This window comes from Anthonomus grandis, chromosome 2, assembly GCF_022605725.1.
Source record: "Anthonomus grandis grandis chromosome 2, icAntGran1.3, whole genome shotgun sequence".
NCBI lineage: Eukaryota > Metazoa > Arthropoda > Insecta > Coleoptera > Curculionidae > Anthonomus > Anthonomus grandis.
In genome coordinates this window covers 30,470,498-30,593,505 of record NC_065547.1, presented here as the reverse complement: position 1 = coordinate 30,593,505, position 123,008 = coordinate 30,470,498, and the positions used below count along the sequence as shown (strand labels likewise).

The 123,008-nt window shown below is 33.3% G+C and overlaps 3 protein-coding genes across 10 annotated transcripts; 2 read left to right on the top strand and 1 right to left on the bottom strand.

The window, feature by feature from the left end:
* The first annotated feature begins 5,377 nt into the window (after positions 1–5,377).
* On the top strand, positions 5,378–36,244 carry LOC126750252 (alanine--tRNA ligase, mitochondrial). 4 transcript variants are annotated; one of them, XM_050459804.1, is made up of 12 exons: positions 5,387–5,814; positions 5,863–6,036; positions 6,091–6,236; positions 16,461–16,652; positions 16,705–16,849; positions 16,908–17,047; positions 17,105–17,252; positions 25,669–26,678; positions 27,330–27,531; positions 27,668–27,825; positions 31,158–31,368; positions 35,977–36,244. In XM_050459804.1, exons 1-12 carry the CDS (start codon positions 5,584–5,586, stop codon positions 36,181–36,183), a joined length of 2,964 nt encoding a protein of 987 aa, XP_050315761.1. In that variant the 5' UTR covers positions 5,387–5,583; the 3' UTR covers positions 36,184–36,244. The 4 variants fall into 4 exon arrangements, with proteins under 4 accessions (XP_050315762.1, XP_050315761.1, XP_050315763.1 ...); XM_050459806.1 differs by having other exon boundaries at positions 5,666–5,814; positions 5,870–6,036; XM_050459805.1 differs by lacking the exon at positions 31,158–31,368 and having other exon boundaries at positions 5,378–5,814.
* Positions 36,245–37,949: 1,705 nt separating this feature from the next.
* Positions 37,950–94,711, bottom strand: LOC126750253 (anoctamin-8). Of its 5 annotated transcripts, none has more exons than XM_050459808.1 (22): positions 94,474–94,711; positions 87,780–88,023; positions 87,479–87,720; positions 83,252–83,368; positions 83,064–83,170; positions 82,223–82,408; positions 81,922–82,104; positions 70,523–70,658; positions 70,356–70,411; positions 70,172–70,246; positions 69,947–70,100; positions 69,788–69,885; positions 58,896–59,093; positions 58,689–58,820; positions 58,421–58,587; positions 58,127–58,364; positions 48,922–49,137; positions 48,749–48,859; positions 48,603–48,635; positions 42,141–42,318; positions 38,633–38,844; positions 37,950–38,515 (listed from the first exon to the last, which is right to left on the bottom strand). In XM_050459808.1, the coding sequence occupies exons 1-22, from the start codon at positions 94,568–94,570 to the stop codon at positions 38,465–38,467; spliced, it is 3,231 nt and encodes a 1,076-aa protein (XP_050315765.1). In that variant the 5' UTR covers positions 94,571–94,711; the 3' UTR covers positions 37,950–38,464. The 5 variants fall into 5 exon arrangements, with proteins under 5 accessions (XP_050315765.1, XP_050315766.1, XP_050315767.1 ...); XM_050459809.1 differs by having other exon boundaries at positions 81,922–82,074; XM_050459810.1 differs by lacking the exon at positions 48,603–48,635 and having other exon boundaries at positions 94,474–94,710.
* Positions 94,712–105,929: 11,218 nt separating this feature from the next.
* Positions 105,930–113,218, top strand: LOC126750344 (THAP domain-containing protein 1-like). Its single transcript, XM_050459921.1, has one exon. The coding sequence runs from the start codon at positions 106,657–106,659 to the stop codon at positions 107,362–107,364; it is 708 nt and encodes a 235-aa protein (XP_050315878.1). The 5' UTR covers positions 105,930–106,656; the 3' UTR covers positions 107,365–113,218.
* Positions 113,219–123,008: the final 9,790 nt, after the last annotated feature.

Sequence of the window (123,008 nt, the reverse complement as noted above, 5' to 3'; positions counted from 1 at the left end):
TTTCGTTTATTTGGATATTATTTAGGATCTATGTTTTGTTGTTTTGGAAGTATTTTTTGTTACATTAATGTGATTATCCATGATGACCAACTCTATTTGTAATGCTGATATTGCTAATCTAAGAATAAGACTTATCTGCTTACTGGCCGTCGATTTTTTTAATAAAAATTTCGTGTTGGTTTTAAAATATTTACGGCAGTGACTTTATTCCGAAACGCAAGAAATAACTATTGCTTTGAAGGAGAAATATATACTGCTCTAAAACTGTTTCCCGCATAATGCCACTTAATTATGGCTATTTTTTCGTCGATTGAATAATTTATACTTGTTTTCAAATATCGACTGTCACTGATTTATTGACACTTTTCCTCACGTCAGTGACAATATTCATTTTACTGGTGCCCGTTTGGTTTTAGCTGAACCGAAAATTTGCTAATTTTGCAATTACATTTAATTGAATAATTCAAGATTCGCTTATTAAAATGTTTTGAAACTTTGCACAAGGGTTTGCCAGATTGGTCTCTTCAAAAAGTTATCTTACATTTTTTCCATAAAATGTACAGGGAAGCCAATAATTGACCCCCTTAAAATTTACATGGGTTTTCCTATGTTCCGCTCGGCGACGCACCACCCGGAATACTATTTGTGTGATATATGCTATACATACTGTTTTTATTTTCAAAGAGTTTATTTTGTATTGCAGATATATATATTGTTTTTTTAGTACTCTCTTATAGAATTTTTAATTAGTTTAATAAAATATATTTAAAGGGTAACTAAAATAGTTTCGGTCATCCTCCACTAAATTTATTAGAAAAACCATCTATCCTACATGTTTCGGACATATAAGATGTCCATCATCAGGGATATATAATGGGGATTTTCATCACAACACATAAAAAGCCACAGTGCTGGCAAGGTCATAGGTTAAAATTACTAACAATAAACAAAAAGGGCATATTAAGATGCATGAGAAAGTGCCTAAACGGGGTCTAAACAAACATTAAAATCACATAATTACCACACTAGGATAATTGTTATGTTAACAAGAATTAAGAACAAAAGAAACATATCTTTGTTCACAAATTCAACCTTCAATATTCACAATATTTTCGAATCTATTTGGGTGGACATAGTTCAGTGTTAACAAAATACTTTTAAACATTTTTAGATTAATTCTAATTTTTAAAAAATCTGTTATAATGAATTATTGTATATTATGTATACAATATTATTGTAATTATTGTAATTATTTATGTATTTAATAATTATTTATGCAATTATTGTAAGTAATTATTTTTTAGGAAAATTAAATAATAAATGTATTAAAAAATTGGTTTATTTCTATTTTGAAATTGGTGATATGTTGTACACTATTGTTTATTTTATCCTGATGCCAACATCTAATCAAAAAGTAACCTTTTTGCTTTTTGGATGTTTGTTTTGAATATTGCGATTAAATAATAAAATTATGATATTTCTTATTAAATAAAATTTCAATTTTCCCGCCTTAATTTGGCCACGCTTTTCTACCATTTTGATTGGTCCAATTAGGTATGTCAAACTGTCAAGTTAGTTACAACAGTTTCCGTTGCCAAGCGAGAGGACGCTAGCAGATTTGTCAGAAGAATTTCGATCAGTTTGTATGCAGCCACCACTTCTCTGTATATTTGTCTTTTGTGCTTTCCTACCCTCTGCTGTTCGAGGCTAAACCTATTCACGCCGGTAACCGGGCCGGATGATGCCGGACGCATCATGGGGGAGACGACAACGTGCAAAAGATACATTTACCATTGTGAAAGTCAAACGTCTTAATTATTGTGAAATCTTCGATTCGGGAAACAGGGTACATACCCGATGGCTTTTCCCGTATGAGCTGGCTAATTGCACTGATTGGAAGCAGAAGTAAATAACCCACAACAAGCAAGATATTTGGTAGCTGCGCTCGTTGTTTACTTTTGGATGATGCACCTTTCGTACAGTATAAGCATTAAAAGGATATTTTGAGTGGTTTCAGTGCGTTTTTTAAATTAATATTAAGACTAAAAACTCCCTTTTTGCTGAAAAAGGATGAAGAAGTCTGAAGTGGGTCTACATTTATTGGAAGAAAGGAAATTCAAATGGTACCTTTCACAGGCGAGTTAGGAGTCAATGGTGTCATCCTTCTAGGTTTTATTATAAAATATGGCATTATTGTGAAATATCTATTAAGTATTGGACACGAAAATATTAATAAACATGTATAATTAAGTATATCATAATCTAGCCTTAAAGGGTGTCGCCCACTAGAGCGGAGTGCGCCGGAGCGTATGGCAACGCGCCGGAAAGTACTTTTTATACTACATTGTTCTAAATGGGAGTCCGCTCACTTGTCGGAAGAGCACCGATCGGCAGCGCAACGAAGCGACCGGAATTCTATGTTGGGTATATTTTTCCGCTGCCGATTGCGGTGCTACGCCGCGCGCTGGCTAATGTGCGATACGTAGCGACGTAATGAAAAGTTTTTTTATGAAAAAATAAATCGAGGATGGGTTGGCAAATGATATCAGGTCAAGGCTATCCTACATATTGATTAAGATCGATCTTAGTTTCGGATCTTATACTATAACTAAATACACATTTTATTGTCAGTATGTTCTTAATCCATTATTCCTCTCTTTATCATTGCATTTTACCAAGGAACTGTACCATCGGGGGAAGAAAAATAATTTGCAAATATATCCCTAACAGACATGGCCTCCATCGTTGCATTTCCTCCCAATCGTCGTAAATTTTGAAGATTATCATTGTTAAGGTTATTGTCAACTGACTCCAATGAAATTAAAGAAGGCCTTAAAAAATTATGTAAACAACAGGTCGCTAAAATAACTTTATACACATGTTCGGGGCTCATTTTTAATCTCCTTTGATAAATCCTAAATACTTGTGTCAAAATTCCAAAAACATTTTCAGATAACCTTCTGGCTCGGCTCAAGCGATAATTAAAAGTTTTTTTTGATATATTGTCTTTAATTTGTGAACCAGGAAACGGTCGCAATGAATGCTTGTTTAGAGGGAATGCTTCATCACCTACAATTACGTGAGGCACAATGATATTGGTTCCTGGAAGACTTTTATCAGGAGGTATATTAAAAGAGTTCTGCAACAGTGCTTTTCCCATATTAGGAGAAGCAAATATTCCTCTATCACTGTTCTTTCCATAGGCACCTACATCTACACATATAAAACGATAATTGGCATCCACTAATACCAGTAGAACGACACTAAACGTCTTTTTGTAGGTAAAATATAGCGAACCACTATTGGCAGGTGCTTCAATAATAACATGTTTGCCGTCGATGGCACCGATGCAATTGGGGAAATTCCATAGTTCGTAAAAGTCTTTTTCAACCGTTTTCCATGTTTCCTTTGTTGGGTTTGACATGACAATATTGCGTACTTTAGTCCGAATTATGTCACAAGTTGAATATACAATTTCTCTAACGATACGAAAATGCAATTGATCTAAATGAATCTCCTGTAGCCAAGAATCTGAAAAGAAAATTTTTATATTTCAGCTTCAAAATGTAAAGATAAATGGAAAAAACTAAGAGACAATTTTCGCAAAGCCATTAAAGCTCGTAAAACAAAGAGTGGGGATGCTGCAAAAAAAATTAGGCCCTGGAAGCTTGAACAACAGATGGCTTTCCTTTTTCCACACATCACTAAAAGACCTCAAACCTCAAACATACAAATAACAAAGGAAGAAACTGGAAATTCAAGTGAAGAGGATTCTTACTCCAATATTAGTTCACCACCGCCCACTCCATCGACTACTTCGACCTCATCAGCCCCTAAGAAAAAAATACAGAAATGTCGAAAACTAACAAAAAAATCGAAAGTTTTTAAAGCTGTCAATGAAGCTGAATTAGCAGCTTTATCTGAAAGACAACATGTACAATCAAATAGAGCTGAATATCCACCATATCCACTCTCATCTTTATCACGAACATCTCGTCAGCATTCAAATAACTTTCAAGATTCTGTGCTATTGGCAATACCTCAAACATCACCAGACATAAACCATCAATACTATCAACAGACACAGGCCCCACAATTTTCCGAGTATCTTACCAATTTACATAATTTAGATGATTCACACTAGTTGCCTGAACACTTATAAAAATAATTAGGAAAACTTTTAATTTTATTTTTTTATTATAATCTAGAAAATGTATTTTTTGAGTTTTTTTGCATATTAGAGGTGTACTTTTTTTTGTATGAGAATCAACAAGTTATTTTAGAAGGTTGCCTTTAACTTGCCTTAATTATCTGTTAAATTAAAGTTTTACTTTTTTTTTCTATTAAACCACTTAAATTACCTATTTTTTCTGGACCTATAGCTTGACGAAATGACGTATTTTGTCTTTCTATTTCTGGTTTTAGGTAACCTAATAGTTTCATGAATTGTCCATGCGTCATTCGGAAATACTGATGAAATTTAATTTCGTCTTCTATTAGATCAGGAAATAAAGTATAGAATTCCAATATCCAACATTTTCTTTTTTGTTTTTTTTCTGCTTCTTCGCACAAAGCAGAAATTATAAATACCTCTTCCTCATCTGAGGACAGCATTGTACAAACTGAAGAAACTCAGCTAGCCGCTCCGCGTCGCTTCGGTTTAGCGCGCTCTATGTGCGTATGGGCAAGAAAATGCGCTCCGCCGCGCTGCCATGCGCTCCGGCACGCTCCGCTCTAGTGGGCGACACCCTTAAAACATTGAAAGGCCTTTCAAGGTTCTCAGTAATCTAGCAAATTTATTGCTTATTCGAAAATAATGTTTTAAGTACAATCCGCGACAAACTAAGGTTTTTACGTAAAAATTAATTAAAAAAGTTAACTAAATTTCAGGAGATACGGGCATTATATCGATTAAATAACAGCAGGCGCCGACTATAAATAGGTTTCTGGCAAACGACATATGCTGCGTTCTAGATTTTGGTTGCTGGATATCGACGGGCGCTAGATTCACAGATTGAACAAATATCTAGAAAAACAACACAAAGTGACAACATCGGATACGTGCATTGTAAACATAGAGGTATTCTACGTTGCCAGGTTGCTTTTTATCTTCTACTCTCAAAGTATTTATTATTAGTCAGCAAATAAACGAAACTTTTAAAGAGTAAATTTTTTACCTGTTATAAAATACAACACAATGAAAAAATATGTAGTGGATTAAGAAAATTATATATCGAATGAAAAATTGGAAAGTCGATTTGACATCATTGTCTGAGAGATAGTGAACTCAACAACCTCGTTTATGATGTTCTAAGATCCGATACCTGGTCGGTCGTAACCAGCTGATTTCACCGGTTAATTTTGAAACCGGGTTAATTCTGAGAGGCCTCGATTAGTGCCGGTGCAACCCGGTGTATCCACCAGTGAATTCTGAAAAGCGCCCATACGCACCTTTAGATTTGACAGCTCCTACAAAAATGTGAGGTTATGCTCCGAAAAAAAATTTCAAAAATCTTTTAAATATTTTTCAAAAAAAAAGACATAATACATATACAAATTTTCTGTGCATTTAAAATCAAAAAAATGAATCCTCACATGTATTACTGCCTATTAACATACCAAAGGACATTTAAGTATCACATAACTCGTCGTAAAATTAGCAAATATTTACACAAAGATATATCGGCGAAAAATATCCGGCAAAGTTTCCTTGATTATTTTTTAAAGCGGCAAGATCATGTGTTTATCCGTTCGAGTCCAGTGGTGCCTTTTTGTGACCCCACCGTCCCGTTTGTTAATGCTGGAATGAATCAGGTAGGACCTTATTAATCCCTGATAAATATTTTGCTAAACCTGATTCAGTTTAAAGGGATCTTCCTTGGGAATCAAATTCCCCACTTTACCAAGGTTGCCAATAGTCAAAAGTGTATTAGAGTAGGCGGTAAACATAATGACCTTAATGTGGTGGGCAAAGATGGGTACCATCACACCTTTTTTGAAATGCTCGGCAACTGGTCCTTCGGGGAATATTTTAAGGTGGTATATGAAATGCTATTAAAAATTTAAATGAACTATTGGTTAGTTTTTTAGGAAGATGCTTGTAAAATGGCTTGGGAATTGTTGACACAAGTGTATAAAATACCCCCAACAAAGTTATATGTAACATACTTTTCTGGTGATGACAAATTAGGCCTTAAGAGTGACTTGGAAACAAAAGAAATTTGGAAGAATTTGGGGTGAGTACAAGTCTGTTTGATTTATATAACATGCAAGACATATTGCACTTTTTTTTTAAATTCAGAAAGTTTTAATTTTTAATAATCCTGATAAATTCTTCTATTCACTTGTGATATACAGTGCTTTTAATTCAGAACAAACCATCCTTAATAATTTCTTAAAAAAAAAACATGTCAATTATATTTGATAAAGTGCTGTCAATCACCACTGTTTATAGCACTGGGCGACATGCAACAAGAGTACCTTTTTTGTAGGAAAGATTATGTAGTTTTCAAAAAATGAACCCAGGTTGCAAAAAAAATAAGCTCAAAAGAGTTATTCTGACAACAACCCACTCCCCTTACAAAAAGTACCCTTTCTAACTTTCCAAATAATTTATTAGTATTGTAAAACATTCTTTAAAATTACCCTTTCAGTGCCCCTAACTCCCTTAATACCTATGCATTTTTCATGCTATACTGATAGGAACTTTTTTTTACTATTTTTAGAAGTACTATCAGCCCCCAAATTTTTTTACATTATGTCAGTGATATCCTATATAATATTTATTTTAATACAAGGGATAAGGCAGCATAAAAATTTACCAGAAGCAAACACATCTATTATTCCCAAAACTATTTTTTTTTTCTCCAGGGAATTCTATAACTATAAGCCTACTTATTCATATACTTCTCAAACTATCTATACCTTATGAACTAGAAAACTATTACCTATTATATACTTATTCCCTAATATCTATCATCAGATCATTATATACCTTTGGTCCCAAACAATACACAAGACCTTGGCAGATGCAGTGCTTAGATTACTTTACTCTGTGCCACACTTGTGTTCAACCCATGCATTATATGATTCTTTTGTGTTTTTTTACACAACAAATCTTATATTATTGTCTTTACATGAAGTTGCAGTAGATTAAGCAGTTCAATTTCCTGATACACCAAACCAAAGCTGATGGATATCTATCTAATATAATCTATTTTTGTGAAATCTGCAATTTACTGAGGACTGTTGACCCTGCACCACCCCAAAGGGTCCACAGTTGATCTATATGTTATGATCCTATAACTCAAAACCATCTCCACCAAGGCAAAATTAACTATAAAATTAACCATTTCTAAGGGCACAAATATTTTTTGAAAAAAAATTTTGTCAATACAATATTTTTACAGTGTGCTTCCAATCTACAATTGATGTTATGGAGCTAATTGTTTAAAAATCAGATGTAGATCTAGAACATAGGGAAAAGGCTACCAATTTATCTAAATTAAGTGTTAACTAATAAACTATTATCTTGTTTAATGCTACTTCAGCTTTACTTTTTGCAATATGTCAGTCCATCTCTTTGATAATAATTACTGTTTATAACAAAAAGTAACCTCCCTCTTCCTGTATTCAGAACAATTTACTGATGTAGATGTTAAAAAGTAGAATAGGCAGTGCAGTGTCCTTTGGAACGCCACATTCTAGCCTTAATTTCTCACTTCTTTCTCTTAAAATTCTAGCACTCTGAGTTTTCGTAGATAAGATTATATTAGGTCATTAGGTATTCCCCTCACTCTCATATTTTACTTCTAGTTTGCTTAAAAGCATTTTGTGATCCATCATAGCAAAAGCCCTTGTGAGGTCCAGAAAAATACCAATAAGTTTTTTCTTTTATCTAGATCTCTCTGAATTGTTTCTATCAATCGACAAAGTGCATCTTTAGTGTAGAACCTTTTCCTGAAAGCATATTCTTTTTTATGCAGCAGGATATTTTTCGAAGATATTTCAATAACCTGTCCCTTTAACATTTTTCAACAGTTTTGCTAATGGTCTTCTTAGAGAACTTTTACTTGTCAAATATTGGTTCTGTGACGGCCGACAAAGAGCAACTCTTTATGTCTAGTATGTCTTTGTGGTACCAAAGATAAAACTTGGTTTAGTAAACTGAAGCAGTCTATGTCACCTGATAATAATTTAAAAAGGATCCCTAAATTATTTTATCACATAATTTTTTTAGGATACTGTAATCTATTTTCTCTGTGTGTTTTTAAGTTGAAATTTATTACTCTCAAAAATCATGTTTGGTCTTGTTCAAACGTATTGATCTTTTAATGATAGTATGGGTTACACATGATTGACATATTCACGCAGAGAACAAACTAAGGAACAATAAATAACTAATTTATATTATTAATCTCTTTAAGTAATCCGGACATGCAGCCTAAAATTCTGACTTATTGGTTATGTCTTCAATGTGGAGGTCAACATTTGTGTTCAAGGGTAACTGCAAGATCCTTAAGAAAGTATGCTCTAGTTATTGTCTCTCCATTAATAAGGTTTTCATAAATTGCAGGATTTTCAATTCTTTAAAATGACATCAGCACACATTTCTGGATATTTAAAGAAAATTGGTTATCTGGTGTATTCATAACACTCTGAATGTGCATACTGTCATTAAATTTCTGACTGCAATTATAAATTGCAGTTGTAACAGTCATCTGCATCACAGTATAAAGAATAAAACAGTAGGTTCACTCTCTTGCGGCCGTTTGAAGTAGGGACTTCTAAACAGTGCCGACTTTTTTTACGCGGTCGTAAATCATTATTTAGTTTCGGCGGCAATCCTTTACGATACGGGGGGTGTTTGAAACATTTTTAATAAGGAATATTTTCGTACATCGCGGCGGGCAGCGTGTAATATATGGAATTTTTTGAAATTAAAGGTGCTTTGTATTATTGTTAAAATGAAATTGAAAGAATATTATTAAGTGTCTCTTTTGAACAAATAACTGTAAGAAAAACACTTGGTAGATAGCTTTAAAATTAAGTTTATTAGAATGTACACAATTAAATCTTAGTTTTACGTTCCTTTCATGCTCTTTTCTCAACTGACCAAGAAACTACCTACCTAATATTACATACACTTAATTAATAATAACTTCGTTAATATAGCCATTTTTTAAATATTTAATAAAATTTACATAATAATGTGATAACAACACTCAGCATATGGAACTCGGTAACAGTGAAATATAAAAAGGCAGTTAAATAAAAAAAAACTTATTAAATGCCTAATTATTTGCTTTTAAAATAGGGGATGAAAGAACAAACCACTAAAATTAAAATAAAACGAAAATAGGTGTTTTACAACCTAGAATTCATATAAATATGCAAAATAAATATAGTTTTACATTGGGGATTATAGTACACATCAATATTTTGAAACTTAAACCCTTAAAAACCACCCTTAATGACGAAAAAAATGCAGTTTTAAGTATGGTTAGACGGTATAAGTGGCTAAAATTTATATCATTCAAATGATTGCAATGCAACTAATAATAAATCGGATAGCTTTCACTATTAAAAACCACCACTAATAACAGAATATTACCAAAAATTTTGCATTTTTTTAGATTAAAATCACGATTTAAAAAAAATATGTACTCTAAATCGCTGATACTTTTTGAACATATTATTGGTACCTATATATAGTCCATGTAGAAGGCTACGCTTGAATTTTTGAAATAAATACATAATTTTTTATGATAAATTTTTTTAAAACTGCAATTATTTTTATTTTATTCCTAACTTTTTTAATTTTTATGCTAATGACTTACAATCAAGTTTATTTTTAAAGTTTTTGATAGTACATACTTGAAAAAACGTGCTAGATATTTGTCTAAGAAACGTTATTTTTTAAAATTATTTCAAGTTATTATTTTACGTCATTATATTTTGTTATCTAAAAAAAGGGGTTATGTTCACACAGTTGTATCTCGGCGCCTATAGAGCCATATTGGCTTTATAGAGCCTATAAAGCCAATCTTTTATTTTTAAACCAACTTTTGTTTATTAGACTTTTTTGTAGGATCTCAATTTTCCGAGATATTTAAGAAATACTGAAGAAAAGCGTGTATTTTTTTCTGTGAACTAATCCATTTTTATTTAAAAAAAATGTATATCCCCTTTTACTCCTGCAGCCATCTACGCAACATATCGCTGGCATTTTTAAAGTACAAAATTTCCGCACAACGCTATTATAGTTCTAATATTGAAGACGCCCCTGTATAACGCAGTCGCCACCGGGCAGCAAAAAAGAGTAGCATCAGAAAGCGAGTGAGAAAGGCAACATTTTGGGCGGCGCTTAGAGTGATCCTTCTATTCTAGTTTATGTTCGGTGTCTGCATAAAGTAAGAACTGAGAATGTTTAATAGTATTGGAAGGGTCATTCACAGAACACAAATATAGAGAAATGTGTGTTGCCTAATGAACAGACAGAAATTCTGTTGACAGCTTTATTGACGTTGTTGACAAAGACGGGGGCATCCATCTTGGGTGGCGTGTGGCGGGAAATTTAAGCTTGATCTATTGCCTGGTATTTAAATTTCAAGTAATCTGCAGTTGCATTACAAAGTTGATGCGTTAACTGACGAGTGATGAGATATATTTAAATAGAATTTTATTTTATTTAAAAAAAAAACAATATACTTTCATTTTAGAAATACCCACATTTAATTAAAATCGTTAATTTTAAATGTTGAGAAAAAATAAAAATATTGCATCTCAGACATCCCTCATCATTTTAATCAAGAATTAACACATCAACTAAAATATTATTTAATTTAAATTGGTTCTCAAGACATTGCTTATTTAAGATATTTAGCTATAGATACTTACCAAGAATTATAAATTGGCACGATAGATATGGGACCAAATTTTAAATAAAAAAAAACAAAACTAAATTGTCTTTTAAATGTTTTATTTTAAGATGAATTAAAATAAATTTAACAAAGGATTTTAAAATGCATAAAAAAGTTACAATATATTCTAAATGAAATACTGCAAACTGTAAGTATGGTATTAATAACACCTTTTATGTAAAAAATAGAATTGTTGCAGGTATAAAGCATATTTTAACTGAAAATCCTAATTTCTGGAATTTCAGAAAAAAATTACCTGCTTTTTTTTGTTTCCATAAGTATAAAACATGATAAGAAATATGTAACAAACATACCTAAATAAAAAATTAGACATATATATTTTTTAACCATCTATACAATTGCAATAAAATAATATATATCCACAAATTATGGAAAACAAAATATAAGCTCTTATAAAGACAGAAACTGAACCTATCTCTTGAAATAAATCTGGCTTTTCATTGTAAATAAGTTAATTAATAATGACTAGATATAACACAAATACATATGTAAGAGTTAATATGCATGTTTTTTCCATTTTATTTTTTTAGTATAAGCAAATAAAAACAAAATATGAGTTTTGATTAGTCACAATCGGGTAAAGATGTCACAAGTCAGTGGGGTTGTCTCCAGTAAGTATGCAACATGAAACATAAGAAAACAGATTAAGACAGTGTATTGTGTATACAATATTTTTTTTTTTTTTTTTTCAAGTACTTTATTGTCGAAAATTTGGTACATGTACACGAATTTTATTGACAAAGCTTCAGAAAATAAATACAATCAAATCAGATTTTACAAAATAAATATAAAAAATTTATACAACATATAAAATGCCTAAAAAAAAAAATGCAAGAGAAAATGTTACAAACAAAATCTTTATAAAATAAAATACATGCATGTAGACAAAGGTAGCAGAGATAAAGGGACATATAAAGGTATGTTCAAAATTAAAATTAACAGATTAAAAGCTTAGCATCTACTACACAACATCCTCAGCCTTAAAAAAGTCTTCAATCGAATAAAAGGCTTTTAGAAGCAAATATGACTTCAATTTACATCGAAACTGGCGCAAAGACTGAACACTTCTTAATTCCACGCTAATGTGATTATAAATCATTAAACCGCGATATATAAATGAATCTTTGATAGATGTAAAATGAGGAATAGGAAGGGGAATATTATTAATCTGTCTGGTAGGATAACTGTGATGTCGGATTGGAAAACTGTTCTTATTTTTGAATATTAAACATGCAGTTTCCAAAATAAATAATGATGGTAGGGTCAAAATACGGCTCTCTTTGAAAAGATTACCACAATGCATTCTAGAATGGGCTCTAAATAAACTTCTGACAGCCCTCTTTTGCAGCACAAAAACAGACTGAAACAGATAACTTGAACATGCACCCCAAAATGGAAGAGCATACCTTAAATGCGACTCGAATAAAGCAAAGTACACATCGCGAGCAACATCTCTCCCCAGTTCATGAACGGTTGCCCTAACAGAGAAGCAGCCAGAAGCAAGTTTTTTATTTAACTTTATTATATGGTCAGAAAACTTTAAATCTTTATCAATGACTAAACCAAGAAATGCAGAATTGTCTACCATGTCCAATGCGTTCTCACCAAAATCAAGACTCTCAGCTTGAAAATTGAAACCAATAATGTGGGACTTTGACATATTTAAGCAAAGTTGATTGGAATCACACCATTGCTTTAATTTCAGGAGATCGGCTGCAACATCTCTGACAAGCTGCTTGGGATCTTTATTTGACCATAAAACCTTTGTGTCGTCAGCAAACAATGTAAAATGTCCACATATGCTAAGAGTAATAAGATCATTAATGTATACAAGAAATAGAAGGGGACCAAGAACTGACCCCTGTGGAACACCACAATCCACAGACTCCCTACCAGAAAAGTCACCATTAAGGTACACAGACTGCTCGTGACCAGACAAATAGCACTCAAACCACTTCAGTGCAACACCCCTAACTCCATAAGCAGAAAGCTTCTGAAGCAGTATCCTATGGCTCACACAATCAAAAGCCTTGGACAAGTCACAGAACACCGCCGCAGTCGCCTCTCTTCCATTAACACCCTGGAGAAGTTTGGACAAGAAATCAAACATAGCGTCAGAGGTGCTTTTCCCTGATAGAAAACCAAATTGTTCATCTCGAAGAACCCCTTCCCCCAGAAGAAACTTTAAAAGACGATCCTTCATAAGTCTTTCAATTAACTTAGATAAAGTAGACAAAATTAAAATCGGCCTATAGTTGGATGGACTAGAACGATCACCACCCTTATAAAGAGGCAAAATTTTTGCTAATTTTAGGCAAAGAGGAAATGTGCCCAACTGAAATGAAATATTAATAGCATCAGAAAGAGCCTGAATAGCACTCAAAGGAAGTTTTCCCAATAAATTCACTGAAATACCATCGTCACTAGATGCCCTTTTCTTTTTCATCGATCCTATAGTGCAAAAAATCTCCCTGGGAGTAGTGGGGCTGAGGTAAAATGAGTTTCCACTAGTGGTAGGTAAAAATTTGAGAGGGTCATAAGTGGAAGAGAAATACTGTAAAGGATTTGATATAAGTCCATAATTTTACTTTAAGCTAATAATATGAATTTAATTATGGGTCAGTAAAAATAAAATAGGACTGTAAAAAGCATAGCATTTACTATCAAAATGTCTCAGGTAATTTAGGTATTTTAAAAAATAAGATATTACATACTAAAATCTTAGCTAAAAAGTTAAAAAACAAAATTATTCTGATTGTGTAGGTGTAGGATCATGAGTATTAAATGAGGATATTCAGAATTTTTGTTTTTTTAAAGGCATTTTAGATTGTCAAATATTTTTCTGTTTTTTAGAATGACCAACATTTAAAGATTGTTGTTGTGGTTTTGAAGTTGGCTTTTGATTTTATACTTTAAATATTTATAAACCAACCAAAACTTTTTCTCTTAATTGACTAAATGACCATGGCTATCCATCCATAAATGTGTATAACTTAAGGTGGATTAAGTCGATTAGGGAAATCAGTTTTTGAGAAGTATATGTCAATCTGTTTTCGTTAAATTGAACAAATAAGTATTGTGTTTATACTCCATGTGAATATCATTTCTACTTAAGAACCAGAAAAGTGTTTGGAGCAAACATTTTTAGTTGGACTTACATGACAGACAAGATTTTTGTAAGGATGGATTCAATGGCAATTAAAAAAATTTATGATTTCTGTGACTGTCTGGGCAATTCCTCATATATAAACTGGTGAATAAAGAATATTTGTATGAATATCTTAATCTAGATGAAGACAAGGAAAAGGAAATACTTCATATTTTCCCAGTGAAGGTTCAAGAATTAAAACTGAATTGTAAAAAAAAAGTTAAATTGAGAACAGTGTCATAGATATGTCCAAAATAGGATTAAATCTATAATTATATCCTGGAAAATGATAATACATCCAAGATACACCTAAACATTATTAGAAAACACTGGTAGGTATGTCATAATTGAAATTTACCTGTCTCCTGCTCTATGTAGTTGCACGATGATTCGATGTTGGCACGTTTGTAAAATAATGTATCAACCCAGAACTCAAAAAAACTACAAAAAACTATAAAATTACTTAAAAACTTTAATTAAATTGGAAGAAAATCATGAGGCTGGCTTGTTATCCACCCAAATAAAACTTAAAAAAGACAATCGTCAAATACGACAGTTAAAATGTCACTATTGTCATATTTGATTTACGTCAAAAATTAGACAATCAGAATCAATCGGCCATCTTGGGTGGCAGACTATTCCGCCCCGCCACATTCAACCTTCATACCGGTGGGGTCATTTATGAAAGGAACAAGTGATTATTTTATGTTGGATGTTACCAATGTTGCCGTTGATGCCAAATGCCGTTGATTTTATGTTATTTATATTGCCTGACGATCACCTGTTATATTATAAGCTGTAAAGATATATATATAGATATACAGGGTGTCCATTTAATATCGCGGTGCTCGATTGCGTCTAAATCTTGAAACGGAAAAAACCTTTAATAGAGGGAATGATAATTGAGTTGAGAGTCTTATTTGTCGCTCTCTTTAACCCTAAAACTGTTTTGCCCTAAAATGCGACGTTGCCTATTTATTAACAATTTAAGGAAATTTTCACGAAAATCAATGTATCATTTATATCTTAATATTTACCAAGGACGCTTTCTATGTTTTTGAAAAATCTATGTAGAGTCCTTGGCTTAGCTCATTTTATCTTTCGAAATTCCGAAATTATTTTTTTTATACGGGGTGATCAAAATCGTTACTCAAATAATGATATTTTCAATTCAATTTTGCGCTATTTTTAAATGGAACACCCTGTATCTAGTAACGTGTTTTCATAGAGCATTTTTTTATCTTCAATTTGATACCAACAAGTTTGCCTTGATCTCTAACTGTTTTTTCAAAATTTGTTGTTAAAGGAAGAATGACACATTTTTTCATAGGCAATAATTTGAACAAGACATTTTGGGTAATCAAAACTTAATTGTGTCTTTATTGGAGAATCATTACTATCTGCATGTACAGATCCTGAATGTAGCAAACATATTTGCTATCTCCTGATGATTGTGTGTGCGAATTAAAATTTGGATCTTATTTGGAAAACTGGACACCCAAATATTAAGAATATGATATACAGCTGAATATACATATATTTTGTTTTTATTAAGAAATTGAAATCCAATATAATTATTAGCTTTATTATGGAAGCAAAATGTTTACAAGGCTATAGTATTACTAGAATATAAAAAATAAAAAACTGAAATAGAACTTAAAACTTAAAAGATTTGTTTTAGTTGTACCAAAAAAAGCCAGTTTGTATCAATCGACAATCCTAAACAGGTCAGAATCTAAGATCATCCTCAAATGTGACACTATCTTGTTATGCCATAAAATGGTGCCATTGGCAAACATTATTATTTTTGCCTTTATTAACAGCAGCTGAAAGTTATTGATATATAACTGTAATCTCTGAAGAAACTAGATTCTTACCAAAGCAAGACCCTTGAATGATGAAAGTTGTAATGAAAGAGGTGGTACAATAAATTTATTTGCCAGATGGTGTACAATAGTCATATTTATATCTTTTCAGTGTATATTTTGATGAAAATTTCAAGCCCGTAAATGTTATCCATTAGACAATTTGATCTAAATTTTGTCGAACTTTCTTTGATGGAAGTCCTGAATGATATTCTTGACTTACAGTATAAATGGGGGATCTGATGGCATACCTAGTTTGATTACCCAGGTGATTGCCTCTCTCGATCAATTTCTCAAATTCCTTTTTTGAAGAAAAGTGATGTACTGAGTGTTATAAACAGGTGCAGTTGGGGTAGAATTCGGTAGATAAAACATCAATCGCAGTGTTGAAGGCTTGCCTTAATATAATATAAAATTTTATATTATATTAAACCTATTTAAAGCGTTATACTTGCGAATATTTAAAAAAAATCAAATGTATCAACATATTTCTAAATCTTGCAGCATCAATGAAAAACGAATTCTCCCTTATGGCACCAAAGACAACTTTTGGGAAATGGGAGTAACTGGACCATGTGGACCCTGTACAGAAATCCATTATGACCATTTAGGAACCACCAACAGATCCGAGTTTGTTAATCGGGGTTTATACGATCTCACTGAAATATGGAACCTTGTTTTTATACAGTACAACAGGTAAGAACAGTAATCCTTATATTTAATAGCACTTGATCATTTCATATCAAAGGTTATCCGACGGATCTATAGTACCATTGCCAAAAAGCCATGTTGACACTGGTTTGGGATTAGAAAGGTTATGTTGTGCCTTGCAAGGCACCTTGAGCACTTATGATACAGATTTGTTCGATTATCTCATTAAAGCGATCGAAAAGGTAAAAGTTTCATAAGTTCAATGTTACGAGCCTTAAAATGATTTTTAATGCTTCATAGAACTGTATTAATGTTCCAAAATATAGCGGCCATTTTGGGGAACAAGACTGGAATGATTTGGATGCTTCTTACAGAATTTTGGCAGATCATGTGAGGATGCTCACAGTCTGTTTGGCCGATGGGGTTGTTCCCGAACAAAAGTATGTTTTGCATCTTAACTAGTTTTAAAAGTTTTCACAAAAAAAATCCATTTCTAGTCAGAAATTAAGAAGGATTATCCGAAAGTGCCTTGTATTAAGTCAAACGGTTTTTGGTAATGAAAGAGGCTTGATTAAGGAGCTTACGAACTATGTTGTCGAGAATCTGGGTGATGTTTATCCGGAAATGGAACGCAATATTTCATTGGTAATGTATTTGAATTTTGTCATAAATAGTGTTCTAGCTGATAAGGTGAGAAAAAATAAAATTATAAAATTGCTAAGGATTTTGGAATATATTATTTCTTACAAGGCTAGGGAGAATCTGTTACCTAATGTATTTCGATTTATTCTTGATGGTGTACTGATCTGATGATGATTTACTACAAACAATTAGGCCTACAAAAATTCTTTATATATAAAATTATTCCTTGGAAAACTCTTGTTCTTCTCTTCTTACACCTTATAGGGGCCGGCATTTACCATTGTTTTTTCAAGTGGGAAAGGTGTTATATCTTATATATAATTATGATTATATGGTTTTATAATTATACTGAATCGTCAAAGGTGTCATATAAATCAACTAAATCATAATAAAGACCATTAAATTGTCTTTAAAATAAAGCTTTGTTTTTTTAAATTTACTTTGCTGTCTAATGGAGTTTCAAATAATGGACCCCTATCCTAAATACTCCTTTTAAAAACTACCTTTTTAATATTTGCTGCTCAGATAAATGCTAATTTTTCTGCTATTTATTTTTATAGATCATAAAAAAGTTTAAAAAAATGTACTGCCATCCACCATAAAAGGTGCAGACTGCAGAGAACACTTCCTCAAATGCCAAGGGTATAGCTGTCCATAACAACTTATCTAAGTAAAGAATTAGAGGACAGATTTTTATATGAATATGAATATTCTAGTTTTAAGCAGATTCAACAGAGTAAATTTGTTTCATCAACATATGACACGTGAAATGGATGAAATTGAACTTGTAAGTTATGAGAAGAATTTTAACAATAGACTGCTAAATTAACCACAAATTAATATAAAAGAAAATTCGAGAAAAATTAATTTAAACATTCGTATAAAATTTTCTTTATATCGAGATGCAGTTTTCGCGAGCCTGCTTGGGCATCATTTAGCTACTTTTTCATGAATAAAAAACTGTACTAATGCTTTTACTTAATTTTTTTGAGAAAATTTACTATTTCTCTCGAAATGTGCAAAAAAAAGCCGTCTGGCGGCGACATGTTAAACTAACAAAACTTCGAATACTAAAACGGTTAAAGCCCAAGAATGACTCTGTTTAAAGCACACAATTGTGTTAAAGGCGACTAAGCCATTTCTAAGATACAGAGTGTTTTAGAGTGTTTTTTACGGAAACCTTTGAATACCCCTCACCACTTTATTTTCCGAGATTTATTTTCCGAGATAGTAGACGAAAAAAATTATTTTTATTAAAAACCAAATTAATATTTAAATTAACACAACTAAGGTAGTCTTTGGCAAACTACACTAAAGTTTTCTTTATCTAAATTGTCTAGTAATGTCTTTGGCTAGTTATGCAATTTTGAAAAGGTATAATAAGAAAATTATTAGATACAGCTCGAGTTACTATCGAATTAGATATATTTTCGTTTTTTTTTTGCTTCATGACTTGGCACTTAGCCATATTTGTTCCATCGAAACATATTATAATATAACATATTAAAACTTGCACAATCACCTCACCTACGCTGATCCTACTTACGTTAGTAACCGCCGTATGATGCCGGATATGGCGGTTTACCGGCGACTTAAAACTAAAGGGACACTTACAAATAACCTTGCGAGCATTCGAACTTGAGACTACACGATTGCTTCGGATCGATTGAATGAGATATAGTTTTTTTGATAAATTTATTATCGAATACCAATAGTGTCCAGCGAACAGATTAACTGGCTAAACCCCAACAAATAGTTCCATAATTTATGAGAGATTCAATTAGGCTTTAATAAACTGATTTGGGGTAAAATATTATTTAATTCGAAAAATTTAAAGATGATTTTTAAAATTGAACTTGTAACATTAATATTTAGTTCACTATTATTTACTTTTGACCAATGTCCAATGTCTAGTCACACCTCACATATGAGGCCAATGCAGCATTTTTACCGTTCGTTTAGGTGTGAAAAAACTCGATACACAAAAATAGTCAACTGATTTATTACACACGTACAGTCGTACACATTAAATACGATGAGTTAAGATTTCTAGAAACATTTGTTTACACTATATTTACTTACCTACCATTTATTTCAATTTAAAAATTGCGCCCATATTCAGACTTGAAATGTACTCCTAGAGGAGATGACTGGTGTCTTTCCAGACACAGTGCTTTTATTTCACAGCAAACCACTCATAATAACTTAAAAAAAAGTCAATCTAGATATACAGGGGGACGTATAATTTTATATTTAACAAAATTCTGTCAACCACCTCCTCACCTTTAGGTAACCTCACTTTGAGATTTCAAATGGTAACCGCCATCTTGTGATACATCATTGTAAGCAGCTTTAAAATGTCTATTTAACATTGCCAAAAGAAATTAAATCGGTTGATGTACCAGCGAATACTGAGTTAAAATGTCTGGTAATAATGAATATTTTATCGAGATCATACTTTGGTTGTCAAATGGCTATCCTATAGTGTGATATATAAAAGCATACAATCTACCACTCATCAGTGTATAAAAAATAAAATAATAAAGTATAATAAATAAAGTCTGTTTTGAAATTCCTCACAAACATTGACAATGTTTGTCCGCGAATATCTCTACATTCCCGAGTAATTCTATTCGTGAAATCATTAATATTTTCAGGTGGGGCTTTATAAATATTGCTTTTTAAATACTGCCAAAGGAAAACATCTAATGGTCAAGTCTGGCGGCCGTGCGGGCCATTCAATTGCTCCACGCCTGCCAATCCACATCCCTGGAAACTATTCATTAAGCCAATCTCGGGAAAATTGTTTTCGATTTAAAACAATGTGGGACACTATGAGGCACCCATTTTGACCTACCAAAGTTTAAATTGATAAAATGTCTTTTATTACCACACATTTTTGCTTACTATTCACTTATAGGTCATGATTTAGGTTTTTTGGGGTTTGGTAGATAGGAGATTGTCTGCCTTTTGAAATGATTTGAATGATCACGGGATCTTAGGGTAGCCATTTGAAATAAAAAAGTTTGAGGTCGATATAATATCCATTAGTCCTAGACATTTTTGGTTACTATTCGCTGGTACGTCAACCAATTTTTTTGGCACTGTTCAATAGACATGTCAATGCTGCTTACAATGATGTGTCACACAATGGGGGTTCCCATTTGAAATATCAAAGTGAGGTTAGCTGGAGGTGATTGACAGAACTATGTCAAATATAAAATTAGACGTCCCCCTGTATATCTAAATTGAGATTTTTTTTCGTTTTCGTTTTGAATTGAAAACACTGTATAATAGATAGACCATTCTTCCGAAACATTCCCTTCCATTTTTGGCTAGTCAAATTATGCAAATCTTCGCTTAACTCTTTTAATTCAGTGACAGTTCAGTAGAAATTCAAGGATAAATCTTGTTATGTTACCTTATTGTTAGAAGTTGCCTGCACAAAAGCAACTCGAATTTCACTTCCCGAGGAAATATTTCCTAAAGTCCTTTTTAATTAAATTCAAAAATGCCCAACAGATTTTATACCTGTTGTACCCCTCTATAAGGATTTCTCTCCGTGGCCATTACCGCTTAGAAAGACTATTGTAAGAAAACCTCATGTTTCTATAATGCTTAGTCATTCCTTAGTGAATATCGAACATATTGTTTCCTTTCGATCGCTGTCTTTGATGTCGTAAATAAATTAACTTATTATTATTCGAATACTTAAATGTAAAAACACTAAATTATACAGTTTATTTTAATATTCGGATTATGGTTATTCGCTATCAATGACATTTGATTTTTTAAATTTTAAAAGTTTGCTACAGCACTAAACTGGATGTAATGGAAATCAAGGTATATATCATGCATCGAAACAGAATATGTTTTTATTCCGATATATTTCCTGTCTAATTTCTAATCTATAAATGTGAAAATTTCTGTTTGTTTATTTCGTTATAACATAAGAAATACGGAATGGATTAATATAAAATTTAGCATATTATATCGAAAGCAATTTGATACCTTCTTGGGAAGGTAATGGGCATGGTTGTCCATTCGCTGTACTATAAAAAAAAGTTCTACAGCGCGAGCGCAGCTGAGGGGCTATTTCTTATCGAAAATATAATAGTCTGGCTTATCTGTGCATTAGAACCTATAATTTGAATTGCCAAAAGTTAAGGCATTTTAGAAAAAATTTCCACATGAAAATAGTTAATTTTTCCATAAGTAATATGTTTATTATGAGGTTCTACATAGGATATACATTATTGTCAGCTTAGTGTCAATAAAAATTGTTTAAAATATATTATCATTGCATTTATATATATTTATTTAGCATGGTATCCGTATGCAAAAATTATTTTTGAAACACGACGTAACGGATTTGAAATATTAATAATCTGGTTGTGTCGTATACAGTCCAAAATCAGGCACGTTTCTCGTTTTTTTTTTGCTTTCTTATAAAATTATACAAATGTCAGTTACAAAGTGAAAAAAAAAAGTTTTTTAATTTTATACAAAACATATGTTTTTTTTTGTTTAAACATATTTATTTTGCTTTTAAATTCGTGTTTCAATGTTTTAAATAAATAAAACATAGAAAAAAAAACCTTGTTTAAATCATATTTTTTGGTAATTATATTCATAATATTAATTAAAAATGTTTGATCTATCATTCTTCTATATAATATTTAAAGGCCTAATCTGCATTATACTATTGCCAAGACCCGCGATCGCCGATCCGTTGTTATTAGTATACTATACGATTATCATGGTGGTATTCTATGACAAATATAAATAAGACAACATTGGACAGTTCCAATGCTTGAGCCAGTGCTCAACAGGTTCATACAGCTATGGCATCTTCAGCCAATATAGAAAGACTCTGCTGATCATATGGTTTAGTTTATTCAAAACTACGTAATTGGGTAGGCAATGTCAAATCTGCCAAGTTAATTTAAATTTAGAAAGTAATTACAACAATGATGATGATTGGTGTGATTGCTAACCAGAATGATGACTATGTGACGCGAGATGATTCCCGAACAGCTGCTGTATTTTTATTTTATTTTATTTTAATTACACCACTCCACAGAAAAAATTCCAATTATTGAGTGGGGGAAAAAATACAATATTATACAAATTACAATCCAAAACTACAGAAAAAAAAAAGAATACATTATTAATAGCAATAGTTTCCTACAATATTATACAATACTTGAATAAAAAATAATTTTGTTTATGTCTACTATCTAGGAAAAGCGTACTCTTTTAATTTCGGACAAACTGCAGTTGAATATGTCACATTGATCCTGAACAGAATTAAAAGTGCCACATGCTCTACGCATTGGAGAATATTTACAAATATTCGTTCTAGGTCTAGATAGGTAAAATGTGTCAGAATTTCTAGATGATATGTGGGGCACATGAAGATTTACATGTCGTAATAAGTCTGGCGAATTAATATTATTATTAAGAAGTTTAAATAAAAATTTCAGATCAGCAGATTTTCGCCTCTCCTCAAGACTACTAAAGGAGTACCTTTCTAGTAGGCGTTGATGTGAAAAACCAATTTCTGGGTACACTCCGTCACATTTATATGAAAGGGACTTTAAGAATTTACGCTGAACATTTTCTAGTTCATGTATATGATTCATATAAAATGGTGACCACACAGAAGAAGCATATTCCAGTATTGATCTCACATAAGAAAAATACAAAATTTTAAGACTAAAGATATTATTAAAGCTATGTGCGTTCCTAATGACAAAACCCAGCATTCTGTAGCTCCGATTAACAATGTCCTGAATGTGTGGCTGAAAGGAAAGAGTGCTGTCGAATGTCACCCCCAAATCCTTGAACTCCGTTGATCTCGGGACAGTCTCACTGTCCATAGTATAGTCATACATAATCAGGTTTTTCTTCAAAGAGTAAGAAACAACTTTACACTTGGCAGCATTAAGAGGAAGATTGTTATTTTTGCACCATGCATTGAGGAGATTAATATTATTTTGCAATTCCATACAATCTAAGATACTATTGATGCCATAATACAATTTTGTATCATCCGCATATAACAAACTATTTACAGTGAGCTGTTCCGATATACTATTAATAAATGTGTTGAAGAAGAGCGGCCCCAATATGGAGCCCTGTGGAACTCCAGACGTTGCAACTATCTGAGCCGAACTACGGCCATAACATTCCACGTGCTGAAGACGACCCGTAAGATAAGAGCTAAAAAAGTGTATTAGGTGAGAAAAAAACCGTAGTTTTGGTCAAGATTATTTAGAAGAATACCATGATCCAGACGGTCAAAAGCCTTCGAGAAGTCTGTATAAATAACGTCAACCTGTGACCTGGCATTTATTGACTCAGATATATGTTCTGTAAGACAAACTAAGTTTGTGGTGGTAGATCTACCTTTCATAAATCCATGTTGACGATGATCTATAAGACCCCTCATTGAAGGAAATAAGGCCGAATGAAGAACACGTTCAAAACATTTAGAAAAGTTGTTGATTATTGTAATTGGCCGATAGTTCTCGATGAGATTTTTATCATTTTTTTTTGTGTACTGGAATTATCTTTGATGACTTCCAGAGGTTAGGGAAACATTCTTGTTTTAGAGCCAGATTAAAGAGAACTGTTAACGGTTTAGCAAAAATACAAGCACAATCATATAAGAGAAAAGATGGTATTTTATCAGGGCCAACTATTGATTTTGGCTTGATAGTCTTTAAGGCCAGTAAAACATCATTTTCAGTGAAATCAGACAAAATTATGGACTGTACATAAGGCTTTTGAGTTATATCAACATTATTTTGCGGCGATTCACCAGTAGTGTAAGAACTCTGGAAGTAATCGGCAAATGCATTGGCAATACCCTGAGGGCTACTTAACAGCTCTCTTCTCTGATCAAACATAGATTGTGGTAACGAGCTATTTTCTTTTGAGCTCTGAATTAACTTCCAAAAATTATGAGGTTTTAATTTTAACTCATCTTCAAGCCCTCTACAATATTGCTTATAAGACAGATCAATATCTCTTTTAATCTTAGAACGTAATTCTTTAAATCTGGCTAAATCTTGAAGATGACCAAAACGTTAAAATTTTTTCCACTTGTTATGTTTTTCTTTTAGGGATTTCATTATCTCTGCGGTAAACCATGGCGGATAGGTTCGTGTTCGTTTTACAGTTTTTGGAACAAGCTCATTAAGACAGGAATACATTTTTTGATAAAAGAGCTCCAGGGCATTATTGACATCCCCAGCGACTCCCAAATCACTCCACTCAATTCCGAGGAAGCTATCATATAAAACTCTAAGATCAGCTCTCTTAAAATTATAGAAAATATTTTCTACTTTACAAGTATTACATTTCTTGCTCTTGACGTCATTAATTCTTATGAGTAAAGATGGATGAACTGCTTCCTCCTCCACCAAAGAATCAGAGCAACCCTCCACTGTGCAAAGCTCAGAATCAGACGAGATGACAAGATCCAATATCCTACCTTGAGAATTCCTAATAGAATTAATTTGATGCCAGTCGAAAAATTCCAAGAGGTGAATAAACTGACTTAGTCTACTGGATGAGGCAGAATTAACTGAATAAGAAGTAAACTCGGGGATATTAAAGTCACCCAAAACAAGTACTCTTTGATTATATAAATAGGTTAAAGTAGATAAATATTCAAAAATATCTTCATATACCTGGGAGTTGAGTCCGGGCGGTATATATAATAAAATAATAAACAAGACAGAAAACCCAAGAATCAACTTAGTTCCTACAATCTCGACCATATTAATAAGATTTTGAGGTAGCTTTAAATTTAAGTTAATGACCGAAAATGTTTGCTTCACGGCTAAAATATTCGTGGCTATTAAGATCGTTACAATAAGATTATGGAAGCACGTTAAGATTTTTCATAAAACCCGAATGATTTTTTTTTTAAATTTCAGCATAGTCAGTTCTATTGATTTAGTTTGAATGATTTATGTTTTAAAAGCTGCAGAATGTTCTTCCAAAGCTTTCACGACTAAAATGGAGCAAATCTGATAAAGAGAAGAAAAAATATTACATCTCATATAAAAATTGGGTTAGACTAAAAAATTGTTCATCAGTTTCTATATAATATAGTTTATAGTAGTATGGTATAGTAGGATTAATATAGTTCTATAAATCCAATTGGAATTATTAATGTCTTAAAAGTTGCAGAATGTTCTTCTAAAGCTTTCAAGACCAAAATCAAGCAAATCTGATGTTTGGTAGAGACGATATTGCACTTCATATATAAATGGTGGGAGTCTGACTAGCAGATTTTGTTTATTATTTATTATAGGATGTATGTGCGTTGTACCGAAGAATTAATACATTTGATTTAATATAAATACGAAGAATTAATAAATTTGATATTAAATGGTTTTTATAGGTTCATCAAATATTGGACTATGAAGAAGAGGTTTACCGCGCTATTCACAACGAGGCGAAAAAGGAATGGACGAAATTCGCCTTAAATCACCCCAACCTGCCCAATATCGACTCTATTGATATCACACCGAGTTTTATTAAGGCATTTAAAGAGCTACACCTAAATAAAGTTGAAGAAATCGACGAAAATTTGGCTTATAAACTGTACGACACTCACGGTTTCGACGCGGAGGGAATCCAGACATTGGCACAACTGTTAAACATAAAATTTAACGAGGAAACTTTTACGAAAAAAATGGATCAGATTAAACTCAAGTCGAAATCAAATCGGGAAATTTTAGTGGCGGATCAACCGATCGGTCTGCCTCCGACAGATGATTCAGACAAGTATTGCTACAGTAAAACTTCTGGGCAATACAATTTTCCAGAGACTCACTGCCAAGTGATTCAAATATTGGCAGATGGCGCTCTCGTCTTGGACAAAACTAATTTATATTCAGAATCCGGGGGGCAACAGTCCGATACTGGAACAATTAAATTCGAAAATGGAGCGACTTTTTTCGTGCACCAACTGGAGAACGTCCGAAATACCATCATACATAAAGGAAATTTATCGAGTGGGACTGTAAAACCTGGTTTAAAAGGTTCCATCACGATTAATCAGCAGAGACGTCTGGGGGCGATGCGGAATCATACCTGCGCCCATCTACTGAATGCCGCGATAAAGAAAATTAAAAGCGCTACCTGTCAGAAGTCGAGTAAAGTAACCGACAAGTTTGTGAATTTAGACGTGTCGGTATTCGGGCCTAAATTGAACGTGGAAGACGTGGTTAAAGTAGAGGAAATCGTCAACGGAGTGATCGCAGATAAGGCGGAGGTGCGGGTGAGTACCACGGACAGTCAGGGCCTGTACAGTTTGGATAATGTGACTTTGATACCAGGAGAGGTGTATCCGGATAGGGAGATCCGATTGGTGGAGGTGGAGGGTTGTGGAACAAGTTTTGTATCAAGGTAAGGTTTAATCTTCTATAGGATATTTCAAGTTTTTTTCTGTATAAGTAGCATGAATTCAAAATGTGATAACTTTTTAAAATTAATGTGAAAATTGAAGGGCACGGCATTTCAAGATTTAGATAATTTTGGCATTTTCGGTTATACCGGAAGTAGGTATCAACTTAATTCATTATGGTGATTGAGGAATTTACGACTCATATTACTGATGACAAATTTTTGGCTTGCGATAAAAATAATTGTACTTGCCTTATAACAATTTTATTATACTATATACAAACTTTGTTTTGAATAATTTAAATCTCTTGTTATATCATTAAGAGGGTTTTACACGATAAGGAGGTAATAGGTAAGGAGTTAAGTAAGAGATTGTATTCCTACTGTTGAATAATTTTGAGTATAACTTAGATTCTACACCGACTGAAGTTAATAAGTTGTGAGAAATTATGACCCCTTAAGTAAGAGAGGACATTCCAACATAATTTATTTCATATTTGAGTTTTGGATACTATGAGCCTTTATACCTTATTTTAAATTTCATTTTAATAAGCACCATTTCTTGTAGGTATCTTTTTTAAAACGTAGCAAACTGACAAAAACTTAGATAAATCCTTTTATAATGATACTATCTGGCTAAATCGTTGTTTTTAGAGAACCATGTTGCGGTACTCACGTCCTAAACACTGGAGACTTAGAGGATTTTTGCGTGGTTAGTTTAAAATCTTTAGGAAGAAGCAGCACATCTTTGCACGGAGTCACTGGCGATCGGGCTAAATTGGCGCGAAAAAACGCTGAAGAATTGGCGGAAGATTTAGCTTTATTTAAAGCGTCTGTACAGGAGTATTTGGATAAGGTACTATAAATCATCATTTAAATCGTAAACATATAAGATTCCAAAAAAAAATTGCAAAATCTTAAATTCTTCACATTAGGGTCATTTGATATGAATATATGATGCCTGAAAAAAAAATATTTATTTTATATTTTAGCCAGAAGTGTTGGAAATGGGAATCTTATCTTTAAAAAAAAGACTAAATTATGAAGTAACTGATGATCTCATACTACCATATGCTTATAAGCAAGGAGTGATAGAGGAGTTGAATGATATTTCTAGACAGATTAAGGACAAGAGTAACGAGGATTTAAGGTAAAATAATATGAGAAAAGTTTTAAAAATTTCTTAAGTTATCTCGCTTAAATATATCAGGCTCTTCAATGTTCAAACTTTACCGCTTTTTTCCATGGCTCTTTTAATATGGTCTCATTTTGGATTCTCACATGGATTATTTATTTTCAAATTCAAAAAGGCAAAAATGACAAGAAAATTATTTCCAATTTCTAGGGGCATAAAAAATTCTGTAAAATTTTGGAATTAATTTACGCAAAAAAGTGGTATTATTAACGCTATTTTTAGACTTTAATTGGAAGGTCTAGATAAATTCAGAATTTTTTTAAAATACATCTTTAGCCCACCACCACAGATGTCAGTTAGTACTCTTTAAATTCTCACTTCTAATAAATTTGTCTCTTTCAGTTCCCTCTTTTAGAGACTGTTTATTATTCCTCTGCTTAAAGAAGCGTTTGCAAAAGAGGATAATGTGATAAAGCATATTGCTTTAACAACGGATTTCCACTTCACTTGGTAAATTATTGTTACTAATATTTAAATTATTTTAAGTAACACATATTCGTTTACATGGTATGGTAACACTTTTTGCTTATCGTCAGACAATTGACATCACCGACTGAATATTTATTATAGTTTTTTCTGTGCCGCAAATTAAGTTCGCTTTTTTGGTTGATCGATTGATTCTGACACCAATTGCAATGTACGGAGGATTAACTTTGGATTTTAAGTTTTCTTTTCCTTTTTGAAATATTTTTGGGTTCCTTTTTGATTTATAATTAATACGATATTAGTTTTTAGTAACTGACACATAGTATGCTTTGTTAGGCAATTATGTAGCAGAAACAGGTGGTATACCTTTAAGTTTAGAAATTGCTTCCTTTAAATACAGTTTTCCACTAAAAGTTGTTCTACCTTGTCGTTTAATATGCCATGTTTATTTAATGCATTCTGCTTGATGTATTTATCTTCCGGCTGCATTTTTAGACCTTTCCGCCTTATTAGCACCATCGAAATACACTTTGCCATGTGAAATCCCTTTAAATCGATATTTTCTATGGTAGAATTGTTTACAAATGGTACGCTCAATGATACTTTTTTATGCCATCAAAGCAACATTTGCACTTAAACCAATTTATATTCACTCCCTTCTACACATCTGGCCGTCGCCATGGCTGGTAATGAACGAAAATACTCAAAATATATTCTAAGTTTTTTAACTTATGGCACAATTTTAAATTCTACATAGTAGAATTATTCGAGGCATTAGCCTTCGTTAAGTTAGGATTTATTACAGGATGTTTCAAAATTTGGTCCAAATATTTTAAGAGCGTATTGTTGGAGTTAAAATAAGATTTTTTTTTCCCTATAAACATGTATCCTAAAGTGCACCCTCTCAGAGCTACAGCCCGCGCAAATTGCTTGAAGAAAATCGATTATTTAGAACTGACCACAGTTATACGTCAATTGTTTTGGGTCCTCTTGACATTTTTCGTTCCAAAAATGGTGTAAACCCAATTTTAGGAAAGGATTTAGGAAGGTTTACCCTTTTGATGGCTCATATTTTATGTTTCCAAATAAGAAATTTGAAAATGTAGAACACCATCTAATTAGCCATGAAAAAATCTAAAATTATATTTTTTTGCATTTTTGGATAAAATTGACTTGATTTGACAAAAAATAAAATAGTCACAGCCCACTTCGTTTTTTCTAATTTAATAGATTAATCGGATTTAATAATGCTATCTTTCGTTTTATCAGCGATTTTCTCGAAAACGCTTAATTATATGCAAGAGACAAGAAATTTATATTGTTTCATGGCTATCTAGATGGTGTTGGTAGATTTTTAAATTTCTTATAGGAAACAGAAAATATGGGCCATCAGAAGGGTAAGCTCCCCTGAATCCTCTTCTCCCCTAAAATTGGATTTATACCATTTTTGGGATGGAAAATAAAAAGAGCACCCAAAAACCGGGGACATGCAAATTTTTAGAAGAATTGATGCGTAATTGTTGTAACGATTCCAAATAATAGATTTCTTTAAGCAATTTGGCGGGCTCTAGTAGTTCTGAAAGGGTGCATTTTAGAACACATGTTTATAGGAAAAAAAGTCTTATTTTAACTCCAATACGCTCTTAAGATATTTGCACCGAATTTTGTAACACCCTGTATAAGTCACAGTCTGTATATTAAAACAAATAATGGACGCCACTTAGTTTTGCTAAAACTAAGAAAACTTCTAAATTGATTCTTTCAATTCCTGTACAAATAGTTTGCACTATGCTATGGCAAGAAGAGGAAACATGTTCCGGCAATCCATTTTATTTACATAACCCTATTTACACTTGATACAGTATAAAAACTAAATCCCTTGATTGAAGCAAAAATTGATTACATTTTTGTTTCAATTAATTCACACAAAATGTAATCCATGATTACAATTAACAAACTGGAAATATGAAATATAGTTACACTTTAACTATAACTAATTATAACTTACGGGTAATAAATGTTTTGCTCCAATTATATTTAAAAAAATATATATTATATTTTAATTTAAATATAATTGGTGGGTGTAGTATCAAAAATTATCATTAACTTATATACATATGTAAATTATATCTAATCAGTTTTACAATGTACCACAATAAGAACAACTAATTTCATTAATAATTAAAAACGATTTAAACGTTAAAAGAATGCTAAAAGTAATTTTTATAAAATAACTGGCCTGAACTGTACTAGTCTTCAGTCTGCGATATGTGGAGCCTCACCAAGAGAAGCTGGACGATCTGTCTTAAACTGTGTATCGTCGCTGATAATGAGGTCAGAATCCCATATTTTAGGCGACTTACACCACTTTTATTGGGTGGGCGATAAAACTGAAAGTGTGCTCCTACCTCTGACATCTGTCAGTGGCAAGGAAAATAAAAATCGATACCGATCCTGACAAGTGAAAGATTCCCCTTCTAGACGCAAAGCAGACAAACATCAAACTAGATATCCATGGACAATGAGAGCAAGGAGATCAGACTCCCGTAAATAATGAAAAGAAAGCCGCGTAGCGATTCTTAACGCCGCCACTTATAAATTTTAGATGAGCAATAACATTTGAATTCGCCTCTTTTTACCATAAAATGCAAGATAAAATAGACGATATTAATATGACTAGGTCAACTGAAAAGAATTTTAATAGAAATGTAATTAGTGCCTATATAGTTTGTTGGGAATAATTCAGATTTAGGTTAGTCCAGTATAATATACCTAATCTATAAAGGGCAAATAGCTAAACAATTAGAAAAAAATAGTTACACTTCTATCACAACTCGATAAATAAATAAAGCATTTTTTAGGAACTTCGTGATCATGGAAATGCAAGACGCATTAAAGAACAAAGTGGAACTAACGAAATCCCAAAAAAAATTCATGGTTCATTATTTGAGAAGTTCGATGATGTTCGAGTCCGTCCCATTACAAAGAGCCACAACGTTATGCTCAGATATGCCCGTGATCGTTATCGCGTATTCCGACAGCATTGTCAAAGCCAGGTGCTGTGTTCCTCAAGTAAGTCACAAATGACAAAAAAATTAAGTAAGTTCGATACGTATAGGTTGTTCGATTTTGGGTTACTTATAGAACGATGGAAATGGTAACAGCAGTTCGAATACTGGCTAAAAAAAGGCTGTTCAGCGCCCAAGTACGGCATTATTTGCTGGGTGACTGCACTTCTGTTGAACCTAAAACCGTTATTTTAATTCGCCGCGCCGTCGCTGTTTGGACTTTTCCCAAACGGGTTCAAGAAATCAAATGGTATTACGGCCGCAATTCAGCTACACCTTGTAGCGATTTATTTGCGGTCACCTTTGATGATAGACCCATTCCCTTGGGCAAAAACAATTTTAAATGTTATTACAAATTTTGGTCTTTTTACCTAAATGACCACAGTAAATAAGAACGGTCTGTCAAAAGAGTATATAAATAAGTCTTGAGTTTAGTTGTGGGATGGGATCGAAGGAATAAAAACAAACGTCACTTTATGTACTGGCCAACGTTTCGCAATGATTTTATTGCTTCATCAGGGCCCTAAGGTAACAAAAAAGACACAATAAAAAGGATTATTATATATAAACAAAATTTAACTTTTTGGGGTTATGTTGATACCACCAAAAAAGAAAAAAAACAGAAAAACAAAAAAAAAAAAACAACAAAATCTTAGATTTGAAATAAAAAAATTACACAACAAAAAAAAAAAATATGATAAAATTGCTTACATAACAGTGTGATTTTGCTTGTCATAAAAAATCATGTTTACAGGACACAGAGGTAACATAGAATATATAAAATATTGTTTTTTTAACAAAAACGGTTTAAATTGATGGGTTGTATCACAGACAGTTGCTTTAAAATTGATTCTACGGTGTACAAAAATAATTTAGCTATTCTGGCTAGATGCCAGAAAAACCGGGTATGCGAGAACACAATAGACGCATTCTTTTTAGTGATAAGAACCAAAACAGTCCCAAAAGTTTACATTTTGATTTGATCTATTAGATTAAAATAAGAGGAACTTAGATTGTCTATATCCGTTCTTTTATTTACCGCATTATTATGTTTTTTTATGTTTATCATTTCGGCTAGAAGTCTCTTTTTAAAAAGCTGCTGTTGGCCCATAATTGTAGTCTTGCCAAAATTAAAATTGTGTCCTGTATTCATTTTGTGCTCAGCTAAAGCAGTAGGGTTTTTTTTAAGGGCTAAATTCCTACAATCATACTCATGTTCGTATAGGCGCTGCCTCAAATATCTACCCGTCTGACCAATGTAACACACATCACACCCAGAGCAAGGTATTTTATAAATAATGTTAGAATGTAAATCAAAGGCGTCTTTAGTTTTAAGCTTCGTAAAGAAATGTTTTCTTACCGAGTTTTCACTTCTTTCTGAGATTTTAATAACATCAGATTTTGATTGTATGGTCTTTTTAATTTTATGAGAGAGTGTGTTAATGTAAGGAATCTTGAAATAAGCCAATTGATTATTTTCATTGTTTCGTGTAATATTTTGAGTAATGTTCTCGGTGTCGTTAATTATTTTTTTAATAATTGATAGGGGGTAGTTGTTTTTCTTTAAAATTGTCTGAACATAATGAAGGTTTTTTTTATGATATTCTGGACTAGAAAGTCTCAAGCACCGATGTTTTAAGTTTTTTATTACATTTATTTTGTGTGTCATAGGATGTTCTGAAAAATAATTTAAAATGCGTTCTGAAAAAGTTGGTTTTTGATACCAATCTGTTTTTATGGTACCATCTGTGGATCTTATGACTTTAACATCCAAAAATGGAAGACTACAGTTAATTTCTTGTTCGATAGTGAATTGTAAACGTGGATGGAAACTATTGAAGACTGATAGAATTTCGTTTTCTTTTTTATTTGGAATTGCCGTGATTATGTCATCAACGTACCTACAGAAAAAAGGTACATTAAAAGATAGTTCAGAAATACACTGATCTTGTAGTTGTGCCATTACAATGTCTGAGCATATTGGGGACATGCAGTTTCCCATTCCTAGGCCAAAAATTTGGGTATAGAAATTTTCACCATGTTGGAAATAATTATTCTCAATACAAAAATTAAAAAGAAAAATATATAATATATATATAAATAAGAACGGTGGGATGAAATGCTTTGTAGTGCCTTAGAATTTGACGATCCAGCAAAAGTTTTGGACAAAAATTAATCGTTTCTAAAAATATGGGTTTGGGAAAAAACATGGGTACAAATGTTTAAAATATTCCAAAACTGAGGAGATATTTCTTGATGAACAATCATGAGGAATGTAAATTTGTGTGATCTTAGGGGAAAAGTAGCATAGGAACTTTGAATATCGCATAGTATCCTCAAAAACTAAATGTTTGGGTAGGCATTCTGAGAGATCTTGTAAACCTACTACGAACCAAATTCTTTCTGATGTTTAAATTCTCTCCGACGTAGATTCGTGGGGCCGGTGATATTAGGTGGCTGGTTTTTTTTTGAGGGGTTATCTTAGGAAGTACATCTATAGTCACCACGGTAGTAGGTCTATTTAGAGAAATTAAGGCGAAAGTTATTAAGTGTATCAATTTCATTATGGTAGGAACTCTTTCTAGAATATAAAACAGTTTTTACAATAGGCTATCATACTGTTGAGTTAAAGAAGGTGGTTTATTTGAGCATTTTATTTAAATATTATTTATACATATTTTTATGTAGCTATGTCTATTATTTGATAGAGTTTGAAGTTTTTTATTAGAAAAAGGCTTTAATTTTCATAATGCATTGCGCAGCATAAAATATGTAAAGAAAACTCGCTCCTGTCGATTTTACTATCATGTATGTAAAACCTGCATGGACAATGTTTTAAACTTATCTACTGTTGCTTAATATTTCTTCAATATCTTGTGGCAACCCATACGAATTTTGCGAATGCCACGGGTCTACTAAACAAAATTAAAAAATGAGACCGAGGGACAGTAGTAGCGCCTACTCGATATCGTTTGATGGTGCGCCTGCCAAGCGTATTTTGGTTTCGCTATAAGTAATTCGGAAATGAACAATCTGAATCAGATGATTTTTGTATTCGTTCTTATCTTAATAATAATATTTGTTACTCATCTAATAATAACGCCAAGAAAACGTCCAGCACCTTTCAACTTTCCTTAATAATTACCACCCACGTCTTCAATTTACTAGGGAGTTAGAACAGTATAACAAAATATAATATTTTGATACTATGCTAATTTATAATATTGATATAATTTGTACGAAGTGAACAGACCTACTGCTTCTGAGAAGGGTTAGTAACTATCTGTCTTTCTCGTGCCACAGTTCACTAGTCTGCAATAATCAAAGTTAGATTTCAATAGCAGGCACGTCTGTGTTTACTTACGAATTCCTTTCGTTCCATGATTTGTCGTAGTCTTTTTGTTTTGAATTTGTTGCCATATATATAATAAGCGGCTTCAGAATGTTTTCTTGTTTCGCTATTGGGCATAATTGGTTTTCTAAACAGAAATAGGTATGTAGATTTTATCGCGGTCCTTTTGTTATACATATTCGGGATAACGTTATAAAAATAAGACTGCCTATAATGACTTATTAATTTGTTTATATATTAGGATGGCCTAAATAAAGGTTGACTACATGAAGTGATGAACGTCAGCATTTCACCTGGAACAAAATTAGTTTTATTGGACGGCCTAAACTTGCTACACTTTCTTTCTATTTAACACTGCAGACGTTAAACTTCATTAATGAATAATAATAACAAAATAGTATTACGTATTAACACTAAGTTATTAGCATATTTTTTAAATTTCAATTTACAGATTTCTTATATTTTTAGGTAGTAGACGCAACGGGTTAGGGCAAGACAAATAGTAAAATTAAATGAAATTTTTAAAATACACTGTAAGTACAGTGAAGTACTGCCGCCAAACGTGATGATTATCATAATCATCTGATTATGATTTTGTTGATGAGTTCTGGTTTTTGACAAGTTTTTTAAGTGAATATATAACTTTGATGCCTATAAGTAAGTTTGTGTCTGCTTTGCTGTTTGGTGGGATTTAATTTAAACAAATGATCATTCGATACAGTTGGTTGATGGAATGGGATTTTAAGTATCATCTACATAAATATAAAATAGGCAGAACCGTAAAAATGTAATAAAGGGTCTAAAATTGAGGCCTGCCCTCGTCGTCGGTATGGCAGACTCATCTAAATTAGTATAACGTAAAATTGTAAGCAACTGCTTTTGCAAGCCACTACTTTTCATTTAATAAAATAAGTACTAAATCAAGGTTATCTTGCATTGACAACATCATGTAGAGAAGTATTGCAACTGTATCAGCATTAAACCCAGATTTTTTATTTGGAAGGTTAGGCAAAATAGATATTGGGGACGAATGATTATAGTCGATGGGATTATTTAATTCGGGCAAAAGCATTTGCATTTTTTCAGAATTTAGAAAAATAGGATTTTATTAGACATGAATTCATTATAGTTACATAAGGAGTTATAAAGGGGCAGTTCAAGACACCAAGATTGTTATGTTAAGTTCAGAGGTTGTGTGTGTTATGTTCAGATTTTATTCAGGAATAATATTAAGAAATTAATTTTTTAAATTTATACCAGGAGTTCCAAACTGAAGATTTCGATGCGGAAAAGTGGCTGCGAGAGGCCGTTGCTTCCGTCTTTGAAAGTAAAACGACGTCGCAAAAAGTGCAAAATGGGGTTTTGGTGTCGAACATGAAAGGGAAAAAGGTGCACGTGCAAGAATGGCATCGCTTGCTGGAAGAAAGTATCAACAGTGCCAAGAAATACATTAATGAGAAGCTTTAATTAAATTTATAGTAGTTTATTTTTTTTTATACTTGCATTTTTAATATAATTGTTTGTTTTCTTTTTGATTTTTTACTACTATACAGGGTGTCCTGAAAGTAATGGGACATAGAACAACAAAAGATTCCATACGTCAAAATAATTTGATTGAGGTCACCTTGTCTTATCCTAACTTTAATAGTAACTGAAATACAGGGTGTCAAAGTATTATTTGATTTATCGTTTTTTTCTTATTGGTCCAACCAATTGACATACTGACATGAAATTTAAAACTACGAGTCTTTTATAAAGAAAAATAAAATTTTGTATACAGTTTTCGGTAGAAGGCGCTCGTTGTGTTTTACTTTTTTAGAACTTCTAACCTTTTTCAGCTTTTTTTAATTTTACATAAACGTATTTTAAAATGCATTGAAGTGCAAGCGTTATTTGTATATTTCTTTGTTTATTATTGTTTTTGGTATATTTGTTTGAAAATAAAATATAAAAAAATAAATAATAAAATTTACTTTGGTTATGATATAAGAATTAACAAAAAAGTCCTAATATCTTTTTCTATTTAGTAACTATTCTAATTTTACATAATTATCAATAATCTTAGGTATTAATTTTATTTAGGATTGCATTGCTAAAAATTTAGTAAATGTAAGTCATTCACATATTATGAAAATGGTTGCTCCTAGCAACTTTAATAAGGTACAAATTTTTTATGTAATATTAAAAAAGGAAATTACCTTGTTACTTTTAAAACCAATATACGCTGCAAAAAAGTTAGGGGATTTGAAGAAGTAAAAACTAACGCAACGACCGCCCTCTACTGAAAACTGTATACGAAATTTTATTTTTCTTTCTAAAAGACTCGTCTGTTCTAAATTTCATGTCAGTATGTCATTTCGTTTAGGATCTATGAGAAAAAAAAACGATAAATCAAATAATACTTTAACACCCTGTATTTCAGTTACTATTAAAGTTAGGATAAGGCAAGTTGACCTCTTTTTTTCTTATAAATGTGTGTACTAAAATGTGTCTCCTCAGAACTCGTCCCCTGTTTTTGGCGTGCTCTTTTAATTTTCCGTCCCAAAAATGGTGTAAATTTAATTTTAGGGGGGTTTATCCTTCTGATAACCCCTGTCTTATATTTCCAATAAAAAATTTTAAATGTAGCACCACCATCTAGTTAGTAGCCATTGGGTTTACACCAATTTTAGTACAGAAAATGTCAAAAGGACCCAACAAAATGGGAACTTGCAAATTTTCAAAAGATTTGACGCATAACTGTTGTCAGTGTTTCAAATAATTGATTATCTTCACGCAATTTGCGCGGGCTGTAGCTGTGAGAGGGTGCATTTTAGGAAAAAAGTCTTACTTTATTTCCAAAAATATCTTCTATATATTTCATGCACTGCCTATGAGAGAAAGAAAGAAAGAAAATGTGCGCGCGCTTGGCTCTCTCTTGCTCCTACAGTAATATAAGAGCCATAACTCTCTCTCTTTCTATCTCCACTAAACTCATATCTCCTTCTCAACTACCGTTCGCCGCGCCCGCTCACACTTGTCGTAACGCATTCGCCAGCTTACTCCCCAACTCAAGCATGTGTAAAGAAGTTTTACTTCAAAAAGATAGTGAGCACTGACTAGTAAACTTTTGGTGCGCGTAATTCAAGAGCCTACGCTATTTCATTACTTTCCACGAACTATGGGATACCCCAAAAATTTGATTAAAATGGGAGACTTTAGCTGCTAGACCGATGATAAAGTTCAAACAACAATTTTCGAATATTTTTATTTATTTATAAATACAACATATCAACAAGCGTAACACTTATTTATGCGACATTATTATTATTATTATATTTTCACAGTAGCCACAATTTTAACAACAAAGGCCTATATTTACTAGAGCGACTTTCGATGGTAAATACAGTTTAATTGACCGCGTTTAGTCCCAACTAAATCATAAATGTGACAACGAAAATTTCCAGTCCTCACCCCACATGAGACTACTAAATTCGACCTAATTTTGTACAATTGTTACCTTTTAAAAAGCGCTTTTATATAAAAAAATAATTTAAAACAACCTTACGCAACTATCAACATTATTATTATAACGCTATTATTATACTCAACAATAATATGGTACGGTTAGTGACATAATGAGGAAATAGCACTAATAGAGATTACAGTTACAGTATAAAAGCCAGTTATAAAAGAAAAATGAAGATGGATGGTTTCGGTTTTTTATTTGTACTTTAGCAAGCACTAGATGGCGCTAAAACACACAGAACTACTTTGGTTGAGACTGCACGTTCTTTCTGATATCTTCCAGCTGAATCAGCTAAAATAAACGAATATTTTACAAAGGCGGAAATAACGAAGTCACAAGAGCCTAAAGCACTAAATACAAAATGATCTGAGTTTCGGAGTAAGCTTTTTAAAAAATATAGATTCTAACCTTTTCGATCGGGATACAAGAGAGTTCGCCGCCTCCGCACTGTGGGGGCGGCAACGGTGTAGAAGGTGTTACTGGCGCCTTCCCCGCCGCCTTTTCCTGCGCCTCCCTCGCCCTCCGCTCCTTCAATTTAAGGGAGAAAATGGCTACGGATCGCGCTCGTTTCATCAGACTCTGTTTTACTCGCGTCTTCTTGGCCGCCAACTCTTCTGCGGCTAAAATTATTTTAAGTTTTATAAATACTAATTATTACGAACACCGATATGAAAAAATTGTTAAATAGATGTATATTGAGAGAGAGGGTGAGTGAATTTCTTGGCGTGAAACAGCCTACAAGAAGTAATTCCCGAGATTTCAGAAACGTTACTTTGGAAAATTTAAACAATATATATTTTCAACAAGATGGTGCATCACGCTAATATTATTCGCCTAGAGGCGAATATAAATTCCATTCCTAGAGGATTCATTAAATGTAAAATTGGGTTTTGCATTATTAAATGATAATAAGCTGCTGTCACACAATCTCTTTAATACGCCGACGCCCAGTAGTTTCATCAGCAAAAGATGTGCATTCTCCATGCTTTACTGTAGATCGTAAGTCATTTACATAAATTAAAAATAGTAGCGGACCAAGAACAGAGCCCTGCGGTACACTTTCTGTGATACTTCTCTAATTCGGAACCAGCTATGACAATGAACACTTTGACATTATAACAATTTAATCAGTTCACAGAACTTATTTTATTAAGTGCTCATTACTGTGATCTTTATTCGCGAGACAATAATAAAGTCGCCTTTTAAAACGCCCACGAACATTGGCAAGTGTTTGTCCGATAATATCTCCACATTTGCGAGTAATTCGATCCTTTAAATCATTAATATTTTCAGAGGTTTTATAAACTTGGCTTTTTAAATATCCCTAAACTGTTAAATTATCAAAGTGTAGTGCGGAGGAACTCCATCTTGATGGAAATATAAATTATTTTCCTTTAGTATCCCAACACTAATTTCATCCACATAAAAATATTTGGACTCGATGATATTATTAGCTGTTTATATACAATTTTTTTGGCTAAGTAAGATGGAAAATTGTTCGACATTTAAAATAATGTGTGACACTGAGGCAACTATTGGCAGGATATTGGCGTGACACTTAAATTACAAGTTTTACCACTAACCAAAACTCTTTATTTTACTCTCGTCACGTGTTTCGCTAACGATGTTAGCATCTTCGGGAGAAGATTAAAACTAAACTAAAATTACTTACAAATGGCCACAAACAGGCTGTTTCGGGAGGAAAGGGAATTATTTTGGAATATAACATATTCAGAAGGTCAAATAACCCATAAGATAAATTAACCCATAAGTTTTAATCCGTTTCTTTCTTTCCGATTCTTAACCGTTTCTGAAAAAATCGGCTCTAAAGTTTTTTTAGTAAATTTTTGGAATAATTACGTTCTCCGTATTTCTAACTCACGTTGCAGGTATTTCATCATTATTTGTTAATATCTATTTTAATTGACACGCGGTAGTTTTGACAATCATGCAGAGCAAAGTTTCCATTACGTAGTGCCTCACACATCACCCATAGGGAGTACGCTGACATGATATTCGTGTATGGTTTCTGTAATGGTAGCGCATTACGTGCTGTTGATGAATACCGACGTCGTTTTCCAAATCGAAAAGTTGTTCAGACAGTTTTTGCAAATGCTCAGGAAACAGGAATGTTTCCAAGTGTAAGAATTAATTCTGAACGAGAGGCGGGATTATATGTGTAAAATGAAGAAAATGTTTTCGATATGGCTGAAGAGAACTCGGGTGTTAGTACGAGGCGGATTGCAAAAGAACATCGATTAACATCACATGTGGACGTTTGGAAGACACTTAGGAATAACGGTTTTGAGCCTTTCCATATTCAACCGGTTCAACATCTTCAAGAGTGTGATTATCGCTATAGGGTTCAATTTTGCAAATGCATCCAATAAAATCGAGGCCTACATAAATTCATTTTATTTAGCGATGAAGCTCATTTTACCCGCAATGAAATTAATAACCGACACAATGAACATCGGTGATCAGATAATCCTCATGCCATGTTTGAACGAAACTTTCAACATCGATTCTGTGTTAACGTGTGGTGTGGAATGCTAAACTACCAGCTGCTTGGTCCTTTTGTATTAGATGAGCGTCTTACTGGAGAAGGATATTTATGCTTTTTGGAAGACCATTTAATACACATGTATATTCTACACGATGGCCTCATTTTAGTCGCCGAGTGCGTAATTTCTTAGACAATCGTTTTCCTGATTGTTGGATTGGCAGAGGAGGATCTCAAGTTTGGCCACCGAAGTCACCAGACTTAAATCCACTGGATTATTGCCTCTGGGGGTGGATGAAAGCTCTAGTGTACGAAACACCCGTAGAAACCGTAGAAGGATTGGACTCCACAATCAAATTTTGAATGCTTCAAATATTATTAAAAACAATCTCCAAGCAATTAAACGTGCTACACGAGCACTGCATATTTGTTAGCTGCAGCTTGCCTTGAAGTTGGTGGGGGTATTTTCGAAAACATTTTTAATTACTGGAATTTTGTTTTTTTACTAGTATTTCTTTGTGCTGCTTTTAAAATAAAAAATCTTACAAAAAAACTTCAGAACCGGTTGAGAATCGGATTAAAACATATGAGTTAATTTATCTTATTTTGACTAATTGACTATAAGGGATTGGACTTTTATCCCTGTTAAGAATTGTTTTGATTTTTGAATATTGCTAAACCTTCTTATGCATCTAATTTTCTATTGTTATTAACTGCTATAAGTAATTTTAAGTTGTCTATTCCTACAAAGTGACCAGTATTTAAAACATGTTCAGCCAAACTTGACTTTTTACCCCTTTCATATTTCACATGAGCTACATGTTCTTTAAATCTGATAAATGATTGTAATGTGACTGATATTGGTGATAAACTATTATCTATATTTTGCCTAAAAGTGATTGAATGAAATTTTTTTACTGCAGAAGGCCCTCTTTGGAATTTGGAGTCAACTTAATAACATGAAAGTGGCCATAGATAAGTGTTATATTAACTTCAGCCATATAAAAACCAGTTTTAGATATTGGCATTGTTTTTATTAAGAATATTAATGAATAGTTTTAATTATATGTATTTTAAGTTCAGTTTCGATTGAGTTTGTTCAGGAACTTATGTACGTAAGTACTGAAAACTTTAGAATTTTTAAACTGCACTTTTTAGTAGTCTTTTGTTTGAAACCTTTGGTGTGACACTCTTTGGGTAATGGTAAAACTGTTTTCCGATCTGCCTTTTTAGAATTTTAAGTAACCATTATTTTGCTAAAACCGTCAAAATGTTATTACAAACTTTTGTGGTGGTGATAATGGGATGTGACTGGTAGACCCCGAAAGTAGTAGCTATTAAAGGAAGGATTGTGAGGAAACAACAAACCATTTCGTGTTGACATATATGTGACAAAAATTAACGTATTGGTACCTTTAGCGGCATCGTCCGCCTCTTGACTGGAAATGCTGCGTGCGCTGTCGCTTAGCGACGGATCGACTGGGATGATTGGCGGTCGGATTCGAGGTCGATCCGATTGGTCGGGCGAGCGGGGTCGGGGAGGCCAAAGGGGGCTCGTACGGTGCAACTCGGAGTCCGAACTGGAAGCGTCCTGGAATATAAAAAAAAAAAACATTCTTTAAAAGTTTCGTGCAGTTTTATTCCTGATGCAAGAGTGTTTCAATTTCAGCTTTAAAGTAATTAATAAGGAAAGAAAATTTTTTTGTCCTAAATGAAAATCATTAAGATCAAAGTTGAACTGCTTTAAATTACATTTTTCTATTTTTGTTGCAGATTCTGTGCTAAATTTAATCGATTTATGTTATGTGTCATAGTAATTAATGGTCAATCGAGCATTTATTTAAAATATTAGTCACCTGGGTCAAAGAAAACCCGTGTGAAAAGCTCAAGCAATAATTCGGAAACGCCGATTTAGTTTCAATCATATCAAAATCCCGATACCTGTCCACTAAACCTGTGTGTTATATATATACAGGGTGCGGCACAAAGAGCGAACTTTTTAGGACAGGTAGTAATTGGCCATTACAGAAGGGAGGGGTGCGCGTCAGATTACTTTCAGATTACTTTGAGACAAGTGCACATTTGGTGCCTGGTCTCAAAGGCCAAAGCATTTCAATTTCAATTGCTACTATAGACCGGTGGACGTTAGATCAACGCGTTTTCGCATACGATTATTTTGTGAAGAGTGGCGAGTCAGTGGTTTCGGTTTAGCGTGAGTTCCGACGTAGATTCGGTATTAATCCAAATGACTGCTCCCCCGGGAACACAATCTTACGATGGGTGAACAACCTTCGAATAGGAGCCTCCATCATGATAAAGAAACCACCTGCCCGTACACGGCAGAAAGTTGAAAGGGTGAGACAGGCAATACTGAAAAGTCTACGTCGATCCGCTCGACGCCATGCACGGCAACTAAGAATCAGCGACCTCACTGTAAGATGCATTTTGTATAACGACTTACATTTTCACTCGTACAAGATTGCCATCGAACAAGAACTAAATGTTAGAGATTATCCCCAACGGTTGAACTTTGCTCAGGAAATGCTGGCACTTTATGAGGAGCATGAGAACATGTGGATCGTAATGAGTGATCGTGATCGCTCATTTTCACCTTAATGGAGCGATCAACAACAAAATTGCTGGTATTGGGCCCGCCTGAAAATTCGAGACAATTACACGAAAAACCGTTGCATAGTCCGAAGGTAACAGTTTGGTGTGCCGTAGGAAAATTTCGCTTGATAGGACCCTATTTTTTTGAAGAAAATGGGGTTACCGTTTCAATAACGTCTGAACGTTACGTTAATATGGTAAACACCTTCTTTATCCCCGAGTTAGAAAGAAGACGTATTGACCGTGACCGTTTGTGTTTTCAGCAAGATGGGAGCCACGGCACACACCGCCAAAGCATCCATGGCTGTTCTTAATTTTTTGTTTGTCAACCATTTAATTTCAAGATTCGGTGACGTTGTATGGCCTCCTCGGTCCCTGGACATGTTCATGTGTGATTTCTTTTTATGGGAGTGCCTCAAGTCCCGCGTCTATGAAAATAATTCTCGTACATTAGATGAATTGAAAGATGCAATCCGCCAGGAAATTAGTAAAATCAATAGAGATTTGTTGCAAAAAGTCAAGGCTAGTTTCCGCGAAGGCCGTAAAAAAATCCATCGATGGAAACGGTCACCATATGCCTAATATTGTTTTCCACAACAATATCAGGAAAATCCATCCGAGTATTATCAAATGTATGTCTTTGTGTATGTTGGTCTACTAATAAATTTTTCCTAAACCAAAAACTAATGATTTTATGATTATTTCAAAAACATCCTATTCCTCTGCCTCTGTTATAAAATAAAAACAAATATTACAGAACATAAAATTTAATTTTTTTAAATTTTCTTAATTTTCATAATGAATTTGTTTTAAATTTTGACCCGCCTCCCCCTTTTTATTTTCTTTTTTAATTTTTATTTTTTTTATTCTTTTTAATAAGTATGTTAGTTATATCCGTTAATATAGTGCAAATGTGTTAATAATGTCTCTTGTGATCTGTATTAAATTTTATTTTATATATTTCAAGAAAAAAAACAGCAATTATTTTATAATTAAAATAATCACGTTATTATTAGCAATTATATTCATTGTAGTACCCTGAGGATGCCCTAATATAAGCCGAAACTTTTGGAGTATTAAAATCTAAAACCTGAGTTTTATTTGACCTCTTATCCAACTCACTTAGGAAGAAGCATAAAAGATTTTTGGGTCACAAAAAAATAACAATTGAAAATAAATATTACCAAAATATTATCATAAAAGTAGCTATCTTCATTATTTAGATAATTTGTAGGTGAGTTTGTATTTATTATAGAATTTATAATAAAGGCGATTAATTTCATCAAGCAAAAAACCATTATTAAAAGCAAGGTGTCTAATTATGTTTAGTTCAGCAAACTAAGCTTCTTTACAAAGAGAAAAGAAAGGGCAATAAAAAAAAACCAAAAGATGAAAATTTGTAAAAATGTGGATAGTGTGAGGAGTACTGGATGAATGTCTGTAGAGGTGGGTTTGCGATAGATCTCAAATTCAAGTTTGCTGGTATTTCTTGAAACAAGCTCATAAAGGAAAAACTTTCCATCTTTTTCTTCCTCAATTGTAAACGAGATATTTGCGTGAAGAGAGTTTATAGAAATTAGAAAATGAGAAAGAAAATTCCATTCCATGCCTATCTCTTAGATAGCTTGAGAAGTAGTATTAAAAGATCGCCAGCTCTATTTAAAGTCTGTGAAGCGCTGACTTAAGCAAAAGACATCTGACTAGATCAAGGCAAAATTGTAAAATGTAAAGTATTTAAAAGAGCAAGAAAGTATAAATAAATGCCTGTTTTTGGAACCTTTTTCTAGTAGTGAAATAAAAAATCCTAAAAATCCTCTACTGATTCAAATACAGGAAATGGTAATGGTTAAGAAAATATGAATAAGAACTCTTTCTTATAAACTATTCAAATCTTATTTGTACGATCGCTGCGGTTTGACATAGGGAACGGTCTTGAGTTCAGTGCTCGTGTGCATGTGCATGCACAAGTTTCCTTTCTATGAATATTGAGAAGTACCACTTTATGTGTTCTACACCCTACAGTAACTGAAGCCACATCACAAGAAAAATCTTGAAACCAAAGTAATAAAAGTAAATCGAAATCAAAGATTTTAAATCCGGCCTGCACGCTTACGAATACCTGTTAGATTTGGTCGGAACACCTATATTATTGAAACCTATTTTAGAAAACTATCATAATCTACATATTAGTGCAGTGAGCAGTTTAGGGTCTCATTTTTTAAAGTATATTTTGTAGATAATTTAGATTGTGTTCTATGAAAAATATTGGTATTTGCAAATATTGATAACATTTAAATATACGGCGCAAACAAATTCTGATACGCCTGAACGTTTCCACTCAGATCATAAAAAACAAATTATCGTTGGCTGCAACTATAATCCATGGCTATTTTTATGTTTTGTGCCATAACCAATTTATAGCGAAAGATTTTATTAGCCAATTAACCTTCAAATGTTATTTATTAAAATAGTTATCACATTGAGAGACTAAGATGAATATTTAGAAAATGACGAGGTTACACTGAATTTTAATATTTGGTATACTAGATTAATATTCTACTCACATACTTAAAAACTAAACCGACAAATCGAAAAATACAAAGAGCTAAATCAATATAGACAAAAGCATTTTCTAATGCAGTAAAGCCATTTTAATTTTTATTCTTCTACTCAAAGAACCATATACCTGGTGCGGGTGGTGCGTCGCCGAGCGGAACATAGGAAAACCCATGTAAATTTTAAGGGGGTCAATTATTGGCTTCCCTGTACATTTTATAGAAAAAATGTAAGATACCTTTTTGAAGAGACCAATCTGGCAAACCCTTGTGCAAAGTTTAAAACATTTTAATAAGCGAATCTTGAATTATTCAATTAAATCTAATTGCAAAATTAGCAAATTTTCGGTTAAAGTAAAACCAAACGAGCACCAGTAAAATGAATATTGTCACTGACGTGAGAAAAAGTATCAATAAATCAGTGACAGTCGATATTTGAAAACAAGTATGAATTATTCGGTCGACGAAAAAAATAGCCATAATTAAGTGGCATTATGCGGGAAACAGTTTTAGAGCGGTATCTGAAATGTTTTCAGTTTATTTCCCCACCAAGTCCATTCCGTCCATTTCAATAATGTTTGTCAATAAGTAATGTTTGTCAATGTCATGTCAATAAGTTATCGTAATAAATAATTGTAAATGTTCAACTCAGGATATCGAAAATATAGCCGAAGAAAGAGAGAACAGAGATCTTAATATTTTACCGAGTGTGGAGGAAAACAAGATGGTTAGTATGAGGGTTCTTGGGCACAAGGTAAATAAACATCATACAACGGTATTGCGCACTTTAAAAAAACACAAATATTATTCGTATAAATTCGAAAAATATCAAGAGCTGCAGGAAGGAGATGAAGAGCGAAGAATGGCATTTTGTTTTGAAATTATGGAAAGAGCAAATAATTATAGGTTTTTTTAAGAAATATTTGTTTTACCGATGAATGTACATTTACCCTCAACAATGAACCAAATGTTCAGAATTGCCGGTATTGGAGCCAAGAAAATGAACATCGCTTTGTTCATACTCGGACACAATATCCCCAAAAAACAAATGTATTCGTGGGAATTATCGAATACCATATCATTGGATCCTTTTTAATAGACTGTAACCCAACAGCTGAAACCTATTTGGACTTATTTCAAAATCAAATTAAACCCGCCTTGGAAGAAGTTGTTCAGGAAAATCAAATGATCTGGTACCAAACGGATTGTTGCCCGACCCATAATGAACGTATGGTTAGAGTGCTTGGAAAATGCTTTTAACGGCAATATTATTGGTCCACGGTACCGGATACTTTGGCCAGCCAGGTCACCTGATCTTTCACCGAATGACTTCTTTTTGTGGGGTCATTTAAAAAGTGTCATTTATAAAAGTGTAAAATTTGAGAATCTAAACCAGTTACAAAACGCTATTTCGTTAGAATGTAATAAAATTTCCCAATATCAACTTAGTAACGTTAGAATTGAATTTTATGATCGGTTAGGATATTGTTTAGCTGTTAATGGGGGGTTGTTTGAACATTTGATTAACTGATGTTTTTATGTAATTCTCTATTATTTTTAAAAAAAGTTATTGTATTTTATTTTATTTTATTTTTTCCGCACTTAGTAAAATATTAGGAGTTCTGTTCTCTCTTTTTTCGGATCTATTTTCGATCTTCTGAGTTAAACATTTACAATTATTTATCGGAATGCCTTTGGACTCGAATTTACTAACAATAGGTTTAATGGTTGAAATGGCCCAGATAGGCTTGATGGGAAAATAAATTGAAAATATTTCAGATACTGCTATTGGTTTAATTCAATTCTAAGTATGATAAAATTATTTTTTTAATAATCGATAATAATAATTGTTATTGGTTTAACTTCATCGTTATATTAAATAAAAGTTTATATAAAAAAGTAATGTTAACGTGTATTACTTTGAATGTATGGTTGTGAGATTGATAAAACGAAAAAAAAAACATTTCTTGTATTCGGCTGTACGTCAGATTTGACAAAGCCTTATAAGAAATTGTTTGCTTGTGACTGGTGTCTGGTTTTACCTGAACCGAAAATTTGGTAATTTTGCAATTACATTTAATTGAATAATTCCAAGATTCACTTATTAAATTTTTTTTAAACTTTGCACGAGGGTTTGCCAGATTGGTCTCTTCAAAAAGTTATCTTATATTTTTTCTGTAAAATGTACAGGGAAGCCAATAATTGACCCCCTTAAAATTTACATGGGATTTCCTATGTTCCGCTTGGCGACGCAACACCCAGTATATTTTTTTGTATATGGGGAGATTCCCATATTCCGTCATTAAGCACGTCCCTCTCCTTGTCGGCATCTGTCAACAGTTGATGATTCCTCCCTCTCCAGTCATGATGAATATGAAAACATTCCCTAAGTAGATAATTAGTTTTTACCGAATATATCATTTCATTTTTAGTTATTTAACAATATGGATCGGTACAAGAAATATTTCTTTGAGTAAAAAAAAAGTCTGCTAATAATAAAATGATACAGCCTAATTTAATATAAGTTTTGTAAATGTTGGAATGTATAAATGCGGTAATATAAAATGTCAAAAATTATAAATACGTGGAGATGCGAAACCTCTTGAATGAATGTATCAATCTGAAATGAACCATGATCGTATTGTAATAACCTTAACATTTATCCAAGTTAAAGGCCTCGCGCCACCACACATACTCTAAAAATGTCTACCTTGCTTGGTGAATCCTTAATTCTAGTCAGTACCTGCACGAAAATGATATATTTTTTAAATGACAAAAAAACCTAGCGAGAACTACTAATATACAACGGAAATTAAAAAGCATCCGGTTTTTCCTCTTAAATGAAATATCATTTACCTTAGGAGTGATACAATCGGTGCTGCGGTGAATGTCGTTATCTTCTTTGAGCCGTTTGGCCCACTCGACTCCGCCGCTTGGCCCGATGGTCAAATGATGGCTACTGTCACCCTAAATAAAAATATATTACAAAAAGAATAATACAAAAGTAGTTTTTTTTGGATTTTAAGTACCATAGTGTCAGTGGCAGCCCATTCGTTTGACTTCTTTCTGGGCGTAAAAGGCGGAATTTGTTGAATACTATCGGCGGTGATTCCCAAGGCATTCCGGCCGACAGGACTGTTAACATTCAGGGACGAACCGGCACTTAATCCTAGTTCGGTGTGTAAACCTGATTTAAGTGGTTCGCTATCAGTGCTTCTCAGTTTTTCTTCAGAGAGTTTCTTCACCTAATATAATAATGTATTTTGTAAGAAAATAAAAATCTATTTTTTTTTAAATTATAAATTATAGTTCTAGTTAACTAATCCACATAATTATCACAATGGGTGTGAAACATTCAAATGAAAACTTAATAAAGTAGAAAGCTGCGGCATACATTTTATGTATTTCCAAATCTATCATCTGGTGTGAACATATTTCCTGGGATCAGTCTGACTGTACGTTAACAGCAGCCATGTTTTATTTATATTGGACCAAAATCATCCCAATAGGTTAACATAATAATCTGAATGTTCCTTTCCACATAAGATGCATTTCCTTTGTAGTAATTCTATTTATCATAAACTTTATCGTCAATAATTTTTATAAATTTACTATAATCCAAATCACACGCAAAAATATTAAAATAATTGCATACAAAGCAAGTTCTAATGAGCCGATTTTTCAAAGATAATCTATTAAATTTTCGTCAAAGAAAATAGTTGTCATACTATTGTCATACTATTGCCCTGCTATGGATAATATCCAAACTTTTTAAAAAACAAATATTTATTAAATTTACTCTGCATATGCTCAATCGTTTCAATCCAAACCTCGTATTGAGGGGACAGAATAATCTTATTCCAACTTTGGTTCATTACCAAATGAAGCCCATTGTTCTGTGTGCCTCATTCGCCATTAACAATTTAACTCGAAAAATTCATCCATTATCCCAAAGATGCTGGTCATACACTTTTATAAAAGGTAAAAACACAAAATCTACAGCATCACAAATACATTTAATAAAAAATTAACAATTTGATTCGTAAAAGATTGCATAACACCCAAATCCCTTTCATTTGCATTCATATATGATATTACTATTAATGGTTATATATATAGTGGAACATTTTCTGTTATTGAAGAAGAATGCATTTTTTACTACATGAGTCTACAACATTATCAAACTTTTTCTTCAGACCTGAGCAGACCCCCACAGATCCAATCTCCATATATAGGTGCCAATCGTCAGCAAAAATTAAAGTTCCAGAGTTACCCCTTGCAGTTCCCAGGTTTTAATGGCGATCAAAAATAACAAAGGTCCCAAATTGCAGCCTTGGGAAATTCAAGACTTGGTACCCTGACTACTACAAACTGTTGCCTATTTGATATATTTGTGACTGAATTAAGTAAATTAAGTGATGTTGTTTTCGTAAAGAGAGTTTGTAATATTGCCTATCAAATGCCTTCTCCTTAGCAGTATAAATAACATATATTTACTTATTTCTTTTCATTTAGGGCACTGTAAACAAACTGACAAAACTCTATAGGATTGGTCAATGTAAACTTCTTAGGTAAAAAATCCAAGTTAGTGCTCAAATATGTTGAACTTGACTTCATCATACAGTCTATTAAATAACGCCAATTCAAAAACTTGAGATTGTATTGAGAATCGTAAGTGGACGGTAATTTGTTGCAGTTGCATTATACAGGGTGTTCCGCTGATCATGTTACAAACTTCTAGGGCAGATAGAAAACGTCAAAAGAAAAACAAAAGTTCATATAAACATGGGTCCGGAAAAGCTTCCTCAGGGAGCTAGAGCTTTTTGAAAATAACCTTTAAAAACTAGTTTTTTTTTAATAGCTCCGGAACTACTTTAGCTACCGCAACCAATTTTGGGAGGTAAATTATTGTTAGTACGTTTATTCTTTTGAACCTACTAAATAAAAAAAATATTTACCAGGGGCTTCAGAATCAGGGGGGTATTTGGTAAATTTAGGCCCATTTCTTTAAGACTTTAATTTCTGCCCGTTTGGGCATTAGATTATGATGTTCCTATGCTTTTTACATAAAAAAGGTGCTCTTAGTAAAAGTCGGTAAATATCACCGTTTTTGTGGAAACTGACTAAAACCAAACTAAGATATAGCACCTGAAATAATTATTTTAATAATAATAATAATGCTAATTCATTGCCACTGTCAGTATTTTTTACATGATATAAATTCCCTTTTTATTACGGTTAAGTAATGGAAGATTACACTTTTGCTGAATACGCCGATATGCGTTTAATTTATGGCGAAGTTCGATGTAATGGTAGAGCTGCTTCTCGACTATATGAAGAGCGGTTTCCCGAAAGGCGAATCCCAGCTCACACACTTTTTGAAAGGGCCAATCACCGGCTCAGGGAGACTGGCTCCTTTAAAATAAAACGCCAAGATAATGGCGCGCAATGGAACATCCGAATCCCGGATTTTGAAGAAATGCTTCAGCGATTTGAAGATAACCCATCAGTAAGTACTCGAGCAGTAGCTGATGCGATGCATGTAAATCATGTTAGGGTATGGAACGTTGTTAATGAACAGCTTCTTCGGCCCTACCACCTGCAAAAGGTGCAATCATTAGGACCCAATGATTTTATGCCCCGCGTGAATTTTTGCCAGTGGTTTCTTGACCGGTGTACAGAAAAACCTCAATTTCCAAAATATGTCCTTTTACTGACGAGGCTTTATTTACAAAAGAAGGCATTTTTAATTCTAAGAATAATCGTGTGTGGAGTGAGGAAAACCCTTATGGTATTCATTTTAGGAGCTATCAACATAAGTTTTCGGTCAATATGTGGGCCGGCATTGTTGGAGAACGCTTAATTGGTCCAATTATGTTGCCTCCTCGTTTAACGGGAAATATTTATTTAAATTTTTTACGAAATGTACTGCCAGAACTATTAGATAATCTGCCCCTAAATATACGACAGAACTTATGTCTACAACACGATGGAGCGCCAGCTCATTTTTCACTTATTGTCCGCGAGTTTATAAATGAAAATTTTGGGATTGGCCACGAAGGCCCTGTCACCTGGCCAGCACGCTCACCAGATTTGACACCCTTAGATTTTTTTTCTTTGGGGGCATATGAAAAGTCTAGTATATGAAACTCCAGTCGAGTCAGAAGAAGACCTGGTGGCCAGAATTTTCGAAGCTGCTGAAGTAATCCAAACCACGCCTGATATTTTTAACCACGTCAACCTTAATATGGTGCGTAGATACAATAAATGTATCGATCGTGGCGGCCGGAATTTTGAGCAATTAATATTTTAAGTTTATTTTTGTAATACCAATCTTTAATAAAATTTGTTTACGTTTCTAAAATTGTTAATTTGTTGGTTTTTTATTACACTTAAAATCATTTAAACATTTTATGCCTCGAGGTAATTAAAGTGACAGTTAATTAATTTGAGTACCAATTTAATAAAGTGGCTACCTTAACTTTTTTTAAACATTTATTTTTTATTTACGCCAGATTTTTTTTTAATTGTTTATTAATAATAATAAGTAATTCATTTTTGTATCTCATAACTTGCTTTTCGTCAATTTTCACAAAAACGGTGATATTTATCATTTACCGACTTTTACTAAGAGCGTCTTTTATGTAAAAAGCATATCATAATCTAATGCCCAAACGGGCAGAAATTAAAGTCTTAAAGAAATGGGCCTAAATTTACCAAATACCCCCCTGATTCTGAAGCCCCTGGTAAATAATTTTTTTATTTAGTAGGTTCAAAAGAATAAACGTACTAGCAATAATTTACCTCCCAAAATTGGTTGCGGTAGCTAAAGTAGTTCCGGAGCTATTAAAAAAAAACTAGTTTTTAAAGGTTATTTTCAAAGAGCTCTAGCTCCCTAAGGAAGCTTTTCCGGACCCATGTTTATATAAACTTTTGTTTTTCTTTTGACGTTTTCTATCTGACCTAGAAGTTTGTAACATGATCAACGGAACACCCTGTATGTTTATATGATATATATTTTGCCAATATATCATTGCAATCCTTAAACCATACCAGAAAGCAAACAAAGTTTCTCTTAAAACACTTTCAAAGAGCTATCTAATTTGTGAAAAAAACTCGAGATGCAACACACGCCAAAATTAATAAATAGGCAAAAAAATATGTACGCCAATATTTGCACATATGGCTCTCGGAATATGTCCGTCGGCTTTCTACTACCACCTCTGAGAGGTACCGGAATACATGTAGATTTTCCACTGTAGGATTCAGCACCCGTCTTTATTCTAATTAGTTGATTTGCATAAATGTCGATGCCTACAAACAATGACCCGAGTGCGGTTCCGCATCATATAGTGAAATGTTTAGGCGGTCCGGATACCCAGAGTGGAATGTCGCCTAATAAGGTGGATCGTGGAGCACACAACGGATATTTTTGGAAATGCTTGTTTTCAGTCATGTCTTTTATATTTTTTGAGAATTATGTGAGTCTTTAGTGATCTTTAGACTTCTTAATGATCTTAGCCAGTATGCCAAATTATATGTTAGGCAACTTTTATGTTAAATTTGTTTGTTTCGTTTTTTTGTTTCGTCACAAAAATCTGTTAATTTTATGTGGTTTAGGTATAAATAAATGTTAATAAAAATCTTTAAAATATTATGTTAGTATAGTATTTTTAGTAATAGTATGCAAACCTTGTCTTTTTCATTACCTAGGTAGGGTAGGGCGGGACTAGTTGATCCACGCACCATATGACAAAAACCTAACACTTTTTAAGGAATCCGAGTGAACACGAAGCTACGTAGACCGGCCGTATTTGTTTATCTCATGAATTTAGTTGATCGCCAGCAGTTAAAGCGGAGGTATCGTCAATTTTCTATTTTTGCACGCGAAAGTAAAAAATCGATATTGAATGTGTTTTTGGTCCTACTTCGTTATTTTAAAGTTGTGGACTTCAAAGTAAGTACAATATTTGTTCATAACCGTGTTATTTTAATAATATTTAGTTAAAAAATAACAGTTCTAAATACATTTTTTATTATGTGTTGAATTGTTCCAAAAACGTGTGTGGGGTTAGTTGAGCCAAAATTAACAGGGCAAGTTGAGACATGGCTCAACTAACCCCCTTTCATGTATTTGTTTTATTTTATGTATAAAATAATATTTTTGCTATATTCCTGTTTTATTTTCAGATGTGTACTTACAAGAGGACGACCGCACGTGGAGAGGCGACAAAAGAGCAGCTATTTAATGCAGCAAAAGCAGTTGAAAATGAGGGAAAAAGTATTAGAACCGCAGCAACTGAATTTGAAATTGATCGAACGACACTGGGCCGATATATAAAAAAATTAAAGAGTAGAGATGGACCAGACGAAGTAACAATGGGATATGATGCATCTCGTCAAGTTTTTTCTTTAGAGCAAGAAGAAATTCTTAAAGATTACTTGCTCAAATTGGCATCCATTTTTTATGGTCTATCGCCAATTGATGTTAGACGCCTAGTCTTCGAATGTGCAACAAAATATAACTTAAACGTTCCTGAACCTTGGAAGATAAATAAAATGGCAGAAAAGGACTGGTTGACGGCTTATTTAAAGAGAAACCCTCAGCTCTCAATAAGAAAACCAGAACCGACAAGCTTAGGTAGAGCAACCTCTTTCAATAAACATAATGTTAATGTTAATATGTTATGGAAGCATAATGTTATGGACAAATATAAATTTTCGCCATCAAGAATTTGGAACACAGACGAAACGGGCGTGTCTACAGTAACAAATCCTTCAAAAATAGTAGCAGCGAAGGGAAAAAGAAACATAGGTGCTGTTACTTCAGGAGCGCGTGGAACTAATGTAACCCTAATTATTGCCGTATCAGCAATAGGGAATACAATACCACCCATGTTTGTCTTTCCCAGAAAAAAATTTAAACCCTATTTTATTTCAAACGGTCCTCCAGAATGCATCGGTGCAGGAAATGCAAGTGGTTGGTGGTTAGAATTTTATAATTTTAGGAAGCATTTCGTTAAAAATACAAGCCCTACTAAACAGTCTCCTGTTTTATTTTTACTGGACAATCATTCATCACATTTATCAATTGAGACCGTAGAATATGCAAAGAACAACGAAGTGGTAATGCTTTCATTCCCACCACACTGCACCCACAAACTTCAGCCACTGGACGTGTCAGTCTTCGGGCCTTTCAAGAAGTATTTGGCTTCTGCCCAGGATGCATGGCTTCGTAACAACCCCGGACAATTAGTATATACGAAATACCAAAAATTGTTGCCACAGCTTTGCCATCAGGAGCTACAAGTTCCAATATAATAAATGGATTTTCAAAAACGGGTATATATCCTTATAATCGTGATATATTTTCTGATACAGATTTCGCGCCATCATGTGACTGATCGTCCAGTCGACAGAAAATAACAGCATTTATGCAAGCACTTCTCAAACCATAGCTCCAGAAACACCTGATGACAACGCCATACAATCCACATCTACTGGAGTTTTTTTTACCTGAAAGCTTGCGGCCTTTGCCTAAGGCAGGACCAAGAAAAACACAAAACTAGAGAAAGAAGAGAGCTTGCGCGATTTTGACAGACACGCCAGAAAAAGAAGCACTTGCTGAAGAACAAAGCAAAAGGAAAATGAAAAGTTCTGGTAAAGTAGACAAAATGAAGAAAGAAGCTGCTAAAAAGCTATTTTAACAGATGTGTCCTACTCAGCTAATACACTATTGAAAACTAAAGAACGACGGTCCAATATTACTTCTTCACATTCAGACGATGGAAAGACTCTAGGAGCCGTTGCTCGAGAAAAAGAAAACAAGTTTTCCAAGAACCTAAAACAGCATAAAATAAATAAGAAATCTTTTTCCACATTGCCATCATCTGAGTCTGAAGATGATGAATGTTTATGTCTGATGTGCCTAGCAGCATTTACAGATAGTGTTCCGGGTGAAGAATGGATACAGTATTCCAATTGAAAAAAAATGGGCTCATTTAAGGTGCACTCCGGGTACTAGTATATATTATATGTGTATAAACTGCGACAGCGATTAGTTTTTAATTTCCAAAATGTTTAATTTAGTTTTGGTAATAAATTTTTTGAGTATTTCTAAAATTAGATTTTTATTTTTCATCAGAAAACTGACTTAACCAGCCATTATTCTAGTTTAGTTTGTGTGGTTCAACCGGCCCCATGTGTCGGTTTAAGTTGCCCCATATGTGGGGTAAGTTGAGTCAACTGTACCCAGCCATATTTCAGTCATTTTTACCTAAATAAAACAATATTTCGTCAAACTTATTAATTGCTTTTTAAAAACAAATATATACATCAATAATCCCTAGAATGTTTAATTATATATATTAAATAATAACAACATGACCCTTCATTTTTCCAAATCCGGCTCAACTAGCCCCACCCTACCCTACCATATTATTTATATTTCGACAAAATTATCTATCAAACTCTAAACCTCGAGATTTCTTATTAAGATTTTTTTAAATCCCTAAATAATAATAAATGCTTCTTGAATCAACTTTCAGATTAGTGATTTATTCACCTACTTTATTTAAACAATAATATTTTTTGTCATAGTACATAGCAACCTTCAACTGTATAAAATAAGATTGAAAATGTTTATCACCTAAAAAGCATTAAACGGAATGAGACATGTTATACATAATACGTATAGTAATACGTAGTCTAAATATAAAATAATTTGATATATCCATAAGAGGAAAATATTTGCTGTTTCTATCACTTTTTTGTATTACCCTGCATATAAAATGTTCACCTAAATAACAACTACATCAATAAAAACTTTTATATTGAACATTTTATTCTACAAACTAAAACAAAAAGATAGTGGAGTAGTCAAATTAAAAAGAAACACCTAATAGGAAAAAAAGTTAGTCTTAAGAAAAAAAAAGAAATAAAACAGTTTAATTTTTTTAAATATACAATACAGAGCCTATACAAAACTTACATCAACAATCTTAATATTCCACTCTACATTTCGGCACCGCTCTTGCATTGTTCTTAAAGAATAACTAAGTAATAAAGATTCAGCACTCGTTATAAATGACTATTACGTGACATTCCACTCTATATTTCAGCACCGAAATATTCAGGTTTGCGATTCTGCACCTTAACTAGTTCATAGTTTGGAGGCATCCAGATTTATTCAAATCAACCCATCGGTTGAATTGACTGGTGCCGAATCATATAGTCAAATATCTAAATGATACCGGTATAGCATATAATACAGAGATTTTTTTAACGCCTATAAATGATTCTTGGATGCACCACTAAAAAGCCACCTCCTCTGAAATGTTCGAAAAACATCTTTATGACATAACTAAATTGGGAAAAATTACCTGTCAAAAAAACCTAAATGAGGCTTGATAAATCTAATCTCCCATGTAGAGGGTGGGTTTTTTATTAGAGCTCTCTAGCTTTTCTCAGAATCTATAAGATGTTAAAATATTAAGAACTTTTAATTTTAAACGATGTTTTATTTTAATATACTCTTTAATATACAGAGTGTTTTGTTTATCCAAGAAACAAGTCCTTAAATCTTATCAGCATTATTATCAGTAATTACCTCGCTTTGGCACCAGACCATATTCAATACAAGACCAATTTCAGCTAAAAAAAAAAAAAAATGGAACATCCCCGAAAAATACCTCTAATCACCTCATTCAAATTACATCATTCTAATACAGATACTGTCAGGAATTTCTTAAGGATATGTTAATTTGGCAACGTCGCCCGCAATATTGACAGCTGTCCATCAGCTGTTGTAAAAAAGAGAGGTTTATCGATTTTTTGTAGTAATTGTCTGTACTCGACCCATTAATCCAGTTTTTCACGTTACATTTTTAATAGTTGTGGTATTTTGTCTGCTAAAGAATCCGTAGAGTGGATTGTACCCGGAATGAACTTATTTTTGCTTTTCATTACAATTTTAGTACGGTGTGTATTTCACGAAGTTTGTGTATGTTTTCATCGGACATTTGAACTCATTATATGGTGTTTTGTAGTCGGGAGAAATAAGTGTTTTATTTTTCACTAATTGCAAATTCTTCTTTCGCGAACCGACGTGAACCTTTAAGCGGGTAGCTTTCTGGAGCGCGATCTAACAAATAGCATATTCTAGGAAAAAAGCAAAAGGAAAAAATTGATTTTACAATCTATTATTGCAACATATTTTCTCCTTGTGAGAGTTACCTCCGTTTGTTCTTTAGGTTTCCTAGGCCTAAACGGCGGTATAACCGGAATACTATCGGCCGTTATCCCCAAAGACACTTTGGAAGTGGTGGAACTGTACGAGTTATTCGGAGTAGTAGGGGTGGGGGTCGGCGAGCTACTCAATGAAGAAATCGGTTTGATTTGAACCGAGGCGGGTACGTTCAGTTTCGCCTCTTCCGATTTCTGGGTTGAACTGTGACTGGGAGAAACTGAAAATCTGAAAATTTTAGATTTGAATCAATAACTGGTGATGACCCATGAGTGATCAAATACCTTCCGACTGTACGGTGGAGCGTCTCCTCGGGTGTCGGGGTGTTCGTGTAGGCCACGCGACTCGCGTTTCTTCGCGCCCATTCGATTTTTGCCATTTCGGTGGCCAACCATCCGGGGATGTCGGGGATAGCGCAGGTGATTATGAATCGGATTACCAACATTATGTGCTAAGAAAAAAAATATAAATAGCTTGAAATTTGAATTTTTGAAATTAGAGGAATTAAATGTAAGGTTTAATCAATACAGGACAGTTAGTCATTTTACTCACTTCCAAAGCGACAATCAATAAAATCGTTTGTGTTGCAGTCATATCAGGGAACATCCGATGCACTTGACCCGACAAACCGATAAGGGCGCAGTTTACTAGGACAGCCATTATGCTCATATACTCCATACAGTTCTACAATAAATTAAAAACAAAATAAATGAAATACAATACATTTCAAAGATGCTGTAAATCCAACGAAATATTTACCTGCCAGGTGCCAATATTGGGCACTCGTTGTCCGAAAGGCCGCTGGCATACGTAAGCGAGTTTAAACGCGTCGCTGCGAATCTCGATGAGGTTGTTCAACATGGCGCAGAGCGCCGCCGCCGGAAATGCGGACGAAAACAGAATTACGTAGCCGAGTTGGATGGTCATCTCGAGGTAGTCGGCGAACGTACCATCGTACTGAAAAACATTAGACATCTATATGTATACATATATAAATATGAATATGGCTATGTTCGCTTATAACTTAAGAGCCATTGTACAGAATCAAGTAAAGCTTTGCACAGTTATTAGTTGTTACCCTCGGAAGGTTATACCGGTGACCAAAGAATTTATTTGGTAATAATAATAATTTTATTTACTTCATCCACATATCCACATACATAAATATAATGCATAACATATACATACAAAATTACGAATTATGCACCTAGATAACCGAATATCTGCATGTGTGAAATAAGACGTTCCTTGTTGCTGCTATCAATAACATTATATTAATACCCAATTATATTACATATATTGTTTAATTCACTTCCTAATTAATTATTCAGCAAAATACATAATGTCATTGGACTGGTATATTATAATACATGGAATAATACCTAATGCTTACTAAACTATTTAAGGTTAATGTACCCATGGTAACAATACAACATATTATTTAGATTGCACCATTTCCTATAACTAGAATATAATATAATTTGCTTATAAAATATTTTGAAGGTTATTGATCCTTTAAACATGTGCTCCTGTTTTTACGAAAAAAAAATCATAAAGTATACCCTAACCATTACAAAATAAAGAGCCACAATAACAAAACATACCAATGAATACACATCATCCTACCCCCAACCCTAATTCACTTTCACAAAAATCTAACCTAGATGAAGAGTTCTTTAAGTTTTGTTCTATTTTCGAAAATGAAGTTTTTAGATAATTTTTCAAATGTTTTGAACCTATTAACACTCTTGATGTTGTTTGGAATTAAATTAAAAATTTTTGGTGCAAGATAGTTTAAAGATCTCTTGTTCAAATTTGTGTTAATTCTTTGAGCAACTAAGTGTTTGTTTAACATTACATAGTTGTTTTTTTCGTAATTTTTTTTAATAAAGCAGCATAATTCTAATACATAGATTAATCGAGCATCAAAAATATCGCTGGAGTATAACAGATTTATTGAGTAGAGCTCATTTTTTTCAAACACAACTTTTAAAATATAGTTCTGCACTACGTTTAAGGACTTTAAAGAGTTTTGATACAGACCTCCCCATACAACAATACCATGTCTGATAAGTGACTCCACCAAAGATGTATATACGGATATTAATAATTTTTGCATAAAATTTGCCTTAAGATATAAAATGTTCGTAATAGCTTTCGAATATTCTTAGTTAGATTTAAAATATGTTCGCTCCATTTTAAATGCTTATCCACTGTAAAACCCAAATATTTAGTAAAAGAGACCTGTTTAATTACATCTTCATGTTGAGTATCGTAACCTACATCTAAAGAATGTTGGGCGGTTTGCTTCAGTTAAAGAAAATGCAATATAATGTGTTTTAGATATGTTGAGTAAGAGCTTAAATGTGTCTAACCATATTTTTATTTTACGAATGCCCATAATTGTGCTTCTCCTTACTTTATCCCAAGTGATCTGATCTGAAAAAATGACTGCTGTGTCGTCGGCATAAGATATTACAAATCCATTCACAATTTTTAGATCTGTTAGTGATTTAATATACAAAATGAAGCGTAATGGGCCCAGTACGGTTCCTTGAGGAATCCCAATCTTCAGTTTCAGGGGATCACTCAAAATATTTTCTATTTTTAAAAATTGTTGTCTACTTGTTAAATAGTTTCTCAATAAATTTAAGACCGTGCCCCTCATGCCGGACCTGGACAACACATCAAGAAGCCGGTCATGGGGCACGGTATCAAAGGCCTTTGCCAGATCTAAGAATACCCCAATACACTTTTTATTATCGTCGAGTAAATTTGTAATTTGTTTAGTAAGCTGACAGAGGGCGTCCGTGGTACTAGAAAACCACACTAAGAAAACCATATTGGTGTTTGTATATTAAGTTTTTTTTCTATGTTAATAATTTCTACTTTAATATGTTAATAATCTGTCTTTAAGGCATTTTTCAAAAATTTTTGAAAAATTATTTATTACGCTAATAGGTCGATAATTGCTGATATTTGCCTTGTCTCTGGATTTAAAAATAGGCGAAACAACTGAAACTTTAAATTGTTCAGGGATTTTACCTGTGGTAAAAGTTAGGTTAATAATGTGAACTAGGGGACGAGTTAAAGACTGATGTGCCTTCTTAATAAATCTAGATGTAATATTATCAATTCCAGGAGAACTATCATTCTTAAGACTATTTATTTGTTTGATTACTTCGTTTTCATTAACTGGATTTAAAAATAATGAATCAACTACTCGAACAGGATCCTCCAATAACATATTTTGAGTTGGCTTAAGTTGGCTTTTCTGTACATAACCCTACGTTAATAAAATATTAATTGCAATAATTTGCTAGTTCTCTGGAGTCATTAAAAAGGGCATTACCGATCTTATTTAAAATTGGTAAAGATCTTTCTTGCTTTTTTGATAGACCATTAGTTGCTTCAGTTATAAATTTATGAATTTGTTTCAGATTGCTGCCAGAATTTTCAATTTTATTTTTTATAATAGGTATGTTTAGCTTTATTGATCAGTTTATTTAAGAAATTTCTATATGTTTTATATATTTCAAAGTCACGTTCGTTATAATTTTGCAAAAGCTATTGTTTCATTTTGTCTCTCTTTTTTATGCTTATTATTATACCAGTTGTTATCCAAGGTTTTCGTTTATCGAATTCTTTTACGTAAAATGATTTAGAGTAGGTGGCCTGATCGTAGTAGCTGGTAAGAGTTTTATAAAAATTATCAGCTACTTTTGACACGTCTGTTTTACATAACCTTAAAAAGGAGCAGGACGAACAGAGACAGAAAACAAAAGGAACAAGATTTACAACTTAGAGCAGATCTGGAGATTAATCAGAAACAATTCATGACCAACTTTAAAGCAACAGTGGAACAAGAATTGGGGCAAGTACAAAAAAAAATCCAAGAACTAGAGATGAAAGTAAAGCGGACTCTTCTTCATCCCGATCCTGGAATGCAAACATTGACGAAAGTGAAGCCACCAAAATTTGACGGCAAAGAAGCATGGATTACCTACTTGGATCAGTTTGAGGCCGCTGCTGCGTATTTTGAATCTATACCCTTACACAACGTTTATGACGTCAGTGGCTGTACTGACGTCGGGTATATTTTCAAATGGATAAATCAAAAATAAATATTTGTAAAATATACCTCTTTCTAGCATGTGTGACGTCACCAGCCGAGTTGGCATAGTTTTAAATGCAGGATTGCCAGCCGTATTTATTTAAAGCATACTCGATTACAGCGCAACGGCAAGATTTGGTCACTGTTGTTTGGGCAATTTTTGCCAATGTCTGATGCAATACTATTTGTTTACATTCTATGAGTTGCTACCGGATGCTAGTTAGTAACGTTTTTTTTTGTGACAGTGTGAGTTTATTTAAAAGTTGCGAAAAGTTTTAAAGGGTGCGAACGTACTATATTTTCCATATAAAGAAAAACAGATAGTTGGTGTACTAAAATTAGTAGCAAAAGATTTTAAAATGGTGGACAAAGACAGTTTAGAGAGTTTTGTGATGGAAAATGGTAGTCTTATTGAGAAATTAGATTTTAGATCGGAGGAGAACTTTTCTGTGCAATTAAGACTGAAGGCAGAGTCAAATAAAACACAAGAACAACTCGCTTGTTTCATCGACGAGTTTGTTAAAGCATTTTCTAATTTCACGAAAACTAACTGGATAGTTCGAAAGGCATTTCCTTCTTAAAAGCGTCTTATGTTCCGGAAAATGTATACATGGCAACACTCATCGTTTAATAAAAAAAATGTTAAGTGCAAAACCCCTCGTGGACAAGACTGTAAGGCTAAAATAGACTTTGTAATTAAAAAAATTAACAAGGACACTATTCGCAACGATAAACTGTTCTTGAATGGTTATAACGTGTTTCTAACTATAGTTTTTGAACATTCTCATCATGTTTATGTGGCAGAGGCTTTAAGTTCATTGAAATGCAGTCAGGAAACCGAAGAAACTTTCAAGAAATATTTCGACAGTGGAATGACACCTTGCGCAGCTAAAAACTACAATGAATTAAACGTATTGGACTCGTTTGAAGGTACTGGTGTAAATGGATTGGAGATGTTATCGAATTCTCAAATAAATCCCTCTGAAAATCATGTGTACTATATGTATAACAAATGGCGTTCCGAAAAGTATGGTGATCGTAATGGATGCAATCTCGCTGAAATTATAGAAGGGAAAATTAACGATTTAAAAACCAAAGGCTACTTGATATTTCTGAAACAGAATCCCAGGATTATCGTTATAGTTACTCCTATAATGAAACGGGTATTTCTATCTACTGCGTATGAGAATATGATATTTGTAGACACAACATCATCATGTGACCAGACCAGTTCTGCGATTACTCTAGTTTTTACATCTCATAAAACTGGCGGTCTTCCATTAGCTTGTGCTATATACACCGAGCAAAATGAGTCCAACTATACGCTAGTTTTTGCCGCTATTAAAGAAGCGATAGAAAATAACGAGATGAATAAAAAGTGTCGATCCTGATATTATTTTGACGGACGATTCTACGGCAGAACGGAATGCTTTAAAAACAATTTTTCCAAATTCTCGATTACTATTATGTGAATTCCATGTTTGCCAAGCATTTTGGCGTTGGCTTTGTGTTACAGATCATAAAGTTGAAATAATGAAAAGACAGTCAATTATGATTCGATTTCGTAATATCCTTTTTACAACTCATACAGAGGAAGCAACTAAATTGTATGATAATTTAACAGGTGACGAGTATGTTAAGAAAATGCCAGCTCTGCTAAATCAATTAAACAATTTATGGAATCGGCGGGTTGAATGGTGCGTCGCTTATAGACAGGACTTACTAACTCGGGGAAATAACACTAACAATATAACAGAAGCTTCTATACGCATTCTCAAAGACATTATACTCCAGCGCTGTAAAGCATTTAATGCCTGCGCATTAGTAGATTTCATAACTTCTATTTTTGAAAGTTATTTCCAACGGCGCATCATCTCTTATGCAAACACGAAATAGACAAAGGATTCCATATATGCAATCTTTGTAAAGACTGCAAAAAATATTAAAAATATTGCTAGAGTTAACGATTATAAGTATAGTGTGGAATCGGCGACAATTCCAAATACTTTTTATACTATTCGAACAGATGCAGGTGTTTGCGATTGTGAGGCTGGAAAATGTGGCAAATTCTGCAAGCACCTATGTAGCATTGAGCAAAAATTTGGTCTTATATTCCCCTCGGCTATCGGTTAATGACTTGCAGAGTTTAAAACAGAAATAGACCGTTTCGCACAGTTGTTTGAAGAAAACCCAACTATCCACAATCTAAAAGCCCTAACAAAATTTACAAGTATGATAAAAAAAATTAATACTTCAGAGCAAGGACAATTTATTTTCCAACAGATGATACCAAAACGTATACCAAGGAAAATTAAAGTTCAAAGCACAGCACTGAGTGGACGAAAAGATAGAGGAATAAGAAAGACTAAGTCCAGAATTCAAGCTGGACGGCCTTCCAATGCAGAACGAACCAGCACGAGTCGAAAAAGAAAGCATGGCTTAGGAAAGAACATTAAAAGAAATGTCCAAAACGCTCGCTAAATTAATTAAATTTAAGTTTTTTTGTTGTTTTTTTTTTTAATGCCTTCTTTCATAAAAGCTTTTTATATTATTTCTTGTTTTATTTAAGTTGAGTCTAAAGTCTATAAAAACTAAATTTCCCACTTTTCCATTCTCTGTTTGCCCCAAAATAATTATCTGTGCTAACTATAACTATAATTCCCTGTTTGGGTATACATTCTAGTACTGCAAAACACAATTTCCCATATTAAACCAGACCCTATAAAAATGTAAAAATGTTGTAGTAGGGTATATATTAAATGCCCTAACGCTCTATGTGCATTTTTATTATATACCTTGACCTAACAACACAGTGCGTTGTGTACGGGTATAGATTCAAAATACGCGCCGCTGCTAGGGGAAATCGCTGGGATAACGAAGAAAAGGCAATCAATCTTAAGCTATGTCTTAGAGGCGAACCTACAGAAATATTAAGAATGGTGCCACCTGAGGATCAGCTCAATTTCGACGTACTGGTGCGTACCTCAGAGATGAGATACGGTGAAGCCCATCTACAACAAGTGTACCAGGCTCAATTGAAATCTAGGAAACAATAAGAGGAAGGACTCCAACAGTTTGAGGCCGATGTTGCTCGATTAGTAAATCTAACTTACCCTTTAGCCCCAACAAAGATCCGAGAACAAATTTCTATAAATTCTTTTACTGACGGAGTTCGAGATCCAGATAATAGCCAAGCTCTAAGTATGGCTCAACATAAAAGTATTTCGGAAGCTTTGGCCCATGGACTAGAGCATGAGGCAGCTTTTTGAGCAACTAGAAGGCAAACACGAATAAGACAAATCAAAACTTCGGAAAGTGATCTTGAAGACCGCCTAAAGAAGATTGAGTCATTATTAGCAAGAAAACCTAAAAGACCATTCCAGTGCTGCAATTGCAATGAGGAGGAGCACGTCAATGCCCCAAGCCTTTGAGAGACCCAAGAAACCAGGAAAACTTTAACAGCTTTATGGGGCACAAGCTGGCTGGGTGCTACCAAGCATAAGACTAAACCGGCTGCCACGTTGTGGATTCAGGATCAAGTAATACTATCGTGAAGCCGAACATCGTAGCTCACTGTAGGATTTCAGTACCACCAAATTTAATTCTGGAGTCTGCGGATGGAAAAAGGATTCCGATTCTTGTATTGCATGAAGCTACAGTCACCATTGGCTTAACAACATTCCAACAGCCAGTACTAGTGGTAGAAATCATGGATGATGTCATATTAATATTAAATGTTATTAATGCTCAGCTGCTTAAAAGGAATGTTTATAACCGGATATTGACGACGAGAAATGAAGAGATTTTTATGCACCACCTATATGAAGATAAAGTAAATACCAAAGTCGTTAAGTTATCCAAGGATATTACCATACTAGTAAATTCAGAGGTGGTGGTTAATGCTGTAACTGGAGGAAAAGAGCGAGAAACTATTTTAATTGAGCCCATGGAAAGCTGCAAAGTATATGGTCAAGGAATTTTTCCAGCCAAGACGTTATATACGCAGAAGAAATCTACTGTTTTGGTTCGAACGGTAAATTAAAAAAAATATGATCAACACCTGAAACAAGGAAAGAACTTTGGGTATACTCTGAAGTAGTGGCAGTCATGAAAAATGCTGATAGAAGTCGTTATTCAAACAGACCTTTTCCTGTATGTTTACAACCTATTTGAAGAATCTTTTGCCAATTTAACCATGGATCAGTGTAGTAAGTTGCGACGTCTTTTTGAAGAAAATCAAGATGTGCTTCTTGCACGATAATGACCTGGGAAAGAATGATTTGGTGCAGCATCGAATTAATACTGGAGACAATGCTCCGATAAAACAAGCACCTCGAAGGATTCTGATAGCTAAACAAGATGAAGTTTCCTCAATGCTTCAAGAAATGAAGACACAAGGAGTAATAGAACCTTCCCAGAGTCCTTGGACATCTCCAGTTGTGCTAGTGAAGAAAAAGGATGGATCCACCAGATTTTGTGTAGACTATCGGCGACTGAATAACATTAACAAAAAAGATAGTTATCCCCTACCAAGAATTGACAACCTGGACACGCTATCAGGTTCACAATGGTTCTCAACATTAGATCTAAAGAGTGGATACTGGCAGGTAAAGATGCACCCAGAAGATAAAGAAAAAACCCCATTCTCGACTGGAACAGGACTTTCATAATTTACAGTCATGCCTTTGGACTCTGCAATGCTTCAGTTACCTTTGAGAGACTTATTGAAACAGTGTTTCGTGGAATGACTTGGGAATCATGTTTAGATTATCTGGATAACGTCATCATACTGAGAAAAACATTCGAAGATCATTTGAAGAATATTCAAAAGGTATTTGTTAAGCTCCGAGCCAAGCTAAGTCCTAAAAAATGTTGCGTATTTCAAAAAATTCGATACCTTGGCCATGTAATATCGGAAAAAGGTGACAGATCCAGCTAAAGTAGAAACAATCGAAAATTGGCCACGACCCACTAACAAACACCAGTTTAGAAGCTTTCTGGGCCTTTGTACCTATTACAGAAGATTTGTAAGAAATTTCGCTAACCTTGCAAAGCCTCTACATAAGCTCACGGAGGACAAAATGGTATTTAGTTGGCCAACAGCCTGTGAAGAAGCATTTCATTTTCATGGAATTGGAGTCGTTCTATCACAAAAATATAAAGATGGCGAGCAAGTGTTAGCTTATTTCAGTAAACGCTGTCACCAGACGAGAGCTATTGGCAGCGGTAAAAGCTCTTGAACATTTTCATAACATATTTGTATGGTCAACGATTCATCCTTAGGACTGACCATGCTTCTCTGAAATGGCTGTTTCAGTTCAAAAACCCCGAAGGACAAATAGCAAGGTGGCTTCAGAGATTACAAGAGTATCACTTTACAATAGAACATAGGAAAGACGAATATCACCAAAACGCCGATGCTTTATCGAGAAGACCCTGTATTGAAACATGTCAACATTGTTTAAAAAAGGAATCAAAAACAGCATCCAGAGATATTTACTTGTAATCGTATTGGCCTTCACAGTTCTGAAGAGTGGGATGTAGCTAGTTTAATCCAGGATCAGTGTGATGACCCAGTATTTGGTCTTATTTACGAACTGAAATCTCGAGAAATTTCAACACCAGAATGGAAAGATATTTCTGACAAATCTCCAGAACTTATTGAACAAAGCTTATTGGACTCAATGGAATTCATTGGTTATAAGAATGGATTGTTAAAAAGGATTCCAGAAGTTCTTAAAGCTGTTCATGGCGGTGTTGGCCAAGGACATTTTGGAGTTAGTTAAACCTTGGCAAAAGTGACAAAACAGTTTTACTGGCTGAACAGTCATAAAGATGTTGAACGCTGGTGCCGACAGTGTGAGCAGTGTTCGTCAAGCAAGGGCTCAAGAAACCGGACAAGAGGAAAGATGATGCAATATCTTGTTGATGTACCCTTTGAAGGAATTGCCATAGATGTAGCAGGACCCTTTCCTACTAGTAGCTCCAGAAACCGATATGCTCTTATTGCAATGGATTACTTTAGTAAGTGGCCCGAGCTTTATCCGATTCCAAACCAAGAAGCAACGACAGCCGCTGAAGTGCTGTTCCAGAACTGGATTTGTCGATTTGGTGTACCCAGAGAGATACATTCAGACCAAGGAAGGAACTTTGAGTCACAAATATTCCAACAAGTATGCCAGTTGCTGGGAATCAATATGACCCGTACAAACCCCCTACACCCTCAGTCTGATGGAATGTTTGAAAGATTTAACCGCACATTATATTAACCGCATATTTAACCACACTATTTGAGGATGGTGGTAAACAAACCGACTGGGATACCTGTATACAACCATTCCTATTGGCATATTGTTCTTCTATCCACAAGTCAACTGGAAAAAGCCCGGCGAAAGTTGTCTTCGGTGATGAACTTCGTTTACCTTTGGGCATTATTACTAGGAGAACCCACAAGTCTGAAACCCTTGAGGAGTACGTCGATCATTTACAAGAGCGTTTGCAAATTGTTCACGAATAAGCACGGGATAAACTTCACCTAGAAAGTAACAGAATGAAATCACGTTATGACATAAAGCAAATTCTACCAGTTTTAATCCTGGAGATAAAGTCTGGTTATACAATCCACGGAGGACGAAGGGCAAGTCACCAAAGCTCCAGAAGGATTGGGAAGGTCCATTCAATGTGGTCACCAGGATCAACGACGTGGTGTACCCTATCCAGCAATATCCCGACAACGAAGATGAAAATTGTAAACATCGCCCGGTTAGCGCCCTATCATGACTTAGGTGGTCCCATGTTTGACCCTTGAGATGTTGATTGATCGGGACGATCAAACTTGAGAGGGGAGCAGTATTATGAAAATGTAAATACATTAATTATTCTCCTAGTTTTTGTACTATTTATGAGTACTCTCTAGTTAAAGTTGATTCGTAGAGTTTATTTAAGGTTCTACTTACGTTTGGTATAATATTTTTATCTAATGTGTCTGTTTTTAAATAGTCCATCTTGTTTGAGGGCCCCATTTTGGCCCCAATTTAGGTTATATTATTGTAAATCCCTGTATTATTAATTTTCTAGAATTTGTATACTTGCTTGCTTTGACTGTCAGTATTCTCCTAAAATGATTGGTCTCTTTCAGAAAAAACAATGAAGAGAATTCTAAATATTTCGAAACTGTTCCATCGGGGTTTAAAAAAGACGCGCTTCTTGACATTTCATTTAGTTTTAATTGTTTAGTCAGTTTTTACCGTGGAAACAATTAAACGACAGTCAAGGCGAGTTAGGTTAGTGTTTTTGACGTTGCCAAAAAAAATGTGTTCCTGAATTTCGTTACGATATCATAGATATGTCGTCTATATGTTCCGAAAATGAAGGGCATAACCAGGCATTTGTATTTAGATTTTTGAACAAAGGGAGCCTATGTGGGTTTTATTTCCCTTATCTGACCACCCCACTGCAAGAATAGATTTCAACAAAAAACTGAGTTATTATGACATCCTCACTCCATTGTAAAACTTGCACCTAACTAATCTCTTACCTTATACAGAGAACTTTCCAATTCCGCTTGGCTCATACTCCTCTTAGGCACGTACTGCTGTGGATTTACCTCCTCTGCTCCTTTCTGTGCATTCATTTCTGTACAATAACAAAAAACTATTTTAAAAAACCGACTGGACTCTGTATATAGTTATACTACCTTCTCCCGGAGGCGGCTTCGGGCAGCCGGGGCTCAGTGCGCCCCACATTTCGAAACTCATCTTGGCCAGCCGTAAATGCTCGAGCACGTACGGCAGGGCAGACTCCTTTAGATTCCCTATGACTTGTCTGGATATTAACAAGGCTGCTAATTGCTATTTGCAGTGAGGGGAAAGTTACTAAGTTAATTTGGACAAGTGACAGTTAATGTGTCATTTGTACTTGCCTCTTTTAATCTGGCCTGGTCTTGCAAGTAAAAGGCGATGTAGAAGAGAGACAGGAAAGAGTTGACAAATTGAAACTGAAATGATATATAAAGAGATGTAGGGAGGGCAGTGAGTAAATAGACTGGTGCTAAGCTAATATGTTCTAGCTAGGGTGCAGAATATTAACCGAAAAAAAGTACAAACCAGGGCGACTTTTCCAATTAGGTGGTTTTCGTATTTGGTTTCGAGCCGATAGTTCTCTGACGGGCAGCACAAAATATAATACAAGTTTTGTTTTTTACTCTATTCTAAATAACCTAAGCCTGTTCTATTCCCTATAGGACTAACGGGGTAAACGTAAAGAAAATTACCTTTATCGTTTAACCAAATGGCGATTTTAAAGTAAGCCTCGTCCATCAGGGAAATTACCACAGCCAGCATCACTTTCGGTATATATCCGAGCCATAGGGGAAGGCCTCTATTGGTTAAGAAGGCATCCCAATATACCTAAAAAAAAATTTGATAAATTAATTCTATTAATGCAGATTATTGGAGTCATTTTTTATTTTCGCAGGGAGTCAAATAAGTAAATCACTTCAAATGCATTCAAAATGTATATTTATTTGCCCATAATTCAGCAATTTCTGGAAACCAAAAGTTTATGTATTCCCAATGACACTTGGAGAGGATGATAATCAAAGATTTTTTCAAGGGCCTTGAGAAATGAAACATGCAATTCCTGTAAATTTCCGAATTACTAAGCCCCAAAAAAAAAAAAGAATTAGAACTCAGATTTCTACCAGAAATGCTTTGCTACTTGGAAAATGATGGTGAGTCAGATATTCCTGATGAAGAAGATTGTGGTAGCTATGATGATGCTCCCAAAATATTCTAGATGTGAACACTTTTGAAATTCAAAGATCTTAAGTTGATGAGGGAAGAAATAAAGATTACTCAAATCATAAATCCCCTTGCGATTTGCAAGAAAAACCTAAGGGTGAATTATTAAAAAAAAAAAAAAAGTGTAACAACGAGTTAGGACATTTACAGCTTTGGCAAGCCGGATTGTACTCGAACACAAAATACGGAATTTCACAATGGCTACAAACAGACGTTTAATTTTTCCCTACACGCGATTATTCTACGTAAATCTAAGAATCACCTAGTACATAGGTCTAAGTGTCTTCAACGTTATATTTAATTCAATCTAAGTTTAATAATACTTTAATACAATAATTTACTTGAACTTTAACACAATACTTTAAGACTTCAATACTTGAATACTTTAATAGATTTTTTTATATACCCTGGAACTGAGGTTTTATCTATCGCCCTCTGAGCTCGTAAATATCAATACCTAACTTTATTGTTTATTGAAATTGAAAAGAACGAAAAACCGAAAAAAAAACTTAAACTTGAGACCTGTAGACCATTACCAAAAAGAATTAAGGTAAAGTAAAAAATATATACACCCATATTCATATTCAATCTCCGGCGATTCGCTAGTGGAAATCGCGCTTAGTCCACTTCATAGACGGCGCGTCGCCAAACGTAACATGCGCATTAAAATAACTTTTAGCAATTCACCGGAGGAAGCTTTTACCTTCTCCAGCCACTCGCCACCTTTTTTTCTCACAGATTTTAATGTTGTTAATGACATGGAATATAACAGATTGCCAAAAAGATACATAAGAGATGCAGCTAATCCTGTGGAATTTTATTCAAATGAAGAGTTTAAAATGCGTTATCGTTTTGAGAAGCACACAGTGATGGACTGTATTATGCATTTGATAAATTGGCCGCAGTTTGTAAACAATAGAGGTTTACCATTACCACCTATCTTGTCACTTCTTGCAACATTACGTTTCTACAGTACAAGTAACTTTCAGGTACTATTTTGTTTTATATAGTGTGATGTAAATACATATAAATAACGTATTTTAATTATAGATTGTGTGTGGTGACTTAAGGGGCATTTCACAGCCTTCTGTTAGTAGAAGTGTTCACTTCGTATCCAGACAAATTGCTGAAAAATGTCAACGTTTCATCCGATTTCCTTCAACGGAAGAAATTAATCAGACAAGACAGATGTTTTATAATATTGCACAATTTCCCGAAGTTTCAGGATGTATTGATTGCACCCATGTTCGGTTAAAAAATCCTGGAGGACATTTTGCGAAAGTCTTTAGAAATAGAAAACGCTACTTCTCAATAAACGTCCAAGTTGTTTGTGGCCCAAATTTACAAATTTTCGATATTGTTGCACAATGGCCAGGAAGGGAACACGACTCAACTATTTTTAATTTTAGTTCAGTAAGGACTAAATTTGAACGCGGAATATTGAGAGGATATCTTTTAGGAGATAGTGGATATCTCTGTTTGCCATATCTTATGACTCCACTGGATAATCCTATTACTGCTGCTGAAAACAAATATAATCGTTCTCAAATAAGAACTAGAAACGCTATAGAAAGATTATTTGGCGTATGGAAACGCTGATTTCCGCGCCTGGCAAGGACGTTAAACAGCAAACCAGAAAAATGTTGCACAATAATAGTTGCTTGTGCAGTTTTATATATATTATAGCAAAATGACAAATGATGAATTTATTATTGATTTTGAACACGATGCTGTAAATGAGCTTCAACAAATTCCTAATAGGCGCGCATTGAATGCAGGTTTAGGATTTGGTGTTAGGCGTGCTTTAATACAACGTCACTTCAACAATTAATTAATTACGCTAAGAACTATATGTATAATATAAAATGTACCTACCTAAGAAAATATTGTTTATTTTGTTGTTAAATTAAATGTAAATTCAAAGGCACAAACTGAAAACAATATTTTTTAATGCAATTTCCCAAAACTAGTAGTTCATTAATTTATATAACAAAACGAGATATTCAAAAGGTAAAAATGTCAAGTTAACGTTCTTATTCCTAACATTTAGCATAAGAAAAGATTTAATAAGTAAAATAAAAGTCTTATTTCTGACATTCTACATTTTCAAAAAAATAGTAATGCTATTTCCGACAAACGTAAGTTATTCATTGATATTTTGATCCAATTTAATTTTCAAATATTCTAGCTCGGCTTCAGCAGCTTGTAACTTCAATTCAGCAGCTTTCCGCTTTAACTTCGCTGTTTTAAAATCCTCCGCAGCAATTTTCATTTTCAACTTATGCAGTTCTTCGCACTGAAGTCTTCAGTTTCTGCATTTTTAATTCGGACTGATAATATAGTTGCGTCGTGTCGTGTTTTGACTCGTTTTGGTGCTGGTGTAGTCCTACTTTCACTATTACTAATAGTTTGGTTATTAGTAAAATTTGATTCCTCATCAATGACTTAATTACTTGGGATTATCGTTTCTCGTGTTTTGCAACGAAGATGTAGTTGCAACATTTTTCTCAATAAGATAAATGCGGCACAGCAACGTCAACTTGATTTTTCTTCTCTGGTATAGGTGGACCTCCGCCCATACCCATCTGGTGCCTCCTCTCTTCAGCCACTTCAGATTTTCGAATTCGTTTAATTTTGTCCCAACATCTTTTTAATTGCGTTACAGATCGCTACAAAATATTTAAAATAAATACTCAATACAGACAATAGCAGACATATTACAATATAAATAGACTACTCTGTATAGCATACCTTCGTATTTTGGGAATACGCATTAAATTCATGCATTACACGATCCCATGCTTCCGTTTTTTTCTTTATGGATGTTGCGTCAGTCTTTTTTTCCTCAATAATGGGGTATTTTATTATTAATTGTTTGAGAATCTCTTTTTTTTCAGCTGTATAGGCAATTATTTGAGACATTTTTAACGCACAACTTCGAATTCTTTAGCTAAAATGCGTTCCTTAAACTACATAAACATCGGTACCCCAAGATTCTCATAAAACAATTCAATATATTTAGGATGAATAGTTGCTGTATGCGCCGGAGATCTCTCCACTTGGCAATTCGCCGAAGTTTCACTATGATATGAACTTGATATCGAACACGCTGGCGAGGCGCCCGTTGACAACGCGCTGGCGTGTGACTCATGAATATGGGTAATAGTCTCCTACACGTTTAGGTTACATTAGTTCTACATAAATCTAATAAGCACCTACTACATAGGTGTAAAAACAATTTTCGTTAAATCTCGTCATTTCCACTATTATTTTTTTGATAAAGACCTTATTTATTTATTTTATGTAGCTTAAAATTACCAACAAGTTTCGGATACAGCAGTGTTTATAATCAGGGGGACGCAAACAGAAAAAAATCTTAAATTTAACATACATCACACTTACAACTGGGTTTAAAACTGTAATATAACTGTGTATAAGTCAATATTTTTTTAAATTCTGTTATTGACAAAGATGAATTGAGACGTCAAAGTGTTGACGTATGACAGAACTGATTTCATGTATAGTGGGAAAAATATCTGGTTGTAATAGTTCGGAAACTGTAAATTAATGAAAGATGAGAATATTTATTATAAAAGTAGTTTTATTAATAAAATACTAAACTCAAACCTAAATGAGATTTATGTTGATACGTCTAAAAAGTTCCAAGGCACTTGATAGTGTGTTATATAAAATGTTCGTGAAAGCAAAAGAAAAGTAGAAGGTTCGCGGGGAACATAATAAATGGCGCTGCTAACATAACGTTAGATAGAAAATTATGAAGAAAAGCAAAGAGTGATATATAACAGGAAATTGTAAAACGCAAGAACAATGTATTAAAAGACTATAAAGTTAAATCACAGTGAATTAAAAAAGTGAGTACAAGAATAACGTATTTATAGCTTTATTTATTTTTAGTATTTCTAATAAATAAGTTCAAGGCAGAAATGTAAAAACAAAACAAAGGTAAGAACACAAAGTCACGGTCTCATCAAATCCACATAATTTTTTAAAAGCTACACGTGTTTCGCTCCTATCGGAGCATCATCAGGCCTAAAAAATACATTAAGATATTTTTCACAAAAAGAACGCCTATAAAACTCATTACCTAGACCTACACAGATCACATTACAACTAACAACAAAAGAAAAGCTAGGTTAAGTTAACAATTCCCACCATAGATAAAAATGTATGCTTAAAAAAATAAAAAAGTAAAATGTCACCAGTGGGGAACGATCCAGCAACCTTTAGATTCTAGCGCACGCGGGAGTCTTTAGCTGTGGAGGCTGAGAATGTTTTGCAGACTACTGATATTCATAATAAAAATATTTTGCGTGCTAAAATAATAAATTTTTTAAATTGTAATATTAACTCACATTCTAATAAATCTAATTTTAATAATAAACGTCTAACTTCTCTTAAAAATAAAATAAAGAATCACGATATAATCCTTTCGAAAGCTGACAAGGGTAATTGGCTGATTATACCTAAGAGGGATGATTACATAGAGAAGGTTTTGGATTTTTTGGGTTCGGGTGACTTTGTTAATGTAAACAAAGATCCTACTAGCTCTTTTTTCTCCAAGGTTAAACAAACCCTTGATAGGTGTAATCTGACTTTAGAATTTTTTCATACTAGGAAAGAAAAATTATACCCTATGAATTTCAGAACTCCTCTCCTCTATGGCCTTCCTAAAATCCATAAATCCAATCTCCCTATTAGGCCAGTAGTATCGTTTGTAAACTCACCTTATTACAACTTATCAGCCTGGTTAAATACCACACTCAGAGATGTAACTGGTTTCAGAAGTACTTATTCCACAGAAATTCAGTAGAGTTGACAATTTTTTTAAAAAGAATCTGCATACCAAAGGGTTCAAAACTAATTTCTCTGGACGTTAAGAACTTATTTCCAAGCATTCCACCTGGTGATTGCCTTGATCTAGTCAGGTCCCTTTTGCTTAAGTCACCGCTTGACAGATTTATTGTTGATGATCTTTTAACACTCCTCAAGCTAGTACTTCATCAGATTTTTTTCGTTTTCAACAACAGGTTTTTTAAACAAGTTACTGGACTAGCAATGGGGTCTTGCCTCTCTCCTCTTCTCATTTATGCACCATTTGGAGAAAAGGATTGTCAATGGGAAGTTTGGTGCTTTTCTCACTGTATATAGGAGATACGTGGATGATATTTTTGTGGTATGAAAGAAAGAAAGAGAATGTACTATATTACGTAAGAATAATCTTGTGTACAAGCATCCTACAAGCTAAAAAAAACAAAACAAAAATACAATTTCAAAAATTAACAAAACAATGAACAAAATTAAACACAAGAAGACAAAACTTTTTGAACATACTTGAATTAAAGATAAATAAAGGTAAAATTGTTGACAAAACTAGAGAAGAAAAAAAGGAAAAAAAACTTTCCAACATGTCCAAGGTTAAAACCTATCATTAAAAAAGTCAGCCAGGTTATAATATGCCTTAGCCAATATAAGCGTCTTTAATTCTCTGATTGTAAATTTTTTTACTTATGTAAATTAATGAGTTTTTGGTAAGGGAAGACGTAGGAATAGGTAGGGGAACATCATTTACACGACGAGTTAAATGGCCAGTGTCAGAGGGTAGTTTGGGAATTTTGTGAATAAGAGCAGCTGTTTCTAAGATAAAGAGTTAGGATTTTTTCAGAAATGAAGAGGGGTTTGCAAGAATCTCTTAACTTAGCAGAGCACGGGTATCTAACTGCTTTTTTTGAATAACAAAGACAATGCTAAGTAGCCGCTTATTGGTTAAACCCCAAAAAGGCAAGCCATACCGAATATGAGATTCAATAAGTGAAAAGTACACTGAACGTGCAACCACTCCTCCCAGCTCTTGTTTTGCCATTCTTACTGCAAAACATCCAGAAGATAATTTCCCAGCTAAATGTAAAATATGATCTTCAAACCGAAGGCAACCATCAATGGTAATTCCTAGGAACTTGCAGCACTCTTTATTCTGCAAGAGGGAATTTTCGTCAAACATCAGTCCCTGAACATCGCACTTAAACCCCATAATAGACGTCTTTCTTACATTAAACACGAGCCTGTTAGAAGCACACCACCCTGATAAAATCTGAAGGTCTTCAAGGATACAAGTCTTAATATAATCAGAATTTTTATGGCTCCATAGTATGATGGTATCATCAGCAAACTGAACCATCTTGCCCTGCAGTTTCAATGAACTCAAGTCATCCACATACAGTAAAAATAACAGTGGTCCCAATACTGAACCCTGGGGAACGCCGCATTTTAGGGATCTAGAAGCAGACAAACGCCCTGACACTGTAACCTTCTGAGTACGATTTGATAGATAGGACTCAAGCCATCGCAACGCTACGCCCCTAAAACCATATTTATCGAGCTTAGATAACAGTATTCCATGATCCACACAGTCAAATGCTTTGGATAGATCACAAAACACTGCCGCCGATGACTCTCCAGAATTCAAGGACATATAGACGCTCTCCAAAAAGCTAAAAACAGCATCATGAGTCCCTTTACCGGCTTGAAATCCAAACTGATTTGCAGACAAAATGCCATTATGATGTAAAAAGGACAAAATTCTGCTTTTTGCAAGTTTTTCAACTATCTTAGAGAGGGTAGACAAAATAGAAATGGGACGGAAATTACAACGCTGATCCAAATCTCCACCCTTATGAAGAGGGATAACCACTGCCTCTTTTAAACATGAAGCAAAAATGACAATATGTAAAGAATTATTTATGGCAGAAACTAAAGCATTTAAGGCTGAATCAGGCAAAAAGAGTAACAACCTCGAAGATATCCCATCAGCTCCAGATGATTTATGGTTTTTTAGGCGTTTGATTTCATTTTTTACTTCGGTAAGATCGACAGGATGAAAGAAAAATGAATGCTCAACTGACACTTGTTGAAGATAGTGTAAGGGATCAATGTTACTACGAATGCCCTTGGAAAACTATGGAATGGAAATGATCTAGAATTGGCAGATTTCCTCATTTCTATAAACTCTCTTCACGCAAATATCTCGTTTACCATTGAAGAAGAAAGAGATGGAAAGTTACCTTTTCTTGATGTTCTTATTTCAAAAAATACCAACAAACTTGAATTTGAGATCTACCGCAAACCCACCACTACGGACAATGTCATCCAATACTACTCAAACTCCCCTTATTCCTACAAATTTGCCTCTTCATCCCCCTTTCTAGAGAAGCGTTTCTTGATGAACTAAATATAATTAAACATATTGCTTTTAATAATGGTTTTCCACTTGATATAATTAATCGCCTTTATTCTAAATTCTATAATAAATACAAACTTACTTACAACTTAATCCATCTTAATAATGAAAATATCACCTTTTTAGATCAATGTCATTTTTTGGTAATATTTCTTTTCAGCTTGCAAAGTTTTTCAAGTCTACAAATCTTACAATTGCTTTTAAAACTACAAACAGTTTAAAAAGTCAGCTAGTTAGTACAATAGATAAGGCAGATTTCTTTTCAAAATCAGGGGTATATTCATTAAGATGTAATGACTGTAATGCCATTTACATAGGGCAATCGGGGAGAAAAATTTCCACTAGAATAAAGGAACATAGTTTGGTGGACAGGTATAGGGATACTAACATGATCGAAACTAAATCGGCGTTTGCAAATCATTTATTGGCCTCCTCACATGGTTTTTCTTTAACTCAGGGAGCGGATATTTTGCATGAGTGCTCAAAAAGCAAAAAACTGGACTTGTTAGAAAAAATGGAAATAACTAAAGCTAAGAAGAGCCCTGTCCTTATGTGTGTGAACGATATTTTCACGTTTGAACCTAACCTCATTTATAAACAACCTCTCTTAAAAAGTCTTTTCCTTTTCGATTTTAGATATTTTTAGTTTTTATTGTTAAGATTGTTTACTTATATTCACACATATTAGTATAGTTCGGATTGTTCCCCATTTTTGATCATGTTACTTGGTGACCTATGGGTTAGACGCGCGCCTGTGAATCTAAAGGTTGCTGGATCGTTCCCCACTGGTGACATTTTACATTTTTACTTTTTTATTTTTTTAAGCATACATTTTTATCTATGGTGGGAATTGTTAACTTAACCTAGCTTTTCTTTTGTTGTTAGTTGTAATGTGATCTGTGTAAGTATAGGTAATGAGTTTTATAAGCGTTCATTTTGTGAAAAATATCTTAATTTATTTTTTAGGCCGGATGATGCTCCGATAGGAGCGAAACACGTGTAGCTTTTAAAAAATTATATGGATTTGATGAGACCGCGACTTTGCGTTTTTACCTTTGTTTTGTTTTCGTTTGGTCTCTTAGAGAAAAATGGATGATACGTTTCTATTATAAATGTAAAAACTTTGAGTCGGATTAAAACTGTGGTTGTTAATATAAACATAGCCTGGAAAAGTTCGATTTAATGCTTTTGGGACAAATATTTCGGTTTTTCAATCTCCCTACAATGTTCAATTGATACCTGTAGAAAATCTTCTACCGGTCTGTCTAATGTCAAATACATTGCAATTCTCACTCGAGCACCCTATCTGATAAACTGCTGATTTTTGTTCTGAAGGGACTTTATGTTTACAGTTAATAACAAATGATCTCCATGTAAGTCCAGTTTTAAAGCTAGTATTAATATTATATGGATTAAATATTTTATATAGTTTTTAATCTGCTATGATAAGGTTCAATTTCATATTTTAGATCAGTTGGTTGGTTGACTGTTACATTTTTGTTTAAATCTATGAAATAAATTTTATTCATTTATTTTATAGGGAAGTGGCTGAAACAATTTTTTTTATAATGTTTAACTCCGTATTGAAGTCAACTTTATTCAGGGGAATCGAGGAAAGTCTAAAAAAGTATTAATGCTCTATGATTACTCTTAAAAATGGCAAAAATATCATACACCGTTTGATAAAGAAAATATCGTGAAAAGGAGGATCATTTTTTATTTTATTTTCCAAGAAAAGTTTATTATGCTGTTAATATCTAAAAAACAAAATCACTGTTCTTGACAAAACAACTAACAACACAATAAACTTTTTTCCCAACAAAACAAAATGATTACGAGGGATGATTTTTTCCACTCAGTAACCATTGACTGAAATTTTTACAGGTCTATTATGAACTTGAGTTTTGGTATTTCAATTTTTACATCTGAGCTTCGCCAAAACACTTCCAAAAATAACTCAATTAACTTCGCTCTCCACTCCAGAACACTTAGAAGCAATATTAGAAGCAATATTACTTTTACAGTCAGCGAAAACAATATGCTTGAGTTAGCTTTAGATTACAAATTTCACATCGGCCTCCAAAGAAGCGACTTGGAACTGATGGCGATAAGGTGAGAACAATTTCACCTCTGTCAATGATCTTCTATTGAAGAACACACTTACATCCCAGATGGCTATAAGCCATATGTAGAATGAACGAGTGAAGGGAGACAGCATGTTTTTCATTTTACCTTGACCTACAACTCCACTGCAAGTATGGATTATTTCTCCACTAAAAAGAATTGAACATAAATCCTTATATAAAAAGCAATGGTTTTCAAAAATGACAAATTATACAACATGAATTTGGTATTAACCATAGCATAAACGGTGCTGCTTCCTCAATTTTAGTAAGGAATTGCCTAATTTCAAAATTACGTAAATTTTATATATAAATTTAAATGAAGATAAATGTATAGCTACTTGTTCAGCTGATTTTAATAATACATGGATTTCTTTGCTCAAGAGAGGGAAGAATGGCAGGTGTTCTTAAAATTAATCGATAATTCGAAATATAGTTTATTCATTATATTCATGTACTTGTAACTATAGTTAGTAGGTCAAACAAATATCAGTTTAAAAAAATATATATTTTGATTAATTGTCTGAAGAAGCTCTTGAAGAATTGCTTATTAATTGCTGTAAAAAAGATACGTTGTTTTATATATTTAAACTTATTTACCTTCACAACGGAAGTAGATTTAACTACCGAAACGTTAGTTTAGATTTTCTTATTCAATAAATATGTTTTACGTTTAAATCCAGTAAAAAATAAAGTTAAGTAGGATATTGAAAAGAAGAAATGAGCCCAAAGGTGGATAGAAAACCTCATCGCCTAAGTATATGCAAAATTTATTATACCTCAAATAAATTATTGTATTTAAGAAATATTGAACTTAGATTGAATTAATTATAATGAAAGGTATCGTTTAAAGATTTAAGTTCATTTCTTCTAAATAAGTCAATAAGTCTATTTTCATATTTTCTTTAATAATTAAGCATATGAGAGTATTTTCTAAATTGATATTTACTGAAATAATGACGTAATACTTAACAAAATAGGTAAATAAGTTAAATTATGTCAATTCAAACCCGGTTTAGTTTTTTTTTTCAGAGTAATTATAAAGTGAAACTTCGTGATACCCAAATGGTTTGTGTCCCTTGAAAGCCGCAAATATAGTGAAAGGGTTAACTGCCTGAAAATTAAAAAAATATCTTTGACAAGGAAAATATTTTTGAAAAACTTTTGAATTTGTCAGACAGTTAAATTTATTTTAACCTTTAAAATTGATAATTGCATTATTAGTTCAGTGATACCAAAAATTGATAACATCATAACAAAAATATATCTTTTTAATTATTAGTCATTAGCAATAATTTCCGAAGTTTATCCGTATGGACTGAGAAAAACCCTGAATATTTCTTTTTGTTAACTGTTTTATTTTAGGAGTAGACATTGTGATTGTGTAAAACACACATTATCCGTGGTATACATTGTATCCTCCTTTACAAATGTACTGGTTTACCTCATAGTCATTATGAATTTTATAAAGTTCTAAGTATAAAAAACTTACCTGAATCTGCAAAGAAACAATCATCACAAGAAACACCGTGATTAAGGCGAAGGCAATAATCGGCACAGACACGCAATACCGGAAAAAATGCCTTTTCCAAACGGGCTGATACGGTTCCAATCTGCCGGTGACCGGACTCGCCTTCAACGGACCCTGATAACAAATTAAAACATGCCGTGGTAGCTTTACGACGACATGTTCATACGCTACTTTAACATAAAAGTCACTACTCAAAAAAGCTTTAAATTAGTTAAATGGGGCAGCCAGAAATTAAAAAAAAAAGGTAATGACTTAAACTCACCCTGAAAAGAGGTCTGGGCTCAGCTAATAAATCATCACGCTGATCCAATGTGCCCCACCTGAAAGCCAATTCTGCAGAGTAGCGTTTCCATGCTTGCAGGTACGTGGTTACCCAGACAACGTTAAAAATTGAGAACAAGACATAGCCTACGTCTTGGATTGTTTGGTGTTTACTTGTGCAAGTGAGCTAGAACAGTCTTTTTTTATTAAGTGGTTTTTTATTTTAAAAAAAAATAAAGCTACTGTACTGGCTGACACAGGTAAAAGGGAACACTTAATTACTTATCAAGATAAACAAAGGAAATTCGGTATGTCAATAGAATGATTATATGAGCATCTTTTGACATATTCAGTTATTTTTCGTCACCTCCGGTCCAACCAAAAGACACTACTTTACGAAACAAAAAACTTTCTTATTTTAAATGGGACACTTGATATATTATTAAATATTTCGATATAAAATATTTAAGGCACATGCTGAGGACAATGGTACCGCATTTACTACTTTTTGTTTTTTTATCACATAATTAATTTTTTTATTCCAAAATAGGGTGCCACGAGTGTAATCAAGTAATCACAAAAAAAGTTTTCATTGTACTTTATTACTTAAATCTTTTACCCGTCTATTTAAATCAATTGGGTGGTCTCCTTTTAATCAGATTCGTAAAGATAAAGTTGAAAGAAAGGCTTTTGCGTCTTTAAGGTGAATATAATAAAATGAAACATTATCACAGGACAAATGCTTGAAATATTCTAATTATTGATATTCTTGAAAAAAGGATCATTTTAATTTATTTAAGTCATTACCTAATACCCAATTTAATAGATTGAAAGGCACTTACCCAAAAAACAAATCCAACCACAGCAGGGATACTAAGGGCAGTAGTATAATGGCCCAGCCAAGCAAAGTACATTCCAATCTTAACGCCAAAATATTCAGTAATTTCATCTGAAAAAACCATAATTAATATAAATGTACCATTCTAAAATGAATTTTAAGAAATGAATTAATAATAAAACAGTTTACTACCTAAAGGTTGTCTGGCAAAAATGTCCTGCACCCAAATTTGCTGCAAACGTTCCAAAACTTGTGGTTCATGTATAGGAAACACTTGACTTATGATTCCACTTGTAATGCATTTTGGAACTAAAAGATATTTTTGGATTACTACAGTATTTGAATAACAGAGAAAATTTAATTTTTTAAATAGTAACACAAAAATAATAAATTTCAGTATAGTTATTAATTATTATTAACATTCATTATACCACTTAAGTTATTGATCGAATTCATATCGATTTAATATTAGCAGTTCCCTATTATTTCACATCATGAAACTCTTAATCTTCTAGTCGCCAAATTTATATCTGCTAGTAATGGATAAATATTTTGCGGCATATTGCACATAATATAAAAAAACAGAAGATGAAACATACCATAATAATATAGCATATAGGACAAGAACAAGTCAAGAAATTCCAAAATGCCCTAAATAAAATATTCCAGATACATTCCAGTAATATTTCCAATCTTACTGTATTATTTTCTTTTTAAAGAGTGGATATATCGATAGTGAGCTAAATTTGAACAGTACCGATCTAAGAAGTTGAAATGAGCACACTTCAATTAACTTACTTAACTTACCTAAAACTCTAGATAATTGAATTGCGTTATCAGAATGCTAACCGAACTTTTCCGATAAGTATATGCAAGAATGGGTTAAGATATTTACTTCAGTAATACATATTAGGTCTACAGTAATTCCTTCAATAAAAATTTATAGTCCACTCTCGGATGTGTCATATAGTCAGTGCCTGTACGTAGTCCTCATATAATGGATTTGAGAGTAGTAAATTTGTAATTTGGTTTTTTTGTGTAAATCAGACATTCTATAAAAAGTTTAGAACTAATTAATAATCGTAGACCTCTAGAGTACACGAATCTTCATGTGAAACCCTAGCAACAACTTTTTTACAGACCGTTGATCGCATGCAATCCACAACAATATCCCATAAAGCAGTTTACTCCAAATGAATGCCATTAGAGAACCACATCAGTAGCATATTTAGATAATTTTTCTATTGGAAATAACATATTTCCTAGCTTTGCAGAGAATAGTCTTAATTAGCTCTTTAACCAGAGAAGACATCTTGTCGGACTTGCATTGTCTTATTTATTTAATGTAACACGACGTTAAGTGTAAACTGAGAAAAAACTATATCAGTTTACACTTGATAACGGTTGGAGATACTTACCAACCGAAACGTCGTGTTACATTAAATAAATAAGTCAATGCAAGTCCGACAAGATGTCTTCACTGTACCATTGTCTACCACCTTCAAAAACATCTTTAACCAGATATATATCGAGAAACTTACTTGATTCTAGACATTATCTCAAGGCGTCAAAAAAATTGCTAGTAAAATAATTTTCACTAATTCTTTTCCATTTGAAGCTTTTGATTGAGTCGTGACCATACCTAGATGATTCAGAATCAATATAGGATGTATTATTTGCATTGCTTGGTTTTTGCTAACTGTAATTGAGAGGGTAAGTCGTTATAGTAATTTAGGAACAATAGCGGCCCCAAAATTAATAGGTGATTATTTAGAATTGAGAAAATGTGTGCTTAGAATCTATAAATTCACCAATAGAACAATACTTTACCTATATTTAACTATTCTAACATATCATGACCTTAACTCGATGTAAGATTCCGCTAATACGCTGAATTTTTTATGACTCATTATATTATAAAATGGTTTAGTCGTAATATTCGAACATTGAAATACATATTAAATTATGCCTTATTAATTATCAATTAATAAGGCAATATTAATTGATAAGTAATCATTAGTATATAATAATTAGATAATTAGCGTTGATAATTATCAATGGCGGCTCGTAGTTTTTTTGAGTAGATTTTTTTGAGTAGTTTGAAGAATACATATATACTTGTAACAGTTGTAAGTTTGTTTAATTTTTAACCCTTCAATCTCTCAGGGCTTTAAAGTCAATTTTATTCTATGTATTTGTAGTTGTTTTAAGTTTGATTATTTGTATGTATAAGAATTAAAAATAACTAATTATAGCAATTAAATAAATACATTATTTTATACTTTATAGTAGAATTACAGATGGAATAGACTTCTAGTCCAGACAAATTTTTTAAAAATAATTTGACCGTCTGATCATAAATGTCTGCTTAGGCTATATAGGTCACATTGGTTAATTATAGGTCATTAGAAATAAAGAAAAATATATATAGCTTTTATTTATGAACTAATTAGAAGCAGTTTTAATTCTCAAAGTTTTATTTTAAAAAATTATGGTGAGTACATAATTTTTAGTATGTTGAACTGGAACGCTTTTCTTTATAAACTTAAGCAGCATTAGGAAACTCATTGCTGTGCTCCTCGTAACTGCGAAAGAGCGCGGCTTCCTAACTTGTAGGGACTTACTAAGGTATTTGTCAAACTGTTCTACTATTTTTCATCGTGGTTTAGGCTTACATCACTGATGAGCAATTTTATCAAAACAACTCTAAACTGACTTCTTGTTGTTTCATAATTTTAGATAATACTTTTTTCATCGCTTTCACTATTATCTACTAGTGTAAGGTTTATTTTTTCAGAGCTGGTAAAACCTTTAACTTTGCTACCTCCTTGGTAATCTCAAACTATTTTCTGATTAAAAAAATATTACTTTATACCTAGGATCCAATATTATAGCAAGAGCATAATTTTTATTCAGGTGATTTAGTTGAAATATTTTGTCAATGTCCAGTAAGGCATATTGGTTGCAACAAATAAAGGAGAATCATCAAAAAGAAACTATTTTAAACTAGCAATTACAGGAATAACATCAGAAATCAGTAATTCTGTAGTGCTAATTATTTTTGTTACTTCTTTGTAAGTTCTTTCTGTAATTTACAAGTAATACAATAATTTTAATCTTTAAAACTTATTTCAGCTCTAATGCGAAATATTTTTATTAACGATATTCAAAAAAAAAACATTAAACTAAATGCAACTATTTAAATGTCAGACCAGTATTTTTGCCGATAGTCTGCAATAACACAAAAAAATATTTCTAAGCAATCCTGATAGATTTTTTTTCAAATACATAGTTATAGGCTTTTATTGGCATCATTTTTTAAAGAATGTAAAATATCTCAAAAAAAGCGGGTTAGGTGTAGGATATACAATGTAAAAATTTCATTTATCTAGATTGAACACAGCGGTTTCTATAAGAATTTTAATAAACCACTAAAAATATCCTAAAAATACGAATTACGTGGCAACGCCGTAATGAAATTTAAAAAATGAGATATCAGTGTAAAGCTTTTGCTGTCCTAAAGCATAACGCCACCAAATACAGGATTTTCTATTTGAAAAAAACAACATATTTTTCCGTAACTTATTTTTGACGCACCCTGTATATGTAAAATAATTTTTAGTTTGTACATTTTTGTCAATCTTTTACTTAATGATGTCACTGAGGTTTTTTTCCACTCAGGTATAGTTTAGGGGCTATTTTAGCCGTACGCCTTGCTGACGCACCCTGTATATCCGGTATAATATTGTGACGAAAAAAATTGCGAGACGGCATTTTATATTGAGGTGGCCTATACTAAAACAGACGACGAAATCCAGTATTTTTCACAATTGAATATGGTTAATTATCTCCTCCCAAATTCATTTCTGCCAGCTTGTAATAAAATTTCTGTGCCACCTATCATTATTGTCCTACATTTTTTTTAATATGTACCCCAAAGTTGAGTCACAGGCTTGAGAACATTACTTTTGCTCGTCCCTGGCTTATTATACATATCTTTGTCCATTGTAAAATGGAACACGCAGTTGAAAAGAGATATATTTAAATGTCGTATTAATGGAGAAGACCCATTCTTCAGCACATTTCAATTTTCATCCACAAGAACTTATTTTTGCATATATTTCAAAAAAAGCCCACAGTTTTACTTTTATTACTTGATATTCTTAACACAATAAGAAGGATTTTAACTCACTAAATAATATCTTTTTAACATTGTGTGTTATTTTGACGTATTTCAAGAATATTCTAAGTTCCAAAAAAAAAAAACATTTAAAGAACAAATTTAACAAAAATTAATTCTGAATAAAATATTAAAAGTTACTTTTCTAGCTGCCCTCTCTGTACTATAAAAACACAATTTCCTCAATCAAAAAAAACCCTCTTTTAAATATTGAGCTTTACTGTAGAGATCCTTCTTACCTATTGGCTGGCCCTCAAGTAAGGTAACACCAGGTATGGCACTTATATCCTCTCTCCTAGCCCTAACACTTTCCAACAGCCGTACGACAAGCCACTGCCTCTCCTCAGAAGTGAAAAATGTCTGTTCATCCTCCGCTCCCTCGTAAAATTCATAATCTTGCAAGAAGAACTCTTTCAAGCCTCCACCCTTGAACTGTTTCAAAGGTTTTGTCAAGTGGTAATCCTCTGCTGCCCTTTTAAGCCTATAAAAAAAATTTCATTTCACAACTATTATTTTAAATAGAGATTTAAATAAACTTACAGCTGCACAGGTGCTGTAACGTAGAAAGCGGAAGTATGGGTAGATGCGTGATGATGAACACTTAATATAAGTCCGCTGGATTGTTTCAGTCGGTTTAAGAGCCACAATAAAAACTGTTCATTTGTGTTTGGTGGGAAGCATATGACGACGTCGCAATTCGGTGTAGAGACCCTTTTCAGCCAAAGACTTTTTGGGGCTAAGAAGTGGCCTGCGCAAGGGATACGTTTTTTTAGCAGTTCTGAGGCTGAAATTAATGCATTCATTTATTTTATTTGGTTTACGTAATATCAACGTTATTATTGTTATACAGACTGTTCTTTTAGAAGGTCTGCAAAAAATATACCATGTATATGCTATATAGACAAATTTAAGAATGTTTTTCCCCAAGAGTAGCTTTAAAAGGCTTTAGGGTCACTAATTAATAGGTCATATATATAGGTCACTAATACGATAAAAGATCCACAGAAAGTAGTGCGTAGAGACTTTCTGCCCCAATGTTAGATACATTATTATTGCAACTTTACTCAGGCGGACTTCGCGTTGAATGCCTTGGAGAAGGCTTTTTATGTTGACTTCTCCAAGACATTTGGTAGAGTACCACAGAATATAGTACTTCATAAGCTTGAGCTGTTTGGAAATGAGGGAACTTTATTGTCTTGGTTCAGGTGCTACATAAGTATTTCTGTCTAAGGTAATTTGGGTTCCACTTGATGTTCCTCAAATTCAGTTCATTTTAATGTCTTCATAAATGATATTAATTAATGTTTTACCAACTGCAATGACCTGCTTTTTACACATGATTTGAAGATCTACGAAGCTGTGTTGTCAAATCATTCCAGGATTGTGAAAAATTACAATATAATCTTGATAACGTATTTGAATGGTGTTTAAGAAATGGTATGTCAGTGTATCACAGTGTTAGTGTATGAAAAAGAATATGAGTATTAGTAGTAGTATTGCAGAATCTCTAGACTAGAATGCAGACACTTTCACAACGCTAAAGATTGTTATTTTAGATGCTACTAAACCCTAAATCAACTGGAAATATTGGAAGAATACAATGGAAGTCCAACCGATCGATATCTTTAAAGGTACTCGTCAACAACATTCCAAAAATAAAAGAAACACAGTGAATATAAACAATAGTAGACAACTAATAGACCCAATCAAGGTACGGTTACCTCAAAATATTCAGTCCCGTGCCCAAGATCGATCGAAAAGTAGCAACCTGATTAACAGCGCTACAAGAAAAGGTATGACCTGTGTTGGTTCTCCTAGACCAGAGAAGCAGCCAATCACACGATCGGCACAGGAGACAAAATGTTCTTTATTTATCTATCGAACTTGAACTGAGATACCTCACCGGAGAACACCATAGAATTGCTAGACCCTACTTTCAGACATCGATTTGACTTACTAACTGGTGAAAGTTTGATAAACCTGCGAAAAGTGCAGCTTTCAAGTTCTCGAGTATTTAAAAGGCAGAATCTGATCAATGACTCCTGGCCTTCTGGCTGCTATGTAATTGAGTTCCTCTCTAAAACTCAGCCATCTACCTTCACTTCGAAAATTTTTCGAAACCGCGTTTACTTACAGAACAGTACTTAGATTCAGATACGAAATTATTACAAATATTTAATTTTATTAAAAAAAATATTGAGGTAGAAAGTAAACATTTCTTATTTTAAATACGCTTTTCAATTATGTCAACTTCATCCACGCGCAAACATGTGCGTGTCAAAAATTGGTACTTATTCCATTTTATATTTTAGTTGATTTTTCCATTTTTTGCAAATGGAATTTCAAAGTGTATCCTTTTTATTAATTAAATTGAGTTTTGTATGATATATTAAGCTTAACCTGTTTTGTCTATCTGGAGATCTTCTATTGTTGTTGAGCTCATTGTTATCAGAATGATTAAAGTTTGTTTCCATTAGTGGCGCTGATTCGAGTAAATATCTTTCTTCATCAGGGATATCTCAAGGCTAGGCATGTACAGGACCAATGAAATGATGATAACTAATTAAATCTAATAAAATTGCAAGTAAGTCGTTTTTCTTGGCAAAGGATGATTGGACATCTACTTCTAATCCAGCCTAGTGGTCAATAGTAGATCGATTCCGTCGAAAGCCATATTGATTTGGTGTTATCATATTTTTGGATTCTACTTGCATGTATTTGTAAGTGAAATTGATCTATAGCGATCTATTAGGTTTCTTGATTTGTCTGATTTATGTATTGGGATTAGAATTATGTGTCCAGAAATACATTGTTTTGCCATATATGATTATAGAATTTAAATTTCGGATATTTATGATTGATTTATAGAAGGGCCAGTTAGTATTTTTAACATTCTAAAATCTGATCTAGTCTAGTTCTAGTTCTAGAGAATCTTCATCTAAAATAACTGGAAAAGCAGAAGGATAATATTTTTTCTATCAATAAGAGCTTGTTTTCCCTTGACGCTAGAGTGGTATGAGCCCCATATCTGATATGGGTGTTTAAGTCCCCCATTATCAAGTGAGGTGAGAGAATTTAATCAATTTTTAAAGATCTTCTTCACTTATATTTTTAGCAATTCATTTTCGTTGATACTGCTCTATTTTTCTTTGGTTCGATACAAGCGCGAATATGGGTCTTTGATTTGGTATCAGTCTTATGAATGCCATATTAACTTCCTTCAATACATCCAAAGGTGCTTTTTGAAATATCTTATTTTTAGAAAGGATAGTACCTATCCAGTTAGAGGTTATAATCACAATCATCTGTTATCCCGATTTCACATGAAAGCTCTTGCTTTTAGGAGAGAAACTTACTGTGTAGCATTCTTGTGGAAATTGGTCACATAGATTCTCCAACTCTTCTTGGTAATTTTTTTGCAAGTTCTGTGCCCTTCCTCCAGAACAAATGTTACTTTTGCTCCTGATCATGCAAGAATTAATATTAAGTATCAATCATTAACATTAAATATCCATATCCAGATACATATCAAGAATTAACATTAAATATCCTATTTTTATAATGTTAAAAAACTTCAATAAATTTGATTCCAGCTGTGAAATCTTTCAATGCTCTCTGAGGCTCCTAGTTTCATAGATGATCCCGACGATTGTTACATAGTGAGTTGGACAGTCGCTTGAGGACTACCTCCTTCTATGTTCTTAGAAATACAGTATTTTGTTTAGCAGCTATTTAAGCTTCTTATCTACCAACAAATTCTCAACTGAAACTCTACTTGTAGTGAAAGAACTCTGAGGGGACTCCTTTGAGGATGAGATAGATGAATATGATTTTCTTTGCAATGAATGTGCTAAATATTTTTAAAATTTCTTCAACTCTTCTGAGTTATATGATGGGCATATTAAACGGTTTTGACACCACATACATGTATGGCCAAATTGCTAGCATTTAACAGTGCAATAGACTAGGAACATGTAATCTAACTCTTAGGGCTAGGTAGCCAGCTTTATTTTTTGTGGAAGTGACTGTATTTTTAAAGAGAGAACAAAGGCATTAGATTAAATGGAGTGTGATTTTTCTTTTGAGGTATTCGGAATCTCCTATTTATATCATGTTTACTACACATAAGAATGTAAGCAGATATTTAGCAAATCTTTAATACCTTTATTCCTCATGCTCCTGTATTAATCTGACCTTCCCTAACTCTGGACTGTTCCAATAAGTAACCTTTTTATACAGGGTGACAATTTGAAAACTTCATATCTCTTTATCACCCCTTAATATCGTTTCTGAATCTGAAAATATGAACAGCGGAAAGACATGTCAATTTTAATTGTGAGCCTTTTGTCTTCTTATTTCAATGCCCTCTTAAATAGGAATGGCGGTCAAGTGGCACATCGTTTTAAAAAGCGTTCAATTCTTTTTTCAGTGGTGTCCTACTTTGTTGCTTTTGTTTAGAGGTGAATAATCGAGTTTAAAACTTGCTGAAAGAATTAAACTTGTCTGCATTGAGATTTTTCCTTTCAGTATATTGTTTGCAGAAAAACTATTGCATTAGGTCTTGCACATTTATTAAGTGCATAAACTGTGAAAATGGTATATTCTCTTGAAAAAAGAATTGAAATTTCATTTATAGTGAGGTTGAAAAGTGAGCAAACAAAGATAGCTCTTCCAGAAACAAAGCAATTCACCGAATGTAATATTTCAACTTCAAAAGATTTTAATGCACTCTTCACAAATATATCAAACAATTTGATAAAATATATTTGCCCTTCAATTTAAAAAATCTAATATGTCCTAATTTAATAAATACAGGGTGATTGACCACCAATGGTACATTAGCTGTATAAAGAATACCATAGCCATAGTAACAGACAATGCTCTCTGTTTAAAATATTTTCAGCACTGCAGCATTGCCATGTATATATAAAAATGGTAACACATTACCGCTATGTTTTATAATAACTTAAAAAAAAGGAACGTTAGGCATTATTAACTACTTAAAGAAGTTTTGATGGGACTATTTATTTTCCATGGAAAATGTGCTCAAATAATAGCAAAAACATGTAGAAAATTTAAGACATTGTATCTAGATTCACAGCGAATGAAAAAAAAACTTATTTATTATAAAAAAAAGTATTATAGGAAATTTTCGAAATGACTAGCATTGTTCTTGAAACATTTATAAAATCGTTTTTGGTGGATATATTCATTGCTCTTTTCATTTTGCTTTCATCTAGCTCTTCAAAACAGGTAATAATTTGTCAATATAGCTCTTCTTTACTGTTTACTGGTGTTGCATACACTGTTTCCTTTATATTACCATACAAATAAAAATCAAAGGAGTTCAGATCTGGCCATATTCCAAAACCATTTATCATCAAATACAGTGCAAAAGGTGCAGAATGTATGCATGTGGTATGTCAGGTGTCTCTTTAGAAGAGAGCATGTAAATGCTCATGTCATTGATATTCTTGACCTTAATATGGCTCATATTACATTTATAAAGTCCCTAATTCAAAAAATTCTGAAGTCTAAAGAACCCATCTATTTGCCTGAGCTTATAAGTCGCATTCATAGGTTTAATCATCATTTCATAGATAACATATCAATTGTACAACACAGAACAGAATTTTTTAAATGTTGTTTCTCATATATACAATTATCTTCCTCATGCTATGAAAAGCTTAAGCAATTGTGCCTTTAGAAGCCATATAAACCATCTTGTCTCAGATAGATTGTGTTTATAAATATTATATTATTGAGCTGCTATAATATACCTAGGTGCTGTGATTGTGTGATCTTATATATCTTTTACTTTGTATTTGGTAATTGCCTTGGCATAAATACATTGTAATTTGAGATCATGCAATAAAATGATAATTTAATTATTCTACTATTTTACTATGGTATTTTATATGTATATCAAATTTTATTCTAGCAGTAAGTTATTATTGGCTTAGAGCAGAGAAAGTAATAAGTAGAATGTGTTATTTAAATGATTATATTTTTTATTGATTTCTTTGTAGGGTACCTATACAATTTTATGAATTATTTTATATGCATAATTAAGGCCCTTATGTATTAATTATGTATTTTTGTACTACCTACTTTTGTGAAATTTTTATTAAGCAGCTCTACTTAGCAGCTCTAATGCTAAAATTTTTGATTTTTGACATTGCTTTGTCATGTTATGTGTTATATCAATTATTAAATTATTATTATTACTAGATCTGCATTATCTCAAACAAATTAAACTCAGTCTCACTATATGAAGAAATCTATGTCCAAACATCCAAAAATCAAATTTTTCATTTTAAATTCATTCTTATGGGTTTTGCACTAATTTTTAACATTGTGCAATCAGCAAATTCGTTATTACTTTAACTTACTGAATTATTAAGTTTTAGAGTTTGCTATTTCCCACTGTTTTTCAACATGCACCCAGAGAAATTTTTTTCTCTCTTCTATTTACATCACAATCATCTCATGTGCAGTTGGTGCCTTCAGGAATCATGCAACCTTTTAAGAGCCATCCTGTAAAATTTTTCAGTGGACGCTTAGGTGGGTTTCTTTGTGCTACATCACATATGTTAGAGAACATAATATTATGAGTATTAGCGGCCATTAGATCAATAGCAACTTATGAATTATAACTTATGGTAAGAACTTATTACACTTATGGATCATAGAGAAATTCTTGAGTAGAATAGTATTTTTTTTTGCTATATGCATGCTTTACACCAGAATCTTAAGTTGCTAGAACAGGCTGTATACCATCAAGACAAGATAAGACCAAGTTTTGTATGACAGTGCCATATTTTTGCTAAAGTAGCTAATCACTTTCATACACAATTTTTGGCTGAAAAATTAAAAGGTGTTTTTAATGAAAAATATTAACAACATTGTTTTACTTCATATTCTTAAGACTTGAGAACTGAAGTGCCTAACATTTAAACTGCAGTTTTTTTGAACATATTTCGAGAATAGTTCCACTTCACATTGGAATTACTGAATTGCTGGTGATTTTTTTTGTAGTAAGTATAGAACTAATTTAATTTAAAAAGTAGTAGCCAAGTAGATATCTACTCTGAGAGCTACCTGATAACCAGTTTCTATACTATAAATACATTCTAATAAATACATAAATACATATTAAAATATCCAGGTTAAAATAATGATCTGATCTCTTTAAATCAATGGCTGGTCCAAATTTTAATTAAAAACCCTTTACCTTGTCCCAGTGTTTCTTTAGCACATTGTACCAGTTTTCTTCTGTGCAAAAAAGTGGGCCTCTCTGGTGGTCCTTCTGCCTCATTGAAATTGGACATTTTGAGTCTGTTTTCAGTCACCAAAATCGCGAATTTTTGCAAAGAATTTACATAAAATAATATTTTTAATACGACTGATCGGACTGATTAAAATCACGTAACACCACAAATAAAAACATTACAGTACACTTTGACACTTTTGATATATTAACATGACAGTGAAGTGACATTTATAGTTAGTAGAGAGGAAATAGAAATCGACATTTTGGTGTGAATAATCTATAGGCGAGTTTTAGCGTTAACCAGGTAACCAAATTCGTGACCAGGTAATAAGTAACCGCGTTTTGGCGTTCTTTTTTTGTTTTGGTAAGGAGAACTGGCTTGAGGTCACAATGTCGGACCACAGGCACATTCTTTTTGAATTAAAGAAGCAGGCTCGGTGCGATACCCCAGCCTACAGAAATCCAAGGTGCACTGACTGGGACCACTTTCGAGAGGAACTAGTCGGTGGTCTTGCGGACATGCCGGCAAGGTACACACTTCCGGCCAACACAGAGATCGGGACTGTCAACCTGACTCGTGCGATAGTCGCGGCATTCGAGGGCAGCTGTCCCCTCAGACGGAGACCCGCCAATTCCAAGAATGCCTGGTGGAACAGTAACAAGGAAAAGCACCGTGACACTACGCGTCGGCTCCTTCGCAGGGCTGAGCGCACTAAGCTTGCCACTGACTGGGATGCGTTCCACGCAGCTCAAAGGCAATACAAAAAGACACTCAGGGACTCTAAAAGACAGTGCTGGAGGCGGTTTTGCGATGACGTGGAAAACACACCCTCCGCAGCACGACTGTGCAAAGAACTGTCCAAGGAACCTGAAACTAAATTGGGGTCGCTGTCACTTCCAGATGGCGGCTTTACTACCAATGAGCGGGAGTCACTAGAGGTCATGCTGCGCACTCACTTCCCAGACTCCAACTCATCTCGCGATCCTCCTAGCTGTTCTCGGGCTCCGATTCGCTTAGAATTCGAGACTGCTAGAAGAATAATTATCTACGAGAGGGTGAAATGGGCAATCAAGACATTCCCCCCCTTTAAATCTCCGGGCATGGATGGATTATATCCATGCCTTTTGCAAAACGGGTTAGAAGTACTAATCCCACACATAGTCAGACTATTCAGGTCGTCCCTTGCTCAGGGCTACGTCCCAAAGTTATGGCGTCAAGTGAAAGTCGTCTTCATACCGAAACCCGGAAAAAGCGATTTTACAGATCCCAAATCGTACCGACCTATCAGCCTTACCAGCTTTATGCTGAATGCGATGGAGAGGCTAATTGATCGGTACCTTAAGGAAAGCATCATGGTCAATAAACCACTGCATATGCACCAATACGCCTATCAGGCGGGCAAATCCAAGGACCTGGCCCTACACCCCCTCGTGAGGAAGGTGGAGGGTGCTCTGGGAAGTGGCAAGGCCTGTCTGGGTGCGTTTCTAGACATTGAAGGGGCGTTCGACAACATCCCTTTCGCATTGATCTGACAAGCACTCGAGAGCCGCGGCTCAGAACCCTGTTTGGTTAGCTGGATAGAGGCCATGCTCTCGAAACGTCATGTATCTGCCCAGCTCAACAACGAGATTGTCGAAACGTTGGCGGCTAGGGGCTGCCCGCAGGAAGGAGTATTGTCCACTACCTTGTGGTGCCTTGTGGTCGACAGCCTGATAAATCTTTTAAACAATGCTGGCCTATACACACAGGCCTAGGCTGATAATCCGTAATGCCCAGGGAGAGACGCTGTCTCCATGCGGGGCCCTATGATGAGAGCCTTGCGTATGGTGGACATATGGTGCCTCTCGGGGGGTCTCAGGATTAACTGGACCTCGTTGTGCAATTCGAGGCAATCAGGACTGCGTAAAGGCTATACGTCCTCGGCGAACTACGTGCTGGCGAGACCAGACACGCAAAAATGTGGTCACGGGCCATACAGGAAAATCCTTTCCTTCTGATGGGCAGTGACTGCATGGCTCCAGTGACTGTAGACTGCGAGGGATTCGTGACGCACATTGCAGGCAGAGAGGAGTGGCAGCATTCCAACAGACCTGCATTGCTAAATAGGGGAACCATCTGGTACACAGATGGCTTCAGAATGAATAACAGAGCTGGATCAGAGCTTTGGAGTGGGATCCCTCATACCAGTAGGGCATACTCGCTGGGGGAGCACGCCACTGTCTTCCAGGCCGAGGTATTTGCTGTATTAAAATGCGGACAGAAAAGCCGAAGCTGCAGATACCGCAATACAGTCGTATCAATATGCTCGGACAGCAGAGCTGCCATTAAGGCTATCACGGCCGCAAAGGTAAGCTCCAAGCTTGTACTAGAGTGCATAAAAGTCCTGAAAAAACCGGTACAGGTTGGCTGCAGGGTCCAGCTCGTCTGGATACCTGGCCATGCAGGTAATGAGGAAGCGGACTCTCTTGCCAGACTGGGATCCGCGAATGTGCCGATGGGGCCGGAACCCATAGTTGGTATCGCCAAATGCGTTGCGGTCGCATCAATGAAAGGTCTGCTGGACAAGTGCACCCACCGAAGATGGACTGAGTCCCCTGCTATGAGACAGGCCAAAGCGCACATAGGTGGACCCTCTGCCTGTCTCACCAAAAATCTACTACGCCTAAAAAGACGCGAAATTCGGCTAGTGACAGGTCTTTTAACCGGTCACTCCCACTTAAGAAGCCATCTCCATACTATCGGCATTGCGGATAACCCGGAATGCCGATGGTGCTGTGAGGAGGATGAAACCGTTGACCATGTAGTCGGGGAGTGCCCAGCACTCACGCGCGCCAGGTTCAAATAGTTGGGTAACACTTTCAGTGTACCGAGTGACTTTAAGTCCTTCAGACCAGAGAGCCTTATCGGTTTCTCTAAGGCCGTTGGGCTCTGGTAAACCCCGGTGGGGCATGACGGGTCCAACTGTTTCGACAATTCATTCATTCATTCAAGGAGAACTGGCAACAGTATAAATTATTACCTAGTAACCAAAGCAGTTAAAATACCATCACGGTAGATCGGTTATGAATTGTGGTAATATATTTATCCTTTTTTGGTGTGCTACTTTCTCACTTTTGTTTTAGGTGACTTTTAAGCGTTTCACAGAACGATTTTTGTATGGTAAAAAATGTATTAAAAAACTTTTTGTTAAAGTTAAATTTTGTTTAAATAAAGTTTATAGAAATTAAGAAGTTGGTGGATAATTGTGGAACAACATTTTCCACATATGACTTAGATTTCATATGTATACTTCTAACTGCTGCAGCACCTATAAAGAAAAACATTAATTTTCTTCTTTACAACGTTTTTTTTTATTCAGCTATCTATTAATACAAGTAAGCCAAATAGCTAAAGTGGTAAATTAATAGAAGGTTAATAAATTAGGTAAACAAACCATTTGCGCGCGCATTGGTGATTACAGTTTGCAAATTAGACGTTTTGGCGACCGGTAAGGTATGGTAATCGGCAGATGACATAAACCGAATCCAAGCGGTCTATCGGTAATAACCGTTCCTAAATGGTATTAACCAAACACGTCCAAGCGGTTATAGTTATAACCGTGTTGAGATACGTGACGTCACCAATTAGCCCTTTATACGTCATCAATTTGGAACAGTAATTACCCACGTCCGGAGCTGTTTTCTAAACGTCAAATGTCAAAGATATTGAAATAAGTGCGGGAAAAAATAAAAACAAACAACAAATTATTTCCTTTTTAAAGATGACACAAAAGTTATTATGGCTAATAAGTTTTCTTTTTTGATATTTATGCTTAAAAATTAATTACATATAACATTAATGGCGTCTGGGGTATTATTTACAAACAAATAAAATGATAACAGCGACAGCTGACAAGTTACGAAGTTGGTTCAACCAAAGACGTCCAATCGGTACGATTGGTTATGTTATAAAGGGACTGTTATAAAGGGAAGGTCAACCAAGGGCTTAACCGCGGTTAAAACTGATAGATAGCTTGGAATCGGTTATAATCCTTCGAATTCGATCGCGACGAGAAGGGTAATTCTAAATTTCAATCGTAGGCTAACCTCGTTTTATTTGATTTGATTTAGGTTTTTTGGTATATATTTGTTATTTTCCCTAATATTTGACAGAAGGAAATAATTGTCTTTTCTATTGATAAACACTAAGAATTTTCATTTATTTTGTTAATTTTTTTCGCCTCTGTGTTTTTTTATTTAAATCTATGCCTATATTATTTCTTTAAAGTAAAAAAAAATGTTTAAAACCACCACCCTCCCCCATGGGAAATAATAAATGAATTCATGGAAATCATAAAAACTTGTTGTGTTCATCCATTTTTGATTTTAATATGGCAAAATGGGTGCAATCAATAGGACCTATAACACCAGGGGAATTGGATCTGTCCATAAATGTTAATTTATTAATTTGTCTCTTATCTCTTATATTTAGAAAATTAATGAATCGGTCAATAATTTCAGTAATTTTATGGATTCAACAACTTGCAGTAGTTTCGCTGATTCCAAATTTAAAATTTTGTGCAATGCTTCTTTGGTCACAATCAATCTGTGGCTTAAAATTGTGACATACTAAAACAGCTCATTCAGTGTTAACTCTAGTTCCTCTGCCTCTATTTTTAACAGAAGGTTGTGGAAAATAGATTCGAATTAGATCTATTAGTTGTTATGTTTAAGAAAGCGTCTTAATAAAATATTACTAATGATAATATTACTAATATACTATATTTTATATACTAATGAAAACGTATGACTATTGGTAAACAATCAATGAAAAAACAAAAAAGGATGCTGAGACATTATGCAAGTATTAAATAAGGAAGAAGATCTATCGTCTGGTGCATACGATGTACCCAAGCGTGTCCTCTAAAATATAATAACACTTTTAAAAATTTAGATAACCTCTAAATTTTTAAAAGTGTTATTGTTGTTTAAAAATAATAAAAATAAACTAATAAATTTTTTTAAGGCTTACCTTTATCCTTCTCTTCCTCTTCTTCTTTATTTTTGTGTACAAAAATAAAAACCTCCTAAGCTAACATCCAATAAAATGTCAAACTTGTCATTTTGGTTCTTCAAAATAGATCCTATAGGTGTTTACACCGAAAAAAAAAATTATTTACCCTGTTTTGGGAAGCATCAAATGTTAACTATATTAATAATGTAACTAAAAAGTATGTACTTTATGGTTTAGATAACAAAACACAAATGAACTAAACAACATATATATAAAATAAGTTTTATTATTTAAATAGAATTATAACATGGAAAATTAGCAATTTAAGTGAAAAAGAAAGAGAATCTCTACAGGTAAATATTTTAAACAACTCAACTGGAATGGGCAGGGAAGAGGTATAGAAAAAACATAGATGTTTCAAAATTTCTATTTACTGGCAGCTAGTTTCGCGACCTAATGAATACTATACTCCTCAGAGGAAAGCTTTCGAGAACATGGATAATATCCTCCTGCAAAGTCATTTTTTAAGGATATAAATTTAAAGCATTTTAAGATTAATGTATCTTCGTTAATTTTTAAACTACGATGTTTATATAATATGACTTAATTTTTTATGACTTAAGAAAGTTCACGCCAGAGTCCCGAGTTTTTATATAAGTTTATGACTGATCACATACCAAACGTCAGCGTCGTCAACTTCTTTACCCTTATTTAATATATCCTTTGTTGGTAACACTGAAAATGTTCAGAGTAACCAATATCAAAAGGACCCAACCAATATAAAAATGGCGACCACCAGGCAAAGGTCATTTTTGACCATGGTGGCCATGGTCAAAGGTTACATTAGCAGTCCAGGACCCAGGTATATTTATAAGTTCGTGGTACAAACCCATGCGACTGTCGTCAAGAAATATTGATAGCGACTATTGGCAGCAAGGGGTTAATACCACTTAGCACGGAGTTTCGCTGCAGGTTCAAATCCTGGCATGGGCAATATCTACTGTATTTGAATCAAATCATCAACGTCGGCCATTGGAATATTTTTTTAATTAAAAAAAAATTGTCTCCTGCTTCGATTCTTTTCGCCTTCGTTTTCAGGCCACTGTGAGATTTGCACATTTCAAACAAATTTCGCGACGACCGCATCGAATTGGCAGCTTACTAGTTTTTGCAGGGCACTTTTTCTATTCTGTCCACATTTTCGATTTTCCTTGCAGTGAATTGTAAAAATAACACTCGTCTGTAAAAAATGTATAAGGAAGTTGTTTTTGATATCAATATTCATCCTGCAAATAATTAAAAAAAAACGGACTTGTGGACTCTAGCGTACGAAAGCCGTACTACATAATTCTCTAATTTAGTGATCTCTTCGAAGGAAGCGTCTCATAATATAATTACGATCGAACTTCACAGGAAAGTTCGTTTAAATAATTATTTGCTGAGAGCGTCGTTCGAAGAATTACTGCCTCCCCAAAAGTATGTTTTACGGTCGTATCAGTCTTTTCTTTGTTTTTCCGCTACAACTTTAAACTGCTATAAGGTTATGGTTAGAAGTCTTTCAAATACACATATACAGTACTTCCGCGTCATCCTTCACCCAGTCAACATGCGGTCGTTCTTTTCCTTTCCTATCCTTCGGATTCCTTTCTTAAACCAATCATACTGGCAGATTGCCTCGTAGCAGAGCCATTAAACTAGCAAGTCCAAGTACACATACACAGAGTACAAATATACACATAGATGACATAGCCGTATGGCCTGTGATACGTAGTAACAGCCGAGACCAGGGACAGATTTGACAGATTTTGAGTAAAAGTAACTCTTCGAACGAAGCTCTCAGCATATAATTACGATCGAACTTCATACAGGTAAGTTCGTTTGATCGTCAATCAATCAATACGGAGAAGTCTATTTTACTGTGACTGAAAAATAAATCAAAGGCATATTTTAGCGAGTAAGCGGCTTACTCGGTCTCCTTACGATATTTTAAGTGTTACGTCAGTTACGTGATCATATGGTTGCGCTCGAATGACGTCATGTCTAACAGCTGTCAGAGTCTAAATATTAGTAAATATTTGCTATAGGTACCTTTTATCGATATTGCATTAGTTTTGAAGACTTACCTAAACCATCCATTTGTCTACGTTTTCAAAACGTTTCGAGTCCAAATCCGATCTCATACATTTTAAGGATCAGATCTAGATCGTAACAAAATACAAATTAATTTCGCCCTGAAAACTTTTATAAAGGGCAGACATTTGCCCAAGAGGAAATACAATAAATAAAAAAGTTACTGGCGTAAACATAACCTCACTCATATTTTTTCCACAGAAATAAACACAAACTAATCAAAAATCAATTTAAAAAAATATCCGTGCAACCTCACCTTTACGTTCTTCACTGTATTTTTTGCAAATCTGTTCGCTCTTTTGATAATTTATTCTTTTCTACATTTTTATTTGGTTTGGATGTCTTAACTGTCTCATATTCATTAAGTGGCCCTCACATGATCAGTATTACTGACAGTATTTCGAAATACTGACAATAGTACTGATCGTGTGAGGGCAAATACTGATGGACTTTCAGTATACTGATAATACTTTCGGGCGCATACTTTGGCGTAGCCAAAATACTGATAAAAAAAATATTAATCGTCCGAGCGCAGTAAAGTAAAGTAATTCAGTATTTCAAGTGAAGTCATCGAGGCATCATGGAATCGATGCAGCCTCCAGTAGGGTCACCTTCATCCAGCATATCTTCGGAAGAAGAAGAAACAAGAAAATCAATATTAAAGAGGTTTATTGCAGCTTATAAGTCAATGCCAGAGTTGTGGAATATCACATTGAGAGAGTATTCCGATCGAGACAAAAAAAGACGCGGATACGAAGCTTAATTTTCTTCGAAACTTAATTCATTGATCTGTTTCCTATTGTTTCAGCGTTCTGAAAACATGCAACAAAAAGAAGGCACTGATAGAACTGAGAAAGCAACAAAAAGAAAAGCTACTGGAAACCAGGATAACCAAGATAGTCAGCAGCTATTATCCATGGCGCGTGAATATCTAACTAAAGACGATGAATATCCCATTGGAAAAATTTGGGAAGTAAAGTTGAAAAGTCTTATTGACCTACAACAACGAAGGTTGGCGAAGAAATACATAAATGATATTCTTTTCGAGGCGAAACAGGGCACCTTAACTAGCTCTGTCAAAATAAATTGTGACGAAGCAAATTTTGTTGATGTATATTCAAGAGCACCATCAGTTCAAAGTTTATCATGCGCAAGTTGCAACTATAGTTACACTTCAACGCCCATGTTCTCTCCATCAAAGCCATTGGATGAAGCTCACAACGTTAGTCAAAATCGACAATATTTAGAGCTTCAAAATGTATCCCAAAATCATCAACAAGCCCTTCAAACAGAACACACACCACAATCACCAACAGACCTTCCTACTATACAGACATATTTAAGTTCATTTAAATAAATTGTAATAGCTTCTAATGTAAAATAAAATAATAAAAAAACATATTTGTTTTATGTAAAAATAATATTTACTTACTTTGATGTAGTCTGCCAATAATTCAATTATGGCGTTGCAAACCTCCATAACAATTTCCTACAATGGTTGTAGGAGAAATGATAGTGGAAAATTTTAGATCTTCAAACGATCTCCGATTTTTATCCAGTAGCTAAAAATCGTAGCGTCAACGCTATCCTTTCGTTTGCTGATATTGCTTGTCTCATGTTTGTGTCCTGTTTGGTAATAGAAGGCCTTAGAAGATTGAGGAGTTCATTCTACGCATCACTACTCATTCGGAAATAGTTTCGATAATCATCTGGATCCGTGTTATTTATAAAATTTAACAAATTTAAATGAGTGTATTTTTGACGCTGCCCTATCCATTGTTTCATCCAACGTCTCTTTTGCTTCTTGCATTTAAAACTTGTATAGTACAATATAATGGCAACACAAGCTTTTTGTTTATTGCCCATTTTTTTGAAGAAGAGGAATACGAGAAAGAACGATCACAACAAAACTAAATATTGTATAGGTTACTGATAGAAATATTGATAGTGTGAGGAGAATTTGAAAATATTGATGAAATACTGACAATATCAAGTACTGTCAGTATTACAAGTACTGTCAGTATTACTGATCGTGTGAGGGCCGCTTTATTAGTGTTATCACAGCCGAGTAAAGTCGGCTGTGGTGTATATACCACAGAACACAAATACAGGGTGAGTTTTTTAAAGTGTTACAATGCGATATGTCAAAAACGGCTACACATTTTTTTTTGACATTTTGGTGACATTTCAAGTATACCGGGGGGCACTTTTTGTGATATTTTTGACATTTGTCCCTTCACCCCCCTAAGAGGGGTGGAGGGTCACTTCCTTATTTTAAATGGAATGACGTGTTTTTTATTCTTAAATACGAATCTACATAAAATATTAAGTCTGTTTACAAAAAATTTAAAATTGCTCTGCTGGTTACGGAATTATGATCAAAAATGTTTTGATTAAATTTAAAAATAATTCGAATATTTTACCATAATAACAGCCGGTTGCCATGGAAATCCTACTGTTTATTTTACTAGTATGGATGGAAATAAAAATCCTAGTAACAGTAGGATTTCTATGGCAACATAACAAGCAGTGTCACATAAAAATTTTGACGTGTTTGTGTAAAAAAATTTTTTTTAAATTTTGACATGTTGTGACAAGTAAATTGTGTTTAAAAAGAAAAAAATGGAAGCGAATTTCAGTGTAGAAGTAGATATGTTGTTAATTTTGGGGGAGTGCAGAAAAAATTATAGGGAGGCTGCAGTAGTGTGGGCCGAGAGGTTTCCGGATATTCCAAAATCTCATATGGCCTTTAAGAGACTGGAGACCAGAAGTCGTATGACTGGTAGTCTAAAAAGTAAACGACGAAATCGGATTAAAACGCAAACAGATGAAAATAAGGCAGTTGCTGTATTAGGAGCAGTAGCTATTGATCCTCAAATCAGTACCAGGCGGCTTGCTTTAGATGCTGGAATTAGTCAATCATCAATTATAACAATTCTGCACCGGTACAAGTTTCATCCTTACCACATTACACTTCATCAAGAGCTTTACGGACATGATTTTGAGAATCGCATTAATTTTTGCACTTGGATTTCAACAAAAATGCGTGAAAATAACCATTTTTTGAGAAACGTTATTTTTTCTGATGAGGCTTCTTTTAATAATTGCGGGCAGGTAAGATTTAACTTATTTAAATTAGAACATATTCAAGTTTTGGTTGTTTGTTTTTCTAAAAGGTAAACAGGCACAACATGCATTACTGGGCAGCAAATAATCCTCACTGGATGAGAACTGTACCAAATCAACATCCCTGGTCTGTGAACGTATGGTGTGGTATTTTCGAGGATAGAGTTATTGGTCCGCATTTTTTCCAAGGTCATTTAAATGGATAGGTCTACACAGATTTTTTAAGAAATCAGTTACCTCGTCTACTAAACTTAAATTTAAATTCTAACGTATGGTTTCAGCAAGACAGAGCTCCACCCCATTATGCCATACAGGCCCGTACTTATTTAAATGAGATTTTTGAAAACAGGTGGATTGGTCGAGGTGGTCCTGTCAACTGACCTGCTCGTTCGCCAGATTTGACCCCCCTTGACTTTTTTTTATGGGGATTTATAAAAGACAAAGTAATGGCTAGTGCACCTACAACTCCAGAGGACATGAAGAACAGTATTCGTTTTGCTTGTTCATTAGTGACACCAGCAATGTTACAGCGGGTACGAAACTCATGTCAAGAAAGGATAAGAAAGTGTTTGGAAGTCGAAGGCGGTCACTTCGAACAGCTCCTTAGGCATAATACATAGACGATAAATAGTTAAAAAGTAGGAAATAATTTGTTTTTATTGTAGTAGAATATTCGAATTATTTTTAAATTTAATCAAAACATTTTTGATCATAATTCCGTAACCAGCAGAGCAAAAATTTTTTGTAAACAGACTTCATATTTTATGTAGATTCGTATTTAAGAATAAAAAACACGTCATTCCATTTAAAATAAGGAAGTGACCCTCCCCCCCTCTTAGGGGGGTGAAGGGACAAATGTCAAAAATATCACAAAAAGTGCCCCCCGGTATACTTGAAATGTCACCAAAATGTCAAAAAAAAATGTGCAGCCGTTTTTGACATATCGCATTGTAACACTTTAAAAAACTCACCCTGTATATACTATAACCGATTTTAGGCGAATAACCAAAGCGTTTTGGTTTTTACCAATTTCCGATTGGTATTTACAAAAAAGTTTAGCTTTTAAAAAGTGACGTCATCAATCTACTGTCAAAGTTGTTACCAACATTAGCGATAAATACCCACCTGCCTAGTTTGGTTATTTGAAATACCAAAACATCAAAACAAAAATAATAAAAATATTAAAAATAAAGTCTGAATTTATATACGTTGTACTACATTAAGTTCTGTTGAAGGCACTTTGTTAGAAGAGATATATCTCTCCTTCAAAGCAAGAATTATTTCTTGCGTTTCGGAATAAAGTGACTGCCGTAAATATTTTAGAGAGAAATTTTCATGAAAAAAAAATCGACAGCCAGTAAGCACACGCCGGAAACACTGGTTAAACCAAAAGGTTTACACAAAAACGAGTTGCGACTTCAATGTAGTTGTTTGGCGTGTAGAAAGCAAGTATAACGGCGGTAATTACCAATAAATTGTGTTATAAAAACAGTGATAAATGGTTATATAATTATATTATTATATTATAAGACAAACACCTTGTTTCTAAAGGGAAACGGGTTGTGCCGGCTGTCTTCTTAAGTGGGTCATCCTGCTATTTATTGATTTTCAAGTTTATTTTACATATCACTTTTAAGATTTTTGTGTTGTGCTCTTATCTGTGTGATTTGGGATTTTATGTGAATATCTTGTGTTCCACTAAAACTAGAAACTTATGCCTAAGAGCCAAGGTTAATGCTTTATTCACATAAAAAAAAAATAGGTTTTGTTTTATTTACAAACATATTTGTAGGAAATCTGGTAAGGAATACCCATAGTATTAGTAAGTATTGGTAAATCTATTAGCTTTATTTATATATAGGAATTTATTGAGGAATTTTTTTGCCTTTTGAAACATGCCAAGTCCCTGCTGTGTTCCCGGATGTAAATCTAATTACAAAAGTAGTTTAAGAGCAGGGGAGGCAAGTATTTCTGTTTTTGGCTTCCCCAAAGATGAACACCTTAAAATGAAATGGCTAAAAGCCATACCTAGAGATAAGTGGGCTCCTACTCAGTATTCTGTGGTTTGTGCCAAGCATTTTGACCCGAATGATATTATCTGTGAAGATAATTATCTTTTACCTGATGGCACACTTACTAAGATTAAAATTAAAGCAAGATTAGTTTGCTCAGCAGTACCTCAAATCTTTCCAAATTTACCTGCAGATTTAACAAAAACAGTGCCTCTTCCTAAAAAAAGTCCAGATGAAAGAAATAGTGAACAACAAAAATGTAATGAACTTTCCAATGAAGCCTTTGAGCAACTTGATTACATAACAAATTTTCAAGATCTTATAAGTAATTATTCCCAAAAAATTGTAATATCTGACCTGTGGAATGTAAAAATTGTTGGGGATACAAAACTATATTTCTATACTTTAAACTTGAATGATCCTTGTATAACTATTATTAATCAAATATCAATAGATAGCGACCTACATGTGAAAGTCTTTTTAAAAAACAATGAGTTGTCCCAAAATAACCTAAAATGGATTTTACCTTTCGAATTAAAATTAAGTAGGTGGTCTCAACTCGAGAATCTATTAACTAGGTATGTCTTGTGATTATTGTGAGCTTAATAAACCATACTCTTCATCTCTAGAGAAGTTTCATGATTTCATTAAGCAAAGTTCAGATTTCTTAAAACAGGCATTAAATTTATTGGAAAGTTCTGATTCACACAACTTAGAGGATGAAAAAGATAGTGACATTTGTAATCAAGTAATACTTTTAATAGACCAAATAACTTTACTAATTTTAAAGCAAAAATGTTATTGCCCATCAACTATAATAATGTCTTTTATGTTATATATAAATTATATCCCCTTGCGCATATGAATTGCTTAGAGATTATTTTAATTTACCCATAAAGAGATACCTACAGTATCTTTCTTCTAGCTTTGATGTGCCACCAAATTCTGACTTAAATAAAACTAATGATAATGATAACACCACTAATTATTTAAACATTGTATCCACTCCTTTAGCACTGACTGAGAAAGTTGTTAATTTATTAGAAAGAAAGAAAGAAAATGTGCTATATTACGTAAGAATAATCTTGTGTACAAGCTAAAAAACAAAACAAAAATACAATTTTGAAAAATTGACAAAACAATGAACAAATTTAAACACAAGAAGACAAAACTTTTTGAACATACTTGAATTAAAGGTAACTAAATAAAACAATCAATTACTAAATAAAGGTAAACTTGTTGACAAAACTAGAGAAGAAAAAAGAAAAAAAAAACTTTCCAACATGTCCAAGGTTAAAACCTATCATTAAAAAAGTCATCCAGGTTATAATATGCCTTAGCCAATAAAAGCGACTTTAATTCTCTTTTAAATTTCTTAACATCCGATATATGTCTAACACATAGAGGAACATGATTATAATATTTTTTACTTATGTAAATTAATGAGTTTTTGGTAAGGGAAGACGTAGGAATAGATAGGGGAACATCATTTAGACGATGAGTCAAATGGCCAGTGTCAGAGGGTAGTTTGGGAATTTTGTGAATAAGAGCAGCTGTTTCTAAAATAAAGAGTGAAAAAAGAGTTAGGATTTTTTCAGAAATGAAGAGGGGTTTGCAAGAATCTTAGCAGAACACAGGTATCTAACTGCTTTTTTTTGAATAACAAAGACAATGTTAAGCAGTGGCGAAGCGTGAACTTTTTTTTCGGGTAGACAAACAATAAAAATCACTAATTAGAAAAAAAATGTGTATTCCATATTATTCACTTTAGTGAAATAGGAAATAAAAGCGCATGAAAGATTAACTTAAAGAGAAAAATTATGCAGTGATATAAAAAAGAAAAAATAATAATAGATAGCATAAAAATAAATACTACTTACAAAAAAACACAACATATATTATAAATATTACATGTATATACTTTACATAAATATTCATATTGCTTTATAAAGAAGTTCAATACGACGCGATTTGCTCATAGCAAAATTGTCAATGACTTTTTCTTTAAATTGTGGGTGTCGATTGTAATCTCCAACGATATCTTTTTCTATAGGTAGCGTGGATAACACAACCGTTCGTTCTTCATCGAGTTTCTCAAATATGTTTTTATTCGTTTTAAGGTACTCATAGATCTTTCTGAGGAGGCACTGGTCACTGGTATAGTAAAAATTAGCCTCAATAATTTTATACTTTCAGAAAAAACATCATTTAAATCATTATCATAAATATAATTAAATAATTGTAATGGTTCTAAATATTGTTTAATATCACAAGCATATATAACTGATAGTTTATTTTCTAATTTTAATAAATTAAAAATTTTTGGATAGGTACTATCCAATTTTTGGTAAAGGTACTTTGGGGATTGTTTTAAATAATCGGGATATTTTTCCCTATCAAAAAGATTTATAAATGATAATTTGTGACTGTCGCTAAATCGTTCCTGCAATTGAACAATAATTGTATCAATTACCTCAAACGCAACTCTTTTAAAATTCATCTTAATATTCTGAGAAATCGCGTCACCTAAAAATTCGTCACATTGGTCTACACAAGAAGCAATAGTTTCATCTTTACGTAAGTCAGATATATTTTTAATTGTTTGTTCTACTTCTTTGAAACAAATTGCAGGATTTGACAGTATTTTTGATTGCAAAATTGAGTATAAATGATTTGAAAACACGAAAATTTTATAAAAAAGACATAACATAAGAACAAATTTAGGTTGTTTTAATATTTTGATTAAACCTATAGCCAAATTAGTACTTTCTGGATCGAATTTATCAGAATCTTCTATGAATTTCATAATTTTTAATAGAGTGTGATAGTTTCGAAAAATAGAGAATACTGACCGAGAATGGAAATTCCATCTTGTGTCAGACCCACTTGGAATACTAAAACCTGATTTTCTTAATTCATCTGCTCGTAAAGGAGATCTTCCAAAAAAAGTTTTAAAACTACTTAAATTACAAATAAACAGTTTAACATTAGTAATTCGCTTGGAACAATGTAAAAGAACTAAATTTAGTTGGTGAGCATGACAGTGTATAAACAGTGCTTGTGGACAGATTTTGTTATTATAGTTTGTACGCCACCCTTCGTTCCTGACATGACACTAGCCCCGTCATAAGTTTGGAATACAAGTTTTTTTTTGACTTGGCATAATTTTAACACTTCCAATATTTTACTACTAAGACCTACGGCCCTTATCACCAGATACATCATAAAATCCAAGAAATCTTTCTACTATCTCATTTTTACAGACATACCTCAAAATAACACTAAATTGCGCACAACACGAAATGTCTGTAGTTTCGTTAGCTTGAACAGAAACAAATTCGGTGTTTTTTAATTCTTCTAAAATTATTTCCTGAACTACACATGTGATAGATTCAACAAGATCATTCTGGATGTCACTCGATGTCCCTCTAAAAACCGAACTGCTTTCTAAGTGATCCTTAATGGCAGGTTCCTCCATAGCTAGTAGCTGCAATATCTCCAAATGATTTCCTAAAATATTTATATTCAATGCTAACATTTTAGCAATTAAGTTACAATAACCTACCTTTATTTCTTGACTCTCCAGTCTCATCATGGCTTCTAAATGCAAGTTCTTGCTTCGCCAAAAAACATACAACGTCAATTAATCGGCCTACTATCTGTCTATTTTTTTTCACTTTCTCATTGTGTCGGAGAGCATTAATTTTTCGCGCCTCAATTAGAGTGTGATCAATGCGGACTTTTCCCAACATGCAAAAAAATTCATTACATGAAATGTGTTTTTTCGAGGTAGCATGTTTGTTCGCTTTCTGAACAAAATTTTTGATAACATTGATCCCATCTTTTGCCCAAGCTTCTTCTCCGCCAAATAAAACACAGGGAAAGCAGTACAAAGCATTCAAATTGACACTTCCCGTCAACCAGCTGAACGACTCGTACCAGGTTTTTTGGAATTTCCGGATAGTTTTGCCGTCTTTTTGTGAAATATTAAGATCAGGTCGTTTTTGAGAATTTTTTAAATTAAGTTTTTCTTCTAATGATAAAGAAGAAAAGTTTTGTTCTTTAATGTATGTAATTGGATCCATTATTTTAAAATTAAATAAGACAAATAAAAACAAAACTCAAATACAATTACCAATATCAAACAGTCATTCATTAATAACCACTAAAATTAAAATATCCACTAAAAAAACGTTTTTTATACACCCAAAAATAAAAATACTACTAAATATTAAATTACTAGAGCACGCGCCCGCACCAAATGCCAAATGCAGATTCATCAAAACAAAACAAAACTGAAGATGTATTGCGGCCGACCAGATCAAGTGTGTTTATAAACAATAACCCCTCAACAGCATAATAAAATAGCTGGTCGACTTCCATAGACAAAAGCTCGAATGTCTTTCCCGCGAGTAAATTTCGCAGACGTAATAGGCTGAATGCGTTGCGACCGGACCTCTGTCGCCTGCTTGATGCGTATTTGGTTCGATTAGATGCTAAGACAAATATCAATGTGTCTTCCTGGGGCTCGGTGTCAGCCCTGCGTAGTAGCCCCTTATTGGTTAAACCCCAAAAAGGCAAGCCATACCGAATATGAGATTCAATAAGTGAAAAGTACACTGAACGTGCAACCACCCCTCCCAGCTCTTGTTTTGCCATTCTTACTGCAAAACATCCAGAAGATAATTTCCCAGCTAAATGTAAAATATGATCTTCAAACCGAAGGCGACCATCAATGGTAATTCCTAGGAACTTGCAGCACTCTTTATTCTGCAAGAGGGAATTTTCGTCAAACATCAGACCCTGAACATCGCACTTAAACCCCATAATAGACGTCTTACTTACATTAAACACGAGCCTGTTGGAAGCACACCACCCTGATAAAATCTGAAGGTCTTCAAGGATACAAGTCTTAATATAATCAGAATTTTTATGGCTCCATAGAATGGTGTTATCATCAGCAAACTAAACCACCTTGCCCTGCAGTTTCAATGAACTCAAGTCATCCACATACAGTAAAAATAACAGTGGTCCCAACACTGAACCCTGGGGAACGCCGCATTTTAGGGATCTAGAAGCAGACAAACGCCCAGACACTGTAACCTTCTGAATACGATTTGATAGATAGGACTCAAGTCATCGCATAGACACATAGATGCTCTCCAAAAAGCTAAAAACAGCATCATGAGTCCCTTTACCGGCTTGAAATCCAAACTGATTTGCAGACAAAATGCCATTATGATGTAAAAAAGACAAAATTCTGCTTTTTGCAAGTGTTTCAACTATCTTAGAGAGGATAGACAAAATAGAAATGAGACGGAAATTACAAGGCTGATCCAAATCTCCACCCTTATGAAGAGGGCTAACCACTGCCTCCTTTAAACATGAAGGAAAAATGCCAATATGTAAAGAATTGTTCATGGCAGAAACTAAAGCATTTAAGGATGAATCAGGCAAAAAGAGTAACAACCTCGAAGATATCCCATCAGCTCCAGATGATTTATGGTTTTTTAGGAGTTTGATTTCATTTTTTACTTCAGTAAGATCGACAGGATGAAAGAAAAATGAATGCTCAACCGACACTTGTTAAAGATAGTGTAAGGGATCAATGTTACTATGAATGCCCTTGAGCAAGATATTAGGTCTTAACTCCGGTTCAGATACTTTTCTATGGCAATGTCTAAAATCATTAATAATCGACCAATAACTAAAAAATGATATAACTAAAAGACTAGACTATAGGGGAAAAGCATTATTGGTGTTGCTTCAAACACCGAACATAAACTAGAATAGAAGGATCACTCTAAGCGCCGCCCAAAATGTTGCCTGTCTCACTCGCTTTCTGATGCTACTCTTTTTTGCTGCCCGGTGGCGACTGCGTTATACAGGGGCGTCTTCAATATTAGAACTATAATAGCGTTGTGCGGAAATTTTGTACGATTTGATATGTTGCGTAGATGGCTGCAGGAGTAAAAGGGAATATACATTTTTTTAAAATAAAAATGGATTAGTTCACAGAAAAAAATACACGCTTTTCTTCAGTATTTCTTAAATATCTCGGAAAATTGAGATCTTACAAAAAAAATCTAATAAACCAAAGTTGGTTTAAAAATAAAAGATTGGCTTTATAGGCTCTATAAAGCCAATATGGCTCTATAGGCGCCGAGATACAACTGTGTGAACATAACCCCCCCTGTTTTTAGATAACAAAATATAATGACGTAAAATAATAACTTGAAATAATTTTAACAAATCACGTTTCTTAGACAAATATCTAGCACGTTTTTTCAAGCATGTACTATCAAAAACTTTAAAAATAAACTTGACAGTCATTAGCATAAAAATTAAAAAAGTTAGGAATAAAATAAAAATAATTGCAGTTTTAAAAAAATTTATCATAAAAAATTATGTATTTATTTCAAAAATTAAAGCGTAGATTTCTACAATGGACTATATATAGGTACCAATAATATGTTTAAAAAGTATCAGCGATTTAGAGTACATATTTTTTTAAATCGTGATTTTAATCTAAAAAAATGCAAAATTTTTGGTAATATTCTGTTATTAGTGGTGGTTTTTAATAGTGAAAGCTATCCGATTTATTATTAGTTGCATTGCAATCATTTGAATGATATAAATTTTAGCCACTTATACCGTCTAACCATACTAAAACTGCATTTTTTTCGTCATTAAGGTGGTTTTTAAGGGTTTAAGTTTCAAAATATTGATGGGTACTACTAATCCCCAATGTAAAACTATATTTATTTTGCATATTTATATGAATTCTAGGTTGTAAAAGACCTATTTTTGTTTTATTTTAATTTTAGTGGTTTGTTCTTTCATCCCCTATTTTAAAAGCAAATAATTAGGCATTTAATAAGTTTTTTTTATTTAACTGCCTTTTTATATTTCACTGTTACCGAGTTCCATATGCTGAGTGTTGTTATCACATTATTATGTAAATTTAATTAAATATTTAAAAAATGGCTATATTAACGAAGTTATTATTAATTAAGTGTATGTAATCTTGGTCAGTTGAGAAAAGAGCATGAAAGGAACATAAAGCTAAGATTTAATTGTGTACATTCTAATAAACTTAATTTTAAAGCTATCTACCAAGTGTTTTTCTTACAGTTATTTGTTCAAAAGAGATACTTAATAATATTCTTTCAATTTCATTTTAACAATAATACAAAGTGCCTTTAATTTCAAAAAATTCCATATATTACACGCTGCCCGCCGCGATGTACGAAAATATTCCTTATTAAAAACGTTTCAAACACCCCCCGTATCGTAAAGGATTGCCGTCGAAACTAAATAATGATTTACGACCGCGTAAAAAAAGTCGGCACTGTTTAGAAGTCCCTACTTCAAACGGCCGCAAGAGAGTGAACCTACTGTCTTGTTCTTTATACTGTGCTTCAAATAACAATTCATTAGCATCTTAGCATTTATGATTTGTTCATCTTTTGGAAATTTTTCTGAAATTGTTGCTTTTAGCCAACATAAAGATTTTTGCCACCTTTGATTTTGTGCATATATTTAAAAATATAATTAATAATAGGCAGAAGTTAAAAAACCTTGATAAAACATTTGTGTTTCCTGATTTTGACAATTTCTGAACTGTAAAATTTGCTAAATTTGCCTACGTAAAAGATGTATATGACAGGAAAAAAAAACATGGTAATTAAAAAAGAATTTAAACTTAATTATAAAACAGCATTTCCAAATATTTTAAAAGTTCAAAAAGTTGATCTTGCAGATAATATTTGTCATTATTCAACTATTTCAACCTTAAAAGAATTTGGCTTTAACGAACTGCTGACTTTTTATAAATTCAGGCAAAAAAATCAGTCATTGGTGTGATATAAAAATATCTTTTATTAACAAAAATGTCAAAAGGTAATCGATTGGCATAGCGGTTTTAAGAATTAACAATAAAGATTTAGCCATTAGGCAGTAACAAATAAAATATCCTGACAAATTTTAAAATACATGATATTATTTAAAAGCTTTGAGCACAGTTTAAAAATTAAAAAAAAAATTACATATCACAAGATTACTACAGACTGACTTATCACAGCTTACCACTCCTGATCAAATCTTTTAGTTTCTTTTTAAAACAGAGACAGCTTAATGTTTTAAGATTCTCAGGTATTTTGTTATATAAACTAACTGCCTGATATTTAAAACACGACTTGAAAAACTCAGTATTATGCCTGGGAATCTTCAAACTATTTTTCCCCTGATATTTACTTCATGGGATTCATCACAAAACTTAAAAAATTTTGCTAAATAATTTGGTTTAACTGAGAATGTGATTTTAATGCACTATGGAACCAATATGCACTAATTGCCATTGCTTTATGTTGGTTTTGAAAAGCTTCACAACATGCTGACTGATATGCTCTCTAAGAGGTACACATTTGGCATAGCTGTTTTGAATTTTTTGTAATTTAAATTGATTACATAATATATTCTGTGAGATATGGTCCATAGACAGTGTCTAGGTAATTAGGAAATGAAAGAATTAGAGATTCTGTACATTAACACTGCCATCCTAAGAAAGAAGGTCGTATCTGCACTTTTTATATTTTTACATGAGGGTGATTTTTATAAAAATATAAATATAATATATAAAATGAAATAGGTACTTAAGAAGTATAATTTTTTTAAATTATGTGGAATATGTTTAAAAACTTACAGTTAGGATAAGTTGGATACGCCATTTCTTCTAGATAATTTTAGTTATAATTACTAAGAAAAACAATCATATCTGTCAAAATATTTTATTAGGCCTTTAAAAATAACATTTTATTACAAAAAAAATATTATTCTTTAAAACATACCTAGTATTTTCTTTAATTTGAGTCAATTGAGCTACTTCTGTTTCAGCTTCTACGAGATTTTCCCAGAATGGTAAACGATTTTCTGGAATCAACCCTTGAATTTTAGTTAAAATGTTACTTTTTCTTTCTTTGGATATACCTACCCCTCTCACAAATTTTTTGATTAGGGTCAGGTAAGGGCCCTGTTTCATATTTGGCTAATAGGTAATTCAAGGACTGAAAATCTTCTGAAAAAATGTTTTATAATTCAAAGATCTTTTTCCTCTTTGGAACTGAACAAAAACCATATCTTGTAAATAATTATTAGGTTAATTTTCTTTAGTTTATATTGGGAGGTTAAATCCGTAAAAGTATAAAAATTGTTTATATTCATTTCTTTGACAACTATCTTTTTTGAATTGGCTAAAGTAAATTGAAATCTGAAAAAAAAAACTGAAATCTTTGAAATCATACACTTTTTTTTTCTTTTTAAGGCTAATTCAACTTGATGATGAAAAGCATCACTAGACATAAAAGTGTGCCCAGGCTGAAAATATTTCAAATTCAAAGTTTTTAGGTTGATTTCGTTCGAATTAATTATATATGTTAAAAAAGAAAATAATCCCCAGTTTTTATTTTGGGCCGCACAGTTGTCCAGCCATGTGGTCACATTTGGAGCATCTCTCACGGATAATAAAAAATTATAAAAAGTTGAAATAATGTCGTCTCTGGATCTTCCCGATACACCTTCATGCCAAACAAAGGCAAACGGTTTTCCCTATTGGCACAAATGTTTCGTTGAATGCAATAACTCTCGGCATAAACATAATTTCTTTAAACATTTCGCATCTAGGAAGCATAATAACCTGTAACAGTAAAAAAAATAATTATTTAATTTTAGATATTTAATTTTTAATTGAAAGGTACCTTCTGGAGGTCAGCTGAAAAGTATAAACCATCTTTCGCAGCACTATCCTGTTTATACTCCTCCCTTGCTTTCCAATATGCATCTTGATATTTTTTGAATGATGTTTGAGATATTTTCTTTTTCATGTTTGGTCGAGATATAATGTAATATAAATGATTCACAGTCAAAACACTCCTCATGACCTAAATTTGAAAACGATATATTCATTTTGGCAACAACTTTTCTATACATTTCATAAGAAATTTTAGCATTAAGCTTCAATAAAAAATCTTGATGTATTGCCCTTATTGTAATATCGCTTGGCAAGTATCTTCGTAGTGGAGCGTGCTCCCGTCTGTAATGCGAAATTGTGGGTTGAAAGCTTTCAACGTGTTGTTCAATCAATGTTTCATCAAATGTATTTTCTTTTTGTTTTTTTACCTCTATTATCTGGTTTTGGAGCAATAGATGTCCTTTCATTTATTAAAGTAACATTTTTCTAAGAACATGGTCATTTTTTAGTTCATACCCTAATGTTGCCAAAACAAATTTTTTGCAAACTTTTTGATTGCAGCTATTCTCATCAGGTAAATTATACTGAACAGATCTATTTCTTCGGGATCCTTCACCAGCTAAAATGATTGATCTTCTTTTAACACCAGTGGTGCTAGTTTTATGCGATATAAAGGCTCGCCTTTCTTTTTCCTCCAAGTCACAATATTCCTGATTAATCTGATTATACTGTTGCATACCGATTTTTGTAATACATTTCTTTGTACACTTTTCACCAGAGTTTTCTTTTACCAGATAAATATTTTTGTTTTCTCATGTTAAGTCTATTTTTTTTTCGTGTTGCAGGAGAAGTATCATACTTTTTCCGTTTCCTTATTGTACCTTTTTTTTGTATAAACAGCACCATCCAAATTTTTTGAAACTTCTTTAATCATAGAATCTAGCATTTTTTTAATTTCTTTTGGAGTGTCTCTTTCTTTTAACTCGAAAAATTCATCCATTATCCCAAAGATGCTGGTCATACACTTTTATAAAAGGTAAAAAACACGAAATCTACAGCATCACCAATACATTTAATCAAATTACGAAGGTTACATGTTTCCCTCGACTAGAGCATCATCAGACCTAAACAATAATTAAAATTATGTAACCCGAGAAAAGGAGAATTCAACAAAAACTTACCATAACATACACAAAACACCTGACATACAAGTAAACAAAGCTTACAATAAAGTGGCACTATCTATCTACAAAGAACTCAACTAAACAATCAAATCACTTTATACATTTTAGAAATCTAACCATCATTTAAGAGTCTAGAACTACTTAAGGTTATGTTTGAACCCCATGAACCCTAAAACACCTCTATTATATGGGTTGCCAAAAGTCCATAAAACTAGCATGCCAATTAGACCTGTGGTTTCTTTTGTTGACTCCCCTTGTTACCAGTTATCATCTTGGCTTAACAACGTTCTTAGAAATGTCTCGAACTTCAAAGCGCCATATTCTGTAAAAAATTCAGTGAATTTTTTTGCCAAAAGCATTCAGAATGTTCACGTTCCAGATACAGCCCAGCTTATATCGCTAGACGTGAAAAACTTATTTCCAAGCATTCCACCCGCTGATTGTCTGGTCTTAGTCAAAGATCTTCTTGAGAACTTGATTCACTCTTGGTGGAAAATCTACTTTTGCTCCTTTCTACTGTGTTAGATCAAAATTTCTTCCAATTTAACAACCGTTTTTTCAAACAAAAAGAAGGACTAGCAATGGGCTCTTGTTTATCGCCATTTCTTAGTGAAGTATTTCTTAGTAACTTAGAAACAAAAATAATGAGCAGTAATTTTAAAAATAGCAAAAAAAAAAAACATTTTTTAGTGAAGTATTTCTTAGTAACTTAGAAACAAAAATAATGAGCAGTAATTTTAAAAATAACATCATCTTTTATAAACGGTATGTGGATGATATATGTTTGATTTGGAATGGAAGTGAGATAGAGCTTACAAATTTCCATAATTATGTCAACTCTAAAATTGAGTTCACAATCGAACGGGAACAGAACAACACCTTACCATTCTTAGATTTATTACTTAAGAGGGAAAGAAATAAGATATCCTTTGAAATATTTCGTAAACAAGCAAGAACAGATAATATTATACAATATAATTCAACATCACCATCCTCACATAAATTTGCTGCTTTCCATTCTTTATTTTACAGACTTTTTAACATCGCACTTTCTCGTGAAGCTTTTAAAAATGAATGCCTTACCATTAAACAACTAGCAGTCAGTAACTTTTTCCCTCTTAAACCTATATATAAAATGTATTTTCAGTATGTGAACAAGTATAAATTATCATTTAATTTTATCAGACAACAAACAAACTATATCAAAACTTTTAGGTCGTTTACTTATTTTGGACCAATTTCGTCACAACTATCCCGCTTTTTTTCTCCCTCTGGCATAACCCCAGCTTTTAAAACCAATAATACATTAAAAAGACATCTAATTAAAACTAAAGATAAACTACCCCCGCTATCTTCTCTAGGAGTTTATGAGATTAGGTGTAAAGAGTGCCCTGCAGTGTACGTCGGCCAGTCGAATGACGAAATGACGTTGACATTGACTGATAGAACATCATTTATCATATCACTCTGTCAAGTTGTTTTAATTTTCAAAGAGTTTATTTGGTATTGCATTCTCTGTTATAGAATTTTTCATTAGTTTTTAGAATATGTTTAATTTTTCTATAAGAAACAGAAAGAAATATACCTATATTAAACAGAGATAATTCATTCAGCAGTGAAATTTAGACTTTTTTTTACAAAGAAGATTATTATTAATTTTTGTAGAATATTTAATTTAGGTGTTATAATTTTATCTATGTATTTTTTTGCTCTTTATGTCTGGGTCTGGCATGTTTTGTTTTTAAATCGTTTTTAGTAATATAGATTATGTATTCTTTTAACTTGTGTAGGTTTAGTACATGGATGTTAGTAGTTATATGTCATTAGTCTTAAGTATTATCCGAAAAGATTATCTTAATTGTCTGCTAGGTGAACTATATACCTACTTTATAAAATGTATAATACTTTATAAATGTATATAAATGTTTATTTGCATGTACAGTTTTGTACTACACTTATAAATATTTTGTGTATTGTATTTTTGCAAATAAAAAATATTTATTATTAATATATTATTATACTATATAGAATCTGTTTGTGTTAGTAAAATAGAGATATTATTAACCTAATGGTAATGTCTTTACATGTATGATAAGAAAGTAACACAAAAATCTTTAAAATGTTTTCTAATCTGTTTGGGTTGGAATAGCTCAGTGCTAACAAAATACTTTTAAACATTTTTAGATTAATTCAAATATCTATAATATCTGTTATATATACATAATATATAATATTATTATATATTATGTATATAATTTTAATTTTATTATATATTTTTAAGTAATTAGTTTTCAGGAAAATTAAATAACAAATGTATTAAAGAAAAACATTACGTTTTATTTCCATTTTGAAATTGGTGATATGTTGTACATTATTGTTAACTGATTAATGAAATTTGAATTTTCCCGCCTTAATTTAGCCACGTCTTTCTACCATTTTTATTGTTCCAATTAGTTGCGTCAAACTGTCATGTTAGTTAAAATAGTTTCCGTTGCCAAACGAGAGGACGCTAGCAGATTTGTCAGAAGAATTTCGATCAGTTTGTATGCAATCACCACTTCTCTATATATTTGTGTTCTGTGATCTGTCTTCCTCTAGTTCCTTTAAGAAGAATATTCTCCCTCTAAAATGTGACATGAATGCATGAAGGGAAAGATGACAGGATTGCTTTTGTGTTAGTGTAGGTAGGTACCTAATTGAGAAAAAAAAATTATAAATATCTCTTTGTATACTAAAAAAACAAAAAAACTTTAATTAATTTTTTGCGGACTTTGTACATAAAAATGTCGAATAGTAAAAATTGTAAATTTATTTTATCTGTAAGTTGTAAAAGTAATGTAGTTGTAGGGTAATGTTAAAAAAAAAACTTACTTTTACCCCCTGTATAAAGCCAATTAATTTTACTTTAAATAAAATGGTCTAATGGCGATATTCTAGAATAAATTTACTATTTAGCACTGAAAAAATAGTACCTAGTTATTCTTTTTTTTTCAAATAAATTTAACCTCAAAATAAACCCAAAAAAGTTTCTCCTTTGATCTGTTTTTGTTCCAGTTTAAATAATGCATTTATATAATTATTAACGGCGCCTATACATATTTGAAACAATAAATCAATCACATACATAACATTCTCATTTGTAAATAAAGCAAAATCAAAATTGAACGTCCATCTCGGCAGAGCCGCGCTTTCAAAGCGTAAACGGATCCGAATCTCCACGTGGTGCGACGTTGCCAACTCTTATTTCGTGGCTTCAGTAAAGTCGGCTGTGGTATACTAGTAGCTTCCCTTTGACAATTAGAGCTCTTTCAGACGGGGATACTGTATGCAAGATACCGTATGCGGGATACAGAATTACGACCGGATACGTTTTACTTCTGTATCGCATACCGTCTTGTCTTGTTGTTTTAGTTCGGAAACAGACCCAGTGTAGTGCAGTTGTAGTTTTAAATTATGGAAATAGAAGAGTGTATTGCGGTGTGGCATTTATTAAATAATAAGAAGAAGAAACTAAAAAGGAGGCGTATTTTGTGGGTCCATCCCATGTTGGGATTAAGAGAAAGCAAGGGAATGTATAATTTATTATATCAAGATTTGTTGCAAGATCCATCGAAGTTTTTTAATTATTTTCGAATGTCTATTCAGTCCTTTGAGGAACTTCATAATATTTTGAAAATCAGACTTGTTAAAAAGGACACAAATATGCGTAGAAGTATTGCGTCAAAAGAACGACTTGCCATGACATTAAGGTAAGGAAAAATACTTATAGTTTTTTTTCTAAACGAATTTTTATTTAAAGTTTTCCAAAAGAAATTTAATAATTATCTTATTACTTAGTCTATCTTTATTACTTATTACTTAGTCTTTGTAGTTTAGAAGGAGATCGATGAAGGATCCGTCTGTTGAGGTGGCAGTTGATTCAACGGAATGGGGTGAGAGGAGGGGAATTGTTTCTGGTCTTTGATTGAGTGAAGATTGTAACTCGATGAATGAAGTGTTGAAGGTTGAAGATTGGGACGCTAAATCGGAATGAGTGGAAGAAGGATGACCATAAACGTGCAGATGTGAAGATGATGACTTATGTTGTGTAAAGGGGGGATTAGGAGTGGAAGGATAAAACGGCAAATGTTGTACATGGTTGTAATTTAATGCATATTGAGGGGGTAATAGGGCAGATTTTATCGATTGTATCATTGCCAATTTCACATCCATCTTTTTGTCAATTGGCACTCTTTTAAAGTCAGGCAGTGGCGAAAGAAAGAAATGTCGATCTCCGTCATTATCTAGAATAATCTCATTTGTTTGTCGCTGTTCAAGACTTGCCTTCAATAGTTTCACTATCTCGGTGTTATGGTCGGTTTCCGATGCCCCTTTCCTTTTTTTCTGTACATGTGTAGGCCTTATAGGAGTAATATGCTCGTTTTGTACATGATCCAAAGTTTCTCCGAAATTCTCATTTTCCTCTATAAAATTTGAAGTGGTCCTAAAATAAATCTATTAATTTGGTAGTTCATAATTTGGCAAATTAAATTTTTATACTCTCTATTTGAAGAGCATCGCATCAAAAATGATAGCTGTTCAAAAAATATATAGGTTTTCCAAGAAGCTCCGTCACCACTTTTTTTCTTTTTTCTTTTCGCCAACTCTCGAGCAAAAGAGTTTCTTAAATTCTTCCATTTTTTTTGAAGATCTTTCTCTGAAAAATTAAAAAAGTTTGTTTTTTATTATTTTCAGGTACCTGGCGACTGGTTGCTCACTTACTGAGCTACATTATAACTACAGAGTTGGAATTTCAACAGCGAGTGAAATAATTCAGCAAACATGCAAGCTAATTTGGATATTTATGAAAGAACAATGTATACCAATGCCCACACGAGAAAAATGGTTAGAAATCGCAGACGGTTTTTTGAAAAATGCAAATTATCCATACTGTTTGGGTGCCATAGACGGCAAACATATCCGGGTTATAAAACCACAACATAGTGGTTCACTTTATTTTAACTATAAACATTTTTTTTCAATTCAACTTCTGGCTATGTGTGACTCGAATTATTGCTTTACATTTGTAGATATTGGAGATTATGGCAAAAACAGTGATTCAAGCATTTTTAAGAATTCACATTTTTATAAGAACTTAACGTCAAAAAAGCTAGATTTTCCCAATCCAGATTTTTTGCCACAAAAGAAGGATTACAAAATCCCATATGTTATTGTTGGAGACGAAGCGTTTGGTTTATCCTTCAATGTCATGAGGCCATATGGTGGAAAAAATATATCATCAAAAAAGAGAATACATAATTACC

What these genes read in the sequence shown, in the direction of transcription:
- LOC126750252 (XM_050459804.1), top strand. Translation starts at nt 5,584, where the DNA reads ATGAATCCTCACATGTATTACTGCCTATTAACATACCAAAGGACATTT. An exon ending in TCATTAAAGCGATCGAAAAG is followed by an intron (nt 16,850 to 16,907) that starts GTAAAAGTTTCA and finishes AATGCTTCATAG; the next exon opens with AACTGTATTAATGTTCCAAA. An exon ending in AAGAGTAACGAGGATTTAAG is followed by an intron (nt 27,826 to 31,157) that starts GTAAAATAATAT and finishes AGCATTTTTTAG; the next exon opens with GAACTTCGTGATCATGGAAA.
- LOC126750253 (XM_050459808.1), bottom strand. Translation starts at nt 94,570, where the DNA reads ATGTCCAATTTCAATGAGGCAGAAGGACCACCAGAGAGGCCCACTTTT. An exon ending in AGCCCAGACCTCTTTTCAGG is followed by an intron (nt 82,105 to 82,222) that starts GTGAGTTTAAGT and finishes GTCGTCGTAAAG; the next exon opens with CTACCACGGCATGTTTTAAT. An exon ending in CCGATTGTATCACTCCTAAG is followed by an intron (nt 48,636 to 48,748) that starts GTAAATGATATT and finishes ATTTTCGTGCAG; the next exon opens with GTACTGACTAGAATTAAGGA.
- LOC126750344 (XM_050459921.1), top strand. Translation starts at nt 106,657, where the DNA reads ATGCCAAGTCCCTGCTGTGTTCCCGGATGTAAATCTAATTACAAAAGT.